This window comes from Chenopodium album, chromosome 13, assembly GCF_948465745.1.
Source record: "Chenopodium album chromosome 13, dcCheAlbu1.1, whole genome shotgun sequence".
Lineage (NCBI taxonomy): Eukaryota > Viridiplantae > Streptophyta > Magnoliopsida > Caryophyllales > Amaranthaceae > Chenopodium > Chenopodium album.
In genome coordinates, this window is record NC_137846.1 from 51,226,892 (window position 1) to 51,369,994 (window position 143,103).

The following is a 143,103-nucleotide window of genomic DNA, read 5'->3' on the forward strand; positions in this document are numbered from 1 at the left end:
ACAACATTAAAAGGGTTTCCGGGTTATGTATATGAAGCTCTGATTTGCATGCTTTGATGGGAATTATTGTTAACAAAAAAGGAAGGTAAAAAACAGAGAAAAGATACAGTATTCTGATATCACATTCACACACCAACTCAGTTAAGCATGAAAAATCCTTAGATAACAATTTTTAGCAACTACATATAAGAAAACACTTTGGTAATCTGATTACCCTCTCATCGAAACAATTCCGAGCAGAGAACTATCCTCACAGCCAAATCACAAAACTCCAGGATTCTGCTAATACATTAAAGACAACAATTAAAGAGACTTCAGGTGGCTCAAATGAACTGAGATTCAAATGAACATCACAAGTGTCCAAATCAAATACATGTGAAGCTTCCAGAACAGTGATAGTACTCTTCCCACGACTATGTGACAATAATGAATCACAACACTAAGACTAGCGAACACGGGCCAAAAAGGGGTCAGAGATCCTATATTCTTGCACACAATAAATTTAAATAAATTAGCAATCCTATGAAAATTGGTACTGTAGTCCAAGTAACAAAAGAATTGCAACAGAATTTGTGACAGCATGAATAAATGTGTGAAGCTGTCCACATAAACTCTGGAAAAATTCAGCTTAATCATGCTGTCCCATTTAAAGACCATAGACATCAATCTCATCATCTTGGCCTGTGAGCAGTATGACTGAAAACATTGTGGCAGCAAATGTAGTAAAATCAGATGGATACACAAGTAATTTCAGACAGAATGCTCTGAGGATGCTTAGATAAACATTTCGCCTCTATCAGTAGCAGATAGTGTGCTTTGTCACAACGATATAAGTAAATCAATTTACAAACTAAACATGCACCAATAACGCAGCCAAGCCAGGAAAAAAAAAAAAAAAAAAAAAAATTAGGAATACAATAATACAGCCACAGAGTACCTTTGCATTAATTAATCAAAAAAGGTTCTCGTCAAAAAAAAAATTATCAAAAAAGGTGCCTTACAATAGTTTATACATCATGGGTATACATTTATTCTCCAAAAACCTAGTGATCTATGTAACAGATAATAAATATAAGTTCTGTGCTAAAAACAATAAAATTAGAAGAAGTCAAAATCAGGAATATAGGCTTCTTTTTAATAACATAAACAATTCGAGTTCCACAGCACTACAGTAGCCACCACTGGGTTCCAGCACTACACTTATTCACATTTACAATTAAGGAATCTGTACAAGTATTCACGTCTTCAACAGGTAATAGGTATTCAATAATACATGCAAACCTTCATAGGGTTACTGATCACATGAAAGAGGAAGGTTGTTTGCCACAAACTTAGCAAGAGGAGGCAACTGTAAACACGACTACTATAAATGAGTGGTTACAAAAGGTGTTTGTTAAACCCTTTTGAGGATGATAACAGAAGCAGCAATTCTACTCCATTGATACAGAATCTGCCAAAGCATATGCCCTTGCTCCTTGGCGTTGGCAGCAACAGGATCGGCACTGATGTTATTATACTAAGTACAGTTCCTATCAGCTTATGACCACAGGTCTACAAAGCATAAATGATCTTTTATAGCATCAAGGCATAAACCCCGACTCTGAACATATGCTAGATAAGCTGCTACTCCAGTTATTTTGGCCTCCAAGCCCCTTCAATCTCAAAAGAAGGGTATAAGACACAGCTATTCATTCATCCATGCCGGCTGACCAAATTGAACCACTATTCTATCAAGAGCTGATACTCCAATAATTTTCAGTTCAGGTAATTATGCTCAAGTACAAGACCAACAAGATCAATAACTCATATATATGCCAGTGAGGCAGGGTCAGGAGAGGCCGAGATGTACACAGCCTCCTGCTTCTAGCCAAAGACTATTTGAGAAGCTGTATGAGATAGACTTTTTGTAGGGAAGCTGATCTGCATCCTTGAGATCCATGAAGGAAATGTAGAAAAGACCATTCCTTCTCAATATAGTGTGACCTGATAGCAATATTGTATAAGATCATCGTCCTTTTCCATATCCTGCTGAATTATCAGAAGTAAATTGTCCAATCTTCCAGGTCTTTGTTTACCTAACTCGGAATAACAAAGATACTGGAACCAAACAGAGTCCCTTTTCCTTTAGACCTGCATAGCTGATATCTTTCCCAATATAACCTGAGTGTGGTACTTCTCCAGTCTGGTTAGAGGTATTTTGTTTTTCCTGAAGAAGAGAAATGCCAGAAAATATTTAGTTAAGTGAAATATTAAAGAAGTGAAGAACGTCCACATTGTTTGGCACAAATTCAGACCACAATTCCTAAATAGTTGTATCATACCTGAAAAAGGCTAAAAAAGTCATGCTTCCGTTGTTGCACAGGTGGTAAAATGTTCAAACCACCTGTCTCTTGTAATTTTATTTGCAATTTTTCCAAGTCTTGAGCCTGAATTAGAAAAACATTGATTTAGTATCAAGGGAAGTTGACAGGAAACCTTAAGAAATAACAAGAAAACTTTACACTAAGGCAACAAACTAAAAATGGGTTTGCAGGGATGAACATGAGAGCTACTCCTTACCTCGGAATTACAAACAGGAGAAATTGCAGTGTCCTCCAGTTCAGGATCAATATAAGTTGCCAGAATCTTTCTCCTTTTAGCAACAGACCTAGCTGACGCAACACGATCATCATTATTCATGTTCATCTTTTTTACCAAAACAGCAGCACCAGAAAATATGGAAGAGTTTTCAGAACCAGAACAGGTGACAGTATCCTCCACATTACTGATAGCTATCGAGTTGTTGAAGTATGAAGACCAACCACTATCTTCAGAAGAAACCTCATGTCCATCACCAGAAAAATTAGATTTGTTCTTGTGGTTTGTGGAGCTCATAGAATCCTCCATTGAATCACGAAGTTCCAATAAAGCAGTTAGACAGTTTTGAAGATTAATGCAAAAGCAGAGGAAAAAAAAAAGGCTTAAAAGGTTTTTCAAGTTTGGCCAAACTGCTAAGGGTTGAGTTCTTTTATAGAAGCATTAAATATATTTTAATTTAAGTTTTGCTCCCAAAAAGATATTCCACGTTTCATTTCTAGAGCTTGCCTTCCACTCAAACAAAATTAAGGCATGGATTGGAAAGTCATCTAAAAAGACTTGGTAAAATATCATGACATCCACCCCATCACCAAGTCAATATCTCACGTGGGAAGCATATTCTACAAGATAACATTAATCCATGGAAACAATTGTTCAAAATTATAAATTTTAAAACTATATAAAAAAAATTTAAATTATAACCATAATATGATATCGCAGTCCTAAGAAACACAGGTACTTGTCACATTATTTCAGAAAAATCCTTCAAAGATTTATAGTTAAATGATGTTGTTGTCTATTTTTTTTTCCTTATAAAGTTGATATTGTTAAACGGCTTTTCAAAATTAATAGATGAAAAGCACATAAGAGGGACCATAGAATAAGTGAAAATAAGAATGCCGGGAAACAAGCTACATATACTTGACAATTTGACATCAAGCTGGTGAGATAACACCATTGGCCATCAGAACATATCCAGTGCAACCAGTGAACACCTTATGTGGCGCAACTATTTACCTTTCAACAACCATAATGTAAAGCACAGAACAAAAAAAATCTAGTAGTGGCATCTTACCCTCTACCAGTGTATAAGACTATACGAGTGCACACATGAATATGGTATCACTTATAAAGTTAATACAGTATAAACTCTAAGCAGTCATTCTAATTCTACTTCCTAGGTTTTAATTAAAAAACCCATACTCAACAGTTATTCTATTGTTAAGCTAGCTAATTTAGTTGCCCTCGGCAGCCAGGTAATTGTGCGCCTATTAGAGATGTCAAACCACATTATATTTTGGCAACTCATAGAAAACATATTTGACCCCTATATTTGAACAGGATAATTTCAGCAGGTGCAAATAAAAGGCTATGTCTGAAAACTTGAAAAGTGTTTTGATAAGCATAAATGATAAACAATCTGAATTATTTAATAATTTGGTATAATAGTGGCCATGAATCCTGATTAACTCTTATATTATTAATATTTCAGATCCTCCAAATCTTTAGCTGAAGAGTTCAGCATAGTTTAGGCGATATGCTTATCAGCTTCTAAGAAAATTCAAATATCCCATTTTGACCAACCCTATTATAGTGCATATTAAACATCCAGAATGATATAACATTGATTTTCAGCACGTAGTACGGTAGTAGTCGTGGAAAACCATGAATGCCAGAAATAAAGAGATGGAATACTAAGCTTGAGATAATTCTGAACTTGTTCAGCAAGGATAATAAACATTATACTAATCAAATTTGACCAAAATATTTTAAGTAATCAATTTTTATTTGACTCATTATATAATGATTTGCCTATACTTACGTAGAAGAATTTTATTTAATATGGCCTAAATGATGGGGGCTCAAGCTGGTCCTAACAAACTCCTGATAATCAGACACTGAAATGTTTGACAAAAAACAGCTTACTTCCTTGTAGCCACTGAACTACAACCATCCTAGTCTCTGTCCTACCAAAATTACTCGCCCACGACCATACCTAGCTAGGTAATGCTGGTACACATCATTAAGAGGCTCAATATTTCATTAACTACCAACTATTGTCAAACAATCACTTTGTTCTGGTGAGTTGTGAGACTTGTAACTGACTCATGGGAAACACAACAGAAGCATTGAAAGCAATAGCTTCAAGTTGAGCAAGGATCATAATTCATGAATATTTATATTAATTTTAAATCAAGGTAAGTTTTCTAATCACAAAGAAACATATCATTTGTCAAACATAAGAGCAAAAAGTTATTTTGAATCCGCATATTTGAATTAATTATTCCAAATACTACGAGATATGAAATTTACACAAAATCTTCATTTATATATAACAGAAAAGAAATCCATAATTTTGTTGCAACACAAATCATCAGAGTTACAGTCAAAGATCATATGAGAGGTCAAGTCCATATTCGTATATTGGCAACCAGATTGACAGAGCCTCTAGATTTAGCCGCAAAGTTTACTCTCAAATATTATCTTCTTCGAATTTTCACATATTCCAATTGACTAATCAATCATGCAACATTCACATATGATTCCCTTGAAGAAAGATTCCAAATAAAATACAATTTCCTATGTGGATTGTCTTCCATTATTTTATAACATTCGCACACGTTTCATTCCTCATGCCTGACTCTCCCACCTGTCATTAACCTGCTTCTTGCTCATTCTATGTAAAGCCTTTATTTAATGTCTATGTTTGACCAGAAGTAAGGTACTACCTGATCCATGCCATGACAACACTCTCACGTACAAATGATTTATTTTGAAGATTCTAACCATACAAATAAATATAAAAGAAAAACAAAATTTATATATAAATGCATAAGGTATGATAGGAGACTCACCTGCCGCCTACATTAGGAAATATGAGGACATCCTCTCTACTTAACATAGAATACCTTTGCATGTTTGAGGAACTGACAAATTAGTAAAAGATGGTTGTCAATAACCACAACATGGGGAAGTGAAATTGAACTCCTTGGTGGGCTTCCAATCAAGCAGTAGGATTGCTTTCATACTCAGTACACTGCATCGTGCTGTCTTGCTTATCTTTTACTTTGCGTCCAAGGAATGTATACCTTGTAGAGAGTCATTCAAGGGATGACATCATTTCTTGATGACAAAGCGCATCAACATTCCCACACGTGCATGCAGATGTTTCTGTAGCATAGGACAGCAGATTGTATACTGATCAACTAAAAAAAAAAAAAAAAAACATATATATTGCGAGGAAAATACAAACCAACATGAAAGTGAAGAGAGCTTGTTCAGCATGGATAGCAGAGAATATTCCTCCCCCGCCCTCCCCCCAATGCGCAACTCTCTCCCAATTGGGTTCCTTACTTACAAGTTACAACAGACAAATCTTCCAAGCATTTAAATCAAACTAGATAGAACTGTAAAAGGGAAAGACAGCAGACTGCAGCAAAACGAGTAATACATCATTAGACTCATAATCTCTCATGTTGAGGGTAAAATGAATAACTACATTCACCAAAACTTAGTCATTGATGTCAACAACTGAAGGTGAATGACTTTGTTGTGCAGAATTGATGATGGCTGTTTCTTTGGGACACAGGAAAGTTGCTAATGACTATAATTTTTTGCAATAAGATACTTTTGAGGATCTCAAGATTTCAACCTACCACAATCATGTAGTCAGCAGAGTAATACAAAAAAAAAAGACAAAACAAGAGTTCCTCAAAATACCATTTCATATTGACAGCAATAATAATACTAATGATGCTAGCATGTAACATGTCTACTTCCGGAAATTTATTCTTCAAACACAAATTGACAAAATATATCCCAGATAATCTCTTTGCTTAAGAGCTACGGTGAACAAAGTACAAGTGTTTTGAGTAACTGATAACTAATAAGATGTATCCCAGATTCGGAATAGTCCTCCAGTGGCTCCAATCCCTCATTACTTAATATAATATCAGTCAAACTACCAGGGAATATTTACATATAATGTACACACACAGAGAGAGAGAGAGAGAGAGAGAGAGAGTGAGGGAGGGAAAAAAGTTTAAAAAATCAGCTAAAATTAATATTGTTGCAGCAGTCATCGCCATTTGTCTTTGTCAAGGTGCGTATGTAACTGCGTAACGTACACCTCATATATAGTCAATATTTTAGTGTAAATTGAATTTCATGTTTCAAAAGACGAAAAATCTTCGTTAGAAAGAGATTAATAGTATGTAAAATTAAACAGTATAACATGAGGTGTGCATAAGATAAGATATTAAAATAGTGGAGAGCTCAACAAGCCTGGTATACATTCATTTTAATACTATAGTATTGATTGAAATAATTAATGTCCAAAAGACTACCATATGCTTTATAGAATTGAAAAATCAAAAGATTCGTCCAATCTAGAGGTTGGCATACCATAGGTAGGTTGGAAGCAGATGTAGCTTTTGGGATCTGTGATCAGTCACACAAATTCATAAGAGAGATTGGAATTCAACCAAAATTTGAAACATTAAAAAATCGGGTTATATTATCAACCCTCAATTTACAGAACTACCAAGAATACGCACATAGTTTGACTGTTAATTTTCTTAGAATAAACATATTGTAATTTAAGAAAGTACTTTTTTTAATATCAATACTCAAAAGCATATAATTTCTGTATATTAACATAATCTAAAAGCCAGCAATTAACATTCGAACTCAAAAGCATGTCTTAGTATTATGAAACAATAAAGATTAGTGCTTTATTAATGCGAAATTGATCAATAAAGTCAAAACCAAACAAAACCTGGAAAATTAAATGCACCTACAACTTCATCACCATCACAACCCAATCTATTGATGGGATGATGGGCGGCTAAATGTATTAGTTCAAGTTCACCCCTACAGTAACAACATTTTTTCCTCCGTACCAAAATACTTTTCCTGCTTTCCTTTGTTATCCGCCACAAAATACTCCTTGACACTTCTAGTTTAGTAACAACATACTAATTGTAACATTCCTCATTTCTAATTGTACCATGACACAACTCTACTTTCCATCGGCCTACTCCACTCCTTAAAATTAAAGGACCACGCCAGGAATAGAAAGAGGGATTTGATCCCTCAACCTCACCATTGGTAAGGCTATGCACCTATGCTCTACCCTAAGCTACTTACACCAACCTATGAGGCACGGAAACAACTCGGGTCTCAGAAATGAACAACTAAGTCCCAACCATTTCTATGCATTACAATCACGAAAACAATTGAGGTTTCAAAAAACGGCGAAACCTCAGGTCTTAGAAGGTCCCGTGCTTCCTAACCGCCAGCTACCTAAGCAATTCATATATCCTCTAAAGTCTAAACCGCAATCGGATAAACGTATGCAAATTAACCTCTTATCATACTACATTGTTAAAGAGACTAATTTAAAGTCCCCCATTATCAAAATCAACATACATTTTGAGGATCCAATATTTAAATAGGCTTAAGACAGAGTGATACTTCCAAAAACCAAAAATTGAGATTTACTACATTAAAAAAAACGAAGTAGTTTTTAATTACAATATTCAAACTGTAGTTTCTAATCTTCTTTCAAAGTACACAATTACATGCAATTATTTAAAGGTATGGAAATCAGAAACATAACTACAATGAAGAAACGCTCAATTTCATCAAATTAGATTAATATGAACAAAAATTGATTATTGCAATGCATAAACAATTGTTAGGGTTTTGAAAAATTAAAAATAAAAAAAAAATAAAAATAAAAATAAAAATAAAAAATTCAGGCAAATACAAATGTGAATAATTTTGCGCGCGTACCTTGATCATGGACTACTACTCTACTAGGGAACAAAGTCACAAACCTGAAAATTCTTACTGAGCACATTAATTTATATTTACTGAGCATTCTGATGAAAACTTCATAAAGCAGAATTTCAGACAAAGAGCCGAAAGAGGTTTTTATTATACCTTCTCAAAAATGCTTTCACTTTGGGGTTCAAATGTTTAAATTTTCGACTTTACTAGTGGGATGTCAATGGAGCGGAGTGGGACGGATGTTGGCCTTTCCATCCCCATCCCCATCCCCACCTAACATTATCCCCATTCCCATCCCTGCTGCGGGTTCAATATTCATCTTCATCCTTGTCCCGTCGGGTATAACTCCTAAACCATCTCCGGCCCAACTCCACTTGGATATCCTTCCCCACCTAATCCCCACCAAAGACCCGCCTAATCCCACCTAATCTCCGTCTCTCAAATACACAATCTTACATAATTAATACGGATTATAATAATAAAATAAAAAATTCTTAATATTACACACATTTTTGTTTATAATATAATTGTAGTACAAAGTATTTATAACTAATATTTGATTTCACGTAATTATTTTATAAAATAATATAAAAGTATATAATTTTGCTTTTAAAGATATATAGATGTGGATATGAGGTGGTGATGGGGCGGGTATAACTTAAAATCCACACCTAACCCATCACCCATGGCGGGTATGAATTTTATCCCCATCGCCGCCCCACTACCCATCAAACTGAGACCCTTGACCCGCCCCACTGACATCCCTATTTACTACTATTAATCAATATGGTAAGATGCGTTCAAGTGAATCAGATGAAAATTATCCTTACAGCTACAACAAATTGTTAGACCGTCTCTCCGAAAAGGCTATATATTCCAGCGATGTGTGCGAGAGATGTACCACAGTGCAAGATTTTTTCAACGATCGTAGCTTTGATGAAGGAAACCCTAATTTGATTCAATTTTATGTATTTGTTAATGTAGATTTTATTTGTAGATGACGGATGACTTTTTATTTATAAACTAGATTAACCCCGTGCGATGCACGGTTTAAGAATAAGAATTGAATTATTGACTCTTAACACGTAGTAACTAATTTCTAATTAAATATGAATATACAATTCCCGAAAATGCATAATTTTCATATTTAATTAAGAAATTTCAATTAAATTACATTATTAACTATTGTTAACAACTCGTAAATAACTAAATAGCATAATATGTGTAGAAAACCTAAAATTTAAAATTTAAAAATTCAAATGGAATATATTTTCAAAGCTATGTTTAATAGGGTAGCTTAAGAAGGAAAAAAAATATGACATCATCATTGCATTTTGGAGAGAAAAAATTAAATAAAAAAGTGACACGTAGGCAATGATAACATCAGCAGTTGTTATTTTAGTATATATATATATATAGATTGATTTGTTTCAAAAAAAAAAAAAATAAATCAATATGGTAAGAAATAATAAAGAAGATGTTAGATTTTATTTGGGTTTGTAACTTTGTACCACGTAAATTTAATTAATATCAACTTTTTTTTTTTTAGAGAGCCACAAGAGCGGGAGTGAGAATCGATCACAAGATCGATCGGAAGCGGGAGGAAAGCTCTAACCACTTGAACTATCCCTCACTCTCAACTTTTTATAATTATTAAGTATATGAAATTGGATATATTTAAAGTTAAAATAGGTATTGATTCTTTTACTCCGTAAAAACTAAAAAGTCATATGTAACAATTTGTAAGCGATGAGGGAGTACTGGAGTAGACAACTAGATGTATATCTGTCATACCATAATTGGCCGATATAAAATAAAATGCAGAAAAAATTAACGAAATTAAGTAAACGTTAAACTTATTCTGTATACAAAAAACATGAACTAAAAATCCCTCTATTAAAACTTTAGGAAGTCGGTTAGACTCAACATTGTCTATTAAATTTGAGTGTTAATGAAAGGTTATCATTCTAATCTCAAGTGTTTATAATCTGTACATATGCGATCTACCACTAGGATAGGCTGAGTTTGACTGATACTTAACTTCTGAGGTGCGCATAATGTTGAAACCTGAAGGTGTTCATTGCATAGCCGTATCCACAGGCATTGCTCTATACAAATTTCCTCTAATGCTGATAGATCACCGTACACTATAATTAGTGACTTGAATCAGCAGAACATAATCAAAGATTTTACATATATTTCCTCTTTGGAAGGTGTTTATTGCAGAGTGCAGACGGTCTGAAATACAAGTCAAGTCTTGAATTCAGGTTTTATTGTCCAGTAGTAAGAAATAAAGTAGAGATTCCTTGAATATAGGAAAAAGAGATTCTATGTTGTACAATTACTCGAGAGTTCTGAAGCTGTCCTCTGCAAAATGCACTCCAAATAAGTTGCAACAACTGATCACTTCAGCCCAGAGCAAGCTTGATGATGAGCCAGAGTATTGGTCTGAAGAGCAGCAGCATAACATGAGGATGAGAGGTGATCAAATCCAGAGCTTGGCAGATGGAAATGGAATGCAAAACAGAAATAAGTCCCATAACGCCTCATCTGGAAAGGAAAGTACATGCAAGGGATCGATGCACAAACTTTACCTTCACTCCCGATCTACTCTCTCGATACAACTTTGAAACAGTTGAGTAGGCATTATGACAAGAAATTACAGCTTTCATCGAACCCAAGAGGAAAGAGAGATATTCTACTCAGGTCACAATTTCAGCAATATAAACAGATACAAATTCAATATCCCTAGTTGCAGATTTTGCATCAATCATCTGTTTGGAAGGATGTCTGAGAATGCAAAATCATGAAATGGGGGGCCTGAAATGAACCATTAATTTGAGTCAGCCACACAGCTCAACATAAGCTGTTCATATTCAAACAAAACAAATTACATTATTGCACAAGATTTCAAAAGTAGTTAATTAACAAAGGACTGTAGGGTAAAGGTAGAATCCAAATGCAAGTCACATAGATAAAGCATTTATATTTATAAAATTTAAAAGGATGTGAACCCACAGGAGTCAGGCCACACCAGCTGAAAAAACAAGTACAATAACACATGGATTTGATCCAATAGTAACAGTGTAATCAGGAACAGCAAAATGCCTTACACAACTACCAAATTTCAACAAGAAACTAACCTGCTTGTCCAGCCAAGATATAAAATGGGACATGAGCAATCATTTTAGTCCCACCATCACTCCAGTTCACAGTTCCTGGATATTTCTCTCCCCTGGGATGTCGTGACGATCCCAACACAGACATACATATTGCAGGCTCATTCAGTAAACCCAAACAATCACGAGCCCTTGTCCAAACCCTTGCATTAGATAATCGAGACCGAACTACCTGAGATGTTAATACTCAGTTAGCCATGGACTTAGACTAAACCATTTTCATCCTGGGCAGATATTTCACAAAACATTGTACAGTGACAACACTTCAGAATCCCTTCCTGTTCTCTTCAGTTGGGAATGCTTAAAAATACTCCCTTATCCCCAAAACTCAAATCAAATGACGGTCACAGGTAAAGCCAGATAAGGTTATGAGAGACATCATTATAACAAGAAGCTGACAGAAATCGCAAGATCCAGTAGGAAATCCAAGATTAATTATAAATATCAAATGAACTTCAAACCTTTGCTAAGGATACACGAGCCCTAGGTAGTAATTCACGGTGATAAGTAGCAAGTTTTGCAATAGCTGTTATAACAAAGCATAGAAGTCTGGACTGTCCCGCCTTCTCAGAGCCTGTGCTGGTGGTGCCTTGTCTTAGACCAAGACGGCTTCAAAATTAAAGCAAAATACTGTCAAAAAAGACACCAAAAATTTATTCTTTAACAAGGAGAAAGTACTATTGAACTTACCTAGATGAGAGGTTCTCGTATAAAAGTAACTCCAAACTTTCAAAAAGTTCACGAGCAGCATCTTTGTGAGATTCACCGCCCCCTCCATGCTCTCCAATAGCCCAACAAAGTTGTAAAGCCAACTCTGTCTACCAAAGAAAATACATTCAAATCTCAGAATACATTTACCAAATACATCGACATTCTACAATTAAAACGTGATTGTTCAACCTTCTCTTGGCTGTCATAAGCTTCACCAAGTCTGTCCATGATAGGTTTCTGCAGAGCATTAGAAAGCCATAAGGAAACAAGTTTTAAAATTGAAAGAATGAAAGATGATTTCATCTTCAAGTTTAAGCACACAGCACAATTATGAAATGTGACGCATATACAGCCACCAAGGTACCTTCAGAAGTGAGATAAAATCTGGTGATCGCTGAAATGAAGCAAGCATAAATTCCAAAAGTCTTTTTCTGACCTGTGTGAAAAGTATAATTGTCAATAATTGATACTTCCCTCAGCAAGATACGGAGTATCAGAGCAACAAACAGAAAGCCTAAAAAATTATCAAAATCATGAAACTAGAAACTGGAACATCTATTTGTATACTCTAAGCACACATCTAGGCATATATGTTAACTTTTGATTTTAAAAATTAAACAAGAACCAAAACAAAAGGTTTGCATTCAATGAAATAAATAGCTTGTGATTGGGAGAGAAGAGAAGTCCTCATCATAGCAATGAAAGCCTAAGTTATAAGCATAATGCCTATGCGGCTATGAAATAGGTTTGCATTTGAATTTGCCTAATGCTCTTATAAATGTTGATTTTTAACAAGTTTAAATACATCAAGACAAAGTAGATGATCAAAGTGGACAATATATTTGTTTAAATAAAAGTTCTAGACTTCCTACAAATCTAATGCACATTACCTCATATGAAAAATTTTTGTCTGGGAATATAGCAGCATGTCTTAACATAAGCATGGGAATAAGTGCACAGATCAAGGCTGCCAAAAGAAAAGGCAAAGATGCTTCAGAAAGTAATGTATTACAGCATTACAGTATCACAGAGTGGCTATAACAGAAGGTGGCACAATGACCTAAGCAACAAGTCTTTACACTATGAAGTAGCAAGTAAAACAGATGAAAATGGAAGAAGTCTCATACAATCATTGACATCGCGTAAGGCTATAGCAAAATATACATCCAGCAGGCAAGGTGCAATCTTTAGTGATTGTTTTAACCGGTCAGACTGAATACCACTTGTAGCAGCCTGTAATGCTGCAGCAATTGCAGGTGATGTCCAATGACGTTCCTGGAACATACCATCATTTCTTAAGTCAACCTTTAGTCTCACGGCAGTAAAAAAAATGTACAGTTAGCAACTGCAACGCTTCCAGTTTCAGTCAAGTTTGTTATCAACATCAACCTAAATGTTGATATGGTAATTGGCATAATGCACTAAATGGCAAACATACAAGATGATAAATATCATCTACAGGGATTATGTAAATAGTAAATAAAAAATATTTCTCCCAATGGTCTATACCAGGTATTTCAGGTTACTTTTAGCTATTTATGAATTTCCATGTCGCTTCTCAAGTGGACACTGCCAAAAGGCATGGTAAAGCAGATAAAATGCATAGTGCAGGGTCTAGACCTGGAACATGCTTAAAGCTCACTAACACTTCCCCTAACCCCAACCCTCTGCCTCTTCCCCTTCATGCTCAACCTAATTGACAATAACTCTTAACCTTCAGGTTCAAACCTTGCCATATCATCTTTATATCAAAGAGAAGTAAATTACATAGAGAACCCAACACCAAGATCCCTACTATACTATTATAAAATTAATTTGTCAGAAATATGTGAAAACATAATCATAAATAGAGATTCATACAGTGATAAAGTCATTCTCATCTTTAAGAAGATCAAGGAAAGCAGGATCAGCAACATCTATAGTATTGCTATCCTCAGATTCAGAGTCACCTTCTCAGCCTGCTATGGTTGAGCCAGTATATGCCTCATCCATTAAAGCAAGTAGCATCTGCATCCAAAAACATCTATTGTACTTCAAAATTGTCCAGACAACAGATTAAAAGGAGTATGATACTGAAAAGTTCTAGTTTCATCAAATTCACCTCAGGAGCAGTACTATTCTTGATTGAAGCAATGCTGTTACCAACCAGTGTTCCAGAGCTTTTTTCCACCTTCTCAAGAGCAACAACCAGGACTAGCACAAGCCAAAAGGTAATTATCACAAGCACATAACACTATTATAAACTCTCTTTAATGATAAAATGGAAACTCCTTTAGACTAAGATTCTTTAAGATAAAAAAAAATTTAAAAAATTAAAATAAAAAAAAGGGGTCAGAAATTTGTTCTCATAGAGAGCTGACGATGGCCACAACACTCCCCCCCCCCCCCCCCCTCCCCCTCTCCTCTCCCACCAATTCCAACCTAGAAAACTTAAACAACTATCTACAATGGTTAATGTTTGAGATTAAATGTGCTAACATAACTATAAATGAGATAGCAAAGGTCAGTTGCCAAACCCAAATGAGCAATTGGCTTCAGATGAAAGCTGCTTACCAAGAATTAATAGGACTTTATAATAGGCTAGGACAATTGCAAAAGATATAACAATCATCACATGTAAAGTTACTGCTAGTGAGAGGGGCTATCTTTCCCCTATTAAACAAAGTTGAACCATGAACGTGCAACAGAGGATTGTTTTAAGAGAATCATGTGCGAACCAGTTGGTTTGACTTTACAATGTCGTCTTATGTGGCTTGTAGACAATTTTGAAAAACAAATCACTCTACACTTTTCAGTAACATTTTCCGGCATATGACATACTATTGCAAACTCACCAGGCAAGTCTGCGATAGCTGGAAATAAAGCCAAGAATGACCCGGGAGCTACTAGTGCAGGAAATATCTTCAGAAATGATTTCTCAAGCCTGCAAAGTAAATTAATGTATAATGATCAGCTGATACTTAGTTAGATGACTTAGATCACGGTAGGTGAGTAGAATAAAAACTTCAAATGTTAACTTTATCATATATAACAGAATGGTTCACAATGTGTACATTTACAAATATGATTGCCCCATATACAGGTCTGGTTTACATAAATGCATATTTGATATTTCAAAGATTTCAAAATTATCATAATCTATGTTTAAATACCAGACAAGAGTGGAAAAAACTGCTTCAACGAGAATATCCAAATGGGATCAGCTTAACAACCAGGTAGCCAGCTATCCAAGAATAGTGTTTGCAGTCAAAGAATACATATAGTAGCAGAACATGAAGCTGGCAATGTCTGAATGGAACAACTAACCACATACGCTTATTACCAATGAATTTTACTTATGCATGGGTGCACAATAAGTTTATTATGGACATGGCTCACAGAGGACTGACTGCCAATCACAGATACTAAATGGTTTTCCAATTTTTCTAAATTACTCTAGCTCTTTTTCCGCAAATACTAATTTTTCTGTGGTCTTGTTCGAAGAATATTGGTTGACCAAGATTTGATCTAAGTTAACAATTGTGTAACATGGGTCAAAGACAATGGAACTTATACATGCATCAATCCAAGCATTGATCTACCCATTTCAATGAACTTGTTCTGTTTAAAGTTTATGATAAAGAACCAGAGAGGTAATAACTCCATATTAAAGGATTACAGATAGCTTGGTTGGCATGAAGAGCTCAAGCAGCAAAGACTATGACTGATGGATACTGTACACAGGTCAAGCTGATGGTTCGAAAGACTCAAAATTACAGCTTGAACAGAAAGGCTAAGGTGCTAGCAATGCATCTCTCCACGTGAAAAAACATGTTGTCTCCATTTTATTATATTAAGTGTTACACTTTCCTTAATAGGTCATATTTTTAAAGGGTCACTTCCATTTTTGGCAAACCCAACTAAAATTTTAATATTACATCTCTCTCTTGTCATGGTCTTCACTTTTACTAATTTTATTATTTCTCTCCTCTCACATCCCTACTTTTCAATCAACTATTAACCCCACTATCCTTTCTTATAGTTCTTTAATACCCCAACTACCCCACTTATATCTTATTTTAATAAAGTTAATTAAACCTCCTAAAACTATGTGCCAAACAATATGTAACACTTACAATATTCCGTAGATTCTAAGAAAAAACTAAGATCCATTCACTTGAACTCAGACAAAGTACTTCAATCAAAATGCAACAACGATACTACAGTGTAGGCAAGCCAAAACCAGGGGCTACACAGTTTTGATGCTATAGGATTCTTTTAACTATCAGCAGTTGTAGGGGAGAGAGAGAGGAGGGGCTAATACTTAAATGTCAATTATTAGTTGATATACTCAAGCACTCAACTACCTACTATCATCTGTACATATAAAGCGATGCAAACCATTAGCACCAATCATTAAGATTCCGAAGAATTTGAACATGGTGAAGACTTGCACCATCTGATAGCATACAATGAAACAAATATAGAAATACTTACTTCTCTCCATTCCATGCAATGAGCTTCAATAGCAAAGGAAAGAACTGCAAGCACATGAAACAAACTAATAACTCAAATTTGCTTTCCATCTTGTAAAATTAACATTACAAAAGTTAAAATACAACTCAGAAGCCTTATCAATACAAGATGAACACATTAAAAATCCATCTAAAACCTAAGTCTACAAAGAGGTAAATTAGTAGGAAAATTCAACTTAATGGCAGAAATAGAAGCAAAAGCAACCATGAGTGCACACTTTGATTAAGAAGTATTAGTGTCAGAGAAATATGAGCAGAAAAAATACTTGGAAGAGCAAAAGGAATAGAATTTGATGAAGGAACAAGGACCATTAATCCTTGAGTTTCTCATCCAACTAAGAAATTGCAATTACACCTACTACAGATATACTCCAACTTCCTTGTAATTTTCATAACTTGGGTTGAGCCAAAAGGAAATTAATTTTTCAAAGAAGCAACTTTACTTTATCAGAAATCAGCAATACCTAGATAAATTCTATGAGTGTGCACTTCTCCTATAAAGAATAGCATTACAGTTCCAGAACATACTTGAGGTAGCACAGTTGGAAATGAAGTCTGAAGCTTCTTTTTATTCACAATAAGAAATTCAATTGTTGCCTCTGCAATGACAGGGTCTGCAAAATCACTGCAGTCAACATTAAGATATTGATAGTTAATATTAGGCCACTTCACTAAAAAATAATTAAAAAAAAAAAAAAAAAGAAAAGAAAAGAAAAAGAAAAAAAAAAGAAGAAGAAGAAGAATGCCATGACTAACAATTACAAAAAGAAAGGTTGAGAATTTATTATCCTTAAAACATTAATTGTTGCCCATAACTCATGATTTTTTTAATGGTGACAGTTCATAGTCACAAATTTGGCTCAGATTGAAAACCTTTCCATCTTGGGCTCATTTAAAAGAGTTGTAGATGTACTATGGCTCCAAAGTCTAAACTATGTACAATAATATTTTGGAAAAATGGAAACTAATAATCCCACCTTTGGGTTTTCTGCTCAAAACAATCCCACCTTTTCGAAATCCCAAAACAATCCCACCTTTGACCCCCATCTGCTCAAAATGAGCCTTTTACCGATTTGTCAAATTAGTAACCTATTAAAGAAGGTGACATAACACGTGTTACCTTCTAATTGGTTTTCGTTTTTTTTATAATAATTTTCTTAAAAAAAGATAATTAATAAAAAAAAATTAAAACCCCATTCCCATTCCCACTCCCCCGATCCCCCCCGCCGGAACTAATCCCTCCCCTCGCCGGAGCCAACTCTATCACCTTTCCTCCTTCCTTATCCTTTACCCCTTACCCTCCTTCGTCCATTGATTCCAGCCAAGAGGCAGCCACCCACTCTTTCCCTAAAAACCGACCACCACCACCCTAAAACACCCATGACCAGCCACCTCATCCCCGAAACACCCTACCCCAGCGACATCCTCCCTGGAAACGAAGTTTCCCTGCCTAACCCCACCGTAAAACGCCCCACCTTGAAACGGCTAACTTGCTAGTGGAGGATGCAAAAGCAATGTCAAGTATCTTGCAGATGCGTAGCATTTTAGAAAAACTCATCAAATTGAGATTTGATTAAATTGCCTTCCCCTAAGTTGAAAATCCATGCCTCTGATTTTTCAAAAGAAGTGTCACGCCATAACCTGCTACTAATTGACTAATTGTTGTTTAACAACTTCATGGAGAAAATGTTTGGTAAAAAAAGAGGAAATTAGGAAACTCTGATATGGATTTTTTATTTGGTTACAATTAAAGTCATCACCGCGAACGTGTTTTGCAGCTGGAGAAGGGGAGGGGGCAGATTCGGGTGGGAATTAGAGAATAGGGTAGTACGCTGGTGGCTGTGGAGGGGGGGTTCATGGCTGACTTGGCTGGGTTGGTCGTGTTTAGGGGGCGAGTTCGTGGCTGACTTGGCTGGTGAGGTCAAGGTTAGGAGAGAGAAAGAAGGTGATGGGGGTGGCGGTTAGGTGGTGATGTGGTGGTGCTTAGAGAAGGGTGGTGGTGGTGGTTATGGTGGGTAGCCATGGTAGAGTGTGCTAAGGTGGGAGATGAGAGATTGAAAAAAAAATTAAAAAAAAAAAATTAAAATTTAACCGGTTAAACAGGTTGTAGGTTGAAAGGCTTATTTTGAGCAGATGGGGGTTAAAGGTGGGATTGTTTTGGGATTTCGAAAAGGTGGGATTGTTTTGAGCAGAAAACCCAAAGGTGGGATTGTTATTTTCCATTTTACCTAATATTTTCTTCATTGAAAGTTTATTATGTACACAAGTACGCATATTTCTCATTTTTAGCCCTTGGGCAGCTACCATTTTCATCACTTCTCCTTCCAAGAGTTCCAACCCCCAACCCCATTATCTCACCTTTGACTGCATTAAGCTAGGAATATTTTCACTACTTCCCTAGCCAAAAATACTTTTCTCAGCATGTCTCTAAGAAACAACTGTTTACGAGCCTCAACTTCTCAAACTAAAAGTGTCATTATCTAGACCTCAGCTATAGTTGAATTTATAAAGATTAAGTGTTCGTGTTTGTGGTGCTGATAGTGAAGGGTTCGTTTCTTGATAGTGGTAGACAGATTGTGGTTTCATCTTTTTAGAGCTAAAACAAAAGCACCATTAAGCAATATTATGCTTTGTAACTAGTTTCGCTTCTAGACCTCATCAATTGCATTTCTCATACTACAAGGTCGGCAACATAAGAGAATATATTATCCTGATGCCAGCTTATATATATATATATATATATATATATATATATATATATATATATATATATATATATATATATATATATATATAGTTCTTCAATTTCCTAGCATTCTAAATTTCTAATCCAAGTCGGCATATGCCACATAACAATTCCCACACTAGAGCCTCTAATAATGCCAATTATTCTTCACGAGATTTGATGATCTCAAAGCACTACATACCATTTAGGCATTTTCATAGCTAGCCAGCTTTGACCCAATCACAGAGTCACTTTGTACGAGGTCAAGATGGTATAAGAGTAATAAGACTACAGACACCAACTAAACATCACTAAAATAGTAAAATGGGTCTTCTATATTACAAAACACTACCTTTATATTAACTGGATAATCTAAATCACCCTCAAATACCCCCACAAAGATTCCTGGAAAGTGTATTTCGGCTAATTGCATCTCAATTGTGCTGGACTGCTGACCCACAGCTTATTCAAATATGGACTGTGTGCAATCAACATCCAGTTTCAGACATATCATTCCAGCTATTTCATCATCTTCCAGTTTATATATATTAAGGGTTTTATCCCAAAAACTTCTCCAAAATAATAACTGTGTGTATATTCTTCAGTTTTAGGCAGAAAATACATAAAATGGAAGTGATCTTTTTGGTTGCTCATTCCCTTTCCAATACTAATTATATGCACTCAGTTCAAACCTTAGATCTTAACAATGTATTTGCTTAGAGCTAATTTGTTAAAACCAACTGTCTACATGCACAAATTCTACAAGCTTGGACAGGAATTGAACATCTTTACTAAAGTTCATATAACACTCAAATTCACCCATTGATAGGTCGAAAGGAATGTGGGATTTAGTGCTATCATTAGATAAATTCAGTTCCATACAGGAATCACCCTTAACAATAACGACTAATATCAAAACCAAATTAAACTTGTGTAATTAGACAAAAGTGTGTATATTAAGGTCTACTCTTTTTGAAAGACTGAATCATAACTACAAAAAAGTTCACCTTCGACATATTTCTTACTGTGAATACAACTACACACATTTATGGGCAGGAACATCAGACATTAACAGTTTAGCATTCCTGATATACTAAGTTTATTAGATATGAAGGAGAGGATAAATCACCGGCTCAAGCAAGAACGAAAAAATGTCCTCAGACTGGGATCAGCATCATGAAGAACAGACTCTCCAAAGTCCAAGAAAAATTGGAGAATGGCCTGTTGAGAAGAAACCACAAAGAATAAAAAAATATCTTCACTAACAATTCTAATAAGTACTTCCTCTGTTTTTTAATACTTGCAACACTTCCCTAAAATGGAAATGTCACAATACTTGCAACACACTATAAATGGAAAGTTATATTAGGGAAAATATGTACTATTTCCCTTATTTAAAGTACATGGCCCACTAAATTACACTCCTAACAACCACTCACCTTATTTTGAAGTGTATTATATCATGTGAACCCCACATTTATTAAATACCGTGAAAAAGTGTGTGTTGCAACTATTAAAAAACGGAGGAAGTAAATACTTTTATAAAAACAACATATAAGAACTAAGAATTTAACCACTGATGGACTTTGTTCAAGGTCTAAACATCTTCATCCCTTAGGTTAATAAGTGATACACTGTTTTGCAGCCAGAATGCCTGAGTCATCGGTCTTAAATACCTTTTTGCATATTGCATTTTATGTATAACTTTTGTATGTCAACATCATCATGAGAAACTATGGCTTACCATTATATAGTTTGCTTAAATCTTCATATTTCCTCCAAAAGGGGAAAATCAAAAGGAAAAATAAAAACAACTTGATGAACCAAACACCCCATGACTCGAGTAGGTAAAATACATAGATAACATGCTTGTGTAGATGAAATTGATCTCTTCTCCATGACTCGAGTTGACAGTTAGTTTAAGAACCCAAACTCCACAATACTCATATTTTAAAAAACACTTGATAGAAGGCTAGAGAGCCCTCAAAACATAACTAATATCCAACAATGATCATCATAGATGCCTCCGAAAAACACTCAATTATAGATATATCTCTGCAGAAATCCTCAGGTCAAGAAAACCCATTCGCCTAACACTCAATTACAGACAAAAACATACAAACTATTCCTTCTTCTAAGTTCAAGAAAAAGTTTGTAGAAAACCAATTCAACTATTTCGCCCTCCAATTTCTAATTTCCAATTTCTAACAATAATAAAATGCAAATTCCCCAGAAATAAATCAATGCTCAAATCAACAACATTTTAAAATAAATTCCCAAAATCAATGAAAATTTAATCACTCACCAGCAAGAGAAGGCCATGAGAAGAGCGAGACTGGGAGAGAGAAGCAACAGAACGTTGAAATAGCTTGTTAATGGAGGAATAAATTCGAGCAACTAAATCATCAGACTTCTCAGCTTTACAAAGCTCACAAAGCTTCTTTACCTGCTCACAAATTTCAAGCACAATTCATCAAAATTTTACATTGAATTGAATAATTTCAGAGAAATTGGAGACGGGAAAAACCCTAAGAGAGAGAAAAACTGACGGATTCAAGAAGAGAAGGGTCGGAAGCAGGTGAAGTGGAGTCTCTGGCACTTGCTGAGAGTGTTCGGAGGTAGAAATCCCAGTTTCTATCACGATCTGCCATTTTATTTCAACGATTAAGCTCGTGAATTTAGGGTTTTTGATTGCAGGTTATTGAAGAAATTGGGTGTTATTTTTGCAAAATTCAATTGTTCTTGGGAGTTTGACGACGAGTCACCGGGAAGCGAAGAGAGAAGGGAAGAATTTCAGGTAAATGTTGTATTGTTGTGCGACTAGTGCCTATTGTTTAGTGGTAAACATGTCAGCTAGGTTGTGGGGTACGAGTCGAGTCGAGTCGAGTCGAACAAGCTTACGAACCTAGTACTCCTTAGTGAGCCGTGTCTAGAACGAGGCTAATTAAAAGTCTTACTCCCTATGCGTTTTTGAAAATTTCTCGATATATGCAATGTAGTGTAATGACTTTAATTAGTTGAAAATTTCTCGGTGTATGCCATGTAATGTAATGACTTTAATTATTAATGACTATATTTAATTATATTAAGTTGTGGTTAGATGATATCATCTCACTTATATTTTGATACTAATAAATTTAAATTTTATAATACTTGGTTGGTACTAATGAATGAAAAAGTATTTTGGTATCATCTAAATTCTATTGTAGTATAGTCATCAACGACAAAAGCTATAATAGGCTAAAAAATGCTCCTTCACGGCTTGGAATAATCTATATCTATTTTACCAGTACTAAATAAAGAGAATAGCTTTAGAAAACTCTAAGACAATGGATAGTTGTTATCGTTAAATCTTCTATCAATCAATAACTCAATAACTTAATATAAAAACAGACACCAAAAAGTGACACATGTCACTTTGTAGTGCTGTTTTTTCCCTCCAAAATCACTAATTTGAATTTTTTTTTTCTTTTTTTTTTCATTTTTAGTTTAGTTCCCGTGCGATGCACGGTTTTAAACAAAACACATTGTAAGATTTATTTATAAACACAGTGAAAGAAAGTTTTACACTCTGTGATTTTTTTGTATACATGGTCAGTAATTTCTACTGTAAGCATATTACTTGTAAAATATACAAAAACAAAAAACAAAAAAAAAAAAAAAAAAGTCATAATGAACACTTTTGAACATTGAAATATTAATCTAATCTAATATATATAAATAAAGTAGGCATTTTTGGAGAACATTCAACGCACCACATAAACAAAGGTATATTTTTGACCAATTAAAAATTAGATTTCTATTTTATTTTAGAATTAAAAAATTCACTTGCCACCTAAACAAAAGTGACGAATGAGATTTAAGAATTTTGCCACGTAGTTAAAAATAACGAATAGTGATTTATAAAGATTTAACTTATTTAAAAAACTAAAAATTATCTTTTAAGAAAACAATTATCTTTAGATATAGGATTTATATATCTAAGATAATCTTGATAGTGTTTATGATAAGAAATAAAAATTATTCCTTAATAATAATTAAATTAAAAATTTTGATGCCTACCACTATAAATTGATACATCCTACAACACCAATAAAATTTCATATCAATACAAAACCAAATCAAGCGAATTTTGTGTCACAATTTTGTGTCAGTTTTAGGTCATTAGTGGCTGTGTAATTCTTAGTTTTATTTTTTAAAATCCATGTTTAAATGTATATTTGTGATTATTGCTTGCATTGTGTTTATTTGGAATGCTTAATGATTATATGTTTATGTTTTGTTTACTGAATTTTGTTTTTATATGCAGATCTAATTTAATTAATCAACGAATTAAATTCGAGCAAAAATGATTGGGAAAACAAAGTATGATAAGGTATTATATCTATATAAATCGTTTACATCTATTAATTTTTTTATAAACCTTTTTAGTTTTTATTAATTAATTTTATGATTAAAACAATTCTTTTGTTATTTAGGTAGCTTAATCAAGTCATCAAATTAACTTAATTGAACAAATTAACGTTCATGCCTCAATTAAAGCCAACTTTGTACAGTTTCGTCTAAAGTTAATTGAAAGAAAAGTTTATTCCATTAGTTACTTTTCAATCGTTACAAATAAGAAGCGGCGACAAGGGACGATTAAAAAATTCCAATGCATAGATTTAATTTTGTACAATTACAATTTTTAGATCAATTTTACAAAAATTTTATTGATTTATTTTATTAGACTATAAAGATTAATTTTATGTAAATTTTATTTTTGCTAACATGTTTTATTTATCCAGTTTTATTAGATGAAGAAGTAGAAGATAAATAGTATACATGTTGTTATTATTTTTTAATATTTCTATTTTTAAAAAAATCAACGAATAATGATTTAGGATTTAAATATGTAAAAAATAAAAAAAAAATCTTTTCACATTAAAGATTTTATCTTTATGTAACCGATAAATTATCATATTTACAATTTTTTTTTTGAAAGATATCATATTTACAATTTATTTATATTTTTAGATTCAATTGTCATATAACTAACAACCACAAATAAAATACATAACAACAATAAATAAAGTCGCGTTATAAATTACATTAAAAAAAAATAATACTTTTGTAATAGGCAATAACGCTTTAATTAAATTATTATGTTTTTTTTTTGTCTGAAATTATTAAATAGAAAAAAAAATCAAATACGAAAATATCTTTTCTTGAGATTAATATATGGAAAATCGTGCATCGCACGGGCTTTCATCTAGTATACCTCTAAAAAAAGGACTTGGTAACGACAAAAGATAAAGCATATGAAAAGTTTATTTCATAAAAAAAAAACCAAAGGTAAAAGTAAAAAAAATAAAAAATTATGAAATCATCATAGCAAATTGGCGGGAAAAAAATTATGTCAGAGAGACATGTGTACAATTTGAAGAAGGAATGATGTCAGCAACATTTTGTTTTACTATTAGTTAATAGATGACATTTACTATTTAAACATTGATTACACATGATTCACAATATATTTACCAAATCAAAATTGGTTTTGGTAAATTTAAGTTAGTGAAAAATAAAATGAACATTGTACAATTTTCAATATACATTAAGTCAACGCCTCTTGCATTTTTTAAAAATGAAAAGAATATAAAATTTTATATCATCTTAGCCATAATATACATATCTCCTATATAAGTTAAGATAATTCTTCAAAATTCAAAAAAAAAAAAAAAAAAAAAAAACATTTTAGATATTTAATTTAACTTTTGCTACCAGCAAAACACATGTATTTCATTTTTGCTACCGAAAGAAAATCTTAATTTCATTTTGCTACCATACAAAAAACAACTTTGTTAAAAATTGCCACCACTTAACACTTTCAGTTAGGGTTCTGTTAAGTTTATTCAAAAAAAAAAAAAAAAACCAGCCACCCGTTAAAAAGCCCAGCCTCTCCTGTCAACCACCTTCCCCCCTACCGGCGCCCAAAGCTGCGGCTGGCGCCGGCGACCTCACCCCACTCCTTTTCCCCCACCTACGCAGCTTATCCCCCTCCCTTTTCCCCTTCTTGCTGCCCGACCCCAACCACCACACCGAAACCACCATATACCATAAAACCCATTTAGAGTGGTTTCGGTGTGGTGGTTTAGGGTTAGGGGTGCCCAAAAAGGTTGGGTGGGTCGATTCGATGGTAGGAACGAGGAGGGGGCCAATTCCGGTGGGGCAAATGGGGAGGGAGGTGGTTTCCGGTTTGGGGTTGGGGTTGAGGCAACAAGAAGGGGAAAAGGGAGGGGCTGGGCTGCGTTGGTAGGGGAAAGGGAGTGGGATGGGGTCATCAGCGCCGGCCGCAGCTTTGGGCCCTGGCCGCCGACAGGGGGGAGGGGCTGGGCTTTTTTAAGGGTGGTTGGGTCTTTTTTTATTTTTTATTTATTTTTTGGTGGCTGACGGGGAGGCAGTTAGGGTGGCTAAGGAGGAAGTGATGGCCGAAAGATGTCAGTGAGGGTGGCTGGATCTCACTAACGGAATTACTAACTGAAAATGTTAAGTGGTAGCAATTTTTAACAAACTTGTTTTTGTATGGTAGCAAAATAAAATTAAAATTTTCCCCGGTAGCAAAAGTGAAATATATGTGTTTTGCTAGTAGCAAAAGTGAAATTTAATACTAAAAAAAAAAATAAAAAAATAAAAAACTATACACTAAAACAAATATAGAAATGACGACACCTGATTTATAAAAAGTAAAAATTAAATTTTCAATCAAATAGTGCATAAATAACATCCGCTTTATGTTGAATAACGGAGACCTTGAATTAAATTAATTAATATGCTTCGTCTGTACTTAATACCTATTACATGAAAACACAAACTATATACACCACATGTCCTCCTCTTCTTCACCATTTGAATTTATTTTATTATAATTTTTTCATGAGAGACTTTTTTAATTCCTTTTGCCTCAACACTCTATCGTTCCCATTCATCTCTAATATTTTAAATCCCTTTAACATTCTTCATCAATTGTATTATTTATTTCTCTATTCAATTCACATACAAATTCTTTTCTTCCCCTACTTCTTAACTTTCATTGAATTTATTGATATTTAATCAATTACTCATGCAAAAATTACATTACTATTTAAAAACATTCATTGATTTTCCAAGTTGAGGGACAAAAAATTGCTAACGATTTTTCTTTTTTAATTTTTCTATGCATAATCCGTGCATGGCACGGGCCAAAAGGCTAGCTAAGTATACAATAATACAAACCAATAGTGCCACATGTCACACTCACCATCTAACCTTTTTTTATTCTATTATTTATAAATAATTTATATTAAAATCATTAATCAATTAATTTATTATGTATAATTAATGTTATTTCTTTCACATCCCCACTAACTCTTATAAATTATATAACGTTAAATACTTTAGGTATTATGTAACTTGTAAAATTTAAATAACAAAAAGTATAGTGTTTCATTTTCTTCATTAGAAAAAAGTTGCAAATTATTATTGCACATGATATAACATATTACAATCAAGGTATTATTATTATCTTTATAGTGACATTTTAATTATCACCTGAAAACCTATGCATAAAACTAACAAGTAACACCTCAAGAGAAATACCCTATAAGAAATAGTCCGTGTATTGAATGTGCAAAAAAACTAGTTATATTTTAAAGTAGAAACAACCTTATGTAATGTCTGGCTCACACCCTAATAAGGTATTGAAACATCGTGAAATAACAAAAAGAAAACTGTTAAGCCTTATATTTGTGTATAGCTAATGGGCCAATGTCATAAGGCCTAATCTCTTTTAGATTGTATATATAATATATACTTGTTCATACAGCAATACAACTAAGGAAAATCAATTCCTGACAAAACCTAAGGGATAACTGCATAAGGGAGTTGCCTCTTTTTTTTCCATGAAATAAGCATACATCTAGCCTTGATCAAACGCAGTCGGCCTGAAATATACCGATTTGGGTCATTTTTTCCTACCCTGTTTCGTTTTGTATTTATTTCATATTTATTAAGAATTTTGACCCAATCCAAATTCGCCCCAAAATAACGATCTAGGGCAATGGGTACAGTTTTGTGTAGTTCGATCATGGGCATTGTCCCCGCCTAAAAGCCTTCATTGAATAATAAAAACCATTTTGTCTGTTAGAATATATTGAAAATATATTCTTTGACTTTGTAAATAACTAATCTAGCAAGTGTATATATCCTAGCCTAATCTTAGCCTAGTTTGTAGCTTAACAGTTGCCGAGTTTATCTCGCAACCTTTGTGTATTTATACTCACAGCTAATGAATAGAAAGGGCAACGATCATCTTCTTTCATGGTATCAGATTAGGGTCTCGATCCTAGCTTTCCTCTTTCCCTCTCACTCACGGCCCAACTCCTTCTTCTTCCCCAAATTTTCTTTTCTACTTCCGCTGCAACGTTCCATGGCAGAGACTCCAAAATATCACCCTGCATTTGCTATAACAAATGTTAAATCCCTCATTCCGATTACTTTGGACATGTATCACTCTTGGGCCGCCCTCTTTAAGGTGCTTTGTAGGGTTCACGACCTTACAAATCACATCATACCTCCTATGGAGGTGACGAAACTCGCTGCATATGAGAAATCCAAATCGGCAGACTTGGCCTATTGGAAACGACTTGATGCCGCAGTCCTTAATTGGATTTACGGTTCCATTTCTCATGACCTTCTCACTGCTATCCTTCTCAAGGATGACACCGCTCAAGGTTCTTGGTCTCGTCTCGAGTCTATGTTTCAAGACAACAAAGCATCCCGGGCTTCTCATCTCGAACAAGAACTTGCTGACCTTGATTTCGAGAATTTCTCCTCTATTGATGGCTATTGCAATCACATCAAATCCCTCGCTAATCGTCTTGCGGATGTTGATGCTCCGATTCCCGATACCCGTCTTATTCTTAAACTGACTGCCGGACTACCTGAAGCATACGCCGGTATGGTGGACTTTATCCAAAATCAAGAACCCTTGCCTTCTTTTGAATCATGCCGGTCTCGTCTTAAATTAGCTGAGCGTACTATCAAAAATCGCTTAGCTAAGGAAGGTGGCTCCAACGGCCGTGTACCCACTGCCCTCGTCTCTACCACCGGTGGCAACCAATCGGAGTCCTCTGCTTCTCGCTACAACAAGAATAACAAGCAGCAGAAAAAGAATTCCAAGAATTCTAATAAGGCTGCTCGTAATTCAGGTGGGCCGGCCTAGCAGTCAAGTCCATCCAATGGCCAACCTTGGATGTTTCAGCAAGGACCATGCTCCTGGCCAGCCTCTTGGGCTCCGTGGCAGGCCCAATGGCCAAGTCCTCCCTGCCCGTATCCAGCGCAGTCTTGGGCACCTCGGGCTGCTGCTTCTTCAGCTGGGTCACGGCCTAATGGGCCTGATATCTTGGGTCCATCTCCACAAGCATACTCTGTTGCAGACATGAGTCCGAATCCAACACCTACCCACATTGAAGCCGCAATGCAAATGCTAGCTAACCTCAATCGACCGGATCCAAATTATTATATGGACACTGGTGCAACATCTCATATGACGGCCGACCAAGGTATTCTCTCCACTTATGTCAATTCGAGCATTAAAAATCATAATATTGTTGTTGGTAATGGTGATTTAGTTCCAATTATTGGTCACAGTAGTGCTACTTTGCCCTCACCGTACCCTCCCTTCACCCTTAACCATGTTTTGCATGCTCCCAAAATAATAAAGAACTTGATATCCGTCCGTAAATTCACAACTGACAATATGGTTTCTATTTCCTTTGATCCTTATGGGTTTTCTGTGAATGATTTACAGACGGGAGCCCAACTAATGAGATGTGACAGTACCGGTGACTTATATCCAATCTTTCCTTCTAGTCAAGCCAACTCTCCAGTCACACATTCAAATTTTACTGCTCTTTCTTCCGATCTTTGGCATAATCGATTAGGACACCCTGGCGATGTTATTCTTAGATCTTTAAGCAATCAAAAATTTATTGAATGTAATAAGTTTTGTAATTCTTTTTGTGCTTCGTGTCCTTTAGGGAAACACATTAAACTTCCTTTTTGTGATTCTATGTTGCACACTACTTTTCCTTTTGATATTATTCATAGTGACCTTTGGACTTCTCCTCTTATTAGTTCTTCTGGTCATTGCTATTATCTATTATTTCTTGATGACTACAACAAATTCTTATGGACTTATCCTATTTCTAAAAAATCACAGGTCAAACAAATTTTCCAATCTTTTCATAAGATAGTCCAAACACAATTTGAACGTAACATTAAGACTTTTCAATGTGATAATGGCACTGAGTATGTTAATGGCACTCTTAAACAATTTTTTGAGAACCAAGGCATGCTTTATTGTCTTTCTTGTCCCCACACCTCTCCTCAAAATGGAAAAGCTGAACGCCACATAAAATCAATTAATAATATTATTCGGACCCTTCTTGCTCATGCATCCTTGCCACATTCCTTTTGGCATCATGCTCTAGCCATGGCTACTTACCTCCTTAACATTTTACCCACCAAAGTCTTAGGTTATAAATCTCCTACTCAAATATTATACCAGCGTGATACGATTTATTCGACTTTACGAGTCTTTGGTTGCTTATGTTTTCCTCTTTTCCCCTCCACTTCCATAAACAAATTGCAAGAACGGTCCACTCCTTGTGTCTATCTTGGCCTGCGCCAAATCATCGTGGTTCGAAGTGCTATAATTTAACAAATGGAAAAATCATTATTTGTAGGCATGTGAGATTTATCGAAAACGAATTTTCGTTCTCAAAATATCACAAACCGAATTATGGTCATTATGATTTTTTGGATTTTAATCCATTAAACCATCCTCCCCATTTACGCACCACTCAACCACAACCTCCTCCTTCTCCAGCCCAGCCCACTCCACCTATTTCTCCAAATGGGCAGCAAACCCCTCCCTCCTCTTCTGGGCCGAATTTCCCCTTCAGCCCAACTCCTTCACCAACTGTCACAAATTCGCAGATGGGCCCAACACACCCCAAACCTGCACCCTCCTTTGTTTGACAGTCCGGTCCATACTTCCTCACGAAGTACGGACCACCTCTCCCCCACGCCTGCCAGCACCACCGTGTCTGCCACCACCAGCGGTTTAGCCGCCCCTCCCTCACCTACCCACACAACCCATCAAATGACCACAAGAGCTAAAGACGGCATTGTAAAATCTAACCCCAAATATTTTTCCAATCTAAACACAATGACCACTACCTCTATCTCTCCTATACCAAAGGACCCGGTTAGTGTTATTCGTGACCTTAATTGGAAAAATGCAATGTTAGATGAATATAATGCTCTAATTGATAATCATACTTGGGATTTGGTCCCTCGGCCTCCTAATGTAAATGTGATTCGCTCTATGTGGATATTTCGTCATAAACGGAATTCTGATGGTTCTTTTGAGCGGTATAAGGCTCGTCTTGTGGCTGATGGTAAGACTCAGCAGCAGGGTATTGATTGTGATGAGACTTTCAGTCCGGTTGTCAAACCGGCTACTATTCGTACTGTTCTTAGCATTGCTATTTCACACTCTTGGCCGATCCATTAGTTGGATGTCAAGAATGCTTTTCTGCATGGTAAGCTCAATGAAACAGTTTATATGCATCAGCCCATGGGTTTTCGTGACAAAAGTCGCCCTGATCATGTGTGTTTATTACGGGGTTCTCTCTATGGATTTGCTAACAGTAAATCTGATACTTCTCTGTTTATTTTTAGGCAGGGATCTGATACTGCTTATATTCTGTTATATGTTGATGATATCATTCTTACAGCATCTCTGACCATCTGCGGACACGTATTATGGATCTATTGTGCTCCAAATTTGCAATGAAGGATTTAGGTCCTTTGAGTTTCTTTTTGGGTATTGCTGCGACTCGTGATGCTAATGGTATGTTTTTTTCTCAGAAACAGTATGCTTCTTTAATCATTGACAAGGCAGGCATGTCTAACTGTAGTTCTTGTCCTACCCCTGTTGACACGAAGTCTAAGCTTAGTGCTTCTCATGATGATCAATATGAGGATCCTACTAATTACAGGAGTCTTGCAGGTGCTCTTCAGTATCTGACTTTTACCAGACCTGACATTTCATATGCAGTTCAACAAGTGTGTCTTCACATGCATGATCCGCGCAATGCGCATATGGCAGCTCTGAAGCGTATCATACGCTATTTACAGGGCACTTTATCTTTTGGTTTGCATCTGTACAAGTCCTCTATTGATAAACTTGTTGCTTATACTGATGCGGATTGGGGGGGATGCCCCGACACCAGGCGATCTACTTCAGGTTATTGTGTGTTTTTAGGTGACAATTTGATTTCCTGGTCTTCTAAACGGCAACCTACATTATCTAAGTCTAGTGTAGAGGCCGAATATCGTGGGGTTGCTAATGTCGTGTCTGATTCGTGTTGGATCAGAAATTTGTTGCTTGAGCTTTATTTTCCTATTCGGAAAGTAACTATTGTTTATTGTGACAATGTGAGTGCCATCTACCTCTCCGGAAATCCAGTGCAACATCAACGTACAAAACACATTGAGATGGATATTCATTTTGTACGAGAAAAAGTCGCTAAGGGCGAGGTACGAGTACTACATGTTCCTTCCCGTTATCAAATTGCAGATATTTTTACGAAGGGTCTTCCACGGGTTTTGGTTGATGACTTTCGTGCCAGTCTTAGCATCCGTGATGCTCCCGCTACGACTGCGGGGGAGTGTTAGAATATATTGCAAATATATTCTTTGACTTTGTAAATAACTAATCTAACAAGTGTATATATCCTAGCCTAATCTTAGCCTAGTTTGTAGCTTAACAGTTGCCGAGTTTATCTCGCAACCTTTGTGTATTTATACTCACAACTAATGAATAGAAAGGGCAATGATCATCTTCTTTCATTGTCCATGCCTTGGCTTTTGCATGGCCCATGATCAACTGTACGTATATTTTAAGATTGCATAATAACGTTAATAAATGGCTAATTTGTAACGTAATATGAGCTAGAATCCTGAAAATAATTGAAAATTTTCACAGGGATAATGTCAATATGAGATTGTGTTAACTTATTTTGCATTTTTTTTAATAGAATAAAGAAGAGTTATTTCATTAAATAATAATGTAAAATTCATTTAGTGTTTATAATTATCCCTCTATTAAACACCCTATAACTGATGGCAAAATGGTGTAGCTTCTGATTTGCCATCGAATAATTTAGATGTCCTTGCATTGTTGTTGATGGAACTCCATTAATGTTTATTTAAATTTGCAAAACTAATACGAGTATGATTGGTCCTCAAGATTGGTAAAATTGTAAGACAAGGTTTTTTTTTTTTTTTTTTTTTTTTTTTTTTTTTTTTTTTTTAAATCTGTAGCCTTACACAAAGAGACACTTAATTCTTCAAATTCATTTTGGTATCGTGATGTTAAACCCGCATATATTGGACCAAAAACATGGGTTGAGGTTCGATTTGGACCCTCCTATTTTAGCCCTATAAAAATTAGCCCATATCCAATATAAAACACTCACACAGTCCTACTTAATTACTTGGAAAATTTGTTAATTACTACCTCAAAAAAGGGGTCTTTGTGATTACTACCCCTAAAACTGATTAATTCTAGCAACTACTACCTTTTTTACTAATCAGCCTACTTAAGCTCTTAATGATATCATTATTCATCTAAATTCTAATTAGTAGCTCTTAAACCTTAATTAATTAAATAAACCCTAGCACCACCTTCCCACCACCATTGCATCACCTCCGGTGGCCCCCCTTTGGCCTCTTAACACCTCCGACAACTCCTCCACCATGAAACCCATTCCCTCGCTCAATCCCCCACCACGAAACCCATCATCCTGTTCCCCCACCACAAGATCCACCCTCTTCTTGTTCCCCCACCACGATTTCCACCTCTATTCCGCTTCCTCGACACATGATTCCCTCCCCCTTACTTTCCATCACCACAAAATCTATCCTCCTCCCATTCCCCACAAACGAAACAAAGCCCTATCACGTGGCTGGACTGTTTTCGGGGGCTAGAAGAAGGGAGAGGGCGGTAATCGGGGTTGAGGAGAGGTAAAGGGATAGGTTTTAAAGGTTGGGGCAAAGGGAAGGGCGGTAATTGCGGTGGGAGTGAGTTTCGTGGTGGATGACCAAGAGGGGGTGGATTTCGTGGTGGAGGAGCTACCGGAGGTCGTAAAGGAGGGCTGCTGGAGGTGGTGGGTAGGTGGTGCAAGGATTTATTTAATTAATTAAGGTTTAAGAGCTACTAATTAGAATTTAGATGGATAATGATATCATTAAGAGCTTAAGTTGGCTAATTAGTAAAAAAGGTAGTAGTTGCTAGAATTAATTAGTTTTAGAGGTATTAATTAACAACTTTTTTTTTAGGGGTAGTAATTCACAAAGGCCCCCTTTTTGAGGTAGTAATTAACAAATTTTCCTAATTACTTACTCCCCAATTCCCATTTCTCCGACCAAAAAAACAATAAATTACTCTCCATCTCTCGCACTCAATATCGGCGCATTTGTGAGGTAATCTTCTTCTTCTCCCTCGTAATTCTTCTTCAGCTATTGATGTTAATTGTTAATGTTAATTAATTCTGCAATTCCTGGTTTGATTTTATTAGTGTATATAAAATCTGGGTAAAATGATTCCTTAATTTCCATTATGAGTTAATTACAAATTCGACTATTTTACTTGATGACCTATTAGTGAAAATACACTTTTAAACAAATCTAATACCTCTAAAAGTTCAATAATTTAATCATTTTTTTTATTATTCTAAATACACTGGAAATTAAATTTATTTATTTATCTATTTTATTTATGATGATTGACGACCCTAAATCAATTTTTGTAAGGTTTAGAGTTTATTTATAGTTCTAATTTGAGTTAGATTTTTATAATCTGATGATTTAAAGAAAGATTCAAACTTTGCCTTTGAATTATATATGAATCGAAATCAGGTTTTAAGTTGCTGTGCAAGTTTTTTTTTTATGACAATTTCGCATCTTTTGCACTTAGTATATTTTAATAGGCGGATGGCTGGAACTTTGGAAGTGCAATATTGGAATTAATTGGAATATGATTAATATTAATGCAAATCTATACACATATTTTGGACGAATATTATGTTATGTTTTGTTAATTATGCACACTTAGAATTCCTAATTAATCTTGTATTCATCTTTTCACATTGTAAAGTACCTTATTGTATTAGGGTTAAGTTTACCCTATCTAACATGCTGGCTTAATACTTTAATAGATGAGGCTTACACCGTCTACTCCCAAATATTCTCTCTCGGTTTAATATTAACAATCATTAAGTAATTTCCATATCCGAGCAAGATCACCATGCCAAATAAAGAATTGAAACTCGCTGAAGGACAAGTTAGAGGAATCGATAGGATAAGTTGGCTTCCTGATGAAATCCTTTGGCGTATTCTTGTTAAGATATATTATTCAAATATATCTTTGGTCAATGTAGATAATTTGATTACCTTGTTTATAGCCTAGTATATTGTAATTAGTTAGCTCTTTCCTTATTGTTAGCTTAATTAGTGCCTTATGTTAAGGCTGTAATTTGTATATATTGGCTATGATGATAATACAATACTCACGGAATTACATTCCTTCATGGTATCAGCAGTACAACTGGGGTTGGGCTCCATGGGCAGCCCCACCTTGTCCTTACCCAAATCAAGGTTGGGCTCCTCGCCAACAAGGCCCAATCAGGCAGCAGCAGTCCGGTCTCTTAGGCCCACGTCCTCAACAGGCCTATACAATGTCTCAGCAGCCCATGTCCTATGTTCCGACCGATATAGAATCGGCAATGCACACCATGACATTGAACCAACCCGATCCTTCGTGGTATATGGACACCGGTGCAACTTCTCACATGACATCCTCCAACGGTAATCTCTCGTCTTATTTTAATTTGAGCAATCATCATAATGGTATTATTGTTGGTAGTGGTCATACAATTCTAATTCGTGGTTGTGGTCATGCTACTTTGCCTTCCCCGAACCCGCCATTGTCCCTTTCTAATGTCCTTCATGCCCCCAAACTCATTAAGAATTTAATATCTGTTAGAAAATTCACAACTGATAATTCTGTGTCTGTTGAGTTTGACCCTTATGGTTTTTCTGTGAAGGATTATCGGACGGGGATGCCAATAATGAGATGTGATAGCCAAGGGGACCTTTATCCTCTCACTAGCACTTTTTCAAGTTCTACTCCATCAACCTTTACTGCTTTAGCCTCTTCTTGTTGGCATGATCGATTAGGACATCCGGGTTCTTCTATTTTAAAAACTCTTAGTAGAAATAAAAGCATTGAATGTACTCATGATTCTAATGCTAGTATTTGTCATTCTTGTGTACTTGGAAAACATGTTAAGTTGCCGTTTATTTCTTCTATTTCTACTACTTCCATGCCTTTTGATATTGTTCATAGTGATCTATGGTCTTCTCCTGTTTTGAGTTCATCGGGTCATCGATATTATATGCTTATTTTGGATGATTATTCGAAATTTTTGTGGACCTTTCCTTTAGCAAAAAAATCGGATGTTTATGATAAAGTTTTAGGTTTTCAAGCATTAATTCGTACCCAATTTGAACGACCTATTAAGACTTTCCAATGTGATAATGGGCGGGAATATGATAATGGACCTTTTTGGGCATTATGTGAGTCTAATGGCATGTCTTTTCGTCTTTCTTGTCCACATACGTCATCACAAAATGGTAAGGCCGAGAGAAAAATTAGATCATTAAATAATATCATTCGCACTCTTCTTGCACATGCATCTATACCTCCCTCTTTTTGGCACCATGCATTGCAAATGGCAACTTATCTTCATAATATTCTTCCAAGTAAATTGCTAGAGTATAAGTCTCCTCTCCAAGTTCTTTATCAAAGGGAACCGTCTTACTCTCATTTACGTGTCTTTGGGTGTTTGTGTTACCCCTTAATTCCATCCACTACTATTAACAAACTTCAACCTCGATCTACACCTTGTGTTTTTTTGGGATATCCACCGAATCATAGGGGTTACAAATGTTATGATTTGTCTTTGAATAAGATAATCATTAGTCGGCATGTTATATTTAATGAAACGGTTTTTCCCTTTGCTAAAATACACACACCAAGTTCACATACTTATGATTTTTTGGATGAGGGTCTTAACTCATATGTGATCCACCACATAAGCACACTTGACCAGCCCGTATCCCCCCCTCTGGTCCACAATCAGCCTGGGCCGAATGCTGATCATGGCCCAGTGCTTACCCCTTCTTCCTCTATTGGGCCGCTGCAGACTTCCCCTACCCGCAGCCCAACATCCCTCACTAGCCCAACTCTTTCCCCTTATATTCCTAGCACCGATGCTGCTGGTGGGCATAATAGTTCACTCGTGGACCGTGGGCCTGTTTAATCAGCCACGGCCCACTTGCGAGCTACCCAACCAGCAGCCCAACGTGCTTCATTTCCTCGCCCTAGCCCACAGGTTCCACAGCCCACTCCACCTCCTTCTATGGTCACTCGAAGCAAAAATGGTATTATTACGCCAAACCCGAAATACAAAAATTTCAATGCCATGGTTTCTTCTGTTACGAAATCTCCTCTTCCTCGTAACCCCATTTCTGCTTTACGTGACCCGGATTGGAAAATGGCTATGGATGATGAATATAATGCTCTTATTAAAAATAAGACGTGGGAGTTGGTGCCCCGTCCACCTGATGTTAATGTTATTCGTTCTATGTGGATTTTTACTCACAAGGTCAAATCTGACGGTTCTTTTGAGAGGCATAAAGCCCGTCTTGTAGGTGATGGCAAAACACAACAGGTTGGCATCGATTGTGGGGAGACTTTTAGTCCGGTTGTGAAGCCGGCTACTATCCGGACTGTTCTTAGCCTTGCTTTGTCTAAAGCTTGGTCGATCCATCAACTTGATGTTAAGAACGCTTTTCTGCATGGTGAGCTTCAGGAGACGGTATATATGCATCAACCACTTGGGTACCGTGATAAAACTCACCCTGATTATGTGTGTTTATTGCGTGGCTCTTTATATGGTCTTAAACAGGCACCCCGGGCGTTGTATAAGAGATTTGCAGATTTTGTTGCTTCTATTGGTTTCACTAATAGTAAAAGTGACAATTCACTTTTTATTTATCGTCATGGGAAAAATGTGGCTTATTTGCTTTTGTATGTTGATGACATTATTCTTACTGCTTCTTCTGATGCTCTAAGGCGTTCTATTATGTCCCTTCTTAGCTCGGAATTTGCTATGAAGGACTTGGGTCATCTTAATTATTTTCTTGGCATAGCAGTGACAAGACATAAGGGTGGTTTATTTTTGTCACAACGCAAATATGCGGAGGAAATTATTGACCGCGCAGGGATGGCTTCTTGCAAACCTTCGACTACACCCGTTGAGGTAAAACCGAAGGACAGTTCCATAGGTTCACCTTGTCCTGATCCTACATTGTATCGTAGTCTTGCAGGTGCCTTGCAATACCTCACTTTTACTAGACCGGATATCTCATATGCTGTCCAACAGGTTTGCTTACATATGCATGATCCGAAAGAGAGTCACATGGCGGCTCTCAAACGGGTTATTCGGTGCATACAGGGCACTGTTGACCATGGTTTGCATCTGTATCCGTCATCTATTTCATCTCTTGTTTCGTATACAGATGCTGATTGGGCCGGGTGTCCGGATACTAGACGCTCTACATCCGGTTATTGTGTGTATTTGGGTGATAATTTGATCTCTTGGTCCTCGAAACGACAACCTACTCTATCCAAGTCTAGTGCTGAGGCAGAGTACAGGGGCGTTGCTAATGTAGTTTCTGAGTCGTGTTGGCTTAGAAACTTACTTTTGGAGTTGCATTGTCCGATTAAAAAGGCTACATTGGTGTATTGTGACAATGTGAGTGCTATTTATCTTTCTGGCAATCCGGTGCAACATCAACGAACAAAACACATAGAGATGGATATTTTGTTTGTTCGAGAAAAGGTAGCACGAGGTGAGGTTCGTGTTCTTCATGTTCCTTCTAGGCACCAAATTGCAGATATTTTCACTAAGGGGCTCCCTCGTGTGCTATTTGAAGACTTAAAGGATAGTCTAAGTGTTCGTCCTCCTCCCGCTTAGACTATGGGGGTGTGTTAAGATATATTATTCAAATATATCTTTGGTCAATGTAGATAATTTGATTACCTTGTTTATAGCCTAGTATATTGTAATTAGTTAGCTCTTTCCTTATTGTTAGCTTAATTAGTGCCTTATGTTAAGGCTGTAATTTGTATATATTGGCTATGATGATAATACAATACTCACGGAATTACATTCCTTCAATTCTGTCCCTTCTTCCGTCGAGTGATGAGGTTGTGAGAACTGGAGTTTTGTCAACTAAATGGAAGAATATTTGGGTTGAGGTTGGAAATCTAGATATAGATGATGGTTACTTTCGACGAATTAAGCATAAATTTGAGCAAGAGAAACAACAAATGGAGAAGAGTTTAGTAAATTATATAAATAAGATGGTGAATCGCTATGATTATCCTTGTATAGAAAGATTATGTCTATCTATATCGTCATCTGCCTCCTCAACCATCCTTAATAGATCGTTAGCTGAGCGAGATGTGAGGCACCTTGAGGTCTGTTTTCGTGAAAATCAAGTAGCATCATTTCCTGAGAGGCTTTTCATATCGACATCATTAGTAGTATTGAAGTTGAAAACTGATTACCTTGAAACTCCATTTACAATCTGGCTTCCTAGTCTTAAGACCCTTCACCTTAACATCTCGAAATCTTTTATAACTCAGCATTTGGAGGATTTCTTACCTAGATGCCCTTCTCTTGAGGAGTTACTTATGAAAAGTCGTGCTGTGAAGAAGCATGTATCGCAGGATTTGGATCTACTTATTCAGATCCCCACATTAAAGAGATGTGGATTTGAATTTGTTGATAATGGAGATGTCACTAAAGGAGGATCTTACAAACTTCTTCACAGAGTTGCGATTAATGCTCCAAGACTTGAGTACCTTTGGGTAAGAGATTATCAGACAGGCCTTTATTCAGTTATTAGTACTGGTATATGTAAAATGGTTGAGGCGCATTTGGATTGGCAACCAACTTATAACAAAAAAAAAATCATCAATACCTGATATTATGAATTTATACATGCTCTTAAAAAGGCTCAAATTTGCCAAGGTGCTATCACTTTCCGGCCATACTATCCAGGTACGAACATTCACCATTAGACTGTCAAACACTTTACTAATCAATATTTTTCGTATATAGAGATTTGTGTTAATCAATACTCACACATGTTTGATGTTATAATGTTGATGCTATGCTTACGCTATTGTAGTGGTTGAACTTGAGCTTTCACTTGAAAGGAAAACTAGAAACCTTCAAAAGGTTGATGAAATTAGAATTGAATGTTGCTGGTGATATTAATTGTGAATTTTTGGCAAAGTTCCTTTCGTACACACCTAATCTTGAGTACCTTATTCTCACAAACAAGGTTAGTAGTACAATAGTACATTGATCGAGTAGGATCGATCTATGACATTAAGAAATTAAACAACTTTTTCGTTCATCACATTCTTATTACTACTTCCAATTTTTATTTCAGGTTTGTTCTAGTCTCTATGTTAATCCTTGTTATGGGTAGAAATTCATATATGTAAGTCAACGACAGTCAGAGCGAGGTCAGGCGACGACGACTCTTCGTCAAGGACGAAGGACGAAGCTGCTTACCAGCAATCCTATTTTTCCGCAAGAAGATAAGCTAGAAGACTTGGTCTCATTCGTCCTTCTCCAGTCCGTTGAAGATCAAAGCAGAGAGTATATTTCATTAACTGAATTCCGGGAATCAAGGATTGGAATTCTATCTCCAAAGCAACGGCTGCAATTAAGAATTGGAACGTTTGTATATAAAGGGGGGGACACCTACGAATATCGATACATTGCAATCTAGTAACTCTTAAGCTAAACACACCTATTGTATGCAAGTTATACATTTTTGCCATAGTGAAAGTTTGGTAGATCCTCATTCTACCCGCGGTTTTTACCTTCATTGGGTTTTCCACGTCAACAATTCCTTGTGTCGTCTTATTGCTTTCGTTATTACTTGCTTTCGATTTTATTTAGTTGATTCGTAGCCTAGATTTTGATATTCAATCCCACCTAACGAAAATTAGCATAAACAATTTGGCGCCCACCGTGGGGCTACAACTAGATAAGATCCAGAAAAACCCTATTTCAACCTCAAGATGTCAGCCAGCGAAATGACCCCAGAGCAACTTAGGGAGGCCTATGAGAGAGCCCAGGCGGACCTTGAAGCAGCCAGAGAGTCTAATGAGCGTCTCAGCAGGGAAAAAGAGGCGTCGGAGTCCGACGCAGCTAAGCTCCGTCGGCAGTTGGAGTCAGCCAACAACACTCGTCGCCGCCAGCCGAGGCGGTTGGATATGATCCCTAGAATGCCGCCGTTGGATATCCTTGAATCTCCACATGATACCGATACCGAGTCCAGCGACGGAGAGAGAGACCGGAGTTCCCCAGTCAGGAACGTCGGGCAAGGAAGCCTTCAGACGCCAGGGAATGAGCAAGACAATCAGCCGCCGAATCAAACAGAGATCCTGCTCCAGAGGTTGGTCGCGCTGGAAAAGCAGAACTCCAGGGTGCTGTCAATGATGAAGAGGATGCCAGGTGTCCCGATCCCAGTCCAAAGAGAAGCCCCCGACGGGTTCGCCGCAACGCCATTCTGTGACGAGTTGGCCATGGCCCGGATTCCAAGAAGAGTGTCGCTTCCGACGTTTACGTCACTTTATGATGGGACGACATGCCCGGAGCAGCATGTGGAGTATTACAAGCAGCGGATGTGGCAGGCCTCGATCCCGTTCGATTGCTGGGAAGCATGCATGTGCAAATCATTCGGCGCGACGCTGACCGGTCCCGCCCTCAAATGGCTCGGCAAACTCGAACCAGGTAGTATAACCAGTTTTTCTATGTTAGTTAACAAGTTTTATTCCCATTTTGAAAGCAGCAGGCAGTTCGACAAGCAAACCAGTGACCTGTACCGGATCGTCCAAGGGCCCAGAGAGAGCGTCAGAACCTATTGGTCCAGATTCAATAAAGAGAAGGTGTCGATCAAGAACGTCGACAACAGGACTGCCATCGAAGCCTTCCTCCGGGGATTGCATACCGATTCAGATCTGTACAAAGATATGGTCAAGTACCCCTGCTCAACTTTTGAAGAAGTCAGGACAAGAACCGTGGCCCAGATGCGCTTCGACGAAGATATCGCCAACCGCAACTCCTATCCGAATGCCAGAAGCCCGTCCGACCGCAAAGCTCCAAGCAACCCAAGAGGATCATGGCGACGCCAGCCCTACGAGGCATCAGGTAGATCACGCTCTGTTAATGCTGTGCAGGTAGAACAGGTCCTCGACGCCCCTCAATACCCCGAAATATCGGAGTATGGATTCGACGTCAACATAGTAGCGGTAGTCAAAGAGCTGGAGCCCTTAGGCAACAAAGTGCGCTGGCCGATGAAGAGCAACAAACCCGAATCGGAAAAGGATATGAGCAAGTGGTGCGAATTCCACAGCGATCATGGCCATAAGACGGAGGATTGCTACGCCCTGCGTAGAGAGGTCGCCTTCCAGCTGAAGAGAGGTAACCTCAAGCATTTGCTGGGAAGAAAAAAGAGCGCCGATGCAGGTCGCCCCAAGCCAGGAAATGTGACGGATGGCCCTCCAAAACCACCCGAAACCAAGGTAACAGTTAACGTTATTACTGGTGGTTCAGATATTTGTGGACTAACCTATTCTGCAGCCAAAAGGATCGCAAAGTCTACCATAGATAATGCAGATGTCCCGGAAGAAATCAGAGATCCCCAGGAAAAAGAATTGGAAGCAATGGCAATCACGTTCGACGACGACGACATCAACAACATCAACCGAGAGCATGAAGATTCTTTGGTAATTTCGCTGATCATCGGGAATTGTCTGCTTCGAAGGATGTTGGTCGACGGAGGCAGCTCCGCAAATGTCCTGTTCCGGAGCACTATGGAAGTCATGGGGTTGAAAGATAGCGACATCACCAGAAGGTCAACGACTTTGGTCGGCTTTAGTGGCGAAAGCATGTCGACTCTCGGAGACATAACCTTACCCACCTATGCAGGAGGCCTAAACCCTCAAACAAAGTTCAACATCGTCGACTGTCCCTCAACCTACAATGCCATAATGGGCAGACCATGGATCCATCGACTAAAAGCCATCCCCTCAACTTACCACCAGTCAATCAAATTCCCAACCCCATGGGGAGTCCAAGAAATAAAAGGAGAACCCCGTGAAGCCAAACACTGCTACAAAACAACCCTAAAACCTACCATGAGAACTGCCTAGCAATTACAGCATGGTCCGACACCAGACAATCCAAGTGACCTCAAAATTGACGAAGTACCATTAGACCCTAAAAAGCCAAACCAAACCGTCCGTGTCGGAGCCAACCTAGCACCTGAACTAAAGCAAACCCTCCTAGCCTTTCTCCGAGAGAATAAAGACTGTTTCGCCTGGTCTCATGAAGATATGACTGGAATAGACCCAAGCATCATCTCGCACAAGTTGAACGTCGATCCAAATCACAAGCCTGTCAAGCAGAAGCGTCGGAAGTTCGCTCCCGAACGAAATAAAATCATCAACGACGAAGTGCAGCAGCTGATCGACACCGGGAAAATTAGGGAGGTCAAATACCCAGACTGGCTCGCGAATGTGGTAGTCGTCAGCAAAAAGAATGGCAAGTGGAGAGTATGCATCGACTTCACCGACCTGAACAAGGCGTGCCCCAAAGATCCGTTCCCGCTCCCGCATATCGACGCCATGGTCGACGCCACGGCTGGTCACGAACTCCTAACCTTCATGGACGCCTACTCCGGATACAATCAAATCCTAATGCATCCAGACGATCAAGAGAAGACGGCCTTCATGACTGATAAAGGTATATATTGTTATAAAGTTATGCCTTTTGGACTAAAAAATGCAGGTTCGACGTACCAGAGGCTAGTCAACAGAATGTTCAAGGACCAACTAGGGGACACGATGGAGGTATACATCGACGACATGCTGGTGAAGTCAAAGAAGTCAGAAGACCACGTCGGGCATCTTCGTCAAACCTTTGCGGTATTGCGTAAGTACGGTATGAAACTAAACCCCACTAAATGTTCGTTTGGAGTATCTGCTGGTAAATTTTTGGGCTATGTAGTAACACAAAGGGGAATTGAAGCTAGCCCCGGCCAGGTCAGGGCCTTAATAAATATTCAATCCCCCCGAAATGTTAAAGAAACCCAAAAACTGACAGGACGAGTGGCAGCATTAAATCGTTTTATTTCACGATCGTCAGACAAATGCCATCTTTTCTATAATGTTTTAAGGAAAAATAAGGGTTTTGAATGGACTGACGATCATGAAAAAGCGTTACAAGAATTAAAGAAATACTTAATGACGCCACCTCTCCTGTCGAAACCAAAAACTAACGAAACCTTGCAGCTTTACATTGTCGTCAGTGCTGTAGCCGTCAGCGCAGTTCTAACGAGGGAAGACGACGAGGCTGGGCAGCTCCCAGTTTATTACGTAAGTAAGACACTGCTCCCAGCCGAGGTAAGATACACATCCCTAGAGAAATTGGCTCTTGCTCTAATTACTGCCGTTAAAAAACTCAGGCATTATTTTGAAACCCACCACGTAGTGGTGATGACTAACTACCCACTTAAGTCTGTTTTGAGAAAACCAGATTTAACAGGTCGACTAGGCAAATGGAGCATTAACCTGAGCACAATGGACATCGAGTACCAACCCAGAAAGGCGATAAAATCGCAGGCCCTAGCAGATTTTGTGGCTGACTTCATCCCCGACTTACAGGCCATCGCCGACAAGGAGGTAGAGGAAATCAACAATGTACAAAGAAATAGCAAATGGATCCTGTTTGTCGACGGTTCGTCCAACCAACGAGGAGCTGGCCTGGGATTGGTGCTAAAGTCGCCACAAGGGGACATGATAGTAAGGTCTATATCTTGTGATTTTAAAGCAACTAACAATGAAGCAGAATACGAAGCTTTGATTGCAGGAATGATTGTCGCTAAGGACCTAGGGGCAACAGCCCTAGACGTATACAGTGATTCCCTTCTGATCGTCAGCCAGATGACAGGTGACTTCGCAGCAAAAGATTCCAAAATGACAGCATACCTCGAAATAGCCAAAGAAAAAGCCAAACACTTCGATCCATTCACCATCTCACAAGTCCCAAGAGACCAAAACGCACAAGCAGACGCACTTGCAAACCTAGCCTCCGCCCTCAAAAAGACTACCTTCACGAACATCCCCTTAGTCCACCTGCAAAAACCCTCCGTCGCAACTAAAGAAATTTTACCCGTCGACGCAATCGCCCAAGACGACGATTGGACCAAACCTATCATAGACTACTTAACCAAAGATATCCTTCCCAATGACAAAACAGAATCCCGAAAGCTTAAATACAAAGCCTTTAGATACCACATGGACGACGGAGTTCTATTCCACAAATCCGCGTCAGGACTATCCCAAAGATGTATCCAAAAACATGAACAACGGCCCATCCTCAGCCATTTGCACGACGGAATATGCAGTAGCCATGTCAGGGGAAGGAGACTAGCCAAAATTGCAAAAAGACAAGGATACTTCTGGCCGACGCTCCACAAAGACGCAATGCAATACGTAACCAAGTGCGACAGCTGTCAACGGTTCGCCAACACCATTCACAAGCCTTCAGAACCACTGCATCAAACGTTGACGCCATGGCCTTTCATGAGATGGGGAATGGACATCGTCGGGAAGCTCCCTGCGGCACCAGGACATAGAGTCTACATGCTAGCACTAACTGATTATTTTTCTAAATGGATCGAAGCAGTTGCTTTGAAACAGGTTACAGACAAGGAAGTTATTGCGTTTATATGGACTAACATTATCTGCAGGTTTGGGATCCCGTCAGTAATCGTCTGCGATAACGGGTCGCAATTTATTAGCAACAAAACTCGTTCTTTTTTGCAGAAGTTCCGCATAGAGTTGAGAACATCCACACCTAGGTACCTACAAGCCAACGGACAAGCTGAGTCTAGCAACAAAGTCATCATGGAAGCCATAAAGAAAAGACTAAAAGCAGCTAAAGTCAAGTGGGCCGACGAACTCCCAGCAGTCCTGTGGGCCAACCGAACGACGCCGAGAGAGGTAACGGGGCAAACACCCTTTTCCCTCGTCTATGGATGCGAAGCCGTCCTCCCAGTAGAAGCCGAATTCCCAACGTCAAGGTTCGGCCTCATGACGGAAGAAAGAAACCAGGAAGAGATGGAAGACAGCCTGGACGCAACCGAAGAACTAAGAGAAACAACCCTAATCAGAATGGCAGCACAACAACAGATCGTCGCCAGAAGCTTCAACAAGAATGTCAAAGCCAAGACGTTCCAGCTAGGTGAATGGGTACTCAGAAAGGCGTTCCAGAACACAAAGAACCCAACAGACGGTAAGTTAGCCCCTCCATGGGAAGGGCCATATGAGATCACACAAGTCGTCGGCAACGGTGCTTATCGACTGACGGACCAACAAGGTAACCCCATCCCAAGGAGTTGGAATGCAACCCATCTCAGGAAGTATTACTTTTAATGATCGTCAAAATATTTCGTCGACAAAGAGGTAACGCGCTAACAGATTCTCAAATTCATTTTGTTCATTCGAACTTTCTATGATTAAGTGTACTGACTTAAGCATCGGAGGGCCGTTGGCCACGCCAACGGCCAACGGTACTCTAACCATGTTGGTTTTGCAGAACGACGACGAAGTAAAGCAAAAGCAAAGCAACAATAACCGTTCAACGACGATTAAACTGCCGACAACCGTAAAACAACGAAAACCCGGGGCAAATCCGACCATAGCGTCCGACGCCAAACACCCGATACCTGAACAACCGAACTAGACTTCAGTGTTCAGCGTCGACGCTGGGACGCAAGGGGCATTGACAAACATCGCAACGAAAGGCCTAAGTCACACAACGATATCGACAAGGCATGACAGCAGTTGTAAAATATGATTAATAAAAGCTGAATTTTTCCAAAGTTTCTTATAAATTCCTGACATGTCAATATTTTAAACGTCTTTTTACATACTTATATTTTGAAAAACTGTTAGTCAAAATCTCTTATCTTACAGAGCACAGGATGAACGAAAAACAAAGTCACAGAAAACAAAGAAATACTTAGCACACAAAAGCAAGATGCACTGAGTATCCTGCATACAAGAAAGTTCAAAAGCCACTTGCCCTCAATTGGAACAAAACACAACGACAAAGTAACATTGTTTGCAAAACATAAGAAATAAAAGTTCATACAGCACAGAAAAATAAAACCATCACAGACGATGGCCCTCAAGCATCAGCTCCGTCGACGGGAAGATCGTTGACGACCTCCTTGACGATGTCGTCGATTGAAGCATTGTCGTCGACACCTTCGACCTGCAACTCCTCTGCACCTTCCAGAAGCTGACCCACGTCAGTACCAGGTTGACCCCCAACGATAGGAAGCTGAGCCTCGTCCACAACAGCTGGTGGAGGAACGACGATGGAAGGCCCGGGGCCAGAGTCAGCAGTCGACGCCACTGACGTATCCTCCTCTAGCTCTTTGAGATCACCACCGTTAGCCAGAAAACGGTCGATCACCTCCTGGGGACGCCACTCTGAAGCCTTCCCATCCAGAAACTGCTTCATGAGCTTCGCCTTCAGCTTTATCTCCAGCTCTGCGTAGTCGTCCAAGGCATCCTCCAGCTCCTTCTGGACAGTCGTCAGATCCTCATTCACCTTCGTCAGAGCCTCCTCCTTAGCAGCAATGACCCCGACCTTATCCTCTAAACTCTTGGCTTGTTCCTTCAACTGCCCCCTCAACTGACTAGCTTCCTCCTCAGCCTTCTTTTGCAGGTTTGACACTTGGCTCTCCAAAGCGTCTACCTTCTTGGTAACGTCGTCCAGCTCCCTTTTCGTCCTTTGAAAAGCATTGACAGCAGTCCTTCGCTGATCCTCAGCATTTTTGGCAGCACTGTCTAACCTCTTCATCTCCTTAGCCAAACCAATCACCCTGTCCCTTAACACCAGCGAATTTTGCAAACACTGTCCAAACACATCCCAAGTCACCAACTGGAAATTCTTCGATTTAACAAACCAAACAAAACAAAACCACAATGAACTTACATAGAGATGAGCCGACGCTGCTTCAGAAGCTAGATCCAATGCAGAAGTCCCAGCCAAAATCTCCCTAGACTTAGGGAAGAGCAGTTGATTCAAGGCAGGAAACAGAGAGTGCTGATCGCCCTTCCGTATCTCCAGAAAGTTGGCAGGGAAGCGCGCCATGATGTCTGGCACCGGAGGCTCGTCGTCAGTCTTTTGGTGCTTAGGAGGAGGAGACGGCGACAAAGTTATAGTCCCCTGGTCGTCGACAGTCCTCTGAGAGACTGGAGTCGACACCGTCTCCACCTTCTCAGGCGCGGACATTGGTTGCTGATCTGGGGGAGGAAGACCCCGCTTCCTCCTCATGCGCAGGTCGGCCTCTTGTTGAGACAAGCTTCGTCCTCGACGAGCGCCTGGGGCAGCAGATTCTGCCAAAATCACGAAACACCGCAAATGAACACACGAGTCAAGATGCAAAAAATACAAAGCAAAAGCCAAAGGACAATGTAGAACTTACGAGTTAACATCGTCTCTTCTGAGTCTTCGACTCGTTGAGAATTATTCTTCGGCGTCCCTTGTTCCTGCGACGGCTGCGCAGACGTCGTCTTCTTCTTCTTCGCGAAGGTCCTGACTGAAGGACTAAGGGAGAGGAACTTCTTCACGTTCGCCGATGATGTCTCCAACGATTCCGAAAGCCCAAGATCTAATTCTGTAAAAATAAAGCCAAGATCAACCCATTTAGCTAATTCAAACTTAACAAACGACGATTGAAAAATAAACACTTACCCTTCAACAGCCAACCTTCCGTCAACCATGAGCCTTCGACACCTAGAGATACTTTCTTTACAAAAAGAAACCACTTCTTCCATCCCCTATCATTCAAGTCCGTGTTCAAAACTAACCTACTTCCTTTCTTGGTCAAACTGACGAACCCATCTTCCCCCATTTTCATCCCATATCCTATAGCTATGTCCGACAATGTAAAAGGTTCCTCCCAATCTTTGGTCTTTTCTGCGATCAGAGAAATAATTCTCCAACCCGAAGGCATCAATTGACCCGGACTGATACCTAAAACCTCCAAAAATGACCTCACTAAAGGCGGGAAAGGATATGTGATCCCCGTCTGTTCAAATGGATACCTATAGAACACCACGAAACCTTTCGGGCAGTCATTCACTGTCTGACCAAGGCCCGGAATGTGTGCAAAGGTTGTGTCGGGAAAACCCGCCATCTTGATAAAATCGTTTCTCATATCCGACGCCATGGGTGACCTTGATTGGGCCATCGATTTGGTCTGCGGAGGAACCGTCTCTCTTTTTTCAACAATACGAAGGGAAAACCTAGTTCTAGTTTTGGGGATTTTGCTCGACATTTCGCCCAAGAAATTAACAAACAAAGAAAGTAAGTTGAAGAAATTACCTGGCAAACGAAGACACCTGAAAGCTCTGAATCGCCGCCGCACGCTACCACCGGAAGAATTCTGTGCCAAAGAGAAAGAAAAAGCAAAGAAAAGAAGAAGAAATGGTGTAGAAATTTGGGGAAGGAGGAAGCATGCTGCAGTAATTAAGGCAGAGAAGCGACGGTTAGAGTGAGAAAGTGGAGAAGGGAGTAACTGCTCATAGGAGAATGTGCTTCCACACGAAATGACGGAAACGCCCCCAAGTAAACCCACGTTTGTTTGTATTCTTTGATTTTCCTTGTTTCTTTTATGCTTTTTGTTGTTTGTTTATTTTTTAATTGCCAAACGTGTATGTGGCAATTCACATTTAGCAATTAGGGGCAAATTGTTATGGGTAGAAATTCATATATGTAAGTCAACGACAGTCAGAGCGAGGTCAGGCGACGACGACTCTTCGTCAAGGACGAAGGACGAAGCTGCTTACCAGCAATCCTATTTTTCCGCAAGAAGATAAGCTAGAAGACTTGGTCTCATTCGTCCTTCTCCAGTCCGTTGAAGATCAAAGCAGAGAGTATATTTCATTAACTGAATTCCGGGAATCAAGGATTGGAATTCTATCTCCAAAGCAACGGCTGCAATTAAGAATTGGAACGTTTGTATATAAAGGGGGGGACACCTACGAATATCGATACATTGCAATCTAGTAACTCTTAAGGTAAACACACCTATTGTATGCAAGTTATACATTTTTGCCATAGTGAAAGTTTGGTAGATCCTCATTCTACCCGCGGTTTTTACCTTCATTGGGTTTTCCGCGTCAACAATTCCTTGTGTCGTCTTATTGCTTTCGTTATTACTTGCTTTCGATTTTATTTAGTTGATTCGTAGCCTAGATTTTGATATTCAATCCCACCTAACGAAAATTAGCATAAACAATTTGGCGCCCACCGTGGGGCTACAACTAGATAAGATCCAGAAAAACCCTATTTCAACCTCAAGATGTCAGCCAGCGAAATGACCCCAGAGCAACTTAGGGAGGCCTATGAGAGAGCCCAGGCGGACCTTGAAGCAGCCAGAGAGTCTAATGAGCGTCTCAGCAGGGAAAAAGAGGCGTCGGAGTCCGACGCAGCTAAGCTCCGTCGGCAGTTGGAGTCAGCCAACAACACTCGTCGCCGCCAGCCGAGGCGGTTGGATATGATCCCTAGAATGCCGCCGTTGGATATCCTTGAATCTCCACATGATACCGATACCGAGTCCAGCGACGGAGAGAGAGACCGGAGTTCCCCAGTCAGGAACGTCGGGCAAGGAAGCCTTCAGACGCCAGGGAATGAGCAAGACAATCAGCCGCCGAATCAAACAGAGATCCTGCTCCAGAGGTTGGTCGCGCTGGAAAAGCAGAACTCCAGGGTGCTGTCAATGATGAAGAGGATGCCAGGTGTCCCGATCCCAGTCCAAAGAGAAGCCCCCGACGGGTTCGCCGCAACGCCATTCTGTGACGAGTTGGCCATGGCCCGGATTCCAAGAAGAGTGTCGCTTCCGACGTTTACGTCACTTTATGATGGGACGACATGCCCGGAGCAGCATGTGGAGTATTACAAGCAGCGGATGTGGCAGGCCTCGATCCCGTTCGATTGCTGGGAAGCATGCATGTGCAAATCATTCGGCGCGACGCTGACCGGTCCCGCCCTCAAATGGCTCGGCAAACTCGAACCAGGTAGTATAACCAGTTTTTCTATGTTAGTTAACAAGTTTTATTCCCATTTTGAAAGCAGCAGGCAGTTCGACAAGCAAACCAGTGACCTGTACCGGATCGTCCAAGGGCCCAGAGAGAGCGTCAGAACCTATTGGTCCAGATTCAATAAAGAGAAGGTGTCGATCAAGAACGTCGACAACAGGACTGCCATCGAAGCCTTCCTCCGGGGATTGCATACCGATTCAGATCTGTACAAAGATATGGTCAAGTACCCCTGCTCAACTTTTGAAGAAGTCAGGACAAGAACCGTGGCCCAGATGCGCTTCGACGAAGATATCGCCAACCGCAACTCCTATCCGAATGCCAGAAGCCCGTCCGACCGCAAAGCTCCAAGCAACCCAAGAGGATCATGGCGACGCCAGCCCTACGAGGCATCAGGTAGATCACGCTCTGTTAATGCTGTGCAGGTAGAACAGGTCCTCGACGCCCCTCAATACCCCGAAATATCGGAGTATGGATTCGACGTCAACATAGTAGCGGTAGTCAAAGAGCTGGAGCCCTTAGGCAACAAAGTGCGCTGGCCGATGAAGAGCAACAAACCCGAATCGGAAAAGGATATGAGCAAGTGGTGCGAATTCCACAGCGATCATGGCCATAAGACGGAGGATTGCTACGCCCTGCGTAGAGAGGTCGCCTTCCAGCTGAAGAGAGGTAACCTCAAGCATTTGCTGGGAAGAAAAAAGAGCGCCGATGCAGGTCGCCCCAAGCCAGGAAATGTGACGGATGGCCCTCCAAAACCACCCGAAACCAAGGTAACAGTTAACGTTATTACTGGTGGTTCAGATATTTGTGGACTAACCTATTCTGCAGCCAAAAGGATCGCAAAGTCTACCATAGATAATGCAGATGTCCCGGAAGAAATCAGAGATCCCCAGGAAAAAGAATTGGAAGCAATGGCAATCACGTTCGACGACGACGACATCAACAACATCAACCGAGAGCATGAAGATTCTTTGGTAATTTCGCTGATCATCGGGAATTGTCTGCTTCGAAGGATGTTGGTCGACGGAGGCAGCTCCGCAAATGTCCTGTTCCGGAGCACTATGGAAGTCATGGGGTTGAAAGATAGCGACATCACCAGAAGGTCAACGACTTTGGTCGGCTTTAGTGGCGAAAGCATGTCGACTCTCGGAGACATAACCTTACCCACCTATGCAGGAGGCCTAAACCCTCAAACAAAGTTCAACATCGTCGACTGTCCCTCAACCTACAATGCCATAATGGGCAGACCATGGATCCATCGACTAAAAGCCATCCCCTCAACTTACCACCAGTCAATCAAATTCCCAACCCCATGGGGAGTCCAAGAAATAAAAGGAGAACCCCGTGAAGCCAAACACTGCTACAAAACAACCCTAAAACCTACCATGAGAACTGCCTAGCAATTACAGCATGGTCCGACACCAGACAATCCAAGTGACCTCAAAATTGACGAAGTACCATTAGACCCTAAAAAGCCAAACCAAACCGTCCGTGTCGGAGCCAACCTAGCACCTGAACTAAAGCAAACCCTCCTAGCCTTTCTCCGAGAGAATAAAGACTGTTTCGCCTGGTCTCATGAAGATATGACTGGAATAGACCCAAGCATCATCTCGCACAAGTTGAACGTCGATCCAAATCACAAGCCTGTCAAGCAGAAGCGTCGGAAGTTCGCTCCCGAACGAAATAAAATCATCAACGACGAAGTGCAGCAGCTGATCGACACCGGGAAAATTAGGGAGGTCAAATACCCAGACTGGCTCGCGAATGTGGTAGTCGTCAGCAAAAAGAATGGCAAGTGGAGAGTATGCATCGACTTCACCGACCTGAACAAGGCGTGCCCCAAAGATCCGTTCCCGCTCCCGCATATCGACGCCATGGTCGACGCCACGGCTGGTCACGAACTCCTAACCTTCATGGACGCCTACTCCGGATACAATCAAATCCTAATGCATCCAGACGATCAAGAGAAGACGGCCTTCATGACTGATAAAGGTATATATTGTTATAAAGTTATGCCTTTTGGACTAAAAAATGCAGGTTCGACGTACCAGAGGCTAGTCAACAGAATGTTCAAGGACCAACTAGGGGACACGATGGAGGTATACATCGACGACATGCTGGTGAAGTCAAAGAAGTCAGAAGACCACGTCGGGCATCTTCGTCAAACCTTTGCGGTATTGCGTAAGTACGGTATGAAACTAAACCCCACTAAATGTTCGTTTGGAGTATCTGCTGGTAAATTTTTGGGCTATGTAGTAACACAAAGGGGAATTGAAGCTAGCCCCGGCCAGGTCAGGGCCTTAATAAATATTCAATCCCCCCGAAATGTTAAAGAAACCCAAAAACTGACAGGACGAGTGGCAGCATTAAATCGTTTTATTTCACGATCGTCAGACAAATGCCATCTTTTCTATAATGTTTTAAGGAAAAATAAGGGTTTTGAATGGACTGACGATCATGAAAAAGCGTTACAAGAATTAAAGAAATACTTAATGACGCCACCTCTCCTGTCGAAACCAAAAACTAACGAAACCTTGCAGCTTTACATTGTCGTCAGTGCTGTAGCCGTCAGCGCAGTTCTAACGAGGGAAGACGACGAGGCTGGGCAGCTCCCAGTTTATTACGTAAGTAAGACACTGCTCCCAGCCGAGGTAAGATACACATCCCTAGAGAAATTGGCTCTTGCTCTAATTACTGCCGTTAAAAAACTCAGGCATTATTTTGAAACCCACCACGTAGTGGTGATGACTAACTACCCACTTAAGTCTGTTTTGAGAAAACCAGATTTAACAGGTCGACTAGGCAAATGGAGCATTAACCTGAGCACAATGGACATCGAGTACCAACCCAGAAAGGCGATAAAATCGCAGGCCCTAGCAGATTTTGTGGCTGACTTCATCCCCGACTTACAGGCCATCGCCGACAAGGAGGTAGAGGAAATCAACAATGTACAAAGAAATAGCAAATGGATCCTGTTTGTCGACGGTTCGTCCAACCAACGAGGAGCTGGCCTGGGATTGGTGCTAAAGTCGCCACAAGGGGACATGATAGTAAGGTCTATATCTTGTGATTTTAAAGCAACTAACAATGAAGCAGAATACGAAGCTTTGATTGCAGGAATGATTGTCGCTAAGGACCTAGGGGCAACAGCCCTAGACGTATACAGTGATTCCCTTCTGATCGTCAGCCAGATGACAGGTGACTTCGCAGCAAAAGATTCCAAAATGACAGCATACCTCGAAATAGCCAAAGAAAAAGCCAAACACTTCGATCCATTCACCATCTCACAAGTCCCAAGAGACCAAAACGCACAAGCAGACGCACTTGCAAACCTAGCCTCCGCCCTCAAAAAGACTACCTTCACGAACATCCCCTTAGTCCACCTGCAAAAACCCTCCGTCGCAACTAAAGAAATTTTACCCGTCGACGCAATCGCCCAAGACGACGATTGGACCAAACCTATCATAGACTACTTAACCAAAGATATCCTTCCCAATGACAAAACAGAATCCCGAAAGCTTAAATACAAAGCCTTTAGATACCACATGGACGACGGAGTTCTATTCCACAAATCCGCGTCAGGACTATCCCAAAGATGTATCCAAAAACATGAACAACGGCCCATCCTCAGCCATTTGCACGACGGAATATGCAGTAGCCATGTCAGGGGAAGGAGACTAGCCAAAATTGCAAAAAGACAAGGATACTTCTGGCCGACGCTCCACAAAGACGCAATGCAATACGTAACCAAGTGCGACAGCTGTCAACGGTTCGCCAACACCATTCACAAGCCTTCAGAACCACTGCATCAAACGTTGACGCCATGGCCTTTCATGAGATGGGGAATGGACATCGTCGGGAAGCTCCCTGCGGCACCAGGACATAGAGTCTACATGCTAGCACTAACTGATTATTTTTCTAAATGGATCGAAGCAGTTGCTTTGAAACAGGTTACAGACAAGGAAGTTATTGCGTTTATATGGACTAACATTATCTGCAGGTTTGGGATCCCGTCAGTAATCGTCTGCGATAACGGGTCGCAATTTATTAGCAACAAAACTCGTTCTTTTTTGCAGAAGTTCCGCATAGAGTTGAGAACATCCACACCTAGGTACCTACAAGCCAACGGACAAGCTGAGTCTAGCAACAAAGTCATCATGGAAGCCATAAAGAAAAGACTAAAAGCAGCTAAAGTCAAGTGGGCCGACGAACTCCCAGCAGTCCTGTGGGCCAACCGAACGACGCCGAGAGAGGTAACGGGGCAAACACCCTTTTCCCTCGTCTATGGATGCGAAGCCGTCCTCCCAGTAGAAGCCGAATTCCCAACGTCAAGGTTCGGCCTCATGACGGAAGAAAGAAACCAGGAAGAGATGGAAGACAGCCTGGACGCAACCGAAGAACTAAGAGAAACAACCCTAATCAGAATGGCAGCACAACAACAGATCGTCGCCAGAAGCTTCAACAAGAATGTCAAAGCCAAGACGTTCCAGCTAGGTGAATGGGTACTCAGAAAGGCGTTCCAGAACACAAAGAACCCAACAGACGGTAAGTTAGCCCCTCCATGGGAAGGGCCATATGAGATCACACAAGTCGTCGGCAACGGTGCTTATCGACTGACGGACCAACAAGGTAACCCCATCCCAAGGAGTTGGAATGCAACCCATCTCAGGAAGTATTACTTTTAATGATCGTCAAAATATTTCGTCGACAAAGAGGTAACGCGCTAACAGATTCTCAAATTCATTTTGTTCATTCGAACTTTCTATGATTAAGTGTACTGACTTAAGCATCGGAGGGCCGTTGGCCACGCCAACGGCCAACGGTACTCTAACCATGTTGGTTTTGCAGAACGACGACGAAGTAAAGCAAAAGCAAAGCAACAATAACCGTTCAACGACGATTAAACTGCCGACAACCGTAAAACAACGAAAACCCGGGGCAAATCCGACCATAGCGTCCGACGCCAAACACCCGATACCTGAACAACCGAACTAGACTTCAGTGTTCAGCGTCGACGCTGGGACGCAAGGGGCATTGACAAACATCGCAACGAAAGGCCTAAGTCACACAACGATATCGACAAGGCATGACAGCAGTTGTAAAATATGATTAATAAAAGCTGAATTTTTCCAAAGTTTCTTATAAATTCCTGACATGTCAATATTTTAAACGTCTTTTTACATACTTATATTTTGAAAAACTGTTAGTCAAAATCTCTTATCTTACAGAGCACAGGATGAACGAAAAACAAAGTCACAGAAAACAAAGAAATACTTAGCACACAAAAGCAAGATGCACTGAGTATCCTGCATACAAGAAAGTTCAAAAGCCACTTGCCCTCAATTGGAACAAAACACAACGACAAAGTAACATTGTTTGCAAAACATAAGAAATAAAAGTTCATACAGCACAGAAAAATAAAACCATCACAGACGATGGCCCTCAAGCATCAGCTCCGTCGACGGGAAGATCGTTGACGACCTCCTTGACGATGTCGTCGATTGAAGCATTGTCGTCGACACCTTCGACCTGCAACTCCTCTGCACCTTCCAGAAGCTGACCCACGTCAGTACCAGGTTGACCCCCAACGATAGGAAGCTGAGCCTCGTCCACAACAGCTGGTGGAGGAACGACGATGGAAGGCCCGGGGCCAGAGTCAGCAGTCGACGCCACTGACGTATCCTCCTCTAGCTCTTTGAGATCACCACCGTTAGCCAGAAAACGGTCGATCACCTCCTGGGGACGCCACTCTGAAGCCTTCCCATCCAGAAACTGCTTCATGAGCTTCGCCTTCAGCTTTATCTCCAGCTCTGCGTAGTCGTCCAAGGCATCCTCCAGCTCCTTCTGGACAGTCGTCAGATCCTCATTCACCTTCGTCAGAGCCTCCTCCTTAGCAGCAATGACCCCGACCTTATCCTCTAAACTCTTGGCTTGTTCCTTCAACTGCCCCCTCAACTGACTAGCTTCCTCCTCAGCCTTCTTTTGCAGGTTTGACACTTGGCTCTCCAAAGCGTCTACCTTCTTGGTAACGTCGTCCAGCTCCCTTTTCGTCCTTTGAAAAGCATTGACAGCAGTCCTTCGCTGATCCTCAGCATTTTTGGCAGCACTGTCTAACCTCTTCATCTCCTTAGCCAAACCAATCACCCTGTCCCTTAACACCAGCGAATTTTGCAAACACTGTCCAAACACATCCCAAGTCACCAACTGGAAATTCTTCGATTTAACAAACCAAACAAAACAAAACCACAATGAACTTACATAGAGATGAGCCGACGCTGCTTCAGAAGCTAGATCCAATGCAGAAGTCCCAGCCAAAATCTCCCTAGACTTAGGGAAGAGCAGTTGATTCAAGGCAGGAAACAGAGAGTGCTGATCGCCCTTCCGTATCTCCAGAAAGTTGGCAGGGAAGCGCGCCATGATGTCTGGCACCGGAGGCTCGTCGTCAGTCTTTTGGTGCTTAGGAGGAGGAGACGGCGACAAAGTTATAGTCCCCTGGTCGTCGACAGTCCTCTGAGAGACTGGAGTCGACACCGTCTCCACCTTCTCAGGCGCGGACATTGGTTGCTGATCTGGGGGAGGAAGACCCCGCTTCCTCCTCATGCGCAGGTCGGCCTCTTGTTGAGACAAGCTTCGTCCTCGACGAGCGCCTGGGGCAGCAGATTCTGCCAAAATCACGAAACACCGCAAATGAACACACGAGTCAAGATGCAAAAAATACAAAGCAAAAGCCAAAGGACAATGTAGAACTTACGAGTTAACATCGTCTCTTCTGAGTCTTCGACTCGTTGAGAATTATTCTTCGGCGTCCCTTGTTCCTGCGACGGCTGCGCAGACGTCGTCTTCTTCTTCTTCGCGAAGGTCCTGACTGAAGGACTAAGGGAGAGGAACTTCTTCACGTTCGCCGATGATGTCTCCAACGATTCCGAAAGCCCAAGATCTAATTCTGTAAAAATAAAGCCAAGATCAACCCATTTAGCTAATTCAAACTTAACAAACGACGATTGAAAAATAAACACTTACCCTTCAACAGCCAACCTTCCGTCAACCATGAGCCTTCGACACCTAGAGATACTTTCTTTACAAAAAGAAACCACTTCTTCCATCCCCTATCATTCAAGTCCGTGTTCAAAACTAACCTACTTCCTTTCTTGGTCAAACTGACGAACCCATCTTCCCCCATTTTCATCCCATATCCTATAGCTATGTCCGACAATGTAAAAGGTTCCTCCCAATCTTTGGTCTTTTCTGCGATCAGAGAAATAATTCTCCAACCCGAAGGCATCAATTGACCCGGACTGATACCTAAAACCTCCAAAAATGACCTCACTAAAGGCGGGAAAGGATATGTGATCCCCGTCTGTTCAAATGGATACCTATAGAACACCACGAAACCTTTCGGGCAGTCATTCACTGTCTGACCAAGGCCCGGAATGTGTGCAAAGGTTGTGTCGGGAAAACCCGCCATCTTGATAAAATCGTTTCTCATATCCGACGCCATGGGTGACCTTGATTGGGCCATCGATTTGGTCTGCGGAGGAACCGTCTCTCTTTTTTCAACAATACGAAGGGAAAACCTAGTTCTAGTTTTGGGGATTTTGCTCGACATTTCGCCCAAGAAATTAACAAACAAAGAAAGTAAGTTGAAGAAATTACCTGGCAAACGAAGACACCTGAAAGCTCTGAATCGCCGCCGCACGCTACCACCGGAAGAATTCTGTGCCAAAGAGAAAGAAAAAGCAAAGAAAAGAAGAAGAAATGGTGTAGAAATTTGGGGAAGGAGGAAGCATGCTGCAGTAATTAAGGCAGAGAAGCGACGGTTAGAGTGAGAAAGTGGAGAAGGGAGTAACTGCTCATAGGAGAATGTGCTTCCACACGAAATGACGGAAACGCCCCCAAGTAAACCCACGTTTGTTTGTATTCTTTGATTTTCCTTGTTTCTTTTATGCTTTTTGTTGTTTGTTTATTTTTTAATTGCCAAACGTGTATGTGGCAATTCACATTTAGCAATTAGGGGCAAATTGTTATGGGTAGAAATTCATATATGTAAGTCAACGACAGTCAGAGCGAGGTCAGGCGACGACGACTCTTCGTCAAGGACGAAGGACGAAGCTGCTTACCAGCAATCCTATTTTTCCGCAAGAAGATAAGCTAGAAGACTTGGTCTCATTCGTCCTTCTCCAGTCCGTTGAAGATCAAAGCAGAGAGTATATTTCATTAACTGAATTCCGGGAATCAAGGATTGGAATTCTATCTCCAAAGCAACGGCTGCAATTAAGAATTGGAACGTTTGTATATAAAGGGGGGGACACCTACGAATATCGATACATTGCAATCTAGTAACTCTTAAGCTAAACACACCTATTGTATGCAAGTTATACATTTTTGCCATAGTGAAAGTTTGGTAGATCCTCATTCTACCCGCGGTTTTTACCTTCATTGGGTTTTCCGCGTCAACAATTCCTTGTGTCGTCTTATTGCTTTCGTTATTACTTGCTTTCGATTTTATTTAGTTGATTCGTAGCCTAGATTTTGATATTCAATCCCACCTAACGAAAATTAGCATAAACAATCCTAATGACAGAGGTCGTTGGACACCACCTGAAGGTGTCCCGATTTGTGTGTTATTTCATCTCAAGGAGATCATCGTCAAGGGACTTCATAAAGGTTATGAGGTTCAAGCTGTCAAATATCTGCTGCAACATTCAAGAGTTTTAAACAGGTTGACTATTAATTGTACTGATGTTGAGGAACTAGACGCGTTTAAGGATATATCGAGGGCTCCCAGGGGCTCGGTGACCAGCGAAATTATACTGCAAGCTTCCTATGATGATGAATAATAAGAACTTTTTCCTTTAAGAAAATGATAGATGATGTTGGAATTATTTTAATATAAGATGAAATTGGAAATATTAAGCATTAATCAACATTAATTATAATATTATATTGATACGTACTCTTTTATTTCTCTTTAAAACGAAATGCAAGTTCATTATCCTAGGTTTTTCATCATTTATTTGCCTGTGGTTAAAGGCATTAAAGTCTGATCAGCAGTTTTTAATTTATGCATGATGTGTAGATTTGGCTAGTTCTATCCTATCCATAATTTCTTACTCAATATGTATAGAGTTTTGCTGCTTTGATTTACATTTTTTGTTCATTTTGGTAAAGCAGGCTTATGTTATAATTCCTATATGTGGCCACTAGTACATCAAGTGGATTCCTGTGAGAGATAGCTATACACTAGAGTGTATGGTGAACCAAATGATATGCTTTGCATTCTTCCACTTTTTTAATGTTAGTATTAGGATATGATTTATAAAGTAAAAATTGAAAAGAATAATCCCATCTTTGCTCCTTTGGCACATCTTCTCTAAATAAAGAAAGGCAGAAATAATTCCACGTTTGTACCCCGTATTCTCAAAACGGTTCTTTTTTATTTATTGACCGGTTGATTGAATTGTTAACCTGTTTTAAAAAGTAATTTGACAAGTGTCACCTTTTAATTGAGTTTTATATATAATTTTTCTTAAAATTAAAGAATAAACAAAAAAAAAAAAAAATAACACTTCTTCTTTCTTCCCCTGCCGGAGTAGCCCTGCTCACCAGCCGGACCCAGCCACTCACCGGAACAGCTGGACCCAACCACTCGTCAGAACAGCTAGACTCAGCCACCGTCTTCCCCGATTCTCTCCTCTTCCCGTGGCAGCAACAAGTCAACAACTACCACAACTACCACAACCACCACCGCAACAAACACAAAGCCAAAACGTTGGACTCATTGAGTTTAACTCTCTCTCCCCTTCATTGACGGACTTCGATTCACAAGAATCACAACAACCCATTTCATCATACCCCACAAATTTTAGCATCTTACTCTCTCCCGTTGGACCATCAACCCGCCGCCGACCAACAATAATCCCGACAGCCACAACCAGCAATTCACAATACCATCCACAAATTAGCCCAACAACAATCCCGACAACCCATAATTCGCAATACAACCCAAAAATCAGCCAAATCGGGTGGTTTTCGTGGGTTGTCGACTTGTCGCTGCCGATCCTAGACATCGGCTGACTTCCCTCTCCTTCCAATTTAGGTGGAGTTTTGGGTTGGGGGTTAGGTCGTGGTTTCGAGTGTGAACATGGCAAGCCCTTTGGATTTCGGAGGTGGTACCCATGGTGGTGATGGAGGGTTTGGACATGACATGGCATGGCAGGCCCTTAGAGCTAGTTTAGTTTAGAGGTGGGGGTGAGGGGGGGTACTCATGGCGGTGATGGAGGAGTTCCCATGAAAGAAGGTGATAAGGTGGGAAGAGATAGATTAACACTGTGTTTGGATAATAAAGGAGGAAGGAAAAGAAGGGGAGGGAGGAGAAGAGGAGGGAAGAATGTTAAATTTTCCTTCCAAATCTCTTTATTGTTAGAGGGATCAATTTTCTATAATTTAATCCCTTTATTTCTCTCTCTTTCAATTTCCTTCCTTTCTCATTTGTTATCCAAATGAAAGATATTCCATCTCTCCATTTTCCTTCCCTTCCTTTCCCCCCATTTCCTTCAATCCAAACACTCCCTAAAGGAAAAAAACAAAAAGTTAACCTGTTGAAACATTTGTAGGTAGAAAGGCTCATTTTGAGAATATTGGGGCACAAATGTGGGATTATTTTTGAAATACGCAAATGTGGGATTATTTTGAAAAGATAGTGCCAAAGATGGGATTACTCTTTTTTTTTTAATTTTTCCTTTAATAAATACAGTAATATCCTTATAATTAATTATATGGTAGTATATGCATGTTTTAAAAAGATTGGTTTGAATTATAATCTTAGGTATCGAAACTGATAAGGACTAGGTTGAATCGATTGAAATTACCAACATAAAAATGACTGAAATTAATAGAATCAAATCAACCTAAACTTAATAATTGAACTGAAATAGAATAATAAATGAAAGTTATGTTTATTTCACTAGATAATATTTTTTTGATATGATCTAATTTCAGATACAAATTTTACCTTCTTTATACACTAATAAGATAAAATATTATTACTCTATAAATAATATAGTAATACGTATGTCAATAGCTATATGTATAAAAATACACATTATCCAATTTTATAATTTTTACAAAAGCCCGTCTTTAATGTGGCTGGCCAGATCATGTGACCACTTATAAAAAAAAACTAAGTAACCCCAATAATACCGATTAAGTAACCCCTGTAATATTGATTGAGTAACCCTTATAACATTGACCGAGTAACCCCTATTACATTGACCGACTAACCCCCTTGACACTAACAAAGTATCCTCTAATTGACCGAGTAACTCCTTTAACAATGACCAAGTAACCCATATTACACTAGCGAAGTATCTCATATTACACTAACGAAATATCCCTTATAATGCCTGGCCATTCACATAAGAATTTGTGACAACGTTTTGATTTTTTGTAATATTGTTTGAACACAACTTTAAGTCCAAAAAACAATCAGGGCCCAGCTTAACTAACAATCCGGCCATAAACAAAAATTGTATACTTTGTACTTCGTATACTACATTACTATTTACCAGTACATTACTACATGATCATTTTTATCGAGAGAGAAAAATATATGAAACCCAAATTTTGATCGAATTTGACCAAAAATTTGCGAAAACAGCGGCGAAAATGGAAATGATAATCGATTTCATCATCTTCTTCAATTTCTCTGGTATTTTTCTGAAATTATTCTTCATTTTTGAAAAGTATTTTTGCCCAATTTAGAATGTTTTGTGTTCTTTTTAGTTCTGAAGATAGTATATTGGGCTAATTTTTGTTTCCACCATTGTAAAAGGACAGATGATAATTGATTAAACTCCACTTACGAAACCCTAATTGAAAATCTTTCAGTTTCACTGTAATAATTGTTGTAATCTGGGCAATGTGGAATTTTAATGGGTATCTGAAACTGCTGAATTGAGCCTTAGATTATGTCGAAATTGTTGAGGAGAAGACTCCAATTTAATTGGTTCGAAATTAGGCTGATTATTTCTTTGAGAGTAATGTAAGTAGCATTATTAGTAATAATTTTAATCATAAAATAAAATCAAAAACAAGATGAATAAGTAGTTAGAAATGAATTCAGAAACTGAAAAAAAGGCGCTGGTTTGGCACTAGGAGGCTGACTTGATGAAAATTTAGTGGTTGAAGTTAGAGTTGAGAGAAGGGTTCATGATGAATTTAATTAAGAGTGATGAACTAAAAGTTCGGATTTTGGGAAATTATATGTTTGGGAAGGGGGCATAGACTTGATTAAGTGTTGCATAATGCACATTTCCGAAATTTAAACAATCATTGCACTAACTCGTTCTGTTCTTTGGATTATGTTGCTACGGTAAATGAGAAGATTAATTGTTTCTTACAGTTAAAAAGATTGAACTTATTTTCACTTAATGATTAGGGGTTAAAGGTAGCTGAATAGGTTTATAATCAATGATATGCAACTAAATGTATGTGATGACTCACATGATTGTTGGCGTATATCAAGTATGTATTCTAGTTATAGTTTCCATTTGCAGCATGGTTTGATCGAATGAAATTCAATAGTATTGAGCATCCATGTCAAGCCTTTTTAGTTCATTCATATTGTACCTCTGTCAAATGAGAAACAAAGTTGTTAAAATTTTGCTGATGCTGAACTTTAAGTATGTTGCATTAACTACAGTTATTCATCATTGTGTAATTTTTTGCTCAGGGACTTTAAATGGTATGCTTATGTGGTCCTGTTTTGGTGGAATCAAATCTTTAATAAAGTGTATGCACGGAAGTTTCCAGAGTTTATTTCACGACTGGCGTCTTGGTCACCTGGCTGTTAGTGTTTATGAGGGAAAGTACTAAAGATTTCATCATGAGCAACTGTTTGACAATATATTTACATGGAGATGAAGTTGCTACATCATTGGTGGCCTGTTGTATAGTGCTATAGTGATTGAAGATAGATATAGTGATCTGCAGGATAAGCTGTTTGGTAAAGATTCAGAAGCGCATTGATCAAAGTTGCCAAATTCTTTAAGACAAAGTATTCAATATTTTGGGCATTTGAAAGATTTAGATGGGTAACACAACTTTCACAATGATCATAAATCTATTACCAAAAGTCAAACTTTATAATTTATGTACGGATTCATTCATCACCCTCAGCTGCTTTTCTTCTATGACTTTTCAAAAACTTGACAGTTGGAAAGCAGGTTCTTATTGTAATTCTCAGTTTCTCATCTAGGCACATTACTTGCTTAAGCCTTATGAAGCAAACGAGAGAAGGGTCGATATGAGAAGTGCTTGATACTTTAAATACAATGAGGGTCTTGGCCTTCCAAGGCGGCTTTTTCAGATACCTCTGAAACAAACATATTCAAGCTGAGTTTGAGCTTCTGGATAGTATGCTGTATGGCCACATGCAACCATTTATGAGTAGCACTATAATGATACTCATATATGACATGAAGCTTTTGAACATGAGACATGTTATTAATAAGGTGCATTACTTTCTTACTCTGTCCTTAAAATTTTGAAAGCGATCTTTGATTTTCAATTTGCATTTATGCTTGATGATGTGTAACAAAAAACAAGGAAGCCTTCATCTGATTAAAAATTGTGGGATGTTGTAACATATTTTGTTGGGAGAAGCAATTAGGTATGATAGAGGATTGAATAAGCTTGTGGATATTCGTTTTATCTTTTCTATGCTTTTTTAAGTGATGGAAATAGGTATAATAGAGGATTAAATAAGCTTGTGGATATTCCTTTTATCTTTTGTATGCTTTCCTTGCCTTAAGTGATGGAAACAGTTCTGCTTTTGCTGTCTGCATGATTGATATTAGCCAACATAAAAGCATGAATTTGCTCCATCTTTTAGTAATACATAGTCCATAATCAATTTCTACTGCAACACTTGGGCAAGTGTGTTTTCAGTGAGGCCTTTTGGTTTTCATAGAGTTCATCGCTTTAACAGCTTGGTGACTCTGAATGACAAATATTCATTGATATTGTTTCTTCATCTCTGTGGTGATGGGAGTTTGGTCTTTCTGAGAGCATGGCTTACGCTTTTCTGAAGGATCATTTACTAAAAGAAGTTCTAGAGTTGAATCTTCTCAAATGTCAGCTAAGCCTCATTTTATTCTCCATATTTGGTAGGTTTTCAGTGACACTTCAGTGATGATCATACCTAGCACATAAATGCACATTGCATACATTTGTGGAGATTTGAGTGTTGATGGTCTTACCTAGCACATAAGTACACATTGCATATGTGTCGTACAACCTATTTTACCTTGTCGCAGACTCACATTCCTCTCTTCCCCGTTTGAATTATGTAATAGGTTTGAGGTGGTTGCTTAACTGAAAATCCGACATCATGGCTTCAAGTGACTTACACTTCATGCTCCAAGATGTTCTGCTATGTCTTTTCTTAATTTCAATCAAGAATTACATTCTTAAAACCATACAGCCAGGAATGGAATTGTGAGATATGTTATTTTATGAAATTATTATTGCTTCTTAGGTTTCATTAGGTTGTAAGAATATGTAATTGTTGTCTAATTTTAGGATAATCCATTTGAGTAGGTATCTTTTACTACAGTAGCGGATCATGCAAAGTTTGATAAAATGATTTGGTTCCGAACTGTTTTGTACGGAGCACAATACTGTCAGAATTGCCTTTGCTGATTAAATCTTTATTTATAATGGTATCATTATTTCTAACATTCTGCAAATTGTACATCCTCACTCTATTGGGATATTTTGAGTAACTGCTTATATAATCTTGCAAATAGATGTTTTGATTTTAAATTAAATATCAAACTTGCTTCCATAGTATGTCTTACATAGTGATCTCTCCTTCTTTCCTCTTCTGAAGTATATATTTGATAGTTTTGGATATTTTGGTGTGATTGTATTATCATAGAATGTCAAAAAGGTTTAAGTTGCATTATCTCTGTAATCAAAGTTGTGTTTCCAACCACTCATTTTCGGTTTGTTTTCAAAAATGGTTTTGTATCGTCGACGTACAATATTGCTTTCATGCTTAAAAGCTGAGCTTATTTATGTGTATGCCTTTGCTGTTTGCTCATTGACGTTTTCACAATTCGTCTCCTCTTGTGGTGTGATTAGTAAGATTGATGCGGTGGACTTCTTGAGAAACTGCTATTGAGTGGAGGAAACTTACAATTTCCTCCTTCATAAGCAGTGCAACACTACAACCTTTTTGGGTATCGCTTAAAAATATCCAATGCCCCAAAGCTATTGTGAAGTTATGATGTCTTCAACCTCTAGATGATTTTCGTCATTTTGCAGATGGATTGGAATTCAATATTACTGGAGAAAAGATCGAGTAAGTCATATTCTTTTCTAAATTCAATCTATAAATTATTGGACATGTGAATCTTCAACAACAAAAAAAAAAAAAACCCTGTTAATGGTGCTACTCTATTGTTTTTTTGATGGTTTTGTTATTTAAGCTCTGCTATTGTATGCCTTTATTGCCCATTAAAATACGCCTTTTAAAAGCTTTGACTGGCCTTCATTCCTTTATCATAGTTTTTCACTCATTTATGTTGCATTTTGTGGGTCAAAGTTTGTGGCTTAGTCGTAGGTCTTAAAGGATTATTATTCTTAGAGATTGAATTGCTTGATGCAGTTGTTGTTTGCATTCTCTTAATTGAATTTCACTCTTTGAAGCTGCTATTTTGCAAATAGCGTTTCCAGTTTAACTGATACTGAGGTTTTTTTAAAGATATTTGGCCCTTGATTTGGCTCATTTAGTTGAATCAACCTGAACATGATTAGTTAAATATATTATCTGGCATTTTCATCCTTTATCCCTCTTCCCCCACCCCCTACCTTTTTTTGAGTGAAAATGCAACACGCTAGAGGCCAGAATAGTTCTTTTTTGATTCACGTAATTGTAAGTAGAAAAGCAATCCCGAATCTTTATGAATACGCTGTATCCTGATTTCACTGGAATGCTGGAGAAATTCCAATGCAGACTGAAGATTATGTCACTTTGATTGGATGGTGGTGTAGAATAGAAAGTGTGCAGTGAGGGATCCTTGTATGTAGCCATTTAAGACTGGGCCCTGGTTAATCTTGTTGTCCTATAAAATGGTTTTTCTTTGTGTTAGCTCACTGGATAATTCATTTGTTACGGTTGAGAACTTTGTCATATATGATCCTCTGTGCAGATAACTTTTTAATTTAAAGCTGTACCATCCATGCCAAATGCTGTTCCATCTTTTAAATTTGTATCAAAGTGTTGTGTCTCAAATTCCATGGATGGCAATGGATCACCCTCCCCTCCCCCCCCCCCCCCCCCCCTAATGGCTCTATGCTTATAAGGATTTAAGTGACAAGAGGAAGTCTATGCAATTGGTCAAATAATACGTGTTTCTTTTCTTTCTTTTTTTTTTCAAATGCTGTAAAACTTGTGGAATTTAGATATTTTCCCCTCTTGTTCATTTTAAATAACAGTTTTATAATCAATACGAAGTATAATATAGCTTCCTCCGGGTTTTTTTTTTTTTTTTTTTTTACTTCCAACATTTCTAAAGTGGATGGTATGCATACTCCACTTCAATTTCACATTGCGATTTTAACTCGAAGAAAAAATAGTTATATGGGATCTTTTTAGATTTGTCTCAATGTGTACTTTATTAAAAATTTAATTGTTATAAATTTTACAAATGTATAATTAAAGATATTAACCGTTGAAGTTGTTTAATTGAAACTTGAAAAACAAAAATGTTGCAAGTAAAAAAGAGGAAATTGTTTTTCATTTCTCTAAAAGGGATACTAGGAAGTAAAAAATATCCAACATATATGGAAATATATGGATTTTGCTCCGCTTATGGAAAAATTCATATTCATTAATGGTAGGAAATCAGTTTTTACTTTGCTTGTTTTGGTCCAATTTCTAGTGTGTGAATTAGATATAATCTCATGAAACTTTTACTTAGTCTTGTATAAATCACAAATCTAAGTTGATAGAATGAGATTCCAGCTCTCACATATTGATGAAAACTTCTAGTTTCCATCACTATGAAGATTAATATAGGTACTTATTTTAATTTATTCATACTAATTTTCATAGACAATATGTTCATTTATTTATTTTTTGTCTTTAGATTTATGTGGACTTTGTGAATAATTCCTCTGTTTCTACATTTTTGGCTGTGATTGCATTTTGTTTTTCAGATCTGATGGTAGTGGAGCAATTCTTTTTTTTTTTTTTTTTTTTTTTTTTCTTCCCTGCTTGTTATATTTATTTATGTATTTAATTTAATTTATTTTTATCATTCTGGGGAGGGTTTGGAATGGGTAGGCATTGAGGTTTAGTGAGCTGTATGGATTTTGTGATTGCACTGAAATTCTGAACATTCAGAAACATATGTTGTAGAGAGCAAGGCAGAGCAACCTTTACTTTCATATTCACCAAACTTTAATGTAGAGATGAACTAAAGCCCTGGTTAAATGGCTATATCATCTTGCCAAAGGTTAACTCTCTCTTCTGCTTGGTAATGAATAATTAATTCTGCCAAATGGATCCCTAAAATCATGAGTTACTGTTGGATTTTATGCTTATAGATATAAGTTTTTAACACCCCCCCCCCCCTCCCCCAATTTTTTTCTTTGTAATATATCAATTGAATGAACTGTATATATATTTTTTCTGGAATCATAGTACTATATACTACGCTAGAATTAAATTGAGGAGCTTTAATTCATGGTATTTTTCTTTCTGTTACCTTAGAAGTGAGAGAAGCAGATCTGATGGATAACGGCTCTAAAGAAGGTGTAGATAGGATCAGTGGGTTGCCTAATGACATCCTTTATCACATCCTATCATTTCTCCCAACTAAATATGCTGTAGCAACCAGTGTTTTGTCAACTAGATGGAAATATGTGTGGTCTTCTGTTCCCGTGCTTGACATTGATGCTAGCCTTCATCGAGACTTTTTCTCTTTCCTCAACATGTATGGAAGTAAGGATTCAGAGATCTCCTTCAAGAGATTTGTAAATAGAGTATTGCTTCTTAATGATACTCCTCATATCCAAAAATTCCGTCTCATTCCGATTCTTACATGGTTGAATGTAGCCATTTCTCGTGATATTCTAGAGCTCGAACTTGACTTTTATCTGTCTGTTCCAAAAGAACTTATCAAGTATCCTAGGAACTTTTTCACGTCCAACTCACTTGTTGTATTGAAATTATCTCGCATGCCTCTTATTGTCCCTTCTGTAGTATGCTTCCCTATGCTTAAGGTTCTTGAAATTAGGAGGGTTTTGTATCTAGATGACAAGTGTACTCAAAACTTGCTTTTGGGTTGTCAAGTTCTTGAAGAGTTGGTAATAGAAGAAATCACAAGGGAGAGGCCAAGGGTGATAGATATTTCCATACCTACATTGAAAAAATTTTCTTTTAGTTATAAATTTGTGACTGATATATCAGTAGATTGCCCCTATAAATTTGTCATCAATGCCCCAAATCTTCAGTACTTCCATGTCAAAGGTCGTATATCAGATGATTTTGAGGTGAAGAGTTTGGCATCTTTGATTGATGTGCATCTGGATCTCCGCGAAACTGCTGTTGCTGCTGAAAACTACAATGATTGTTATCAACGTATCTGTAATTTCTTCAAAGGGTTAGCGAATGCCAAGCTTCTCACTTTGTCTATTGATGTCGTTGAGGTATGTTATCTTATTTGTATGCATTATATTAATGTTTCACTCACTACTTATTGATAGTGATCACACAAGTATTGATGTGGTTTGATATGATACTTAACACTGTGATTTTTCTCTTGGATAGTTGTTATGCACAGCCACCGCTTATCCAAATTTGCCAAGGTTTTACAACATGAATACGTTGGCATTAGGCATTGGTTTAGATCTTGATTTTGGCTGGAATCGGCTTGTGAGTCTTGTGACGGAGTTTATTAAATGCTCCCCTGATTTAGATGCTCTTACCCTATATAATAAGGTTAGCCCAGAAATCTGTTTTATGGAATGTATGGTAGCTACTTACTCCAGGGTTTCCCTGAAAAGAATATGGCTTAGTTATAATGTTTTTACTTGCAGCCAGGAATTTTAAGGGATGTAGAAGAATTGCGCAGGAATCCTCCTGAGGCCGCGCCTGAATATCTGCAATCTCATCTGAAGGGTATTCTCATTCAGGAGCTTTATTCTAACTTCCTGCATGAAGATGTGGAATATCTGGTGCAGGATGTGAATGTTCTAAAGAGGCTGAAAATAAATTGTCAGTGTTCATTCATGCTCAAATGCCAGCTTAAATATACTGCACCCGTCGAATAAGATTAGCTTTTTGGCTTGAAGACCTTTTGATGAGAAACTTGCATTTTGTGTTGCTTCTTTTGTTGTAATTTGGAGTAATTTAAGTTTGCTGATATGAATTAGCTCATTCACCCTGGTTGTAAGGTGTGAATGTTGATGGAGTTCCTCAATGTATGATGTGGAACCCTTTTTTTTTTTTTTTTTTTTTTGGAAAGGCATGATGCAGAACTTCTGTCTGTAGAAGATATTGTTCCTGATTTAAGATATTTTGCATTAATTTGAAGGGTTAAAATACATTGAGATAATTTTTCTTGTGTTAACTCATATATCACATGTGCAGTCGCACAGTTTAAAAGTCTGAATACTTGGTCTACAGTAATTTGAAATCTAAATAGATTTAAAATGAAAGACATCTTCATGTATTTTGTTGTAGAGATATGAACTGTTTTGGATTTTTCTATTTTGGGGTGTGGCCTGTGGGGGTGGGGAGTTCTAGTCTCCTAGCTAGCAACTGCTGCAGCGATATGGGGCTTAGTTTTTGAGGTGTGTAGCATTCCATATTTTGAATGAAAGTAGTGTATGTATCATTAACAAGTCTGATGTAGCCGTCACTTTCCTTCAATGGGTTTCTTGTTGATGTTATCAAGGGCTCACCTTGTTTTGTCCAGGTTGTAGAGGTGATTGGTTGTGTGAGCTCTTATTTGTCCAGAACTCCAGATGAAGATCATGTCTTCTGGCAATTTGTGTATGTATTACTGGTTTGTTGTCTACAATTCTACATACAACTTGGAAGATAAACCTCTAGTTTTCGACCCCTTAATTTACATCATTATTTGATTTTCAGTACTTTGTCATGATTTTGATTCCTGTCAGGGCAGCTCGATCTCATGGAGCTTCAGCCTTTCGGTATTGGAGCCATGGAACATTGGAGAATTGTTCATTTGTTTTTATCAGTCTTATTACTACGTGTTTCCTTCATTAATTAGGAGACTCTTACACTTCTACTCTTGGGAAATAAGAAAAAACATTTATAGTTGATTGGTATTCCAAGAACTCAAGGAGGCAATTCTAATTATTGCTAGCTGTAATACAATGAGTTTATTCTAGTCCTTGTGATTTCTCCCTGTAAAAAATCTAATGATCAGCTAATTATCTCAATACACATATAGTGCTATATATTTATCAACGTTGTTACACTCCAGCTATTAAGCCGTCAGCCAAACTGCCAAACTGCCAAAGCTTGGTAAGTGTTTACATTTCAATTCTGTTTTCACCTCTTCTTGTGTATTTTCTCTTTTTTTGTTTTTGATTTTCACCACTTTATTGATTTATGTGCTTATTTTTGTTAATATGAAGTAAAACATCCAAAATGGCGGAAACTGAACAGGTAGACAGGATAGCAGCTTGCCAGATGATGTTCCCATTCATATCCTATCTTTCGTGCCAACAAAAGAAGCTGTTGCAGCAAGCATATTGTCTAAAAGATGGGAATACATTTGGACCAAAGTTCCTGTTCTGGATTTTAGTTATTCAAAGACTAAAATTTCTTCAAATTTCAAAACCTTTGTGAATAGGGTCTTGATTCTCAATGATGCACCTTTCATACGACTCTTTTGCCTTCACTTCTTCCTGGATGTTGATGAGGACTTGCATGTCTGGTCATGGGTCAGGAATATGATGAGACGGGATGTTTTTGAGATTGATGTTATTTGTGAAACACTTGAAGCAAGGGGTCTTGTGAGTGAGAAACTTAAGGTGTTAACGGTGAAGTGCCCCCTTACAGGCAGTCACCTTTTGTATTCCTTTCCAAATCTCTCGGTTCTCCACCTTGAGTTCTGTTATATTGAGGATGATGATTCTATGATTAATATTTGGTCAGGTTTACCTTGTCTGAATGAGTTCTTTCTATATTATTGTCGTGGATTGCAAAGTTTATGTATTCGATCTTTTTCTTTAAAGAGATTGACAATAGCAGGTACTCTATTTCTGATGCAAGGGCTTGTTATAATTGAAGCTCCAAATCTACAATATCTTTCTATTGAGGATCAAGTTTCATGCTGCGAGTTTGTCATTAACATTCCCTCATTAGTTGAAGCTGACATCGATATCTGTGGAATGATAGATGGTATAAGTGCTGCTGAATTTCTCAAGCACTTTCACAGCATGAAGACTTTGAATCTAATGATTCCAACACCCCGGGTAAATACTTTTATAATGCTTATATGTAGACTATTTTATGTAACACTAGAGAATTATCTATTAGTCTTTTTTTTAAATATACAAATCTGTGATCAGCACTTTTCAATGTTTTTGGAAGTTTAAGTTTAGAATGTATGACAAAATCACGATTTCATCATTATTTGGAAATTTGTTTGCAGGTTGTAATGTTTGATGCTCAAATGCAACCCTTGTTTCCTGAATTGACATGTTTGGATGTCAGAACCATGTATTGTTTACCGCAAAATTTACACATAATACTGCTCTTTCAAATGTGTCAACACGCCCCAAATCTTGTGTCCCTTAAATATAAGGTGAGTACCTTATCTTTCAATCTAAGCTTGCTTCACCAATATTAAACATAAATTTATACAGTCTTTGTTTGTTTGAAATTTTAGATTGAATCACTCACAATGGAAGAGTCACCTCCACTTCCAAATGTTGTGCCCAAGTGTTTCTCATCAACTCTAAAAGCTATAGATGTTGATAATTTTCGAGGAACGTTTGCTGATAATGCAGTGATAGAATACATCTTACAACACGCAATTGTATTAAAGGTTATCAGGATCCATTTAGAGAAGAACTCAACTATGGCAGCTGATGCTTTTTCACGGCTATTTAAAATTCCTATGGCCTCTTCTGCATGTAAAATTATGTGTGGATCTTGAGAACTTCCAGACAATGTTATGCTGGGTTTCTAATTGTTGGATTTTCTCTGTTAGATTAAGTCATTTTGAGACTTGAAAGCAGAAAACATTTGACGTTGTTGAAGTGCTAAAATTTCTCATGTTGTTCAACCATGCTGATATACAGTATGATCTAAACTCATCCTTTGTCATAGTTTCCTTTATATTAAGCTCTAATTATGACTCTTCCTATGTTGACGTGTTATGTATTGATTAGATTGGCTATAGTGTAATTTGTTATGGAAAATTACTAAAGCAGGAAGATTATGATTGTACGAAGGAGGTGTGGGTAGCATCACCTGATCACATCTTTTGATCCTATCATTTCTCTAAACTAAATTTATTGTACTGATTGGGGATGTTTATGATGAATTTGATTATTGATGATGCAAGTTATTAATTCCTATTGATGATTAGTGTATTCAAAATTACTTTTATGTTTATAAGTTTTTACATTTCTCTATGTGCATCACAATAACTTTCTTCTCATGAACAACTTGTGATTGATTTGTTCTTGATAATAATTAGCCTTTACTTGTCATATTGTGTGTAATCACTTCAGAGAGATTACAAAAGCCTTATTCCCTATGCTGTCTAATGACATTGTTCGAATACATGACCTGAATAAATTAGAAATTTGTTTGTCTTTTAATACATCTGAATCTGCCTGGATTTTCTCTCTGATATTTTATCAAGTATTCTAATCTTCCTCTGATTGAGACTCTAGTATTAAATTTTATAGTCAGAAGGTTATTGAAATTCTGTTAACAATTTTTTTCTTTTTATATAACCTGTTATTTTGATGTTTCCTGAAAATGGATAAGACTTGCTTATACTCTTTCAGTATTGAGGACTTGTTAGGAACAATGATGAATGGTGCAAGAGTGCAAAACCCCTCTTCAGCAAATACCTGAATATTTGATTTCTATGCTTTGAGAATCTCGTTTAGGAATCTTAATCTAACTTCCTGTCTGAAAATGTAAAATACCTGGTGTAGGATGTGAGCATGTGACTGTTATGATGAAGCTGAAAATGAACTCTCAGTTCCCATACCTACTATTAAGCCGGATTGGTCTTACCTTCTGAATCATATTAACCTTTATGCTTGGATGCTTTTGCAATTATTTGCATACAGAGTTTTGCGCAAGAAACTTGCATTACATCTTTTCTATAGTCGTGATTAATAGATATGGTCATATGGATGGGAGTAATTTGGGGATATATGATAAGGGTGGATTTTGCTGAATGAAAATAAACCCAGAAGAGCAAGGGAAATGAACCAGAAAAGAAACGTAAGGAAGAAGAAGATGATCAGAGAGAGAGAAAATTTGAGAAGAGAGAGATAGAGAGATAAGATTGTAATTATCATCATGATTCTGATATTACAACCACTAATTATATATTACAGCTCAGCTTGTAACAAACTCAGACAAAAAGCATCTTCCTGTAACAAACTAGGAAACGACAAAAATGAAGCTGCTAACCAACTTTCCCGCCAAAGGTAACAACTTTCATACAATGAATTTATTTAGCCAAAACTCCTATATCATACCCTCCCCCTTTAAGAGACTTGCCCACAAGTCAGGTGCGAGGAAAACCTGGGAACTGAGCTTCAAAATCATCTTTTGAAATCCAAGTAGCATCATGGGTTGGAGCATTCTGCCACTGAACTAGAAATTGCTGCTGAGGGACACCAGCAACATCCACAACCCTGTGCCAAACAATTGTAGCAGGCAAGACAGGTGGAGTATTGTCATGCTCAACTTCAAAAGGGATCTGAGCAACTTGAGGCAGGTCACCTCTGAATGGCTTGAGTTGTGACACATGGAAAACATTGTGTATCTTAGCTGAGCTAGGTAATTGCAGCTTGTAAGCCACTTTGCCAACAGCTGAGAGTACTTTGAAAGGCCCAAAATACTTAGCAGCAAGCTTATTGTTGCTCCTGAACTGCACAGATTGTTGTCTGTATTGCTGCAATTTTAACCAAACCCAATCATTTACAGCAAAAACTCTCTCAGATCTCTTCCTATCATCTTATCAGCTTGAATTTTCATTCGATGCTGAGCCTTTAATAGATTACCCTTGAGAACTTGAATCATAACTTCCCTTTTTTGCATACATCTGTCAACTACAGCATTGTGAGATTCACCAGGTAAGTAAGGGAGATGCAAAGGAGGGGGTTGATTATAGACAATCTCATAAGGTGTCATTTGAGCAGCTGAGTGAAAATGAGTATTGTACCACCATTCTGCCATAGGTAGATACTTGCACCACTCTTTAGGGCAGTCACTAGTCATGCACCTCAAATAAGATTCCAAACACCTATTAACAACCTCAGTTTGACCATCTGTCTCTAGATGATAAGCAGAAGACAGTAGGAACTCAGTGCCCTGAAGAGAAAAGAGTCCCTTCCAGAATTGACTCAAAAAGACAGCATCCCTATCACTCACAATACTTCTAGGCCAGCCATGTAATTTAAAGACATAGTCTAAATAAGCCTGAGCCACATCCACAGCAGTAAATGGGTGTTTCAAAGAGATAAAATGGGCATATTTGCTCAGTCTATCCACCACAACAAAAATAACATTCTTGTTCATAGACAAAGGCAAACCAGAAATGAAGTCCATGGATATATCAGTCCAGACTTGATCAGGAATTGGTAAAGGCTGTAAAGAGCCTGGTTTGGCAGCAGTATCATACTTAGAAGCTTGGCACACCACACACTTTCTAACATATTGACTAACATCCCTTGTCATGCCCCTCCAATAAAAAAGTGACTGCATTCTCTTCAAAGTATGTTCCCTGCCAGAATGTCCTGCCTCTAGAGATGAGTGATGCCATTGCAGGAGCTTCTTTTTCAAAATATTATCTGGACCAATAACCAACTTTCCTTTTCTTCTCAGTAATCCATCTCTTAAAGTGAAGTGAGGTATAGATTGCCCTTGCTGTAACTTGTTCAGAATAGTAGCAGTGTTATCATCTAGAGTCTAACTAGCCTGGATTCCCTGAGCTAAGTTAGAATCCACAACTGAAATAGCCATGAGAAGAATCTCTGCATCAGGAAGCCTTGACAAAGCATCGGCAACCAAATTCTCTTTGTCAGCCTTATATTGGATCTCATAATCATAGCCCATGAGTTTTGAGAGCCAGAATTGCTGAAAAGGTGTATATATTTTCTGCTGTAAGAGCCATTTCAAGCTCTTTTGATCTGTTTTGACAATAAAATGAGCACCCAACAAGTATTGTTCCCATTTTTGAACAGCAAAAACCATAGCAAGCAATTCTTTCTCATAAACTGACAATTTTTGCCATTTAGGACCAAGTGCCCTGCTAATAAAATCAATAGGGTGATTATCCTGCATCAATACAGCACCTATACCATTTTTAGATGCATCTGTCTCAACCACATAGGTCTTTGAGAAATCTGGAACAGCAAGAACAGGTGTACAACACAGGGCAGCTTTTAATGCCAGAAAAGCAGCCTGAGCATCATCAGACCATTCAAAGGCACCTTTCTTCAATAATTCAGTCAATGGTTTGTTAATGATAGCATAACCCTTGACAAACCTTCTGTAATAACCAACAAGCCCAAGAAAGCTCCTAAGATCCTTCACATTGGATGGACTAGGCCAAGAGTTAATAACACTAATTTTGCTTGGGTCAGTTTCAACACCCTTAGCAGAAATAAAGTGTCCAAGGTACTCAACTTTCCTTGTGACAAATGAACACTTACTGAGCTTAGCATATAGAGAATGCAGCTGCATTAACTCAAACACACTAGCCAAATGAGACCAATGTTCATCCAAACTTTTGCTGTAAATGAGGATATCATCAAAGAAAACCAGCACACACTTTCTCAAAAGTGGCTTGAAAACAAAGTTCATCCAACTTTGAAAAGAGGAAGGGGCATTAGTTAAGCCAAAAGGCATAACTAAAAACTCATAATTCCCTTCATGAGTCTTGAAAGCAGTTTTAAAGACATCATTAGGGTGAACCCTTAATTGATGATAACCTGCCCTGAGATCAAGCTTGCTGAAAACCACAGCACCAGCCAATTCATCAACCAATTCTTCCAGAACAGGAATTGGAAATTTGTTCTTAACTGTCTTGTTGTTCAACTCCCTATAATCAACACATAATCTCCAAGACCCATCCTTCTTACCCACCAAGACTACAGGAGAAGCAAAGGGCTTGAACTAGATTGAATAATGCCTCTATCAAGCATTTCATAGACCAACTACTCAATGATATCCTTTTGTTTTAAATGGTATCTGTAAGGTCTAATGTTGACAGCAGTACTTCCAGGTACTAAAGGAATTCTATGATCAAATATTCCTCTACTAGGAGGTAGATCAATTGGATCTTCAAAAATACTAGCAAATCTGGTTTTCAAAGCAGTTAAGGCTTCAGGTTCAGGAACTTCCTCAGAAACTTGCAGCAAACAAGTTGGGACAGCAGATGGCATCAAATTATTCACTTGCAGCAAGCAGAAATGAGCTACATTAGTGAGACACTTTGCAGATGGAGTTCCTTCAATCACCTTAACTTTCTGGAGTGGAACACCCTTTAGTTCAATATTCCTGCCCCCAGAACAGAATCCCATGGTCAACTGCTTGAAATCCCAAGAAATAGGGCCAAGAGTACTAAGCCATTGAACACCCAACACCATGTCACAGCTTCCTAAAGGGATCAACATCACATCAGCACTAAAATCGTGACCACCTAGCTGCCATGTGAAGTTTCTGCAAATTGATTGACAGCACAAGTGATTCCCATCAGCTACCTGAATTGATTGGACAGGAATCTGCTCAGTCACACAACCCAACTTAGCAGCTAGATGCAAATCCAAGAAGTTATGAGTACTTCCTGAATCTATTAAAGTATGCAGAGGTAATCCTTTCACCAAAGCCTTCACTCTCATAGTATTGAAGTTCTGGATACCTGAAAGAGCACACTAAGAGATCTTAGGGTCCAGCTAACAGTCCTCAGTTATCTCCTCCTCTAATTGAACCACAGCAGCATCAGGTTCATCCAATCCTGGGATCTCAATAGTAAATAGTTGTGACTCTTTGAATTTGCAGGCATGATTTCTGTCATATGGGGCATCACAATAATAGCATAGCCCTTTTGCAATTTTCTCGGCTCTCACAGTAGCAGGGACATATTTGGGTTTAGAAAAGGGTGGTTTAGTGTTTGAAGCAGGAAGGGTCATGGGGGTAGCTGGAGGTGTTGGTAGTAAAGGTGGCTTAGAAAAATTGGAAGTGAAATTGGGTTGAGAAGATCTAGGTGGAAAGGGTTTTGTAGGTTTAGCAGAATTAGCAGCAATGGATTCATCCTGCAAACGAGCATATTCAACTGCAGCCATCACAGATTGAGGCTTAAAAGCTCGCACAAATGGCCTAATGCCAGGCTTAAGGCCACCAAATAAAACTCTCTAGCAGGTACTTCTCAGGTAATGACAGAGAATTTTGCAGCATGATGGCTTTTAAATTTTCAAATTCATCAATGTAGGTTTCAATGCTACCAATTTGCTGGAGTTTATTAAAGTCCTCAACCACATTAACACCTACCTCATCCTTAAACCTTCCATTCACATCAATCACGAAATCATTCCAATCTACTACAGTACGGGTAGATAAATAGCTAGACACCCAATTTTCAGCTTTATCAATCATATTGAGTGAAGCTAGATCAACTTTTTGATCATCAGGAATTTTACAAAGAGTAAAATATTTGCAGCATTTTTTAATCCATAATCTCGGGTTACTACCATCAAACTTAGGGAAATCAAGTTTAGGAATATACCCCAGTTTAGGCTGATTAATACGATCATCAGATCTAGGTGATCTGGATTCCACCAGTTGATCCTTCATTGTTTGCATCATGTGTAGCAGATCTTCAAACTTCCGATTAGAAGTCAGGGCCAAATCCTCCAGCCTCTGATTTGAAGCTAGTGACTGAGCTTCAAGACACTTCTCCAACGCCTGCAACTGAGCTTCCATCCCTGATACTCGAGTCGAAAGTGAAGGTGCCAGACTGTGCAGAGGGAACAGCGGTGGCTCTGATACCACTGATAAGGGTGGATTTTGCTGAATGAAAATAAACCCAGAAGAGCAAGGGAAATGAACCAGAAAAGAAACGTAAGGAAGAAGAAGATGATTAGAGAGAGAGAAAATTTGAGAAGAGAGAGATAGAGAGATAAGATTGTAATTATCATCATGATTCTGATATTACAACCACTAATTATATATTACAGCTCAGCTTGTAACAAACTCAGACAAAAAGCATCTTCCTGTAACAAACTAGGAAACGACAAAAATGAAGCTGCTAACCAACTTTCCCGCCAAAGGTAACAACTTTCATACAATGAATTTATTTAGCCAAAACTCCTATATCAATATATTAATATTTTTCTTCTTGGATATACAGGCATGGCTTTCTGGATGTCTGTCACTCTATCCTGGATTATGTGTAAATTGTGATGCAGAACATCTCTGTTAAAATGATTAAACTGTACTGTACTTGGATTATATCCCGTTAAACTGTGACATACATCTTCTTATAATTAACATCAATGTCTGGATGTGATTGAAAGTTTTTCTTATATCATCCAGCATTACAGATGTTTGATTAAGCTGTCCATGATACTGCAGTGAGGCTTTTTGGCTTCTTTAATTTGCATGTATATTACTCCTTCCATCCCAAATTACTCATACATGTTATTTTAGTATCTGCACTTGGCTGGGTAGTTCCTTCTACAAAATTATGTTGGATAGTACTTCTTTACTTAGCATTTGGGGGTTTGGGGCCTTTTGCTCTTTCAGGGCATGCCTGGATTCCATGTTATAATTAAGAGGATAATATTTAAGGGGGCTAAATTTACCGAGGAAATAATACAAGGGGTGAAATTTCATTTTTCAGAGTATGGCAACAATACTGATGTAATAATTATGGAAGAAGAAATTAAGAATAAGCAACAACTAGAAATAGAGGAGAGAGAATCTAGAGATGAGTATAGAAGAAGGTATAAGCAAAAATCGAGATGAAAAAGATGAATAGGGGAGAAGAGCAGAGGAGGGAGATGGGAAGGAAGATAGAGGAGGCGCGTGAGAGTTAGGGATGACAACGGGCCGGACTCGGGGCGGATTATGCTAAATCCCACTCCGACTTGACAGGAAGTCGGAGGCTAAATCCGACTCCGACTCCGACTTCAATATCCGACCCTCGACTCTGACTCCGACTAGATCTGATTCGATTCCGAGTTTTTTTTTTCGTTATTCAATATACTTTGAGAAATTGCTCTTGTATTTTTTCCTCCCCCATTCCCCCAATCCAAGTGACCCCTCAGTGTATTCAGGCTCGGCTTCTCCCATCTCATTTGAGTGTAACAATTTTTTTTAAAAAATGTTATTGTATGACTAATTGTCGTATTTTAATCTTATTTATCAATAAATGTACTGTATTTACGGAGTATAATTTACATAACAAATAAAAAAAAATACTCGTAAATTTATACTTAGTAAATTGTTGAGGCATGCATATTGCAATTAATCATTTTAAGATTCCCATGAAATAATTACTACTGCACCAACCTAGTACGGAGTATAAATCATGTATTCATTTTTTTTGGGAAGTGTAAGAGTTTTACAGTAAAATACTCCGTAGATAGTAATCCAAACATTTCCAAGGAAAGCAGAATTTGAAGAGACAATCTCAGTTAAAGATAGCTGTTATTCATTCACTGTATATAATTAATACTCCACTGGGTAGTCTAAAAGCTTTTCTTGTCTATAAAACCTCAACTGTGCTTCTATCCCAATACATCAGAAACTCAAATTTCTGTAAGTAAAGATTTATTTATTTATTTATTTATTTTTATATATATTTTCCTTTGAAATTTCTGTTTTTATTAGTCTGACAGTATACTTGTAATTCTGCTTTGTAATTTACTTGACGTTTCTTTTCTCATCACGCAGTGAATTGACAATGCCCGAGGCTGAACGACATTTAGACAGGATTAGCAATTTGCCGGATGCCCTCCTCTCCTTCATCTTATCGTTTTTGTCGACCAAAGAAGCTGTGGCTACTAGCATATTGTCTAAAAGATGGGTATCTGTTTGGACCAAAGTTCCCGTGCTAAACTTTTCAGTGTTTTATGATTCTTCTAAAGGTGGATAGAGTCTTGATCTGCAATGATTCACGATCATTAAGGCTGTTTCGGATTATTGTCATATTTTATAAGAAAATCAATGACTACCATTATCATCAGTGGATTAGGAATATAATGCAACGGGATGTTGTTGAGATAGATATTGTGTTACAGGGGGGAACTCTACCAGTAGGGACTTTTTCGAGTGATAAACTTATGGTGCTAAAGTTGAAGTGTTTCGATTCCCCTCTCCGAGATCCATTTCATCTACCAAATCTCTTAACCCTACACTTCTCATTCATTAAATTTGCGGATGATTTTTCTTTCAAGGATATTGTGATGAGGTTGCCTCGACTGGAAGAATTGGTTATTAGTGAGTGCAAGGTATTGCGAAATGTATGTATTCGTTCTTCATCTTTAAAGAGATTGAGTCTCATTCGAAATATATTTTCGATAGGAGAAAATGATTCCAATTTAATAGTTGCTGCTCCAAGTCTTGAATATCTTTGTATCGACGGTTTTTCACCACACTATGAGTTTGGCAACATGCCCTCTATAGCTGAAGCTAGGCTTCACATCCGGTACTGTAAAGGTGACTACTATGTAAATGTGCTTAAATTCCTTAAACAAGTTCCTAACTTGATGATTTTGGAATTAGAAGTTGCGACAATAGTGGTATAAGCTTTTTATCCTACTTTTTACTTGTATTAGAAATTTTCAATGTTTTTCTATCTATATCTGATGGACTTTCTATTTTTGTTTTCCGTCTCATGAACTCTAAGGCTACTATTGGAGGTACTGAGCATGATCAACAGCCCTTGTTTCCACACTTGACCCGTTTGATCATAAGTGGCTACGACTTTGGTTCAGCCGACTGCTCAAAAATTTTACGGCGCCATCTTGTATTGTGGATTTTACAACGAGCCCCTAATCTTGTCTCTCTTGATTACTCGGTAAGTCCTATTTTTTTTACGTATGCAGATGTTGCTTACTGCTTATAATGCTAATAACCGAATCTATTATTAAACTTCATTCAGAGCACATACTACGACTGGCTTGTGGAGGAAGAATTACCACGGCTACCCGTACTTCCAACTTGTTTGCCCAAATGTCCAATACCAACTCTTGAAGTTGTCAACATCAGTTTGTTTGATTTGGCGGATGCTGATAAAATACTGTTGGAATATCTGTTAAACAATGGCATAAACTTGAAGGTGTTCAAAATCATTTTGAAGGGTATGGTTAGTGGAACAACAATTGCTGCAATTGCCGGGCTATTCAAAGTTCCGAGGGCTTCATCTGTATGTATACTAGTAAATTCTCAGAAAAAATAACGTCTTACTTTTTGATAAGAAACTATCTAGTTATTGAGAGGATTTAATGTTACACCAAGAAGTATTTATAAAATGCAGTATTGCAGTATATTAGCTATTTGATTTGCAGCGTTTTTTGCTTCATTTAAAATGTTATGATTCCAAGCTATTAGTTTTTGTACTAAAATGATGATGATGATGTTTTGGAAATGTCTCAGTTTACTTTTACAGTTTTACAGTGTAGTCCACCAGGAAATTTTAGCCTTCAATTTAGATATTTAGTTTGTGCCGTAGATCCTTCTGGGAAAGAGAGGGCGTATTCCCAATTTCCTTATTTTTGATTTCTCCATTACAAGCCTAGCTTATTGGTTGAGGGAAGTGAAAGGTGAACATATCTCCATTATATCTCTTCGTTCCATTGTTGACTGTTAACCATTGGTAAGATAGGCAGTAGTGCAATTTGTTATGGAAAATTACTAAAGCAGGAAGATTATGATTGTATGATGATTTGGGGATGTTTATGATGATTTGATCATTGTCGATGCATGCTAAATCCTGTTGATTATTATTGTACGCAAAATTGCTTTTTAAGTTGATAAGTTTTTGAGGAGTTGGTTATAGAAGAAACAAGAAAGAATATCCAAGAGATTGATATTTCTGTTTGTGCATCAAAAAACTATTCTTCTCATGATAAACTTGTGATGATTTGTTCTTGATTATAATTAGCCTGAAATTGTCATATTGTGTGTAATCACTTGGGAGATTAGAGATTACAACAGCCTTACTCCCTATGCTGTCCAATGACATTGCTTGAGTACATGACCGGAAGGGTGTGGTTAATGCAACAACAATCGATGTAATCGAATGGTTATCTGAAGTTCCCAGGGCCTCATCTGTACGTAAACTAGTAATTTCTGATTAAAAATAACTTCTTACTTTTTGGTAAGAAACTAGCTACTAGCTAGTAATCAGGAGGATTTGCTTTGCTGTATGTTAGGTATCTTGTTCACTACTATTTTCGCTTTGCTAAAAATTTGTTGAATTTCCCAATTGTTGATTTTATGTTGTAAAATAATAATGTCGTTGATAATGTTTTGGAGTTTACACACGATGTTTCAGATGCCTTTTACAGTTTAGGCCGCCAGGAAATTAAATTTTAGCCTTCAATTTAGATTTTTTAGACTCCGGAGGGATTTTCATCAAAAGACTTGTACCGATGGTGGTGTATTTTTTGTTTCAAAATTAGTAACCTCCGTACCTTGGCGCAACAATTAATTTGAGATCTAAGAATCCATAAAGTTGCTTTTTTTACTCTTTTCTTTTATTTTTATTACTACATAGAGTCCATACTTCCTATTCGGAATTCTCTATCTTTTGATGGACAATCTTGTACTCCCTCCGTAATTTATTACTTGCTTTTTTTTTTTTTTTTTTTTTTTTTTTTTTTTTTTGCGCTCGTTTTATTATTACTGCTTCATTTTCTCACACTAGTGGTTGTTCTCATTATATTTAATATTTTTTTCCATATTATCTCTCCTTTCCCCTTAAGTGGAATGTTAAACATTTTTGTTTTTTTTTTTAAGATTTTTTTCCCAACTAATCCTACTTCCATCAAATTATACACGTATTACTTTGTACTATTCCTCTTAAAACCTTGCTCGTGAATAAATAAATTGGAGCAAGTAATAAAATAGTAGCTTTGTGAGTTTAAAAAAAATAATACTACGTAATAAATAAATAAATCAGCTTTTTGGGTTTTTTTTTTTCCAAGTAATAAACCCATGAGAAAGACAAAAGAAAAACAAAGATAGTGAGTTGACCTAGCTATGACAAAAGACAGCAGTCAGACTTTGGTTTGAGAGTGAGAGACAGAGATCTTGTTCACGAGTCCAACCACCAGCCGCCAATCGACGGCCAGTCGATCACCATGAATTCCCGCTTCCGATTAGTCCCGCTTCCCAATCCCTATTCCCCAATTACGTAAGTTCTAACCCTAAATCTTAAATCTTAATTAAAATCATTTTTTTCCAAGTTATCATCTTTAAGTTTAATTGTTTGTAAGGTCTAAGCCCTATATTGTTAGAGTTGTAAATTCTTAATTGTTTAAGTTTTGTTAGGTTGTTTGATGATTTAGATCATATATTCGTGTTATTGTATGATCTGATAGGGTTATGACGACAATTTTTATAATTGATTGATATTTTTCAATTTAATTAGGACATTTCAAATAATCACATAATTTCTTTGCTTCTCTTATTTCATTTGAATGTCACAATTTATTTTTTTTAATTATCGGATTAATTGTCATACCCCGCATGTATTGACGTCGGTTAAGGAGAATTAATAATAATAATAAAAAATTTAGCAATAGGAAAATTTGTAAATATTAAGTCAAGCTTTTGGCCATTCGATTTTATTATGTCAACCACCTTTTTGATTATTTATGAACACGTTAATCTTGTAATATCATTAATTTTTATTACGTTTAAATTAAAAATGGCTTGCAAAATAAAAAAAAAAAAAAGTTAACAGCTTACATGGACTATTAGATGAAGGTAAAAAGGCTTATCTATTTTTTTTTTTAAATCCACAACTATTTCACCTTTTTCATGTTCTTCTTCCCCATTCTTCCTCTTCCTCGATTTTCTTATTTCAGAATTAGGCTAAAATAAAGCCACAATTTGTTGTTTAATATTCTATCCTCCCTTGAAAAAAACCCCTAATAATTCAATTTAAAATTCAAGTGTGATTCGAAGAGGATGATGAGAAAAGAGGTGGATTGGTTGTGGTGGGTTGGTGGTGTGTACATGTGGTTTTGGGTTTGCTAGTGTGAACATGCGTGGTAACGAGTGAGCAGTGGTGAGGTTGGGCTGTGGCCTGTGGGTTTTAGAATAAGAGGAAGGAATAAAAGAGTATGTTTAATGGTTATGAAAGGAAGAATGGAGATAATAAGAAGATTGTGAATTTGCAATTGAAGTTAAATGCCAATATTTTATCTCAAAATTTCAGAAATGATAAAGGATTTACTCCCGATAAAAAAAATGTAACAAAAATTAATGCTACTTTAATGTTAACATGCTCAGAAAAGGATAACATTATAAAAGCGGATCAGACCTATAAAAGGTTGACTTAATATTTACGTACTTTTTTTTTTTAAAACAATAATACGGAGTATTTACGTATTTTCCTTAGCAATAAATGACATTTTTACTACTTGTATTACTTATGTTTAAGCCTATATTTATTTTCTCTTAAATACAATTGCAGCCTACATTTAGGCTCTATTTGTTTTGAAATGAAAGTATGTCACATATTCCTCTTTATTTCTTACAACTCATATTTTGCATGTCATTCTACTCCTCCCTTCCACTTTTAATTCCCTCTTCCTTTACAATTTTTCTTTAGTAAGTATATAAAGGAAACTATTTTTACAATTGTGTTTTCTCTTGGAAATTATTTTTCATGAAAAATTGTTTTTCAAAAAAATTATTTTCTGTTAATACAAATGGAGCCTTAATGCTCCTCAGTCAATCATTCCTTCCCTCCTTCCCTGTTACCTGGTTCTCTTTCCCCCCAAAAAACTTCATTCTTACAATCTTATTATACTGTAAAATTTTGATTAAAAAAAAAAAAAAAAAATACACTTCATTCTTACAATCTTACCATACATAAAACTGCATGCCAAAATTTTATTGTCTTTCACCCATCAATCAACAAGCTAAGCCACTGCAATAAATTATTGCCAAATACTATCAAGGTCTTGTCGTCGAAAATTAAATAACACCCAAAGCATCAAGTTGTTGTAGATTATCATAATCATGACTTTCCCGAAAGGGTTGATAGGGTTTTTGGTATATAATTGATGGCGAAGCCAGTGATTATTGTTGTCCCAATGATGCGGTGCTTCCATGTGTGAAAGAGGGCCCTTTTTTTTGTGACCTGGTTGTGTATTGGCGGTTGGGACTATGGAGGGGGCGGGTGGTGGTTGTTGTGGTGTCTACTGTCTAGAGGTAGTGATGTGTTAGGAGATGAAAATTGGTGTTAATCAAGGGGCGAAGCCAGGAATTAAAACCTAAGGGGGTCGAGACTTATATGAACTGAAATACTATAGCCTTTTCTACACTCGTTATATATTTTCCATTAGTATTGATCATTTTTTTTTACTAACAATATATATATTTTTATAAAATAAAATTACTATTATGCAATAAAATAAATTGATTGTACGTAATGTGATTAAACTCAATGTATGATTCAAGTAAACTGTTTATATAACAGATACTAATTAATCATTTTTTTTACTAACAATATATATATATTTTATAAAATAAAATTACTATTATGTAATAAAATAAATTGATTGTACATAATATGATTAAACTCAATGTATGATTCAAGTAAACTGTTTATATAACAGATAGTAATTATTACGAGTATTACATATGAGGCGGCCCAGGTTAATAATTGTGCTAAACTTGGGCTGTTTATAACAGGACATTTTCGTCCTTTCACGTTAAAAAGTAAGGGTGAAAATGTCCAAGGCAAAATTTGAACATAACTGCGCTGCTGTTATGTTGCTGTTAACTTGTTTTGCTTAACCCTGGTTAGTTGCTGTCACACCTACCCAAACACAGCAGACTTTAACGACACATGTCTTCTCCTTCTTCACTTTCCATTGAATTTCTCTCTCCTCCCTTACAAGTACCCACCATTGCACCATGATTCCATGAAACAGGAGCAACTTTAACAACAAGGAGGCAAACCTTAAAGCAAGCACCACAACCAGCACCTCCTTTGAAAAGGGAAGGAAGGCCAGAAGCGAGTAGTCCGTCATTGAAATTCCAAGCTAAAGGTCCATAACCACAACTAACACCAACCTTAACCCATCTTTTCAGATGGCCATTTCGCGGCTTCGCCGCTATATTTAACGAAAATCCTAAGAACATGGGAGAAATTAAGGGTATGGTTAATCCTAAAGGATAAGCGTTTTTCGTTTTCTTGTGCTTTCCCTCCTCCATTGAAGTTGCTAGATTGAGGAATTGAAATTCTATGATCAACGACTAATACTAGTACTAAATTGTGAAACTGAAATTCGATGGTGGAGAGGAAACTCAAAGGCCGCTTCAATGGGGTACTATGGCGGGGAGAGAGAGAAAACTCAAGGCTGCTTCAATGGAGTACTATGACAGCCGTAAGGAGAGAGAAAAAGTGATATTAGAGGTAGTAAAAGCTTAACTCAAGTATAATTACCATGGTTGGGAGTGAGAGTTACCGTGGTTGGGAGCTAACGGACGCTGTATCCTGCCGTTAGATTGTTTGTTTGTGGACAGTGCAAATGTCAAATGCTTTAGTATGCTTTATTATTGTTTATTGTCTATGCACGGACTCCAATGCAATATAATTACAAAAATGCCATGTGCTAAACTTGGTATATTTAGCACAGTTATAAACTTGTATTTTCCCATTACATATATCAATGGTCAAATCTTTACAATATGCTAATAAGTACAAAATTTTGATGGATTATAATTAAATAGAAAATAAAAAAGGAGAAAATATTATAGTATAGTTAATTTCAACAAGTTGTTCTTAACTCATAGGGCTAGTGATTAAGATTGAGACCCTGTGTACTATGTCACTAGTTCGATTTTTTCTTTCTACATTAGTATTATATATGTATTGCCTTTGTGGCTTATATATGTGAGCTAAAAAGAATGAAGATAAACATAGGATTTTTTTTATATATATATTTTTGGTGTGAAGGAAAAATTCATATAAGAAATATTAAAAAAACTAATAAAAGAAAATTTGGAATAAATTTAAGTAGAATATTGAAGGGGTAGACAACCAACAAGAATCAAACCAAGGACATCCATACTGTTGTTCATAGGTGTCACTTACCGCTAAGCTACAGATTACACAACTATATTTGTAATCAAATTTATTTTTTATCATAATTTTTGAAGGGGGCTAGCTATGACAATCAAGGACTTAGTATTTGGGACACGGGGGCCGGGCCTCCACCACCTCTCCTTTGTTCCACCCTTGTGTTAGTCGTCTGTGGTGATTGGTGGTAGGTTTTGTGGTAGCATCAATAATTTGCGATATACAATATAGGAATATATCAATATAGACTGAGAAAGAAATATGTAGTTGTAAACTATAAAAATTCAAACCTGCAATATATAAATAAAGAGGTAAGAAAATATACGAAAATAATTATTTTTATTTATAATTTGTGGATTACAACTCTCGTAGATTTCTTGATTCCTCTCTCCAAAGGGTTAGGGTTTTGATATTTGTTTATAGTACGGGGCCTTGTCGGCTTAATCCATACTATGTACCTACAATGTTTGGTAGTAGGGAGGAGATGGAGTCTTTGTGACTTGTTCCATCTGAGCCTCCTTAAACCCTAGAAACGACCTTCTTTATATAGAGTGTCGTAGAGTAAAAGATAACAATTTATAAGATTCTGAAGATAAATATCTTATATTTTTTGATATTATCTCCTAATTTAAATATATCTAACACCTAATAATTAACAAAATTTCGGTGTCAACACTAGTAATTTAAATGCAAGCATGGTTAATTATGAAAAAGAAAGTGAATTAAATGCGATGCTACTTTGAAAACTATAAAGATTTTTTTTGTTATAGTATAATTAAATATCTAGGACTAAATTGGTGCTTATTAGCGGGATCTTTATGATTTAATCCAATCTAATCTTGTCCTTGTATAGATTCAAGTATATGTTTCTATTTTCCTTTCATATATATTCTTGTATTTAAGAGAAAAATATTCTAAGCCTTTTCTTTCTCTACTGCAGAGAATCGACAATGGCTGAGGGTGACAGGATTAGCAGATTGCCGGATGTCCTCCTCTCCTTCATCTTATCGTTTTTGTCAACCAAAGAAGCAGTTGCTACTAGCACACTATCCAAAAGGTGGGAATCCATTTGGACTAAAGTCCCTGCGCTAAACTTTTCATTTAATTCATCAGGTTCTGTCCACGACTTCAAAGCGTTTGTGGATAGAGTCTTGCTCTGTAATGATTCACCTTCATTAAGGCTTTTTAAGCTTTCTGGCTTATCAAAGAAACAAATCAAGGACTACCATTATCATTCATGGATTAGGAATATATTGCGACGGGATGTTGATGAGATAGATGTTGTACATGTCGGGGGAATACTACCAGCTGGGACTTTTTCGAGTAAGAAACTTACGGTGCTGAAATTGTTCGGCTTAATAACCCCATTTCGGGGTTCAGTTCATCTACCAAGTCTCTTGATTCTGCACTTAAAATTCATTGGATTTACAGACAATTTGCCTTTGAAAAATATCTTGATGAGCTTACCTCTGCTTGAAGAATTGGTTTTATTTGAGTGCTCGGGATCACGAAATATGTGTTTCTATTCTTCTTCTCTAAAGAGATTGGAAATCATTGAGCAAATGGCGTTTCCAGAAGAAGAACAGAATATAATAGATTGTCCAAGACTAGAATACCTTCAGATTTATAATGGCCAATTTTCTAAGTATGCGTATGGAGATATGCCTGCTTTGACTCAAGCTGGACTTCATGTCGGACTAGGCTCTAAGGAACGCTATGATGTTGAAGTGATTAGCCTCCTTAAACATGCTTCTAACCTCAAGACTTTGAAATTAGATATTGCGACGAAAAAGGTAAGCAATATACTCTACTTTTTTTATTTTTTTATGTAAAACTTATTCTGCTATCTATCACTATTTTTTTTGTTGGTGTTCCATCTGGCTTACCCTTTAAGCTAATCTGGATTCGAGGCTCAGTTTTAGGTGGTTATGTTCCAATCCTCTTCTAATTCTGTCACTAATATCTAATAGAATTTTCTGATTTAATTTATTTTGCATCTAATTAATTTTTAGCCTGCTCCTGGGTATACTGAGCGTGATCAAGGCCTCTTGTTTCCAAACTTGACCCATGTGATCGTGGACTACGACTTTAGTTCAACCAACTGCTCAAACTTTTCATGGCGGTATCTTGTGTTATGGATATTGCAATGTGCTCCTAATATCGTCTCTTTTGATTTCTCGGTAAGTTTGCTATTTTAATTAATCTCGAATGTTTCCAATAATTTCAATGGTTAATATCCTTGGTACTTCAGAGTGAAGCTGGCAAATATGGAAAAAATATACGTTTGGGGGGATTCCTACCACACCTAGGTCAGCTAGAGCTAGAGGAATTCCTTCCACAGCTACCAACACCTTCAACTTTACCCAAATGTATGTTTCCAACCCTTGAAGTCGTGAACGCCACCTTGTTGGATGTGGCTGATGCTGATAAAATACTGCTGGAATACCTGTTGAACAATGCTGTAAACTTGAAGGTGGTCAGAATCAATTTCAAGGGTAGTAAGGTTGATGCAAACAACAAGAATGCAATAATTGGATGGCTAAACGAGGTTCCTAGGGCCTCATCCGAGTGTAAACTAATAGTTTCTCCTCCTTAATGCCAGGTATGTCGTCTGTTTTTGTTAAATTTTTGTTGTAAAATTGGTATACCACTGATAATGTGTGTTAAAATAACATTACAACAACATAACGGAAAGCTAACCTTTAATGTCATCACTTGCAGGGATTTGCTTAAAATTGTGTCGTAGATTGAGCTATCTTTTGAGGAAAAGACTACCAACAAGCTAGCAGATATTTTGGCTAAGGAATCAAGGAACGAAAACATTGATATTTTGTTACCAGACTTTCTATTTATCTACCCCTCTCCCGGTCTGTATTAATGCATATAACTTGGACAAACTTGAAACTACTCTTGCTGAAGCCTGAAGTCTCTCTGAACTTTTATCTCCGCCCGGGTATGATCGGGGTAAACTATTTATTAATCTATCTGTTTTTCTCCCCCCTCACCCCCCACCCCCCCCCCCCCCCCCCCCCCAAAACACACATTTTATGACGTTTTTAAGGTTTGCACATAATGCATGTCTCATATTAGTCATATGCCTTGGGAAAGTTGTGTGTTTTGGTTGTGACCTTGTGGGATATGAGTATATGACTTATGTTGGATTCAAAGATTTGACTTCAATTTTCCACCATTGACCATGACGTGTATGTCATACTCGCATGATTTATGCGTATACTCCGTATAAAAAGTTATTCTCATTATTTGAGTTTATCTAGGCGCATAGGGCATATGGCTTATGTGTTTTGCATGCATATAGAAGGGTAACTTGGGATTCGGTGGTACATCTTATCTATTTTAACGGTATTGTGGTACATTTTTGTGTACTATTATGCATGTATAATGTACCATTAAAATATAGGTTGTCTGAATAATACTTTTTATGTATTATTATGCATGTAGTGGTACTTTTTGCCCATCATATTTCCCAGACCTGGCAAATAGGTCATTCGGGTCGGGTCACTTTTGGGTCAGCTAACATTCGGGTCGGGTATGGGTAGGGTCAATTCGGATTTCGGGTCAACTTCGGTCAGGTATCAAGCTGAGTTCGAGTCAGGTCAATTTCGGGTTGGGTATGTTCGGGCCGGGTCAATTTCGGGTCAAGTATGTTCGGGTCATTCGGGTCAGGTCAAAATCTCGCCAGGCCATGTTCGGGTTGTTTCATTTGTGAATCAAGCTCAAATCAATAATATTATGCGGAGTATATATTTTGTTATTGTTATAATAAAAACTATCAATTCAGTTTATGAGCTTAGCTACAAGTGAAGATGAACAATTTGATTTATTTTTGGTACAAGACATTTTAAGTTCAATTGTAAGGTAATTTTAGTTCGGGACATTTTGGGTATCGGGTTTGTTCGGGTCACTTTCGGGTCTCGGGTCTGTTTGGGTCAATTTCGGATCGGTCAAGATCGGGTCAATTGTATTTTCGGGTCGGGTATGGGTCGGGTCAGGTCAATTTCGGGTTTCGGGTTATTTTCGGATCATCGGGTCTGAGTCAGGATTGCCAGGTCTAATATTTCCCACCATCGCTTGTGCTCAAGTTCTCATTATTTACAAAAATACCTTCCTATTTGCAAGTGAAGTATACAGTGCCTATACTTCTCCCATTATTTTGACCCAAACCTTCAAACAATTGAAATCAATTTCAGAACATAAAATAGTATACAGGGCCTAGGCTTGGTTTTGTTTCTGATCCGTTCCCAATTAGTGAAGTAGGTTCTCGCTTATAAAGTTAGGAAGTCTTCTTATTCTTTCTATGTGCGACTTGGATTGGTTACCCCAACACATTCCAATTTTGTTTCCATGTTTTCTTGTTTATTCTCTTTTATCATATTTGATGTTTTACCATTTTTGTATAAATGTGCTGATTTCCTTTGGTGCGATGTAGAAAATCCATAATGATGGAAACTGAAGAAGCTGTTGACAGAATTAGTTGCTTACCAGATGATATACTCATTCATATCCTGTCTTTAGTACCAACAGAAGAAGCTGTTGCAGCAAGCATATTGTCTAAAAGATGTATTTACCAGATACTAAATTATCTTCAAATTTCCAAACATTTGTGGATAATGTTTTGATTCTCAATGATGCACCTTTCATACGACTCTTTAAACTTCACTTGAGGCAAAAATTCGAGGAGTTTCATGTCTGGTCATGGATCAGAAATGTGATGTAATTGGATGTTTTAGAGATCAGAATTGATTGTTTCAATAGCTGCTGAATTTCTCAAGCACTTTCACAACGTGAAGACTTTGAATCTAAAAATTTCATCAACACTGGTAAATATATCATTTCCCATTTTGACAGTTATATAATGCTTATATGTAGATTATTTTTGTAACACAATAATGTTAGTTTTTCCTTATTTTTTGGGTTTGGTTTATCATAAACATAGCATTATTCAATATTTTCTGAATTTTTAAGTTACAATGTATTACAAATCACGCATTCTTCAATGCTATCTGATATTTCATTATTTGGAATCTCTTTGCAGGCTAGTATGGTTGATGCTCAATTACAACCCTTGTTTCCTGAATTGACATGTTTAAATGTCGGTTGCTGGGATCATTTATTGCACTCTTCAGGCATAATCCTACTCTTTCAACTGTGTAAACATGCCCCCAATCTTGTGAACATGCCCCCATTATTTGATATTTCATATCTTTTGATTCTATCGTTTCTCCAAACAAATTTTGTTTTACTGATGAAAGTTTTGTCAATTAGATGGATATACTTAGGTGTTTTATGTTGATAAGTTATTGATGAAGAGCTGGTTATAGAACAAACAAGAAGAGAAAAGCCAAGAATGATAAATATTTCTGCATGTGCATCAAAAAGTCTCTTTTCCATGATAAACTGGTGATTGATTAATCTGTTTTTGTTGATAAATTAGCTTGTCATATTGTCTGTAATCACTTCAAAGAGATTACTAAAGCCAAGCTCCTTATAATGTCCAATGACATTGTTCGAGTACATCCCCTTATCACAAAAGAATAAATTTGAAATGTGTTTCTCATTATTCAAAATCAATATTTTTTTCGTCTTAGATGCTATGTTCTATGTATGGTCTGAATCTGCCTGGGTTTTTTGTCTGATAATGTTGACAGTTTATCAGGTATTCTATTGCTCCTCTGCTAAAGAATTTAGTACTTAATGTTTCAGTAAGAAGGTTATATACAATTCTGTTTACAGAGTTTATGTCTGGTTACTATGAAGTTTTCCTTGAAAAAGGATAATACTTGCTTATTTTCTGTCAGTATCAAGGACTTATTAGGAACATCAATGAATGGTGCAAGAGTGCAAAACTCCTCTTCCGGGTATACCTGAACATTTGCTTTCTATGCTTTGAGACCTTCTCATTCAGGATTCTTATTCTAACTTTCTGCCTGAAGATGTGGGATCGATACCTGGTGAAGGATGTAATTCTTTTGATGAAGCTGAAAACGAATTTTTGGTTTCATTATTCATGCTAAGATGCCAGATTGGTCTTACCTTCTGAATCATATTAATTTTTCTGGTTAAACATTAGGCGTTTTTGCATACAGAGAAACTTGCATCACATGTTACTGTGTTTAATTAATATGGATTAGGGTGACTTTGTGGATATAATTAAACTTTCTCCTTGCCTCCTTGGATATATACTGGCATGAATTTCTGGATGTCAATTTTGGCTTACAATTGAATTGTGATGCAGAACATCTCTGTTAATATGATTTAACTGTATTGTACTTGAATTCTATCCAGTTAAACTGTGACATCTTCCTATAATTCAATATCAATGCCTGAAATCTGGATGTGATTGTAAGTTTTTCTTATATCATCCAGCAGCAATGATGTTTGATTAAGCTGTCCCATGAGTAGTGAGGCCTTTTGGCTTCTTCCAATTTGTATGTATGTTATTCGCTCCCCCCATTCCAAAATACTCGTACAAGTTCATATATTAGCTTCTTGCACTCGGCTGGGTAGTTCCTTCAAAATTATGGTGGATGATGCTTCATTACTTAGCATTGCAAATTTTAAGTCCTGGATAATCAGGTTATGTTGAGGCTTGTTGAGGATTTTGAAGCCTTCTGCTCTTTGGTATATTCAGTCTTCTTCTGCTTTGTGGCAGATTCTTTTAACATCACAAAAATTAAACTTTTGCTGGAGTAAATTGTTGATGCATGCATTTTGTGATTAGTATTTTTAAGATTCCCATGATATAATTACTACTGCACTAGTATCAATCATTTGTTCATTGTATTTTTTTATTGGAAGTGTAAGAGTTTTAATTTATAGAGAAACAAATAGTATCCCAAACAAGATTCCCAACATTACCAAGGAGAGTAGAATCTGAAGAGAAAATCCCAGTCAAAGATAGCTGTTATTCAATGTACTTAGTTTTTTTTTTTTTTTTTTTTTTGAGGGATACTTGGTTAATATTCGTACTGGGTAGTCTTAACAGTTTTTTTGATCTATAAAACACCTATTGTGTTTCTGACCCATTTCATCAGAAACTCAATTTTCTGTAAGTATAGACTCTACTAGTACTGTATATTTTTAGAGGATGCCCCAGTTTCTCATAATGAGAAACGAATTCGTTTCTCATGGTGGCATTTTTGTGAATAAATCAACAACTTTTTTAACTTTATTCAACTGTGGAGCCCATAATATTGAAAAAATTGTTGATTTATTCACGAAAATGCCCCCATGAGAAACAAATTTCGTTTCTCACCATGAGAAACAGGGAATTTCCCATATTTTTATCCTTTCATATTTCTGTTTATATTTTTTTTATAGTATACTAGTAATCTCTGCTTTCTCATTTCCTTAACGTTTCTTTTTTCTACACGCAGAGAATTAATAATGGCCGAGGATGAACAGTTAGACAGGATTAGCAGTTTGCCGGATGCCCTCCTCTCTGAAATCTTATCATTTTTGTCGACCAAAAAAGCTGTGGCTACTAGCATATTGTCTAAAAGATGGGAATTTGTTTGGACCAAAGTTCCTGTGCTAAACTTTTGGGTGCGTTATTCTGATTCTGTCCACAGTTTCAACGCGTTTGTGGATAGAGTCTTGATCTGTAATGATACACGATCATTAAGGCTGTTTCAGCTTAATTGCGCCTTCAACGTACATGTCAATGCCCTCCAGTATCATTCATGGATTAGGAATATAATGCGACGGGATGTTGTTGAGATAGATCTTGAGTTAAATGGAGGAACACTACCATCAGCGACCTTTTCGAATGAGAAACTTATGGTGCTAAAGTTGACGAGTTTTGATTCCCCTCTTCGGAATCCAATTCATCTACCAAATCTGTTAACCCTACACTTGACAAACATTCAATTTTCAGATGATTTTTCTTTGAATGATATCTTGATGAGGTTGCCTCGACTTGAAGAATTATTTATTCAGCATTTTGTAAATGTCCAATACCAACACTTGAAGTTGTCAACATCAGCTTCTTTAATTTGGTGAATGCTGATAAGATACTGCTGGAATATCTGTTAAACAATGCCGTAAACTTGAAGGTGCTCAAAATCAATTTGAAGGGTAGGGTTAGTGGAACAACAATTGCTGCAATAGCAACGCTATTCAAAGTTCGGAGGGCCTCATCTGTATGTAAACTAGTAATTTCTCATTAAGAATAATGTCTTCTTACTTTTTGGTAAGAAACTAGCTAGTAATTGAGAGGACTTGTAGATTGTTACCCCTAGAAGCATTTACAAAATGCTGTATGTTACTATGTTAGCCATCTAATTCGCTTCTATTTTTGCTTTGCTTATAATTTTGCAGTAAAATTATGATGTCGTTGATGATGTTTTGAAGCTTAATGTCTCAGATGCTTTTTACAGTTTAGAGATGTACTGAGTAGTATTTAGTTTGTCAATTGAAGACCTTTGTGCCATAGATCCTGCTGGAAAAGAGAGGATTACATTCCCAATTTTATTCAGTCCATCTAATTTATAATGTAACCTCTACTCCGTACGGAGTATTATGTAATTGAAGGTGGGGAGGGGAGTAAAAAAATATTGGTATCCAAATTTTGCCCTATCCAAAATATCCCTAAAATCTAAAAAATGAAATGTAGTAAAAGAATGGTGTCCAAATTTTGTACTATCCAAAATATCCCTAACATTTAACATATTATGTGGCATACATAATTTCTTAAGATTTCTTTTTTATTTTTAATTTTATTATAAATGCAAATTGGTTCTTAGCAATCCCAACTATAGCCAATGTATATGTAGAATAATAGGATCCAATGTATTTGCTTTCAGCATAGCCAATATATGTAAAATGAATAAAAGTTTAAATATAAATAAAAGTTATCTATGTTTTCACATTAAAAAATATTCAGTTTAGCAATATTTAATGAAATTAATATCAATTAATTAAAACTATAAAAATAAGTTCAATTCCGTAAAAATTATTTTAGTAGGAACTAACAGCTACACTGTAGCAATGACTGAGGGCCTGTCACTTCAGCTTAGTTTCAGTTCAGTTCAGCTTCATTCAGTTCAGTACAGTTCTTAATTTCCTTCTCACATAATATATTCATTTCAGCTATATTCAGTTCAGTTTAGCTCCAATCAGTTCACTTCAGTTCAATCCAGTTCAACTCCAATCAGTTCAGTAAATGTGAACAAGCCCTGAGTAACCCCTATACCATTAACGAATTAATTCTTATGATAATTGGCCACACGGTGTGGTCATTATTCATTAAAACATATTAATCTAAAATTATATTGTATGGAAGTATCTTGTAAAAATATCTAGTATGTGATGTAAAAAAATTTGTAGGTAGAAAATTAGGTAGAATTATGGAGAACTAGAAAGAATTATCTAAAGTAGGAAACTAGGAACAAGTAACCGACATTCTACATCTATATACATACGCACTATTAGATTATGTATGCAATATAATAAGAAAAAACATTATCCAAATTAATAAAAGTCAAAATTTTACATTGCTCCCTTCTCTTTTCAAACTTAAATCTAGTTCAGTAAAAATTATTAAAGATCAACAAAAATTAATTTTAGTTTATTAAAAATAATTCTTGTTCAACGAAAAAAATAGGGTGGAATCAACCTGACCTTATCTTAATTTACGCAAACTGTTTTGATACACTCGATCGCATGATCATTAAGAATGTTAAGGTATTCTATTGTTTTCTTGTTATAAAACAACTTTTTCCAGATAAGGGTCATTATATTGGGGTCACCATGTATAACTATGTATGACCCAAATTTTCAGGTTGAATTTTCCCTTTTGCTGATGGGTCATTATATTTGGGTCAGATGGCCATAATTGAATAACTTCATTTTTTTTTATGAATAAGTATATAACTTCAATTTCATTACACTCTTATGAACGATTATTTAATAATAATTTAACATTCTTAGCAGGTATATGTTATCCTGATCTTGATTGTGTTTTAATGGATAAAACCCTAAAACAATCCACTATTCTTGTAATATTTTAAAAGTTATCCCAATTTAATTGAAAATTACCCTAAAATTGCTTAACGTGGTGGTTTTAAAAAAAATAAAAAAAATAGGGAGTAATATTAATAATCAATAGATAGATACTAACTAGTCTCCACCTTTTAATTTTCCATAGAAAATCTGAGTAATTATAGAGTCTAATTAGTTTCAAAACTTTGTAAATTTTTAATGGGTTTTTCTAAGCTATGCCCCCAAGTTTTTCGGTTTCTAAATTGTGCTCATGCATTTTCAAAGTTATAAGCTGTGTCCTCCATCTCACAATATTTTATCAACAATACTCTTTGACAACCATATCCGTTAACGAAAGTTAAGTTATTTAATCAATAATGGTGTCGCGGCGTTATTAATTTGACACGTGTCCCGTTCTAATTGGTTTAACACTTTAAAAAATTTTAAAAATTAGAAAATAAAATAATAATAAAAGGTTATTGTTAACGTCAAAGGTTATTGTTGAAACCGAACAAGTTTGGGGGCATAACTTAGAAAAACCCATTTTTATTTTTTAAAAGACAAGTTTCTTATTTGCAATTTCATAATCTTGGTACTATTCGTAATTTGGTAATTACTAATTTTTCCATCTAATGATGTAGCTTTGATAATAATTTTTAGCTATTTCATATAATATTACTTTATTGTTTTGATTCTTTGATTAATTGACCCATCACTTCAAATACGTTTTTTATGTGATTTGTTGAATTTCTATAATTAATTTCACTCTAATATTTGGTTTATTTGGTTATAATAATATTGCTGCAAATATTTGGTATATTTTCCCATTAACTAGCTAAGTTATTAATTAATTTTCCTTGTTATTTATGTTTTGAAATCTAGAAATTTATGTACTGCAGTATAAAAATGGCAGTTGATCGATGATCAAAGCTTATTTTAGGGATTTCTTTGCCTAAACTCGTAAATTTTGCTGCATATAAGTTGTTAGTGATTTCATACCTGATATGTTACTTAGTTTTCTTAGATGTAAGTTAGTAACAATTCTATCTCACTTCAAACTGAAAGTTATGTACAACTAACAGTTATTGTGAATTTGTACTTTTATTGTTATGTTTACTGGACTATAGCATATGAACTATGTACTGCTCAGTTAGTTTCATAGTGTTTGTGGTGCTCCATGATTTTACGCATATTGATATTTGATAGAAGTAAAATTGAATCAGTAAGAATGAACATTAGTCGAATTGTGCATATTGATGCACGAAAAGAAAGAGTAATTATGTGTTGCAAACTTGCAGTTCTGCGTTACTGTTCTGCTTTAAAATCGAATAGCTCCTTGTAATCACAATTTCTTAAGAGTTAAGACTGATACTCCGCATCAAAATTTCATGTTTACGCAGAGAGATGATTCATTCAGAGCATCAGTCACCTTCGAAGCTAGCTGCAGTTGTCGACTCTGAATCTGTAGATCGGATCAGTGAATTACCTGACAAACTCCTGTGTCATATCTTGGCATTTCTGCCAACAAGAAGTGCTGTAGCTACTACTGTATTATCCAAGAGATGGAATCTGGTTTGGATAAATATTCCAGTCCTCGATTTCACTGAGCTTCCATCTTCAATGATAAACTCGGACAAGACAGACATTGTCTTCAACAAAGAGCAGTATGTTAGTTTTAAAAATTATGTGAACAGGATTTTACTCCTTAATGGTGCCCCGTGTATAAAACGTGTCCACTTTGAGGTCTATGAGGAGTTTGCTCGTTCACACTTTAAGGAATGGATGTTAGTTTTAGCTAGGCGCTATGTTCAGGAGTTTTTCCTTACTTCTAAAGATCTCGTGGTTGATTTAAGTTCATCCTTTTTACTTGCTAAAGAGAAGCTTGTTGTCTTAAATCTAGAAGGCTATATTGAGCTCTCCTTACCGTCTTCAGTCCATCTTCCCTGCCTTCAGTATCTTTCTCTTACAAACATCATTTTTGTAGATGAGCATGATCCTTTGACTAGCCTCTTATCCGGTTGTCCTGTCCTTGAAACGCTGAATATTGATCATTGTGAGGGACCTGAAAAGATTTCAGTGTCATCTTCTTCAGTCAAAACACTAAGAATTTTATCAGTGAATCACAAAAAAGAAGCAATCCTCATTAAAGCACCAAATCTGGAAGTCCTTCACCTATCGATTGGGATCAAGCAATCTGTGGTGGATGATCTACCATCGCTGGTTGAAGCAAGACTTGACATTTGGACTTCAAGTGTCAGATGGATTAAGCTTCTACAGAGAATTTGTTACACAAAGACTTTGGTTCTATATCGAATCATTCTAGATGTAAGGTGCTTTTGATTAAGTGTATTGTTTGGATTCGTATATTCTTGTATATATTCTGATGCAGGGTAATTCCAGGAGACCTGGGTAATTTCTGCCTGCAAGCTTAGATCAGGATTAGTGTCCGACTCTTTTGATTATTGAATAAAGATTGTTAGTTGCTACGAAAACAAGGCCAATAACATAACATTCTCTGCTTTTATGTATTTGCAATTTTTGCCTCTAATTCTCATTTCATAAAATGGCCTGAAATCTTTGGAGATTCTTCTAATATTATAGGCTTGAGTTTGCAGGGATCTAGTGCTCTTATCAAGATGCCGACTTTCCAAAATCTGACATGCTTGGAAGTAGGACTTACTGCCTGGTCGATTGTGCTACAAATTCTTAGACATGCTCCTAATCTTGCATCTTTCATTATACACAAGGTATATTAGCTGACCTTATACAAATCCTCTACGTTGCATTCTTATGATTTCTTTGCTGAATTAGTTATTTCTGATAATATTTTTTCATTTTCTAAATTGATTATTCCTGATTGTTGAAATGGCTGTTATGTTGTTGGCAGTTGATGTTTGATTGGCCTGATATCAAGCCAGAAAGAAAGGGGCTACGCCTTGAACGAATTGAATATTATGGCTTTGATGTGGATGAAGGTTTTAAAGTGGTAACATATTTCTTACGCAGCAGCATGCTACTCAAGGAGTTCAAAATCTATACAAGGAAATCACTAGATTCAGTGACAGAGAATGACATTCTGAAAATGCTGTTGAAGGTCCCTAGGGCCTCAAATCAATGTGAAATCACTGTTGTCAATGAAGATTATAACTGTCAGTCTGAGGACAGCGACACTGAATTGGAGGCAGACAGCAAATCAGAGTACGCTGATTCACGGTATAGGATTTACAGATTTAATTGACTCCTTTTTTTTCCTTCTACTTTGATCTTCATAAATTTATAATAATGTACTACGAGGAAGCCCCAGTTTCTCACCGTGAGAAACGAATTCGTTTCTCATGGGGGCATTTTTGTGAATAAATCAACAACTTTTTCAACTTTATTTAACTGTGGAGCCCACAATATTGAAAAAGTTGTTGATTTATTCACGAAAATGCCATCATGAGAAACAAATTTTGTTTCTCACCATGAGAAACAGGGAATTTCCCAATGTACTACCATATGACAATGCCATCAAATTTCTTGAAATTACAGTTCTGATGATTAAGTTGGCGAATGAGGATTCATACATGTGACATTTATGCATTTTCACAACTCACAAGGGTATAAAACTTCAGCTGACCGATGAAAGCTGCTGAATTTGCAAATTTTAATCAGTATTTGAAGACAGTCCTTTCCAGAAGTTCATTAGGTGTTCACCTAATTTTCAACCAGCACGAGTTTCCTTTCTGCAAATTCTAGATTCTGCCTTCCTGTTGCATTGGAGCTGAAGATCACTGGTAGAGTGGTAGTGTCTGTCAAAACATTAGTAATAATGTAACATGGTTTTACTCTTGTCTGGTGTTTTCTTCTTCTCTGTCCTAGAAAGCTAGAACTTATATTACTCCGTACTACTACATGTCAGATCAGAGTTTATTGATAATTGGTAATAAATATCTCAAATGGCGTCACAACATGATTAAGATAATTTCTTTGACACCTTATAAGACACTTGCATAACTTTTTACTCGTAGCCATTGATTTATTAAAATTGATCTTAATTTAACTTGCAATCAACCAGAGTATCATTCAATCTGATAACAGTTTAAATATCAAATACCATTAAAATGAATATAATGTTTATTTTAAAAATCGAATTCATTACTCTGTATTGTTAATCATTCACCGGAATAGCAAAGGGTGTCACTCAATAATATCCCCTCAGTCTATACATTAATTAATTACTCCGTAATACATATACACCACAACACCAATGAAAGTCAGAATGCACCAATATTAAGCTTTTCATATGTCTGCAAGTTCAATGAACTTAACCTCAGAAGTCCTATCAAATAATCTCTTCAAATGGTTCAAAGTACTACGATTTCCAATGCTCTCATTTATCAAGAACAATGAATCCTGTTACATAATTGCACTACAAGTTGTCGCCATTGGCAAGTCTGAGTTAGTTTATAAGGAAACAGTGACGAGTAACTCGAATGATAATTTGAAATATTCTGCCTATTCTCAGCATTATTATGCCAACCTCCATGTAATAGTGGAGCTTTATATATTAAGAATATCAACCACCATACTAATAGAGGTACTTCATTTCTGTACAGTACACCCCCCAATTTGAATGAATATGTTTTTCTTATATTATATTGAATTATTTTTGTATGTGAAGATTGCCATGCTTATGTAAATGTTAATCTGAATATTTCATTATCCGAGAATTTGGCTACTTATCATACCTCTTTATAGAAGTATATTCTTTGGTGTAATCTGTTCTTTTTTTTTTTCTTATTACCCTGCTGTCTCATTATTATTTTGAAGATCTAGTGCATTATTGTTGATGTCGTACGTATAATTTTTCATCATTTACAAATGATATTTTCTCTGTTCTTTGTTATTTGCAATGTTTCTGAAATTTTCCTTTATTTCGTGAATTGTAGATGGGTTGTCAGTGTTATATTAACGATTGTGATATAATTATATTGCTATTAATGTAAATACTTCACTAACCGGCCGTGTGTTCTTGCATCAAAGTGTTTAGTGCAGACATGGCGCCTGAGCCAAAGCACAATAAACCATTGAACCCAGCAGCAGTAGATCGGATCAGTAATTTACCTAGAAAACTTCATTGTCGAATTTTGGCATTTCTCCCAACAAGATGTGCTGTAGCTACTAGCATATTATCAAAGAAATGGAAATATGTTTGGACAAAGATTCCTGTCCTTGATTTCACTGATCTAACATCTTCTATGATTAGTACAGAGACTGTCTTCAACCAAGAGCAGTATGTTAGCTTCAGAAACTTTATAAACAGGACCCTTCTCCTTAATCGTACCCCATGTTTAGAACGCGTCCATTTAGAGCATGGGCATTGGTGAGGTTACTCACCATTCTCCACCTCACTTTCAACTATCTTTTTTATTTATCTTTTTTCCAAATCATCTTCCACCTCACCTTCCACTATCTTAAGCTACTAGTGTGAGTCACCTTATTTATTTATCTACAATGGTGAGGTTACTCACCATTCTCTCTCCTAACTACCCCATCATTTTATCTTTCTCACTCTTGTTTTATTTTATATTTTTTAAAACATGTATTAATCTCTATTATTTATTTGTAATTTTTGAACTTACATAATTAATTAAAAAAAGTTAGACATTTTTAATTTTTTTTCTTTTTAATTAGAGCATTATAAATAGTACAATATTAACAAAAAAAAATTTCTAATTTTTGAAATGAAAAGTACAAAAATAATACAATATATTAATAACATAGTTTATTTAGCAAAGACATCCATTAAAATTTAAAATACAATATTCATTAACAGTGACTTTTGTCATCTCTTCATTCGTTGCCGAAACGTCCTCATATATGTTCAACCAAGTCATTCTTTAGTGCAATATGGGTCTCCCTATCACGAACATTATTTCTATTTTCCATATAACCATTTAGATTGAGCCTATCCAATCGTCCACTTCTCACAGTAAATGGTTGGTTGTTGTTACTAGTTGATGATTTAGCTACATTTTGCGGTTGATCATTGATAAATTCAGTTGCATCATAATGCAAATATCCATCTCGCTCATCTTCAACAATCATATTATGCATGATAATACAAGCCATTACAATTTTCCATAAAATTTCGGTCGACCATGCTAGACTTGGTTGACGTATTATTGCAAATCGAGCTTGTAACACTCCAAAGGCACGTTCAACGTCCTTTCGATAACTCTCTTGCTTCTTGATAAATAATTTGTGCTTACCAGTTTGTGGATGTTTGATTGCTGGGATAAATGTTGCCCATTTCGGATAGATACCGTCTGTAAGATAATAACCCATATTGTATGTATTTCCGTTGACATTGAAGGTAACCTCTGGAGCTTTTTCCTCACATATATCAGAGAACACCGGCGACCGTTGGAGGACATTTATATCATTACAAGAACCCGGGGTTCCAAAAAAAGCGTGCCATATCCACAAGTCTTGCGAAGCAACAGCCTCCAAGATCACCGTTGGTACCATGAGTGTTGGTACCACTCCTATACCTTTTTTTCGCTTCACTATAGCAACCAACCCATATACTCACATCTTTATTTATTCTTGCCCACCGACTTTTAATAGATCTTAAAGTTCTAGGGCGCATGGTGGATGGATTTTCTTCTCTGGCTTGATCATAAAGGGATTTTATGTTCCTCCACATTACGGCCAAACTTTGATCAGTTGCCGTCTCTGGATCTTCAACTGCACATTCTACCCAAGCCGAAACGAGGGCATCATCTTCTTTTGCACCCCATTTTTCTGCCCTAACATTAGTGTTGCTCCCGTGGGGACCTTGAACAACATCATCATCACCAACACCATCAGCATCATCATTGGCTTGTTGTGGAACCCTTGGATCATCGGGTGGGGTTAAGTTACTGCTTCTTTCTTCCTCGGGAGTTGCTGGACTGTTTTGAATTATTTGGTTCACACCATAATGTTGCGACATTGGGAACATAAAACCGGAAGGATAATTTTGGGGAATTTGTTGCAAATTTTGGTTTAAAAATTGGTTTGAGAATTGTTAGGTGTAATTTTGGTTTGGAAATTGATTTGGGAACTGTTGTACAAATTGTTGGTTTGGATGCGTTGGTTGGTTAGGAATGTTATAAAATAACATCCTTTGAGCATTTGGATTATTAGGGTTATTTGGATCAAAATGAAAATTACTTTGAAAATTTGGAGAATTGGAAGATTGGTTATTTGGATTATTTTGAGAGGAACCACTTCCGTAATTAGGATTATTAAGATCCATAATCACAAAATATTTTTATAATGAAAAAAAGAAGAGTGAAATTTTAAGGGTGAAAAACTATATCAATATTAGGCTCTATTTATAGATAAAATTATAATTATACCGTTGGTGAAATTATTTTTTGGAAATATGTTTAAATGAAGTGAAAAATTACCGTTAGAGTAATAATATCAATACGAAAGGCTCCAAATAATAGAGCCGTTGGAGAGTTGTTGGACTAAAACAACATCTCATGCAAATGTTCAGCAATTTGGATGAGTTGTCATGTGGTAATCGGACCAACAAATAAATATGAGATTCCTTTATAAAAGAGTCAGCAAAGCCCATGCATATGCCAGTTACTCATCAGAGCATCAGCAGACGTTGCTTCCCCTCTTTGTGAGTATGTAACGAGTCACCGTATGCAATGGTAAGGTAGCTCAGAAGAAGAGAGATAGTGTTATGAGTAGGCTTGTGACTCACCAATGCCCATGCTCTTAGAGTCCTATAAGGGGTTTTCCAGAGTTCATTTTGTTGAATGGATTTCAGTTATAACTAGGCTCTTTGTTCAAGAGCTTAGTCTTACTAATAAGCATTTCCCGATCACTGTGTCCTTAGCCCGTTTTACGAATATTGAAAATCTTGTTGTCTTAAACCTAGAAGGCTTTGCTCTTACCTTGCCGACTTCACTCAATCTTGCCTGCCTTCAGCGCCTTTCTCTTACCAAAGTCACATTTCCAAAAGAGGATGACCCTTTAACTAGCCTCTTATCTAGTTGTCCTGTGCTCGATGAGCTAATTATTGATCACTGCAAGTAGGGATGGCAACGGGTCGAACTCGGAGCGGATTATGCTAAATCCGACAAGAAGTCGGATGTCGGATCTCCGACATCCGACTCCGACTCCGACTTCAATATTCGACCTCCGACTCCGACTCCGATCCGACCCGACTCCGAGTTTCTTTTACATTATTTAATATACTTTGAGATGTTGGGCTATTTGGGCCTTGACAACCCACACCCAATGCCACCATGACCCACACAAAAATCCACTATCTATTGGAGTCGGAGTCAAATAATCCGTCAAAGTCGGACATTTATCGGAGTCGGATTTTTTTCTCGGATTTTTTTTAGGATCCGACTCCGATCCTCCTCCGACTCGGAGTCGGATTATTTTAACGGAGTCGAACTCGGATTACTTTTTTCTCGGACTCGGAGCGGATTTTTTACCTCGGATCGGGGCAGAGTAGGGTCGGATTCGGACTGGATTGCCATCCCTAACTGCAAGGGGATCGAAAATTTTTCTTTGTGTTCCTCTTCAATCAAGATTCTGAGTATTTCTGCAGTGAATTATGAAAAGAAAGCAATCACTCTCAAAACACCGAATCTAGAAGTCCTTCACCTATCAATTGGGATCAAGCATTCTTTCGTGACTGATCTATCATCTCTGGTTGAAGTTATGCTAGATATTTGGACTTCAAGTGTTAGATGGATTAACTTTCTTCAGAAATTCTGTTACACACAGACCCTTGTCCTCTACCAGATTATATTAGATGTAAGTGTTGTCAGATGGATCAACATTTATTTAGACAATCTCTTTGGTGTATTCATTATGGTTGTAAGTTCTTTAAACAAAGCAAAGAAATTTGATAGTTCATTCTATGCTACATTTTATTTTCACCTTTCTAATATGTATCTAACATTGCCTTTTATTTTCAGGGTTCAATTGCGATTCTGAAGATAGTGATACTGAAATGGAAGAGTTGGACAGTGATTCAGATGACGTGACAAGGTAAAGGATGTACAGATTTATCTGACACTTGCTTTTTAAAATATATCTTATTGATTTCACTTATCAAATTTATATGACAATAACACCCAATGTTAAAATTGCTGCAGTCTTGAAGATGAAAATTTTGATTATTTGACTAGTCACAATTCCAGAATTTTTTGTTCTGTGAAGTGGTGATGATTTAAAAATTGAAGAAGATTGCTGCAAGACTTTTATGTGGATTCAGTAATCTCTCTGATGGTTTTCCTCCTACTTCGGTTTTTTGGAACAATTAATGAAAGCATGAATAAATTTGGTGTATTATGTATGTTATTTGTATTTTGTAGTAGTACTCTGTAGTTGGTATCCTTTTAACAGATCCAAGAAAAGTACGACTAAAATTTGTAGTACATTTCTTCATATATTATATGTAAGGGTGAAATTTCTTCAATAAGAAATACGGAGTATCAAATTAAGTTTTGAATGCATTAGCAAGGCCCTTATTATGTAAGCTGCATCTTGCACAGCTGTATGGATCTTTATCACCCTAAAACTGCAGCAGTTCTCAAGATATATTCCGCTATTTTCACTTGCTCTTTACACCCACAAAACTCATAAGAGTTTGATAACCTCAAGATTGCACAATATGCACTTTGGTGTAGAATTTGGGAATGGATTCCTGGAACTCATGCTAGAATTAAGCAGATTAAAAATTTAAAAGAGGGCTAATACATACCGCTAAAAATATTCATCCTTAGTAGTTATTACATTCAAACACAAGCAAACATTATCGAGCCCAAAGACTTATTGGGTAGCTGTGTTTGTGCACCACCAAGCACCAACCATGCCAAGTTCGGAGTATGATACAGCATATGCAGAACAAACAGGTCAAGTTGTGTAATACTGGCAACTGATGAGGGCACACATATTCAAGGGACTGTAGCAAAGATATAAAAGTATAATGTATGGAGCATAAAATTATCAATAGTTACGATGTACAAAGTAAACTTTTATGGTTGTTTTACCACTATATAATTGCAAAATCTTCAAGCCCAAAATTTGCTGAAGAAGCTCGAGAATTCCAGCTCCAGACTTATCACCTTTCATTTGTTTGCTAGCATAAATGTCAGCTTTGTTCAATGACTTAATATCCTTGATTCTACAGACTGAAAGTTCATTTGTTGAAGATGTTTGGTGCTTGGATGAATACATCTTGCTCCTCTGACGTCTGTCTTGGATGGAATACTAAGTTATTGAGTTCCTGACCAATTATGGAGTACTAATTTCTAAGCCTTTGCGGTCCAATTACAGAATTACGAAGCACAGGGCAAAGTTACACTTAATTGTAGAGAGGCCTATGATTCTTTCTGAAATAGTAATGGCTGATCATTTTTGCTGTTTCTCTAAATTAATTCGTGAGGGATGACCGGATGGCATTACTCTGATTTTAAGTTATCATGGTGTTGTTTAATTGAATTAACGATATTAAGCTGCGAAATCAGAGGTTGCAAACAGATTTGACAGACTTAATACCCTGGCTAACGATTGTTCATTAGTATTCTAAATAAATGCATCATACTGAACATGATATTACAGAATTTGATTTCAGCTGTTTTCCTTATTTGTTGGCTTCCCTAGCATGGATTGGATAAGACATCAAAAATTATACATACTGCTATACTCGTGAGTGCTTGATCCCGTGCTAAAGGAAAATATGCTTTGTTTGGGGAGGGTTCAGAAAAGTGAAAGCACCAAATCACAATAACCATGCATAATTTGATCATTGTGTTATGTCTGGTTGAAAGTTTGAATCAAATCTGAAGCAATTAACCAGCTATTTAAAAGATTGCTGCCTAGTAGAAACTTGAAATGCATAATAAAGACTTAAAACTGATTTTTCCCTGGGATGCATATAGTAAATTCACACATCCTCGAGACCCTTGAAACCTTGAACAGCCTAAGCAAGGCGTTCATATCATCCTCTGCATCTCGATGAACTGTATGAATCTTCATCACCCTAAACCTGCCCGCTGTTCTCAAGAAATATTCTCCCATAGTCACTTGTCCTTTAGCCCCACAAAAATCGTAAAGTTTGATAACCTTCAGAGTACTTGATAAACAATTAGGTGTTAAATATGGGTACGGGTTCCAGTACTCCGTCCAATCATCCTGAAAAATCCATACTACATTCAAGCAAATGGAAAATAGACAAATATCCTGACAGATTTGTTATAATTCAAATACATGGAAACTAATTGAAGAGACACAAAACTCACAGAGTAATTGTGCCTGTGCACGATCAAAGATGTTAGGTTTGGAGTATGATTGAGTATATGTAGCACAAAGGACAATGTACCGTCTGCTAGCTCTAAACAGGTCAAGTTGCGGAACACTGGCAACTGGTGAGGGTGGACGTTTGCAAGGGCCTGCTGCAAATTCGATAATAGATCATATCAGATATCTATCTATCAATTCTAACAAAACATAATTAAGTACACACAAGAATTGAACTCGACGATTTACATAAATTGTTGCTATAGACAGTAGCAAAGTCTTTAACCCTGCAATTTCCCAGAGAAGCTCAAGCATTCCACAATTTTGTTTGCAAACATTAATCTTAGCTTCAACCAATGAGGAAACATCCTTGATGTCATAGAACGAAACATTATCAGAAATAGATAGGTATTTGAGGTTTGGTGCTTCGATGACTATATCCTGTATTCCTGTTGTTAGCTTGAAATACATGATTTTTAACACCCTCAAGGAAGCTGAATGAATATTTAGGATCTTCATTCCTGACCAATTACGAAATACAAGTTCTCTAAGACGAGGGAAGACTGAATATACATCCAATAGACTATCCTCAAGTATGACTCCCGAAAGTTGGAGGATCTCAAGGTTTGGAAGCTTAAAATACAGAACACTAACAGGAAGACTAAATTTTCCAGTCAACTTCAAAACCCTGAGTTTCTCACTCACAAACGGCCCTTCAGCGAGCTTAGTCTCTCTGTCGATAGAACAAAGATCGACCTCCAACACATTGCGTCTCAACATAGACCAAATCCATGAATCAACATGATATTCTTCGACTACACTAACATTACTCAAGCGAAAGCGTTTGAGCACAGGTGCATCATTGAGGACCAAAGTCTTGTACACAAAAGTTATGAAAGATGACTTGTTTGATGAATCTACGAGAGCGAAATCGAGGACAGGGACTTTAGTCCAAACATATCTCCATCTCTTGGACAATACACTGGTTCTAACAGACACGTCTGTATGTAGAAAAGAGAGAATAATACAAAGAAATGTATCTGAGAGTGCACTAATCCTATCTTTCCCTTCAATCTGCACCATAGTTTCTTGGAATCAGGCTCAATAATATTTCTTGACAGAGTTATATATAGCCTAGTAACTGAAAAATTGATGATTTAGATGTGGAGATTAGATGTGGCTACTTAAGCCCAAGTGAATAATGAATGGTTTGATTCTACTAATTGTTTCACTCCCATTTAGCTCCCCTAGTGTTGTTATAGCATCTTTGTCTATTAGGTCTACAACTCTACAAGGTATTCCAAAGGCATAATTATTATCATGCGAAATCCGATGCATAACTGGGGTAGTTAAGACATTTTGTACAATAACATAAAATGATGGGATCATGTCATAGCAGTTATATTTTCAAAATTAGTACCATTATAGGCTTACAACCATTTATAATACGATTAGTACCATTGTAATATTAATGATACAATTTCACAACCTAAATACATGTATTAGTTAAAATGGTATACTATTTTAGCTATCTTTAGTGCCATTATAAGTTTGAAACCATTTATATATTACCATTCCACTTCTCAGTAGTACAATTCACAACTCAGTGGTATATAATGTTAACACTTAAAATATCTATGATAATGCCATGTTGCTTATGCATATACACCCTCCGTTTTTAAATACTTGCTCCATTTCCCCTCGATACGTATGCTGATATTAATCTTTGATCAATAATATATTTAATTATCAATAAATATAAGGGTAATGTTATATGCAGCCCTAAGCCCCTAAGGGCTGCATATGAGCATTTAATATATTCTTTTTTTAGTATTAAGTTGGGAATTTATCGACAATTCACGAGTAAAACGGTGTAATAAATGTATATTTATTGTCTATTCTTTCTACTTTGCATATATCTTTTTCCTAAATATAAATTCTAACAATCGAAAACGTATAGTACCAAAGTCACTGAATGGGTAAGTCGCTAATCTAAAATGGGCTATATGTAATTTTCTGCGGAATTACGTTAATTGCAATTGCAATTGCAATTGGTTAATATAAATTAGCCTGCTTTATGCCTCTAGCACTTGAATTCAATAAAGTGCACCGAACTAACCCATAATATACGAATACGACACCAACAAATTAACAATACTAAACCATTTGTTATTGAATAAAAGATATGAGTATACATCATAAATATAAAAATTAATTACCTATTTGTCAACAAAAAAAAAAAAAAAAAAAAAAAAAAAAAAAAAAAAAAAAAAATTATTAACTAACTTGATCCAACCTAAAGCTATAGAAGGAAGACAAAAACCTAACCAAACATGAATTCAAACAGCCTAAAATCAACACAATTACTTGCGTTAGTTACTCAGTTACATAAAAATTTAAAATAATATCCTATTTATTTAAATAATTAAAAATGTTATCATTAAAGTATACTGTACTTTGTAATACTGCCAATACTGGTATAATGAATGAAACATTTAAGCGTGTTTATCTCATGCATGTTTGAAATGTCTACATATATACGTAGTTTTTCAAGTATCTGAAGTACGTTGTACCGAACACACAGTTCGGTGAATAAACTACAAAATGGCAGGCTGGCAATGATACTAATTCCACGAACAACACTTTCAAAGTCTCAATCAATTGACTCGGTCAATATTGCCTCATTTCACCCAATTTTGTAACTCGTGATCATATAAACACTTCTCCTCTCTAGCTTACTGAAAATCTAGCTAAAGTTCTTAAGTTTTTAAATTCATGTCGATGGCAACCGAGAAGCGTACAAGAAGCTCACATGAGATGATCAAGTTCTGTCATTCTTCTACTACTGGAATTGCAGCGGCAACATCAGTCACATTCGTGATTCTTTTGCTTTTACTTCCTATAGCTTCGGCAAATCCCTTAGGTTAGAATCATCACAATCTTTTTCTATTCTAACAATCGAGTTTTGCACAGCAGGAACACCTATATGGCCATGCTGGTTTACATCCCTATCTAAGAATGTCTTGAGTGCATCCTATGCTAACATATACTCCGTACTGAATACTACTGTCTCTATTACTTCTGAACAGATGAATTACAGCAGCCTCGATTATCTGTAGGCCGACATCTTCTTCAAGCTACAAAAGGTAAACCTCATCAGCACACAAATGAACCTGTCTTTTTCGCTTGCTACTAGTACTGCATATTTGAAAGTAAATTACAGAGTAATCCAATCAAGACAAACAAAACAGCACGGATTGAGTATTGATTAGGACTGGCTTCCAAATTCAGCAAAACCATCTCACTGAAAAAGTCATAAACGTACTAGAAGCATTAAAAAAAATTGACTTCATCTTTTGCGGCTATTGCCAGCTCTTGTCCAGTATATCACTTGACTAAGAATCCTTCACTCTTCATCATAAACAGCTGGTTGACTTTAATTCATTTGTAAATACTGTTGATCATTAACAAAGAAATACCTACAAACAATGCCAAAACTCAAAATAACACTAAAAATTAACCTTGATATTTGCTGCAGATTGCCCACTAGATGTTCAGCACTGGAATTACACGATCATAACAAGCAGATGCAAAGGACCCAAATATCCAGCCAACATATGTTGTGGGGCTTTCAAGGAATTGGCATGCCCTTACGCTCCAACCATAAATGACGTTACCAACAATTGTGCAACCACCTTATTCAGTTACATCAATCTCTATGGCAAATACCCACCTGGCCTTTTTGCCAACGTTTGCCGTGGCAGTAAGCGTGGCCTTGAGTGCACTGAAGCCCAGATGTCCATGTCCAAGTCCAAGTCCTCTCGCAGCACTGCCACAATAAGTATCTTCTTTCTTTCAATTTTCTACTGGATGCTCCTATGATTTCTTGTTCTTTTTTCTTTGACTTTGTAGTTTATTTTTTTCCAATCTATAACCTTGATATGTAACATTATGTATATTAATACAGTAACCAATTGGCAAAGACCAAAGTATCAATAGTACAACAAGTTATACCATGTGCCCTGTATTGTACAACCAAGGTTATTCTTGCTTATTTACTCATTTGGAAATCTCCAAATTGAGTAAGTGAGCCAAGAAATAGAAATTAATAATGTAGTACTTATTGTACATGAACTGCATGCACCACCAATATAGCTTCAAATTTCAATGTCTTGATCCTGACTGTTGCTCAAGTTGTTTATACTAAAATTCAGGCAATTTTGGGAGCTTGGGTAGATTGTTACGTAATACATGAGAGTATTCGCTAACACAAGCTCAATTTGGTGCATAAAAATTCTTGAATGAATGAAAATATAAGCCAGCCCAACATTTCAAGTTTTGAGCAAACACAAGTTTGCAGCAAATAATCTCATTATGAAAACCAACATAGCTAAAGCTTTAGAAACTTCACACCTAACAAGAGTCCAAATAAGCATAAATGCAACAAACAATGAAATCCTAATGTTCCTTCAGTTTGGGCTTTACATATATTCTAAGAAATCTGAAGTGAAAGAATGCACCAGCGTTGAGAAGGTGATCAAAAACAGCTTTGGTGCAGCCTAGACTCCTCAAATGACTCGCATCAATATCTAAGCTAATCCCAAGTGATATCACTTGACTAAGAATCCTACACTATTAAATAGCTATTACATCAAAAAGTTTGATGCAATAGCTATTGCTGGAAACCATAGATGCAAAACAGCTGCTACTTTGACACACAAACTCTTGCCCAACTCACTTTAATTGCGCCAAGCAGCCACACAAATCCAAAGTTCAAAGTTCACACCACCAAGTCCACCACTACCTCATTCCATTAAACACCTCAACTCTACTATTACCTAATAAATTCCCTACTTTCGAAGCATGCCCTCGAGGAAGATTACTGTCCAAATTTTTGCTCAAAAGTCAAAAATTTGCAAACCTAAACTGAATGTCCACTCTATATTGAAAAAACTATTAATTGTAAATTCACAAATGTTTTTGAAACATAATCTCCTAGTGTGTGCCAAGCAACAAAGTGTAGTAAGGTACCCCTCAAACCCGGAATTATTATACATTAATATTGAAATAGAAATAGTAATGAGCAATCAATCTAGAATTCTAGATCGACAGAGCAACAAACTAGTAGAATATCTAATGGGAGTTGGTAGTTTCATCTCCAACAATGAGATTAAAAGTTTGATTTTTACCAAAACTATAAGTTCAATGTATTTAATTGTTTTGGGTTAGAGCTTCCTTGTAAGTCTATTTCCACTTAAATTCCCTCTGACTCCTTACAAGCATTACAATCTACATTCTAGATATGAATATAGGAATATTCTATGGAGTACTCACATTCTGGGAGAGGAAACCATACAATCTTTTCATTGCATATTATTTGACCACTTAACTAACTTTTTTCAACTCACATTATTTTTCTTGTTATATTATCAATATATTATTATTTGTTCATTCAAAATATCAATGCACTATTACTTGTCAGTTTTGAGTACCAAAGCATTAACTAACTTTTTCCTAAAATGCATTCACACAAGTAAATACTTTCACAACGATTAAACTATAAAAATTAAAAAAAAAAAATTAAAAAAATCTTAAATTTCAATATGAGAATAGAGTTTGATGTAATAGCTATTTTGAAAATTTACAAAAGTAGACTTTGAAAGTTTTTTTGCTAAAGATAGGTGCAAGAGCAAGACAGCAAAAGTAAGGTCAAAGACATATTTTCAAAAAATGTTAGTCGATGTATAAGTAGTTAAAACTAACAAGTAATAATACATTGATATTTTAAACAAATAAAGATAATGTATCAATATTCTATATATCACAAATGATATGAAATAAGAAAAGTTAGTTAAGTGGTCAAATAATATAAATAGAACAAAGAGGTGTACTTTTAGTTCCAAATTCTATACTAATAGGAAGTTTAGCAAGACGTGTTTATTAGGTATTTGTTTGATTTGACTAAAATAAAAGATTAGAAAAAAAAAAAAAAATATCATGCAGTAGAATTTTATAGGAAGTGAGAGAATCCAAAGTTGTTTGGTTGGAGAAACATAGGAGGTAGAAAGCTTTTGCTTAACTAGGTCTCCCTAGGTAAGTAAAACTTTCCATAGAAAATCTTACTTCCAATTATCAAACAAACAACAGTTCATGCTTCCTATAAAATAAAAGTACATGGGAGATACAATTTCCAAGGCATCTTAGGAATTATATATTTTATATTTAACCAAAGAAGTACTTAAACCCACACTATGAAGTGGGTATCACACTTACAGTAGATGGCGCAGCAGCAAGAGGGATCGCATTTTGATTCAATTGGTAGTGTTTGTGGTCGAGACCACACCCAATGGATTCAACAAGCTCACATGCTATGATAGTAGATTGTATAAAGAAATTGAATGGAGTATATAACTAAGAAAAGAGTGGTAGAAAACAGGGTGCTAGAACAACAAACAAAAAAACTTAAATGAAAAGAAGTTTACCATTGCGATCAACGTCAGCTAGTTTTGAAAATCACAGGCTAAAGGTAACCACATGAACACGCACCAAAACCTTCATATCGCATTATAATTGGTGGAGTGATGGATTGATTCTCCAGAAGCTGACACAATAATCCAAGGGCTGTTCAGTTAAAGCCCATTAAAAACAGAACTAAAAGCAAAACTTTCAAGTGCCACAATAATCAAAAAGTTGTCATCGTTAGTGTCACACTGCGTAAAAAAACAGAAGTGTAGATGCAAAAAAAGATAAACAACAGCAATTGTAAGGGAAAATAGTGGAATCACCGAATCAGGGTTTTAATTGGGTGAAAATATATAGGTTCGTCTCAAAATCATGTTAGCTATTCTAATTGGACAAAGATTTTAAAGTTCTAAGTACTTGTTCTTAAAAACCAAATTTTAATTGCATAGATGCCCAGTCGATATTCAGAAATAATCGGATACTACACAATTATAACAAAACAAATGCAAACGACCCACATAACCTCTCAACCTATACAATGAAGCTTTCAAGGATTTGGCATGTCTTTACATCAGAGAATTGAACATTATACCAGAAATTGTGCAAACACCATGTTTAGCTACATCAACTTCTGCAGTAACTACTTGGCTGTCCTGTATGCCAACACTTGATGTGACATTTAGTGAGTTCTCTACACTTGGCATGCCATTTGTAATCAAATTTTACTCTTGAATTAAACTATTATGACATGTAAAACCTAACATTGGGCACGCTTTTTCTTTTTTTTTTTTTTTTTTTACAAAATAGACTCTGTTGATGTTGACATAAGGTTCAACTTGGTGATAAGGACTGTAAACATTCTTTTATAAAGTAATATTTCCAAGAGTAACAGTTTGAAAGACCTGCTTTTATTGTATATGAGCTGTACAAAGATCAACCAGTGAATATCCCACATGAAACACAGATGTAGCTATCTCTAAGGGGGGAAAAAACAGTACAAACTAATCTCATATACTGGGGTAGAAGTATTGCAAGTTCCCAACACCAAGAATTAGTTTGCATACACAAGCTTTCAGATTTGAGAAGCATTTAGAGTAGATAAAACTAACCAAGCAACATATTACATCACACATTCAAATCTGTGTGTCTTCCCTGACTCCCTCCAAAACCAGGTACTGAAGCGCTATAGAGTATCTAGCACTCCTTTTTCCTATGCTCCTTCCTTGCATTTGCACACTATGTTTAAGAAGAAATGAGCCAGATCCATCACCTTCACCTTTGACCAAAAACAAGAATTATTATATCAAACTCATTCACTGCATCTCTCTCTCGGCCTAAAATACAATGAACCCACCTACCTTGGATTGTGAAAGTAGACGAAATCCATCTTTTGTAGATGAATTGTCTAGGAAAGTCTCCATGATACGTATCAGAGAGCAAAAGCTGGCAAGCTATTGTTTTACTGGTGACAGAATTCCAATAACAGAGGGACTAATGTCATATAGGTGGTAAATCAGTACTTGCAAAGGCAAAAAAGAAGCAAAGGAATTTGCAATTAAACTTATTTAGCTGTAAAAGGACTCTTAAAGCTCACCTGGCATGGATGATAGCACTATGACAAAGGGCTAAAACTCGAACCATGGCTAAGTCCCTTCCACGAGGATTATTATACTTCATTTGACACTTGCTTTATCCAGTATAAAGGAAAATTAGTATTATGCAATTCATTATTAACATGTAATTCATCGGGCAGCCAAAGTTAAAGCGTCATGAGGCCATTCTTTCTAAAATGTGTAATCAAATGAAAGATGCAAGCTCTGACTTTCAGCAAGAGTAAATTAAGTTATAGAAAGAGAAAGGGATTATACCTTTCAAGAAAGAAGTCACCAAAATCATCAATAATAACAGCATGGGGCAAAGAATGAAGAAGATGGAAGGCAGCAAAAAATTTCTTGATGCCTTCATCATCATAATCATCCATATACCTGGGAACAGGGAACCGCAAAAACCACATACATTAAAAATTAAAAAAGAAAATCATGGAAAAAGAAATGCAAGTCAACCAAAGCAAAACTATCATTAAAAATTGAAGCAGTAGTAACTAACTTGATATGAATTCGCTGAAAAATGTGTGAAGAAGCATCAACTCCCTGGAATTAGATAGACACTTTTACTACTCCGTAATCAATTATATAACTCAGCAAGTCAGCATGTATAGGAGAACAGGGGTTTGAGGAGAGGAGAAGAGACCTGAGAGAGGAAAGGAGGTTTGGTTTCAAAACGGCGACGATTGCAGATAAAGACAATGTATCCCTGTGACGTGGACTGACAGTGAGCTGCCATGTTCAAAGCGAACTGAAATAGAAGTGATGTCTTCCCACTGAAAAAGAAACATTGTACAGAAATTTCTTAAAATTTGTTGACTTCTAGATACATAATTAGGAACTTGCATTACTTAAGACTAAGAGAATGAGTACCAAGATGGAGGGCCAGTGAGCAGCGTAATTGGATCAGATGTAAAGCAACAGCCTCCTTGAGGTTGTACAGCAACAGTGGTAACAGAGTTGGTGCTACCGCCATCAAAGAATCGCTCTACCATAGTTCTTTCACAAAATCAACTTGCAGTAGCACACTCCACTTGCTGGGGAATCTTCACTCTCTTTTTCTTGTCTATTGTCTTTCAGTAAGACTAAGATTGCATTCTACATTCGACCAAAAAAAAGATAAATAGTAAGTTCTTGGTCATCAACCAATGAGCCAACCAATAGTTAACATGCAGCACTGTTTAATTCATGCCATACACTAAAAAACAAAAGTGATCAGAAATTTTAACGTCTGCCAAGAAAAGAAAAAAGATCGTACGAGTAATCATTAATTAAGGCCTTGCTTCTAATTTAAAGATACTCTTAACATATCACTTTAAGATAACTCGCTATCTTACCAATAAGTTCAAAGAAAATCAATAGTCTATTGCATCCTCACTCCAAACTGACTCATTCTTGTAATTTCCTTAGAATTGAAAACAATACACAAGTATATATTCACATCCACAATGAAATTAAACTTTCAAAAGAGTCTCAAATCAAGGATGGTCCAAAATTTACTCCTAAGTCCAATAGATAAAACTTGAGGGGTATCCACTATCCAGAGACCAGAGTTCTAGACCATTGATCATATACAATCAAATACGGAGTAGAATATTTTTTAGAACAATATATGCATTCTTTTTAGAAAAAGAACCAACTTTAGCAATCACACTAAAGGAATTTCAAGAGATTAGATCAAATTGAAAAAGAAGAGAAAAACAAAACATTTACCGCACTTCATCAAGATATATACAAAAGGGATATCTACAAGGGACTGGTAATAATGGATTTGCAAAGTGACTAAGTAGACTCCTGGACAGCTACACTAACCATTGATGATCTTATTAATAGACTAACCCACAGAACATTTAAATAAAAAAAAGGTCAAAATGAACCAAACAAGTAAACATATCACCAAGGATAACTTTACACACTGTCCACTAGTTCAATGACTTCAATCTATCACTTCTCACCTCATTACTGTAGTAGCTTAATTGGTTCCAAAAGCAGCAGCTTCCTCTTTTTTCGTTATCAAAAAATGCATACAAATTCAATCCCAATTCCTTTCTTAACCATAGGTCTATAACTTTTAATGAGTTTGGACGAAAACAGAACAGAACATATATTCTCAGAAAAGCACAGGTTAAAATTTGCAGCACCATACATTGATTCTATGGGAGCAAATAATATCATTCCTGCTGCTTCCACTATGATCTTCTTCTTCAAGGTTTCACCATTAAGCCATTAATTTCGATTATCGAAAACTTGCTTTTCTTTCATTCTTTACTTACTATATTAGCACTTGCAATAGTGAAACTCCTATGTTTGCTAGATTCTTAAAAATAGATAAGTAATTCAAAAATGTATTCATCTCAATCTCCAAAACCCCTATTTTCCTATAATTCTCCCTTGCTAAAAGCATTCAAATCAGGCTCCAAAAATCACATACAATTCTTCTCGCTTAAGAATACCAACAAAATTGCTCGTTATAACATTTCATAAGTTCAGTAATTATAATCAAAGTTCAATAATTCACCTTAGAAGAACCCTAAATTGACTATACTGACCATTAATTTAACAATAATCTCTAGACTATGAAATTAATTGATATTCGACGAATGAAAATAAAACAAAAAATAAAAAACATCTTACCTCAGAAGCTGTTCCAATGGAGGAGGGAAAGCTCAGAAGCAGCTTTAATGGAGTATTAGAGTAAGCTTCAACGGAGGTGGGAGAGCCGGAGAGGGAAAGAGTGTGCGGTGCAGCGTGAAATTGTGAAAAGCGAACGCTCCAAAAAAAAAAAAATACTAGTAAAAAAAAAAAATAAAGAGGAATATAACTGACACGTGGTATGTACAGGTGTCAAAACAACGACTTGACCCGAAAATTTTACTTGAAATTGAGTCGGAGCTGAATTTGGTTTGACCCGTAAACTGTGATCCAAACCCTTTATCTAACCCACATATATCTATTAACTATTACAGAGTAATAAAATAAAATATTGCTGACATCATCATCTCTTAAATTATCCTACATGTCATTCTCATATTAGAAATTTTCCCTTCATTTCTATTGACGATGTCATTAATTGTCATTATTATTTTAATTTTTTTAACAATTATTATTTTAATCTACACTATAGAATTTTTTATTAAAAAATAATTGCCATTCATTTTTACACAAATGATAAAATTAATTTTGTATGCATGATAACAAAATTATTTCATATGCATAATAATCGTGCAACGCACGAGTTTAATCTAGTTTTAATAATAAGGTCTAGACGTTTAGTTGTCTAGTTGATCATCAAAATATGGGTTAGATAAAAGGGTTTGGATCCACGGTTTACAAGTCAATGAATGAGTCAGTTTACGAGTCAAAACAATACACAAGTATATATTCACATCCTAAATGAAAGTAAACTTTCAAAATATAGTGTATAAAACTAATGTAAATGAAATTTGTGGGAGGGCCGGAGGGGCATTTGAAAAAATCATCTAGAATAGTGTACCCTCACGAATTTAATAGGTGCAACAAATTCGCAATTAATTAGAAATTAGTGGGAAAAAAATGTATTTTACATTTTTACGCTTCTCCACTAGCACTTTGCAGCCTTGCTCTCATTCATTAATGTCGTAAGGTTTTTTGTAAACTAAGTTGATTGTTGATATAAAAACATTTTTGTAAATTATTAATCTCCATGTTGACAATGTATGTTATATTGCTGATCTCACTTATGAGATTAAAGCTTTGATTGATTGATTGGATCCCATGTAAAATATTGTGTTTTTGAATGTTACTTTGTTTAAATTTGTTTTAACCAATGACAAATTGATAAGAATGACCATTCTTAGCTTAGCTTTGATTGATTGATTGGATCCCATGTAAAATATTGTGTTTTTGAATGTTACTATTGGGTTATAAGTTTATTCTTGCTGATGTGGCAAGTTAGTTATGAGTTTGTTATTGTTCTAACAAACTTCTTCTAGCAGCTTCTCTGATTGTTGTTGTATATATTCTGTTTGATACTTGATGTAAAGTATGATCACACATAATAAAAATCTTCTCTCTAATTTTCTCCAAATTTCCTCTCTAAAATCTTAGTTTGTTCATGGTATCAGAGCAGAAGTCCTGCGATTTTGGTTTGATTTTTCTCCGATTTCTTTGATCTTCTCTTGAATTCTCTTCTTCTTTGATCGATTTCTAGTCGATTTCTTCTGTTATTCTTCTTTGATTCTTGATCTTATCAAGAATTTCTTAATCTTCTTGACCTATTTTTTGGCGATTTCTCGATCTTCGTCTTCGCTCAGCTTATCAATGGCAGGATCTGCTTCTTCAATGTCTTCTCAGAATTCACAGTCTTCTGGAATCAACTCTAATGATCCTTACTATCTTAGTAATGGAGATCATCCTGGTATGCAGCTTGGAACTCACATTCTTACTGGACCGAATTTTCTTAATTGGAGTAGAACTGTTAAAATGGCGTTGATTGCCAGAAATAAGTTTCAATTTGTTGATGGAACTCTTTCTATGCCTGCTACTACTTCTGATGATTATCAGAAATGGATTAGAAATGACTATATGGTCATGTCCTGGATTCTGAATTCTATGGACAAAGTTCTTGCTGAATCGTTCATGTTTGTGAACTCTTCTTCTCAATTGTGGACTGAATTGAATGAGAGATTTGGTCATACTACTGCTCCTCGAATTTTTGAATTGCATAGACTTTTGACCTCAATTCAGCAGAATAATTCTTCGATTGCTGAGTATTTTGGACAATTGAAGACTGTTTGGGATCAATTACAGATGTTGGAAGGTTTTCCAGATTGTACATGTGGTGCTTTGAAGACATGTACATGTGGTATTCTGAAGAAGATTTTTGATGCTGATCAAAGGAAAAAATTGATGCAATTGTTATCTGGTTTGAATCGTGATTATGATCAGTTTAAGACAACTTTACTTGGAGCAGATCCTCTTCCTCCTGTTCATAAGGCTTATTACACCTTGCAGCAGGTGGAGCAGCAGAACAAGCTAAATCTGACTACTCAGACTCATGAATTGAGTGCTTTGAATGCTATTAAGACCTTTCCTAAGCCTGTTTTTCAATCTGGAAGACGTGATTATAAGAAATCAAAGCCTGATGTTGTTTGTGATTATTGTAAGAAGAGAGGTCATTCTATTAGTGGTTGTTTCAGTCTTCATGGATTTCCTGATTGGTGGAATAAAGATAAGGAGAAGGATAAATCTGCAATTTCATCCAAATTTGCTAGTAATGTGATGATTGATGATCAATCTGGTATTCTTGGCAAGGCACCTCAGTGTTTTGAGTATGGAAGTTCAAGTTCTGCTAAGATTTCTGAGGTTGAATCTATTGATCCTGTTATGGCTTCTGCAGTCTACAATCAAGTTCTGAAGATGATGCAGCAGCAGAGGAGTTCTTCTGGTGTTTCTGATGATAATCCCCTTAATGGTTCTGTGAATTTTGCTGGTACTTTCTCTGCTTCTCATTCATCTATTCCACATTTTGATAAGGACAGTTGGATAGTTGATACAGGTGCTTCTAGTTATATGGCATCTAATTTGGCATTATTTGCTTCTTTAAAACAACTTAAAAATCCTATTAAAGTGTCTTTACCTGATGGAACTGTTAAATTGGTCAAACACATAGGAGTTGTTAATCTTTCTGATTCTGTTTCCCTTACAAATGTGTTTTACATACCTGATTTCAAACACAATCTCTTGTCTGTTAGTAAATCCTTGATCACAACAGTCTTATTGTTGTTTTTGAGCAAGATTCATTCTATTTTCAGGACCTTGCAACTAAGAGTGTTCAAGCTCGAGGTACAAGGAAGTCAGGTTTATACAAATTTGTTTGTCCTGTAAATAGTGTTTCTTCTATTTTGAATATGGTGTTGTTTCTGCTGTAAACAATACAATTACTTCTTCTGTCAAGCTTGATATTGATCTAATTCATGCTAGATTAGGTCATATCTCCTTGAGTCATCTTAGGCATTTATCAGTTCCATCTTCAGGTAATTTCAATGGCACTAGTGATTTTTGTTGTGAAGCATGTGTTCTTGGAAAACACCATAAATTACCATTTCAATCTTCTGTTTCTTATGCTGTGGATGCTTTTGCTTTGGTGCATGTGGATTTATGGGGTAAATACAAAAGACCTTCCTTATCTGGTGCCTATTATTTCTTAACAATTTTAGATGATCATACCAGAGTTACTTAGACACATTTATTGTCTAGTAAGACTCAGGTTTATGGTATTCTTGCTGCTTTTCTGAAGTATGTGAATATACAATTTGACAAAAAGGTTAAGATCATTAGGAGTGATAATGGGACTGAGATTATTCAAGAAGCTTGCTCCACTCTGCTTAATGATCATGGTATTGTTCATCAGAGAAGTATTCCAGGTAACCCTCAGCAGAATGGGAGGGTGGAAAGGAAACATAGACATCTATTGGAAACAGCTAGGACATTAAGAATTCATGATGGTTTGCCTTATAAATTTTGGGGTGATTGTCTTCTAGCTGCCACACATTTGATCAATCTTATTCCTAGTTCTGTTCTGAATTGGAAGACACCTTTTGAGATGTTGATGCATAAGGTTCCTGATTATTCTTCTTTGAGAGTTTTTGGATGTCTATGTTATCCTGCTATGAACACTGGAGATAAATTTGCCCCAAGGTCTACTAGGTGCATTTTTATTGGGTATCTTTTTGGTCAAAAAGGATACAAGCTATATGATTTGGAGACTCATAAAGTGCTTTTGAGCAGGGATGTGTACTTTGTTGAGCATTCTTTTCCTTATAAGGAACCTAAATCTACTTCTGATTTAGTTTCTGTTCCTTCAGCTGCTACTTCTCCTATTTCTTTGGTCAATCCTGCACTAGATAATTCTATTCCTGTCCTGATTCCTCAACCACATTCTTCTTCTGAAAATCATAGCAATACCATAGATACAGTTGTCTCTAGTATTCCTATTGTTCATTCTGAAAATTCTTCAGATTCTATCCCAGATTCTGATTCTTCTATTTCTTCTCATAATTCTGTTCCTGTTACTGTTCCTGTCAGAACTTCTGCAAGACCTGTTCAGTTACCATCAAAATTCAAGGATTTTGTCCTGGCTAAACCAGTTACAAGATCTATTTCTGATTCTTATACACTTTCTGCTTCTTTTAGTGTTTACAGTGAACCTTCTTTGGCTCATCTGTCTGAATCTTGTTTACATAGCTTGTCTTTGGTGTTGTCTGCTTATGAGCCATCTACCTATAATCAAGCAAAAGAGCATTCTGAGTGGGTAGAGGCTATGGATAAGGAACTTGAAGCTCTAGAATTGAACAACACTTGGGAATTGACTACTTTACCACCTGGGAAGACAGCTATCGAATGCAAGTGGGTTTATAAAACAAAATTTAAGCCAAATGGAGAAGTTGAAAGATGTAAAGGAAGGGTGGTGGCTAGGGGTGACAAGCAATGCAAGGGAAAGGACCATAAGCATACTTTTAGTCCTGTTGCCAAACTTACAACTGTAAGAGTTATTATGGCTCTTGCTGCTGTGAAGAAATGGGATATCCAACAGTTGGATATAAACAATGCTTTTCTGCATGGATTCATTGATGAGGAGGTTTATATGACACCACCACCTGGTTATAAGAAAACTAAACCAGGAGAGGTTTGTAAGCTGAATAGATCAATTTATGGGCTGAAACAGGCATCTAGGTGTTGGAATAAAGAGCTTACTAAATTTCTGGTAGATTGGGGTTTTGTTCAGTCTACTCAGGATTATTCCATGTTTGTTTTGGATAAAGATGGGGCTATTACAGTAGTAGTGGCTTATGTTGATGATTTGTTGTTGACTGGAAGTGATTCAAAGATCATTGAGTCTTTGAAAGCTGATCTACATTCTGCTTTTACTATTAAAGATTTAGGCAGTTTGAAGTATTTTCTTGGTATTGAGGTTTCAAGGACTGATGCTGGAATCTTACTCAATCAAAGAAAGTACATTTTAGATCTCTTGAAGGATCAGAACATGATGAATTGCAAGCCTGCACTCTTTCCTTTTCCTAAAGGTCTGAAGTTAAGCAATTTTGAGGGAGATTTTTTGGAAGATCCTGAAGTTTACAGAAGGTTAATTGGCAAATTTCTGTATTTGCATATGACCAGGCCATATATTTCATATTCTGTCCAGCAATTGAGTCAGTTCTTGAGTGCACCTAGGGTACCTCATCTAGCAGCTGCTGTGCATGTTCTCAGATATTTGAAAGGGTCTCTCAACATGGGTTTGTTTTACCCAGCTACTGTGGGGCTGCATTTATCAGCTTTTAGTGATGCTGATTGGGGAGCTTGTGATGATTCAGGAAGGTCTCTTACAGGGTATTGTATTTTTCTTGGTGATTCCTTGATTTCTTGGAAGACTAAGAAACAAAAAGTGGTCTCTAAGAGTTCTACTGAAGCTGAATACAGAAGTATGAGTCAGACTTCTGATGAAATAATTTGGTTGGAGAGGTTATTTCATGAGTTACATGTTGAAATTCCCACTCCAATTGTTTTGCATTGTGACAATATTTCTGCTCAGCATATTGCTGAAAACCCCTGCTTCCATGAGAGAACCAAGCATCTTAGAAGAAAGCATCAGAAACTTGATGTACATTATATTCGGGAAAATGTGCAGTCAGGTATTATTAAGCTGAAGCATGTTACTTCAGGGCAGCAACTTGCTGATATTATGACCAAGCCTCTTGGTTCTGATCAGCATAGATATCTGTCTTCAAGGATTGGGCTGGTTCAGCAGAGTTCTGCTTAAGAATGACCTATGTTGTCTTCCCCCAGTCATTCTTGAGGGGGGGGGTATTGGGTTATAAGTTTATTCTTGCTGATGTGGCAAGTTAGTTATGAGTTTGTTATTGTTCTAACAAACTTCTTCTAGCAGCTTCTCTGATTGTTGTTGTATATATTCTGTTTGATACTTGATGTAAAGTATGATCACACATAATAAAAATCTTCTCTCTAATTTTCTCCAAATTTCCTCTCTAAAATCTGAGTTTGTTCAGTTACTTTGTTTAAATTTGTTTTAACCAATGACAAATTGATAAGAATGACCATTCTTAGCTTGTTTACTAGCTGTAAAAAATTTGTACATACCTATTTGTCTCTTTTTTATTAAAACTTAGGATAATTTCAACCAAAATGACTCATACATATTATAATCACAAAGTCTTATATGTGGCTGGTCACATGGTGTGGACATCCATCATGAGGATTAGTTCGTTAGTGTTATAGGAATTACTGTTCAGTTTTACAGGGGTTACTTCGTCAGTGTTATAGGGGTTACTTGGTCAGTATTATAGGAATTATCGGGCCAGTGTTATAGGGATTACTTTGTTATTTTATAAGTGATTACATGGTGTGGCCAGCCGCACACAAGACGCACTGTATTATAATTAGCCTATGAGGATCAGTTCGTCAAATTGGTAATCATATTTGAAAATACAATAAAATATTTATCACCAATTTACTTTGAGTAGTGAATAGTTTTGTCCGCTGCCACTAATTTGCTCAACACTTTTCTAGAGATCAGCTAACAACATAATTACTAGGTAAGTATATTTTACAACAGATATGGAGTAATAATTAATAAACAATGTGCTCCAAGCCTCCAACACAATAATCAACTAATTTTAATAATAACACTCCCTTCATTTAGAAAACCTTAATCTCTACATAATCCAATATACATAACAGTACACCAACTCCATATTACAAATTTGCATTACTACACTACTACTATCATACTATGTCACTTTGGGCCAAGCTAAGGTCATTGACTCATAGCAAGCTATGTCACAGACCGGTGTTGCCAACGTGCTTTACCTCAATGAACTGGATGTTCCAATTCAACCGATTATACAGTGCTTGCATACTTTCTTAAACAAAAGCCAAATCTTTCTAAGCTAAGAAATTTAAGTCAAGACCTTAAAGAAGCTTAATCATAATCTTCACTCAACAATTATGGGGTTATCACTTGTGCCGTCATTTCCTAGTAAAATAGAAGGAAAATCACCTCGAAGAACTTGAACCTTGAGCTTCAAAGTCTCATCACTAAGTTCAATGAGTTCAAAAATACAAACATCTCCAACCTTGAGCTTGTTGTCAACAACAAATTCTTTCCACGAGCTTAAATCAAATCTTTTATGGGTTGGATGTCTGCCGAAATAAGTTGTTTTCCAACTCTTTTTGCCACGAGTGAGGGTAACTGTGGCTGTTTTATGGGGAAGTATATGAGCACTTTCTGCAGGAATTGTCTGGAGTCAATCAATCAGAAATTATAGTCAGTGTGTCATCCTTGGTAAGGGTTGCACACAATGTATGCAAGCTAACTATGCCTACGCTGTTTGACAACAAGAGATTTCATTTAGACTCGAGAGGGAAAGCCCACAAAGAAGAACTGATGTAATTTTTAGAGCTTTAACAAAGTGTTTTGTGTATCATCAACGCTACCTCACAAAGACACTGATAGCCAAAAACATAAAAAGTTCATTTATGCACCAAATTTCTATGAGCTATCTGGTGAATGAATCAAACCATCATCATGAAGATATGAATGAAACTACAAATCGCTATATTTCTCTTTAAATCCACAATTCCATACATAAATGAAACATAAGAGAGTTAGAAGAAAATCCTACCAATTGATATGGACTACTGACGTGTGATTTGTAAAGAGTTACATGAAACATGGGATAGCCCGAAAGTGGCTCAATTTCTTCATCCTCTTCGGTATCTATAGATACAGGATCAAGTTGCTGTTCCTCCTCGTTCATATCTCTTCATAATACAAAAAGTTCCATACATATCAAGAATCAAAACATTCATATAAGAGATACCTATTATATCGATCAGAGCAATACTAAACATTAGCAGAGTAGCTGCTGGACTATTAAAGTAAAAGAGATCACTTCTTACTCAACAAAAGCAAAGTTGTTTAAAGTCACTAGTTTGCACTTTGTAGTATTGAAATGAAGCAAACAAATCACAAACCCCTCTTTCTTCCTACCCGTAGTTTAAGACTCTTAAATCTAGACTCTCTAAAGACACGCTCCCTCAAATGAACAATCAATTTGACCCATTCTGACAAATTACACATTAAGTCGAGCTTGGGAAAATGATCATCAATTTAGTCAATTTTACGGTAATAGATTAACTAGAATAGAAATCAAGCAATCTTCTAAGTCTAGCTGAGACCAATTCAAGAGTTAGAGCAAAGGGGTGCAAATAAGATAAAACACGTACTCAAATCAACAATTCGAACTACAACCAATTCTAAGGGGGCAAATTACATGAAAACTAGTATAAGATTAAATCTATGCTTAACGTGAGTCCATAATTAAAAGCATTTCAAATCATTATCATAGCTAACTTGCAAGAAAAGATCGTTCACAATTATTGGAGTAACCAATTTATCATCCAATCGCGCATACTATATTACAACTTGCCCTTCACATAAACCATCACAGTATATGTCACTAACTGGCAAGAAAAGATCAATTTTCAATTGGAGTAACCAATTTATCATTCAATATTATTTGATTGCCCACTACTATTGCAACTTGTTCTTTCTTTCCACACTTGTAATAGCCAAAGACAGGATCAAAGATCAATACTTGTCTTTGAAGCAAGTAGACTAGCTAAATATTTATTAATTTATCACAATTAGCAAAAACAAATTACGAATTACAACAAATTGATCTAATATCACTTTCAAAAAGGGATATATTTTACATTATTACCACTCTAAAACCCCTTTTAAGAATTATTGTTTTTTACTGTACAAAAATTCTCATTTGTCTGTGTAATCAAACAAAATTCTCTTTAATTTAACCATAAACAACAAGATTGAACAAAAACTGCATAAATGTAACAAAGATACAATTCAAATTTGATTGACAATAATTGAATATTAAAAAGTAAAAAGAAAATTGAACTAACCCTTGAATAGGAGGAAGAAGAATCAAGAGGAGGGGTTGTATGCTAACGCCGACGGACGACGGCCGGTGATCGGAGGTTGAGCCCGGTGAGAAGAAAGGAATGTTTTGAAGTTTGAACTCCGCATTCGTTGAATTAAATTCCTTGAGAGGTGATACACATACACTTCGTCTATGTGTCTCCCCACATAGACAACCACTAAAATGGTGACAACACATCATTAATGAAAAAGATGAGCGAGAGTTTATGGCGGTATAACTTGCTTGTAAAATATGCTTTTATAGAGGAAATAGAGGGAAATTTGGCGCTTTATTGCAACGGAAAATTTTGGCGCTGAAAATTCATGAAAATAATATTTCTTAGCAATTTACTTGTAGTATGTTAATCTTTTGAGCGGCCATTAATAACAATTCAAAGTGAGTGAAGATATTCCTAAAGTAGTAAGAACCAGAGGTAGGCAACAATCATCTTCTTGTTTTAGTCATAATTTAAGTAAAATTTGAGATAATATAAATTAAAATAGCAACTATTAGTTTGAATTTCTTACTTTAATTTACATGGTTGTTATGAGAACTTTTTTTTTTTTTTTTTGATGAGATAATGAGGAATTAATTGCCATTCATTTCTGGAATTTGACATTGTTGCCGACTAGGGCTTTGCAATGAATGGCGACTAATTATAGTTACAGGTGCACCATAGTTGAAGATAAAGATTTACAGAGTGTCCATTGATGATGTTGGGTTAAATTAGGATTAATATAATGTAGTCAAATTATATATTTTTTAAAACATGTTAAAGTTATTTTAGTTTCACATGAATATTTTTAGTATCAATCTGATTAACTTTGGTATGTAATTTGATATCAATGAGGCTTTTATATAAAAGCCCATGGAGGCTTTCTTAATGATGACCATAAAATATGAAGTATTTTTTGATAATTGCAGAGGATCGCGGATCTTAATCTAATGAAAAAAAACCTAGAATGCAATTTAGAAAGGATCAAGATCTTAATGAGATTATTGGTATATGAAGAGAAGATCCCCGCATAGAAAACTCCCCAGTCCCTTAATGGAAATATGAATTTTTTAGTATGTTAGTGTCATATGAATTTTTTTAGTATCAATTTGATTAATGTTTGTAAGAAATTTGATATCATTAAGAGTTATATTTATATGAGCTGTAAGGATTAAGGGTTCAAACTAATTGCAATCCACCCACAACAACAATGAACAAGCAAGTATAACAATCAAGAACAACCATGAATAATTAAAGCAAGTAAAGGTGAGACAAAGTTACCGTGGGAAAACCCGCGAAACGGGAGAAAAAACCCACCCTTGCACTATGGAGTATTATTGATGATGAATGAAATCAAGATTACAAGCATGAATTGTGTATAATTCAAATGCTCCTCACAAACCTTCCATAAACTCTCTCTCTAAGTGTTTATATTTGTGAGTAATGAAATAAGAGATCTAAAAACAATATATATAGTCTAGGTATTAGGAGATAATCAAAGGCTAAGATTAATCAAGAGGGAGGAGAAAGTTAATCATGACCATACAAAGAAAACCGAGCCCAAAAAACAGAGCAACCCCGTGAAACCCATTGGAGCGGACGCTCCAAAGAACATGAGCGACCGCTCAAACAAACTGGAAAAAATAGAAAACGAGCCTCGAATGGAGCGGGCGCTCCTCGGATAGGAGCGGGCGCTCCTCGGATAGGAGCGGGCGCTCCGAATTCCCCTGCTGGACAACTTCTCGTAAAACAGCCATAACTTCCTCGTTTCTTGGCCAAATTTAGCTTATGACCAGTCGTTGGAAAGCTCTTGAGATAAGCTATCACATCCAACTTGAATCATCTCAAAATCCTTTCTAGATTGAGAGATATGCTCATTTGAAGTCAGCCCTTTTCTTAAAGTGGTCAAAATCTTCACCTCATTGATTTCACCTTATGCCTCCTTGATTTATCCATCTCCACACTAATCCTAACAATCTCCCACTTGGAGATAGGATCAATCATGCATGCACCATAGACATCCATATATACACCTTCCTCAAGAGCACTCAACACAATCATCAAAAACAAATTTTTCACCATAGCGCAACACTCCATCAATTAATGATGGAGTCCAATTGAGGTCCTACACAACCTCAATTTGTCACTAGAAACAACCTTAGTGAGAATATCCGCCGGATTCTTAGAACCGGCAATCTTCCTCAAACACATCGTGCCGTCCTTCACTAAACTCCTAGTGTAGTGATAACGCCTCTTGATGTGTTTAGTGCGATAATGAAACATAGGATTCTTAGCCAATTGAACCGCACTTTGGCTATCACTATACAACGCACAAACGTCTTGTTTCATGCCCATTTTTTCAAGGAAACCCTTCAACCATTCCATCTCTTTTCCCGCTTCCGACATAGCAACATACTCGGCTTCCGTCGTAGACATAGAGACACACTTTTGGAGCTTGCTCATCCAACTAATGGCCGTACCACCAATAGTATACACATACCCCGAAGTGCTTTTGCTTGAATCATAACATCCTCCAAAATCGGCATCGACAAAACCTTCCAAAACAACTCCATTTCTTCCAAAGCAAAGAGCCATACTTGAAGTACCCAACAAATACCTCAATAGCCACTTCACGGCTTCCCAATGTCTCTCACCCGGATTTGACATGAACCTACTCACAACTCCCACTGCGTGAGCAATATCGGGCCTAGTGCAAATCATAGCATACATCATGCTACCAACGGCCGAAGCATAAGGGACAATGGCCATTTTGTCCTTCTCTTCCCTTGTCTTTGGGCAATCCTCCTTGGTCAACTTGAGCTCACTTGAAAGAGGTGAGCTTCGAGGCTTTGCATCAATCATGTTAAATCTTTTGAGCACCTTCTTGACATACTCCTCTTGAGATAACTTCAACACACCCGTTGAGCTATCCCTAGAAATTCTCATGCCAAGTATTTGCTTGGCCTCACCCAAGTCTTTCATCTCAAATCTTCTTGACAACTTCTTTTTCAAGTCATTGACAATTTGCATACTAGTTCCCGCAATCAACATATCATCAACATACAAAAGTAAATAGATATAGCCATTGTCATACCTTTGAAAGTAGCAACAATGGTCACCTTCCGCTCTCACGAAGCCATTGCCTAGCATGAAATTGTCAAACTTCTTGTACCATTGTCTCGGAGCTTGTTTCAACCCATATAGACTCCGTTTAAGCTTGCACACCAAGTTCTCTTGACCCGAAACTTGAAACCCTTCCGGTTGCTTCATGTAGATTTCCTCCTCCAAATCACCATGTAAAAACGCGGTTTTTACATCCATTTGCTCAAGAAATAAGTCCTCCGAAACCACTATAGCCAACAAGATCCTTATAGTGGTCAACTTCACAACCGGAGCAAAGATCTCGTGATAATCAATTCCCTCCTTTTGTGAAAAACCTTTCACCACAAGTCTTGCCTTGTACCGAATTGTACCATCCGGTTCTTCTTTCTTTCGAAATATCCACTTACACAAAAGTGCTCTCTTGCCCTTAGGCAACTCAACCAACACCCAAGTGTTGTTCTTCTCCAATGAAGACATCTCATCTTCCATTGCCTGCTCCCACTTCAACGAATCACCCATGCCCATTGCCTCTTGATAACATTCCGGCTCACCGGAATCCGTCAACAACAAATAATGCAAGGATGGAGAATATCGGTTTGGTGGCTTAATTGGTCTTGATGATCTCCTCACCGTTGGTGGTGTAGAAAGCTCTCCTTGAACCACAACGGGCTCACCCATAACTACTCGCTCATCCGTCTCTAAATGATCATCATCATCCGAATCACTAGAATCCGAATCCACGGGAATTTGAGCACCATGTTGAGGAGATGCTTGTTGAATTGGCACCTCAATTTCTACTTGTTCAACCTCCTTGCCACTTCTAACTTCACCATCTATCTCAACAAATTCCCACTCATCTTCTATTGATTCTTTCTCAACGGATTTCCCACCAAAGTTGTCCTTATACAAGGAGCTCTCATCAAAAGTGATGTCACAATGCCTAACAATCTTTCGATTCTTAGGATCCCACAATCTATAACCATATTTCTCACATCCATACCCGATGAAGTAACATTTGATGGCCTTTGGGTCTAGCTTGTCTCTCTTCTCGGATTGCAAATAGGCCACACAACCAAAGGTCTTCAAGTGAGTGTAGGACACCTCCTTACCACTCCACTCCTCCTCCGGTATCTTGAAATCCAAGGGAACCGAAGGTCCACGGTTTATCAAGTAAGCCGCGGTACTAACGGCATCCGCCCAAAAACATTTTGGGAGGCCCGCAAACAACCTCATACACCTTGCCCTCTCAAGTAAAGTCCTATTCATCCGCTCGGCTACCCCGTTTTGGCGAGGTTTACCGGGAATGGTCCTCTCCAAAACAATGCCATGCTCCTTACAAATATTCTTGTAAGCTTCCAACTCATACTCTCCTCCATTGTCGGACTTGATTGCCTTAATCTTCTTGCCCGAAACATTTTCAACCTCCACCTTCCAAGTCTTGAACTTCTCATTCACTTCCGACTTGTTCTTCATGAAATATACCCATACTTTCCGTGTTGAATCATCAATGAAAGTAACAAAGTAGTGAGAACCACCAAGGGACTTGATGGGGTATGGGCCCCAAACATCCGTGTGCACAAGTTCTAGCTTTTCCTTCTTCAAGGACCGTTTGGTTTTTGTGAAAGACACCTTCTTTTGCTTGCCAAAAACACATGTCTCACAAAATTTCATGTCGATTGATTTCAACTCCGACAACTTACCCTTTGAAGCTAGCATTTTCATCCCTTTCTCACTCATGTGACCAAGCCGAGTATGCCAAAGCTTAGTCTCATCATTTGCGGTTGTAGCAATCATGCTTGTACACCCTAAGGTAGTGTACAAAGTACCGGTCTTCGTGCCCCGAGCCACCACCATAGCTCCCTTCGACACCTTCCAAGTACCCTCACCAAACATGGTTCTAAAACCGCTTGAGTCTAGTTGACCCACCGAAATCAAATTCTTCCTTAGCTTAGGTATGTACCTAACATCTTCAAGCTTCCATGAGCTCCCACTTAAAGTCTTGATCATAACATCTCCCTTCCCCACAATATCCAACGGTTCATCATCCGCAAGGTACACCTTTCCAAACTTGCCACTCTTGAAGTTTTGGAAAATCTCCTTACATGGAGAAGAATGAAATGAAGCTCCCGAATCAAGGATCCAAGACTCAATGGGACTATCAACGCTCAAGATCAATGCATCACCGATTTCATCGCTTGATGCCAAGCTAACCGATGAACTAGCATCATCGTGTTTCTTGTGGTTCGGACCACCCTTCTTCTTGGGATTAGGACAATCCCTCTTTGTATGCCCTTTCACACCACAACCCCAACACACAATGTTCAACTTCCCTTTCGACTTACTCCTCCCTCTAGACTTCGATCTTCCTCTTTGAGCACCCCTTTGTTGTCTTCCACGTCCCCTACCTTCACTAGAATATGCACCACCCGATGATTCACCCGAGTTCTTCCTTCTCAAGCTCTCACTCAAGATTAAGTCCCTCACATCATCACACTTCAACTTCGACTTCCCGGAAGAGTTGCTAATGGCGGCTACAACGGTATCCCAACTTCTAGGCAACGATGACAACAAAATCAAGGCCCTCACCTCATCATCAAACTTGATCTCAACCGAAGCTAGTTGAGAGATTATCGAATTGAATTCATTTATGTGTTCGGGGGCGGAACCACTATCATTCATCTCAATTTCAAACAAACGACGCATTAAGAACACTTTGTTCATAGCCGATGGCTTCTCATACATATTGGACAATGCTTTGATCACACCAACCGTCGTTGTCACATCTTTAACATTGTAAGCAACACTCTTTGCTAATGTCAACCTAATCACTCCAAGAGCTTGTCTATCCAATACTTTCCACTCTTCTTCCTTCATACCCGATGGTTTACTAGTAAGAGGCAAATATAGGTTCTTTTGATACAAATAGTCCTCTATTTGCATCTTCCAAAAACCAAAATCCTTCCCATCAAACTTCTCAATTCTCAACTTGCCTTCCTCCATTGCAAATCAAACACACAAAGTTCACAATAGGTTTTCAACAACAAAGAATGCAACTTGACACTCAAGATTCAAACTTTGAACACCTAAACACCCAAACTTTGTAATTCAATCACAAATTCAAGTTTAACACAAACCCTAAATCACTAAAACACCAAAGCTTCAAACCTTGGCTCTTGATACCAATTGTAAGGATTAAGGGTTCAAACTAATTGCAATCCACCCACAACAACAATGAACAAGCAAGTATAACAATCAAGAACAACCATGAATAATTAAAGCAAGTAAAGGTGAGACAAAGTTACCGTGGGAAAACCCGCGAAACGGGAGAAAAAACCCACCCTTGCACTATGGAGTATTATTGATGATGAATGAAATCAAGATTACAAGCATGAATTGTGTATAATTCAAATGCTCCTCACAAACCTTCCATAAACTCTCTCTCTAAGTGTTTATATTTGTGAGTAATGAAATAAGAGATCTAAAAACAATATATATAGTCTAGGTATTAGGAGATAATCAAAGGCTAAGATTAATCAAGAGGGAGGAGAAAGTTAATCATGACCATACAAAGAAAACCGAGCCCAAAAAACAGAGCAACCCCGTGAAACCCATTGGAGCGGACGCTCCAAAGAACATGAGCGACCGCTCAAACAAACTGGAAAAAATAGAAAACGAGCCTCGAATGGAGCGGGCGCTCCTCGGATAGGAGCGGGCGCTCCTCGGATAGGAGCGGGCGCTCCGAATTCCCCTGCTGGACAACTTCTCGTAAAACAGCCATAACTTCCTCGTTTCTTGGCCAAATTTAGCTTATGACCAGTCGTTGGAAAGCTCTTGAGATAAGCTATCACATCCAACTTGAATCATCTCAAAATCCTTTCTAGATTGAGAGATATGCTCATTTGAAGTCAGCCCTTTTCTTAAAGTGGTCAAAATCTTCACCTCATTGATTTCACCTTATGCCTCCTTGATTTATCCATCTCCACACTAATCCTAACATGAGCGGCATAAGTTTTCAAGTGTTTTGTAATAATTGCAGATAAAGCATTTTTACCTTAATGGAAAACTTGTTTAAAGCTAATTTGTATTGAAAAGGGTCGTGCATTATTATTATATTGATCTAATTAAATGAAGTTGTAATGGATAGTTAGGAGGGAAAGGAAGAGCAAGATCTTCAAATAGCATATGCCCTATAAGTTGTAATGAAGTGTGAGGAGGAGAGGGAGAGGGGTCGGCTGTTGATGGAGATGGGTCACTAGAGATGGGGGGGTATTAAGCGACGGCTCGGGTAGGGTAGAAGGGATGTCGCACGAAGGAGATGTTTGAATTGGCTGGTATAGGTGGTGGTGGTTTAAAATTATAATTTTTTTTATTTATAAATAAATTTAATTGTTAAATACTTAATTGAGTTAGAGGGTAATTAGAAGAAATGGAGGAAATTAGATGGTAATTAAGTGCATTAATAAAGGTTCTTGGTTTCGACAAAAAAAAATTTACAATCAAATTTTAACTAGCCAAAAAATATTATAAGGTTTATTTGACAAAAAAGTTGCTATAAAAGGGTTTTTTTTTTTTTTTTTTTTTTTTTTTTTTACAAACTTTCCTAATAAAAAACAATAATGTAATTAGAAAATAAACTAATGATATCAATATCATATTAGACTTGAGTGGAACTTTTTAGACATGACTAAAACTTTAATGAAACTTTATGACACATTATTTGATTGGACTAAAATTTATTAGAAGTTATTAAACTCAATAAATATAATAAAATCCTATTTGAATATATTAGATCTAAAACTTATTTAATAAAGGTGAACAAACACAACGTAAATTGGAAAATTACTTTAATAAATCATAGTTGTCCAATAATTAATTCTACTTTACATTGTAATTATTGCCTCGATTTTCGTGCTCATAATCTTTTCAATTTGTGTGCCAAGAAAATTGCTCAGATTTTTGGGGTCATTTTAGGTCTCAAGATTCAAAGTTCGATAAATAACTAGCTAAATTCTGTGCAATGCATAGTTTTACCAAAGTTTATACTCCTTCCATTTTTAAACGCTATCCCTTTATAATTTATCTTTCATTTGCTAATCTAATTTGATAAGAACTAAAGAACGTAATTTTTCAGATCTAATCAGACTAAATTAATGGTTTGGTTTGACCGAACATTGACCTTATATGTACACTAATCTAGGTAATTTCATTATCTTTAATATAGTGAGATTTAAGTGGGGGTATGCATTCTTCATTTTTTAAAGTATTACACTTTGACCGGCACATACATTTAGGCAAATTAATTAAATTGAATTTATATAAAAATATGTAATAAGTAGGATAGGGAGTATTAAATAATTATAAGATAGGTATCATAGGATAAAATTTATATGATAGGTATCATAGGATGAATTTTATAAAGTATAGTTAGTGGAGATATATTTAATTGTTATGAGTAAATAGAAAAATAATAATAAAAATAAAAAAGAAGTATAAGTAAGAAAAAACTTGTGTGGACCTAGTTCACACTAATATTATTGTGGACCAAAGTCCATACATGCGCAACTGACGTATTGTTGAACATAGTGACTCTAATTTTAACATGGTAACCTTTATTAAAACTTATGTGATTTTATATTATTATGAATCTAAAATATGCACGTGTAAGCCAATGTTATGTTGGACATATTTTTCCTGTTTTAACATGGTGCCCTTTATTATTCATAATGACTAATATATACGAGTATATATATATATATATATATATTAAAACTTTCATTAAAAGACATTAACCTCTTATGACCTTTGTAATAGCACTATGAAATTAAATTTATTCTAATAAAATAACTTTTATTATAACATAGTATCCTTTCTTTCTATTTATAAAATGGTTATAGTGTCTTTAATATATATTAGTGGTCCATAATAAACTAATGCGAACCAGATGCTTTTATTAATTTGTAGTATAAGTGAAGATAGTAAGCTAAGGGACAAAAATTATAAAATATTTATTTAAGTGGGGATAGTGATGAGAGAGTAAAACAATAAAATAATAATGATCCGAGTCTTCATTTTTACTAAAATACGAAGTGTTGCGATTATTATGTAAAAGTAAAGTGTTGCGGTAATATTTCATAGTAAGGACATGCTTAGTTCATTTTATTTTTACTTATTTCAAATAAGATTAGAAAAATTAAGGCCAAATCAGATTAGATACAGAAAAATAATTAAGGCCATATTTATTTAAATTTGAGGTCACAAATAAATTGGAAAAAAATTATTTCAAAAACACATCGATTTGCTAGATACTCCCTCCGTCCCTTAATTATATTCCTACTTCTCTCTATTATGTGAGTAATAAATACTAGAAATAGAAATCTAATAAAGGGATAGAAGGAGTAGTAAACAAACATGCTTGTACCTAGGGATGTCAGTGGGGCGGGTCAAGTAGGAGACCCGCCCCTGTGGGACGGGGGTGGGTCCTGGTTTGGCGGGTGGTGGGGCGGGGATGGGGATAAAAACCATAATCGCCATGGGTGATGGGACGGGGGTGGATTTTAGGTTGTACCCGCCCCATCCCCACTTCATACCCGCCCTACTTCGTATCCGCCCCATACCCATATATATATATATATATATATATATATATATATATATATATATATATATTACTATTTTAAATCTAAATTAAGTAAAATAATATAGTAAAAGTGTAATACTTTGTAATAGACTTACATTATAAACAAAAAATAAAATGTGTAACTTAACAATTTTTTTTTTAATCATTATGATGTAATATAGTGGTGTTTGGAAGGTGGGGATAAGGCGGGTCTTAGGTGGGGATTAGGTGGAGGTGGATATCCAAGTGGGGGGTGGGGCGGGGATGGTTTTGGGATTGTACCCGTCAAGGCGGGGATGGGGATGTATTTTGGACCCGTCGCGGGGATGGGGGTGGGGATGGGGATGGGGATGTATTTTGGACCCGTCGCGGGGATGGGGGTGGGGATGGGGATGGGAAAGCCAACATCCGCCCCGACCCGCCCCATTGACATCTCTACTTGTACCAAAGACATATTTTGTCACACAAAATAAGGTGTTTAAGATATAACTTTACAAAATTCACCTCAAATTGGATTATTAAGGGCCAAAATATTCACCAACATCTTAATCGAGTAATATTATTATTGACACGCAAATTCAGACATTAATTATGGTTTTTTTGAATTTTTGCAAAGAATGTTTAACTTAGATTTCTCCATTAAAGTTTAAGACAACACCTAAAAAACTTAACTAATTAGTTTTCCTGCTAGATAATAGAGTCACGCAAAATTGATATTTTTCATAATAATGTGCAACCGTAGTCTTCTTAGTAATTAATTTTGGAAATATTTTAGCAATAAGCTACATTTTGGAAATGCTTTTATTTAAAAAAATCAGATGACTTAAAAGTTACAACACACTTAATTGTACTTATTATCAATTAATTGTATTTAATATTGTTATAAACTTAAAATAACCACCCACCCCCACTACATGGAAGGCCTCACCCTCATCCACCGCCAACCACCAAACAAACCACCTCCCTAACCTTTCACCCTTTTATATTCCTCCTTGCCAGCGGTCGACCACCTTTTTGCCCACAACCCCTTTATCAACCCCTCCATAAACGCCACCCGAGACCCGCCCAAACCGACCTCAACAACCCATTTGCAAATTCTTATTTACCTTATAATATTCATATTTTCATACTAATTTTACTATCTAACATCAATAATACAAGTCTTGAAACTATCATAAAGGTAACACTTCCTCCATTTATATGTTCTACCATCAACTCACTTCACCAATTCACCATTAGTCACATACCCATTATTTCTTCTCAAATGTTTTCAACTACTATAGTTATAGAGAATTCATCATCTTCTAAAAGATCTACAATAACTAACTTATCTAAATTCACAAACTCTTTTCAAGTTGAAAATTAGATATTATGCAACCATGACTAAGAATTTCAGGAAAAATATTCACCAACAAACGTCTTTTTCATATTTATAACATTTTGTGATATTTATGTCGATACTATACCACAACTAAGAATTTGATATGAATTTTGTTAATTAAACATTCATTTTCAATACAAATAATACTAAAACAATCATTTTTGATACTAAAATAATACGGATGATGAATTACAAAATATTTTCATAACAACTTCAATACTACAGCAATACATCTGGTCTCCGTCGTCTCTTTCGCTCGCTCACCTGCCCACATGCCGTAGTTTGCCTTTGATTTCAGCCTCCATTGTTTTCAACTATCGTATGGACCACATCACTTTTTGATTTCGCCAACCATTGTTTCATACTCTAAACCACGTCAATCTTTGAATACGCCGACCCTTCCTTTCCTCTCAACCACCTTACTCACCTTAAAGCCACCGTCGTCAGCCCTCACTTTAAAGCCACTGTCGTCGGCCTTCACCTTAAAGCCACTGATGTCGGCCCTCCCCTTAAAGCCACCGTCCTCAGCCCTCACATTAAAGTCATCGTCGTCGGCCCTCCATGGTGTCTTCTCGCAAATCCTCCAACATCATTCACCACCAAAAGTACAATCAAATTCAAATTTATAATTCAAAATTCAAATTTTTTCATTCGCAAAATTTTCAAAGGAAAATTTCAAAACTATTCACGTGCGCCAACTTCTTCAACCAATAGAAATCTTTATTTATGTGGGGTACACATAGACTATGTCTATGTGTACCCTTTTCGGAATTCCTTGGTGTCTAATAATGTTATGATATTGATGTTTCATGACTTTGATGTATTGTCAATTTTACTTCGTAGTCCGCATTTACAAGCTTTTCCCACACCTACACGGCTACACAGCTACACTTACCAAAATAGAGGACTACGATTACGAAGTCTATAATTTTGGGTCAAGACCATCTCCAATAATGAGAGTCAAATTTGAATATTAAATATAAAATGAGTTGTTAAGAACATATACAAATGTCACTTTCAATTTATTGCCCACCAAATCCATTTCTTTTTTAATACTCCCTCCGTTTCATAATGTTAGTCTCATATATTATTTTGGACGTTTTAAAATGATCTACCCATATTAAATCTATTCCTTTTTTATTTTATTTTATTTTCCTAATCTACCCTTATTATTCCATTAAAATTACCAAATTTATCCTAGGATACTATTTAGATTTTATGATTAATTCAACTTCACTAAATAAATTCTTTCCCAATACACTTTGATTTTAACGTCCCTATTTTTTCCTCTTTTCTCTTTCTTCAACCTTTCACCATATCTCAATTTTTTGAAGAACCCTAGCTTTCTCTCTCCTCTGAAATTAGGTTTTGTTTTTACAATTTCGATTTCAAATCTTCCTCTTTGCACCTTCTGTGTTCGAATTGGCCGAATTACTCCGTAGCAACATCATTTTGTGATCGAAATCTGCGAATTACGGTAATTTGATTATCGTGTCTTTTTGTTCGAATTATTATGCGATTTACGGTACTTGTACCATTAATGCTTCATAATTTGAATTATCATGCGATTTACAGTCTTTGTACCACTATTGCTTCATAATTTGAATTATCTAATCTTTTTGTTCAATTTGTAACAATTAAAATTGTGCTTAGTACTACTATAATTCGATTACCGTTGGTGCTTCATAGTTTGGTTTGTTTTTTTTTTGTTTTTTTTTTTTTTGTTAATTTCGCTGATTCATTTCGCTTATTTTTTGGTTAATTTCGCTTGTTCAAAGTTTTTTTTTTTTGTTTGTTAATTTTGCTGATTCTTTTTTTTTTTTTTTTGGTTAATTTCGCTTGTTCAAAGTTTTTTTGTTGTTAATTTCGCTTATTCGATTACTAAGTGACTCTGAATGTTCCATGTCCCCTATTCATGGTTATGCTAGTGATTCAGCGGAATCGAAGAGCTAAGTTTATTCTACATTACTTCTAATAAACAGTGGAGTAGTATTATTGCTCCCTTCTTTAATTCAACCAATTTAAACTACTTACCTTTTTTTTTATTAGAAGCAACTAGTTGTCCTACTTAACTACTTCAAACATATGCAAAAACTCCGTGCAATTCAACATGCAATTATTAACTAGTTTATACCATTAGAAGTCCCT

General features: G+C 36.9%; 14 protein-coding genes and 1 pseudogene across 20 annotated transcripts; 11 read left to right on the plus strand and 4 right to left on the minus strand.

Annotated features, from left to right (window-relative positions):
* Positions 1-887: 887 nt before the first annotated feature.
* LOC145574917 (uncharacterized) lies at positions 888-8,718 on the minus strand. 3 transcript variants are annotated; one of them, XM_081632802.1, is made up of 4 exons: positions 6,982-8,718; positions 2,560-5,748; positions 2,322-2,426; positions 888-2,206 (listed from the first exon to the last, which is right to left on the minus strand). In XM_081632802.1, the coding sequence occupies exons 2-4, from the start codon at positions 2,884-2,886 to the stop codon at positions 2,072-2,074; spliced, it is 567 nt and encodes a 188-aa protein (XP_081488928.1). In that variant the 5' UTR covers positions 2,887-5,748; positions 6,982-8,718; the 3' UTR covers positions 888-2,071. The 3 variants fall into 3 exon arrangements, with proteins under 3 accessions (XP_081488928.1, XP_081488929.1, XP_081488927.1); XM_081632803.1 differs by having other exon boundaries at positions 8,374-8,465; XM_081632801.1 differs by having other exon boundaries at positions 2,560-8,718.
* A 1,529-nt stretch (positions 8,719-10,247) lies between these two features.
* On the minus strand, positions 10,248-22,290 carry LOC145576855 (uncharacterized; annotated as a pseudogene). The gene is made up of 16 exons (XR_014098565.1): positions 22,049-22,290; positions 21,805-21,945; positions 20,629-20,720; positions 17,303-17,399; positions 16,737-16,780; positions 15,095-15,183; positions 14,362-14,453; positions 14,121-14,267; positions 13,388-13,535; positions 13,151-13,227; positions 12,625-12,696; positions 12,450-12,497; positions 12,240-12,367; positions 12,011-12,158; positions 11,514-11,721; positions 10,248-11,190 (listed from the first exon to the last, which is right to left on the minus strand). The product of XR_014098565.1 is annotated as an uncharacterized LOC145576855 (transcript).
* Positions 22,291-27,942: 5,652 nt separating this feature from the next.
* Positions 27,943-28,737, plus strand: LOC145575684 (uncharacterized). Its single transcript, XM_081633506.1, has one exon. The coding sequence runs from the start codon at positions 27,943-27,945 to the stop codon at positions 28,735-28,737; it is 795 nt and encodes a 264-aa protein (XP_081489632.1).
* A 10,119-nt stretch (positions 28,738-38,856) lies between these two features.
* Positions 38,857-40,217, plus strand: LOC145575686 (F-box/FBD/LRR-repeat protein At4g26340-like). Its single transcript, XM_081633507.1, has 3 exons — positions 38,857-39,588; positions 39,912-40,067; positions 40,179-40,217. The coding sequence occupies exons 1-3, from the start codon at positions 38,857-38,859 to the stop codon at positions 40,215-40,217; spliced, it is 927 nt and encodes a 308-aa protein (XP_081489633.1).
* A 616-nt stretch (positions 40,218-40,833) lies between these two features.
* On the plus strand, positions 40,834-42,954 carry LOC145575687 (uncharacterized). Its single transcript, XM_081633508.1, has one exon. The coding sequence runs from the start codon at positions 40,834-40,836 to the stop codon at positions 42,952-42,954; it is 2,121 nt and encodes a 706-aa protein (XP_081489634.1).
* Positions 42,955-50,201: 7,247 nt separating this feature from the next.
* LOC145575688 (uncharacterized) lies at positions 50,202-52,322 on the plus strand. The gene has a single exon (XM_081633510.1). The coding sequence runs from the start codon at positions 50,202-50,204 to the stop codon at positions 52,320-52,322; it is 2,121 nt and encodes a 706-aa protein (XP_081489636.1).
* A 16,385-nt stretch (positions 52,323-68,707) lies between these two features.
* On the plus strand, positions 68,708-70,656 carry LOC145576856 (F-box/LRR-repeat protein At4g14103-like). Its single transcript, XM_081634561.1, has 3 exons — positions 68,708-69,639; positions 69,761-69,931; positions 70,030-70,656. The coding sequence occupies exons 1-3, from the start codon at positions 68,722-68,724 to the stop codon at positions 70,261-70,263; spliced, it is 1,323 nt and encodes a 440-aa protein (XP_081490687.1). The 5' UTR covers positions 68,708-68,721; the 3' UTR covers positions 70,264-70,656.
* On the plus strand, positions 70,399-73,127 carry LOC145575689 (F-box/FBD/LRR-repeat protein At4g26340-like). Its single transcript, XM_081633511.1, has 6 exons — positions 70,399-70,413; positions 70,911-71,000; positions 71,087-71,177; positions 71,630-72,441; positions 72,621-72,773; positions 72,858-73,127. The coding sequence occupies exons 1-6, from the start codon at positions 70,399-70,401 to the stop codon at positions 73,125-73,127; spliced, it is 1,431 nt and encodes a 476-aa protein (XP_081489637.1).
* An 8,302-nt stretch (positions 73,128-81,429) lies between these two features.
* On the plus strand, positions 81,430-82,948 carry LOC145575690 (F-box/FBD/LRR-repeat protein At1g78750-like). The gene is made up of 4 exons (XM_081633513.1): positions 81,430-81,886; positions 82,006-82,247; positions 82,332-82,595; positions 82,826-82,948. Exons 1-4 carry the CDS (start codon positions 81,430-81,432, stop codon positions 82,946-82,948), a joined length of 1,086 nt encoding a protein of 361 aa, XP_081489639.1.
* Positions 82,949-89,443: 6,495 nt separating this feature from the next.
* Positions 89,444-91,089, plus strand: LOC145575691 (F-box protein At4g09920-like). The gene is made up of 3 exons (XM_081633514.1): positions 89,444-90,286; positions 90,506-90,673; positions 90,745-91,089. Exons 1-3 carry the CDS (start codon positions 89,444-89,446, stop codon positions 91,087-91,089), a joined length of 1,356 nt encoding a protein of 451 aa, XP_081489640.1.
* A 4,808-nt stretch (positions 91,090-95,897) lies between these two features.
* On the plus strand, positions 95,898-96,512 carry LOC145575692 (F-box/FBD/LRR-repeat protein At4g26340-like). The gene has a single exon (XM_081633515.1). The coding sequence runs from the start codon at positions 95,898-95,900 to the stop codon at positions 96,510-96,512; it is 615 nt and encodes a 204-aa protein (XP_081489641.1).
* A 3,384-nt stretch (positions 96,513-99,896) lies between these two features.
* Positions 99,897-100,924, plus strand: LOC145575693 (putative F-box/LRR-repeat protein At4g15060). Its single transcript, XM_081633516.1, has 2 exons — positions 99,897-100,822; positions 100,882-100,924. Exons 1-2 carry the CDS (start codon positions 99,897-99,899, stop codon positions 100,922-100,924), a joined length of 969 nt encoding a protein of 322 aa, XP_081489642.1.
* An 8,485-nt stretch (positions 100,925-109,409) lies between these two features.
* LOC145575694 (FBD-associated F-box protein At5g56370-like) lies at positions 109,410-110,882 on the minus strand. The gene is made up of 3 exons (XM_081633517.1): positions 110,049-110,882; positions 109,802-109,954; positions 109,410-109,694 (listed from the first exon to the last, which is right to left on the minus strand). Exons 1-3 carry the CDS (start codon positions 110,880-110,882, stop codon positions 109,410-109,412), a joined length of 1,272 nt encoding a protein of 423 aa, XP_081489643.1.
* A 1,692-nt stretch (positions 110,883-112,574) lies between these two features.
* On the plus strand, positions 112,575-113,815 carry LOC145574919 (GPI-anchored protein LLG1-like). The gene is made up of 3 exons (XM_081632805.1): positions 112,575-112,722; positions 112,889-112,945; positions 113,338-113,815. Exons 1-3 carry the CDS (start codon positions 112,575-112,577, stop codon positions 113,679-113,681), a joined length of 549 nt encoding a protein of 182 aa, XP_081488931.1. The 3' UTR covers positions 113,682-113,815.
* LOC145574918 (uncharacterized) lies at positions 113,575-120,800 on the minus strand. Of its 4 annotated transcripts, none has more exons than XR_014098215.1 (10): positions 120,500-120,799; positions 118,739-118,963; positions 118,512-118,641; positions 118,368-118,411; positions 118,130-118,246; positions 117,856-117,948; positions 117,620-117,723; positions 117,371-117,537; positions 116,073-116,400; positions 113,575-113,734 (listed from the first exon to the last, which is right to left on the minus strand). XR_014098215.1 is itself a non-coding variant. In XM_081632804.1 (8 exons), exons 2-8 carry the CDS (start codon positions 118,858-118,860, stop codon positions 117,395-117,397), a joined length of 753 nt encoding a protein of 250 aa, XP_081488930.1. In that variant the 5' UTR covers positions 118,861-118,963; positions 120,500-120,800; the 3' UTR covers positions 116,462-117,394. The 4 variants fall into 4 exon arrangements, 1 of the variants encoding a protein (XP_081488930.1); XR_014098216.1 differs by having other exon boundaries at positions 113,604-113,734; positions 116,073-116,420; positions 120,500-120,800; XR_014098217.1 differs by having other exon boundaries at positions 113,717-113,734; positions 116,282-116,400.
* Between the last annotated feature and the right edge of the window lie 22,303 nt (positions 120,801-143,103).

What these genes read in the sequence shown, in the direction of transcription:
- LOC145574917 (XM_081632802.1), bottom strand. Translation starts at nt 2,886, where the DNA reads ATGGAGGATTCTATGAGCTCCACAAACCACAAGAACAAATCTAATTTT. An exon ending in CTCCTGTTTGTAATTCCGAG is followed by an intron (nt 2,427 to 2,559) that starts GTAAGGAGTAGC and finishes TTTCTAATTCAG; the next exon opens with GCTCAAGACTTGGAAAAATT. An exon ending in ACTTTTTTAGCCTTTTTCAG is followed by an intron (nt 2,207 to 2,321) that starts GTATGATACAAC and finishes TCTCTTCTTCAG; the next exon opens with GAAAAACAAAATACCTCTAA.
- LOC145575684 (XM_081633506.1), top strand. Translation starts at nt 27,943, where the DNA reads ATGGCAGAGACTCCAAAATATCACCCTGCATTTGCTATAACAAATGTT.
- LOC145575686 (XM_081633507.1), top strand. Translation starts at nt 38,857, where the DNA reads ATGATAATACAATACTCACGGAATTACATTCCTTCAATTCTGTCCCTT. An exon ending in CAAGACTTGAGTACCTTTGG is followed by an intron (nt 39,589 to 39,911) that starts GTAAGAGATTAT and finishes ACGCTATTGTAG; the next exon opens with TGGTTGAACTTGAGCTTTCA. An exon ending in ACCTTATTCTCACAAACAAG is followed by an intron (nt 40,068 to 40,178) that starts GTTAGTAGTACA and finishes TTTTTATTTCAG; the next exon opens with GTTTGTTCTAGTCTCTATGT.
- LOC145575687 (XM_081633508.1), top strand. Translation starts at nt 40,834, where the DNA reads ATGACCCCAGAGCAACTTAGGGAGGCCTATGAGAGAGCCCAGGCGGAC.
- LOC145575688 (XM_081633510.1), top strand. Translation starts at nt 50,202, where the DNA reads ATGACCCCAGAGCAACTTAGGGAGGCCTATGAGAGAGCCCAGGCGGAC.
- LOC145576856 (XM_081634561.1), top strand. Translation starts at nt 68,722, where the DNA reads ATGGATAACGGCTCTAAAGAAGGTGTAGATAGGATCAGTGGGTTGCCT. An exon ending in TGTCTATTGATGTCGTTGAG is followed by an intron (nt 69,640 to 69,760) that starts GTATGTTATCTT and finishes TCTCTTGGATAG; the next exon opens with TTGTTATGCACAGCCACCGC. An exon ending in CTCTTACCCTATATAATAAG is followed by an intron (nt 69,932 to 70,029) that starts GTTAGCCCAGAA and finishes TTTTACTTGCAG; the next exon opens with CCAGGAATTTTAAGGGATGT.
- LOC145575689 (XM_081633511.1), top strand. An exon ending in CCATGGAACATTGGAGAATT is followed by an intron (nt 71,178 to 71,629) that starts GTTCATTTGTTT and finishes GAAACTGAACAG; the next exon opens with GTAGACAGGATAGCAGCTTG. An exon ending in TAATGATTCCAACACCCCGG is followed by an intron (nt 72,442 to 72,620) that starts GTAAATACTTTT and finishes ATTTGTTTGCAG; the next exon opens with GTTGTAATGTTTGATGCTCA.
- LOC145575690 (XM_081633513.1), top strand. Translation starts at nt 81,430, where the DNA reads ATGCAACGGGATGTTGTTGAGATAGATATTGTGTTACAGGGGGGAACT. An exon ending in TCACATCCGGTACTGTAAAG is followed by an intron (nt 81,887 to 82,005) that starts GTGACTACTATG and finishes TACTTGTATTAG; the next exon opens with AAATTTTCAATGTTTTTCTA. An exon ending in AAGTTCCGAGGGCTTCATCT is followed by an intron (nt 82,596 to 82,825) that starts GTATGTATACTA and finishes GAAATGTCTCAG; the next exon opens with TTTACTTTTACAGTTTTACA.
- LOC145575691 (XM_081633514.1), top strand. Translation starts at nt 89,444, where the DNA reads ATGGCTGAGGGTGACAGGATTAGCAGATTGCCGGATGTCCTCCTCTCC. An exon ending in TAGATATTGCGACGAAAAAG is followed by an intron (nt 90,287 to 90,505) that starts GTAAGCAATATA and finishes ATTAATTTTTAG; the next exon opens with CCTGCTCCTGGGTATACTGA. An exon ending in TCGTCTCTTTTGATTTCTCG is followed by an intron (nt 90,674 to 90,744) that starts GTAAGTTTGCTA and finishes TTGGTACTTCAG; the next exon opens with AGTGAAGCTGGCAAATATGG.
- LOC145575692 (XM_081633515.1), top strand. Translation starts at nt 95,898, where the DNA reads ATGGCCGAGGATGAACAGTTAGACAGGATTAGCAGTTTGCCGGATGCC.
- LOC145575693 (XM_081633516.1), top strand. Translation starts at nt 99,897, where the DNA reads ATGATTCATTCAGAGCATCAGTCACCTTCGAAGCTAGCTGCAGTTGTC. An exon ending in CGAATCATTCTAGATGTAAG is followed by an intron (nt 100,823 to 100,881) that starts GTGCTTTTGATT and finishes ATTCTGATGCAG; the next exon opens with GGTAATTCCAGGAGACCTGG.
- LOC145575694 (XM_081633517.1), bottom strand. Translation starts at nt 110,882, where the DNA reads ATGGTGCAGATTGAAGGGAAAGATAGGATTAGTGCACTCTCAGATACA. An exon ending in TGTCTATAGCAACAATTTAT is followed by an intron (nt 109,955 to 110,048) that starts GTAAATCGTCGA and finishes TCGAATTTGCAG; the next exon opens with CAGGCCCTTGCAAACGTCCA. An exon ending in TGCACAGGCACAATTACTCT is followed by an intron (nt 109,695 to 109,801) that starts GTGAGTTTTGTG and finishes TGGATTTTTCAG; the next exon opens with GATGATTGGACGGAGTACTG.
- LOC145574919 (XM_081632805.1), top strand. Translation starts at nt 112,575, where the DNA reads ATGTCGATGGCAACCGAGAAGCGTACAAGAAGCTCACATGAGATGATC. An exon ending in AGCTTCGGCAAATCCCTTAG is followed by an intron (nt 112,723 to 112,888) that starts GTTAGAATCATC and finishes ACTTCTGAACAG; the next exon opens with ATGAATTACAGCAGCCTCGA. An exon ending in TCTTCTTCAAGCTACAAAAG is followed by an intron (nt 112,946 to 113,337) that starts GTAAACCTCATC and finishes TATTTGCTGCAG; the next exon opens with ATTGCCCACTAGATGTTCAG.
- LOC145574918 (XM_081632804.1), bottom strand. Translation starts at nt 118,860, where the DNA reads ATGGTAGAGCGATTCTTTGATGGCGGTAGCACCAACTCTGTTACCACT. An exon ending in AACCTCCTTTCCTCTCTCAG is followed by an intron (nt 118,412 to 118,511) that starts GTCTCTTCTCCT and finishes ATCTAATTCCAG; the next exon opens with GGAGTTGATGCTTCTTCACA. An exon ending in TTTCAGCGAATTCATATCAA is followed by an intron (nt 118,247 to 118,367) that starts GTTAGTTACTAC and finishes CCCTGTTCCCAG; the next exon opens with GTATATGGATGATTATGATG.